General features: G+C 43.4%; 3 protein-coding genes across 4 annotated transcripts; 2 read left to right on the top strand and 1 right to left on the bottom strand.

The window, feature by feature from the left end:
- Positions 1–15,165: 15,165 nt before the first annotated feature.
- LOC311114960 (vacuolar protein sorting-associated protein 72 homolog) lies at positions 15,166–33,826 on the top strand. Its single transcript, XM_084157254.1, has 6 exons — positions 15,166–15,399; positions 21,277–21,429; positions 23,197–23,311; positions 26,143–26,319; positions 26,669–26,813; positions 31,985–33,826. Exons 1-6 carry the CDS (start codon positions 15,283–15,285, stop codon positions 32,376–32,378), a joined length of 1,101 nt encoding a protein of 366 aa, XP_084013380.1. The 5' UTR covers positions 15,166–15,282; the 3' UTR covers positions 32,379–33,826.
- A 7,270-nt stretch (positions 33,827–41,096) lies between these two features.
- On the top strand, positions 41,097–91,022 carry LOC311116586 (polycomb protein SCMH1-like). 2 transcript variants are annotated; one of them, XM_084157432.1, is made up of 17 exons: positions 41,097–41,150; positions 41,720–41,812; positions 46,919–46,987; positions 47,284–47,364; positions 53,760–53,830; positions 56,236–56,470; positions 56,949–57,037; positions 61,210–61,456; positions 82,089–82,321; positions 82,582–82,758; positions 82,884–83,010; positions 83,283–83,483; positions 83,757–83,924; positions 84,106–84,231; positions 86,806–86,937; positions 87,171–87,304; positions 89,072–91,022. In XM_084157432.1, the coding sequence occupies exons 3-17, from the start codon at positions 46,963–46,965 to the stop codon at positions 89,198–89,200; spliced, it is 2,175 nt and encodes a 724-aa protein (XP_084013558.1). In that variant the 5' UTR covers positions 41,097–41,150; positions 41,720–41,812; positions 46,919–46,962; the 3' UTR covers positions 89,201–91,022. The 2 variants fall into 2 exon arrangements, with proteins under 2 accessions (XP_084013558.1, XP_084013557.1); XM_084157431.1 differs by lacking the exon at positions 41,097–41,150 and adding an exon at positions 41,293–41,392 and having other exon boundaries at positions 41,720–41,836; positions 82,086–82,321.
- Positions 91,023–136,802: 45,780 nt separating this feature from the next.
- Positions 136,803–139,458, bottom strand: LOC311106797 (cbp/p300-interacting transactivator 3-like). The gene is made up of 2 exons (XM_084149179.1): positions 139,296–139,458; positions 136,803–138,334 (listed from the first exon to the last, which is right to left on the bottom strand). Exon 2 carries the CDS (start codon positions 138,323–138,325, stop codon positions 137,582–137,584), a length of 744 nt encoding a protein of 247 aa, XP_084005305.1. The 5' UTR covers positions 138,326–138,334; positions 139,296–139,458; the 3' UTR covers positions 136,803–137,581.
- Positions 139,459–144,179: the final 4,721 nt, after the last annotated feature.

Below are 144,179 nucleotides of genomic sequence, written 5' to 3'. Positions count from 1 at the left end.
TAGTCTAGCGTGCACAAGTCGTGGGAATCTTCTATCGACTACTTTCCATTCCATGTCTACTTTCATAAGCAATATAAACAAAAGTAAATCACTAAAGAACATGTTTATTTGGGCCTGTTCAACGTGAATTGTTCAATAGCAGAACCAGTTTGATGCGTCTTGTATTGGAAACATGCTGTTGTGATAATGTTAGGCCTATCTGTCTTAAAGCCAATTTATGCTTGATCCGAAAATGTGGTCGGAGGAGCCGTATGGATGGTGTGACGCAATTGCAGGCCAAATTGAGCTCCGTACCGCATCACCATGCGCCGGACAAATGTTGTACCAGTGCTCCGCATTGACATGATTAGTTGACGGTTGGTGGGGGCGGGAGTTTGTGCATATATTATGATGACATTCTGTAATGTTTTTGTTCGTTTTGGACTTAGGTTAGTTTTTTTTTTTGCTGTTTGGGCACACACATTTTTTTCTGGAGGAAGGCCAAAGTCCAGAGCCGAAGTCTACACCGCTTCGTCTGTGATTGGTCAACAATAGGGATCCTTCAATAAAGTCTTTGTCATTCAACAAGAGATGACGGTACTTTGCACTTGTCAACTTCAGCTTACAGACGTATCTAGCGAGCGGCGAGTAGTGCGGAATACATGGAGGAAATGGAGAAAAGGTTGGAGAAGCAACAGCTGTGCTGAAATGTGAACAATATGGGTGTCAGTTCTGATGATATGGAGCGGGAGGATGTGGGTCAAGGACCAGAATCGTCTGTAGTGGAAAGACACAGGAAGAAGCGAGATCATGATACTGAAAGCAGTGGAGTGTCTAGTAAAGAAAGCATAAAGAGGGCCAAGGTAGAAAGCAAGAGTAATAATGTGTTGGAGTGGAAAGTGGTGATGGTGTTTCATGAGACCACAGGGCCTCATTTACACCCTATCCAACTAACCAATGCTGTAAAGAAAGAGATAGGTGAAGTCAAATTAGCCAGGTTCATTGGAAATGATAGATTGTTAATATTTTGTAGTAGCCAGGCTCTACAAAAGCCATGCTCTACGGATCATTCTCCTGTATCATGCTGTTATGACGAGTTTCTCTGGTATCGAGAAAGTTCAGGATACGAGAGAGTATTCGACACTCAGCTGGAGAGTTGATTCATCTTTATTTATTGGTAACAGTACTGGATTCAATGACAGGCGGTATGTGCGTAGCCTCTTGTCATATGAATGACTTCCATAGAAAATCTCTCAGTTTATATTATGCTCTCCGAGCTACTTCTGTCCATCAGCTGCCAACCATTATTGAGTGTCACTCATCTACTACAAGAAGAAGCTATTATTTAAATAATGGAAGTCAAATGATACTCCATTGTTATGAGAATGGAAGAATCAAATACTTTATTATTGAACATTTTGGAGAAAACAAATCTGGCTACAGACAGAAACAAGATAACACAATCTGAAGTCATATGGGGCAGAGTCTTACAAGCATTGGAAACAACATTGTGTGTGGATATGGTGGGAACATGTGAGTCTGAGCAAGTGTGATGTCATTAATGTTTGTTGAAATGTATGTTAAGTTGTCTATTGTTTTTGTCTATGTATGTTTTTGTTTGTCAAAAAAGGTTAAATAAAATATTGCCAAAGTATCAAAGGCCTTGGAAAGGTCTATAAATAAGGCAGCACAATGATTTTTATGATCTAAGCCATTTAACACATCATCCAAAACAAGTGTAGCAGCTGAAACAGTGCTGTGTTCATGTCTAAAACCGAATTGGTGCACATTAAGAATAGAGTGAGAAGTTAAAATTGTTCCTAGCTGAGAGTTGGCCAGGGATTCTAAAACTTTGGAAAGGCAAGATAATTTGGAAATTGGACTGTCGTTATCTAAGTCAGAAGGATCTCCTCCTTTATGTATGGGGAGGACATGTGCCACTTTCCAGATCTTAGGGACGACACCAGAAACTAGTGTTGCATGGTATACCGAAACTTCTGTACTTTTTTATACTAGAACATGAAAAACGGTTCAGTACTAGAATTGTAGTTACTTTCGGTACTTCTGTCAAATGTGTCTCACGTCATATACGGATTGAGAGGTTCGAGACTGTCTTGTAATTTGTCAGAATCTTCTCAAGGGGGCAATAAAGCGGTGTTTTGGCTCACTGCCCTCAATTTACTGCTTGCTTCTTACAGCACCAACTTGCTAGTTGATCTGTCATAACACTAAGGAAGTAGTTTGATTTGGCCTGTTTAACTGAGGCAGTGCACCTACTGTATTTCTCAATTTCCTAAATAGCTGCCAATCAGCTAACAAACCATTTTGTCTAGCTTTGCCCCAGGCTTGATTTCGTATCAAGAGGAGGTCTTAGAGTACAGGAGAGTACCTTGGATTACTTTGGTTTTTGACTGAATCGCATGAAAGGGGCAGGTTTATCAGCCAGAGAGGTAAAAATGGATGAGAAAATTTCAAGTGCCAAAACAGGGTCTAGTATGCAGCTAGTAGAAAAAAGCTTGGAATAATATAGACCATGAAGGAACGCTTGGGGTGAGATAATTTTTTTAATTTCTCTTTACAATTATATGAGGATCCGAGTTTTTCAATTTTGTTTTTTTTAACGCAAGCAATAGGGCAGTGGTTGCTGATGTCATTTGCAAAAACACCACTTGGCATTCTCTCAACCAGCTTCATGAGGTAGTCACCTGGAATGTATTTCAATTAACAGGTGTGCCTTGTTAAAAGTTAATTTGTGGAAATTCTTTCCTTCTTAATGCGTTTGAGCCAATCAGTTGTGTTGTGTCAAGGTAGGGGTGGTATACAGAAGATACAGTTGAAGTCGGAAGTTTACATACACTTAGGTTGTTGGAGTCATTAAAACTCATTTTTCAACCACTCCACACATTTCTTGTTAACAAACTATAGTTTTGGCAAGTCAGTTAGGATATCTACTTTGTGCATGACACAAGTCATTTTTCCAACAATTGTTTACAGAGAGATTATTTCACGTATAATTCACTGTATCACAATTCCACAATTCAGAAGTTTACATACACTAAATTGACCGTGCCTTTAAACAGCTTGGAAAATTCCAGAAAATGATGTCATGGCTTTAGAAGCTTCTGATAGGCTAATTGACATCATTTGAGTCAATTGGAGGTGTACCTGTGGATGTATTTCAAGGCCTACCTTCAAACTCAGTGCCTCTTTGCTTGACATCACGGGAAAATCAAAAGAAATCAGCCAAGACCTCAGAAAAAAAATTGTAGACCTCCACAAGTCTGGTTCATCCTTGGGAGCAATTTCCAAATGCCTGAAGGTACCACGTTCATCTGTACAAACAATAGTACGCAAGTATAAACACCATGGGACCACGCAGCTGTCATACCGCTCAGGAAGGAGACGCGTTCTGTCTCCTAGAGATGAACGTACTTTGGTGCGAAAAGTGCAAATAAATCCCAGAACAACAGCAAAGGACCTTGTGAAGATGCTGGAGGAAACAGGTACAAAAGGATCTATATCCACAGTAAAACAAGTCCTATATCAACATAACCTGAAAGGCCGCTCAGCAAGGAAGGAGCCACTGCTCCAAAACCGCCATAAAAAAGCCAGACTACGGTTTGCAACTGCACATGAGGACAAAGATTGTACTTTTTGGAGAAATGTCCTCTGGTCTGATGAAACAAAAATAGAACTGTTTGGCCATAATGACCATCGTTATATTTGGAGGAAAAAAGGGAAGGCTTGCAAGCCGAAGAACACCATCCCAACCGTGAAGAACGGGGGTGGCAGCATCATGCTGTGGGGGTGCTTTGCTGCAGGAGGGACTGGTGCACTTCACAAAATAGATGGCATTATGAGGAAGGAAAATTATGTGGATATATTGAAGCAACATCTCAAGACATCAGTCAGGAAGTTAAAGCTTGGTCGCAAATGGGTCTTCCAAATGGACAATGACCCCAAGCATACTTCCAAAGTTGTGGCAAAATGGCTTAAGGACAAAAAAGTAAAGGTATTGGAGTGGCCATCACAAAGCCCTGACCTCAATCCTATAGAGCATTTGTGGGCAGAACTGAAAAAGTGTGTGCAAGCAAGGAGGCCTACAAACCTGACTCAGTTACACCAGCTCTGTCAGGAGGAATGGGCCAAAATTCACCCAACTTATTGTGGGAAGCTTGTGGAAGGCTACCCGAAACGTTTGACCCAAGTTAAACAATTTAAAGTCAATGCTACCAAATACTAATTGAGTGTAACTTCTGACCCACTGGAAATGTGATGAAAGAAATAAAAGCTTAAATAAATAATTCTCTCTACTATTATTATGACATTTCACATTCTTAAAATAATGTGGTGATCCTAACTGACCTAAAACAGGGAATTTGTACTAGGATTAAATGTCAGGAATTGTGAAAAACTGAGTTTAAATGTATTTGGCTAAGGTGTATGTAAACTTCCGACTTCAACTGTATATAAAAAGGCTGGGATTTAGGGCTATAGGCCAACTAGGAGCACCGGGGCAAACTAACACAGCAGTTTCTATTTGTATTTGTATTTATTATGGATTCCTAGGTTCTGTCAAAATTAAGGCAGTTATAAAAAATGTGAAACATTACAATACATTCAATGTAGATTTCACAACACACTATGTGTGTGCCCTAAGGACCCTACTCCATTACCACATATCTACAACACAAAATCCATGTGTACGTGTGTGTATGCATGTGTCTGCGCCTATATATTTGTGTTGCTTCACAGTCCCCGCTGTTCCATAAGGTGTATTTTTATCTGTTTTTTAAATCTGATTCTACTGCTTACCTGATGTGGAATAGAGTTCCATGTAGTCATGGCTCTATGTAGTACTGTGCTCCTCCCATTGTCTGTTCTGGACTTGGGGAATGTGAAGAGACCTCTGGTGGCATCAAATAAAATAAAATTTTACTTGCCACATTTTTTTTGTGGGGTGTGCATGGGTGTCTGAGCTGTGTGCTAGTCGTTTAAACAGACAGCTCAGTGCTTTCAACATATCAATACCGCTCACAAATACAAGTCAATCTCTCCTCCACTTTGAGCCATGAGAGATTGACATACCGGTACATATTATTAATGTTAGCTCTCTGTGTACATCCAAGGGCCAGCCATGCTGCCTTGTTCTGAGCTATTTGAATTTTCCAAAGTCCCTATTTGTGGCACCTGACCACACGACTGAACAGTAGTCCAGGTGTGACAAAACTAGAGCCTGTAGGACCTTCCATGTTGATAGTGCTGTTAAGAAGGCAGAGTAGCGCTTTATTATGGACAGACTTCTCCCCATCTTAGCTACTGTTGTATCAATATGTTTTGACCATGACAGTTTACAATCCATGGTTACACAAAGCGGTTTAGTCACCTCAACTTGCTCAATTTCCACATTATTCATTACTAGATTTAGTTGAGGTTTAAGGTTTAATGAATGATTTGTCCCAAATACAATGTTTTTAGTTTTGGAAATATTTAACACAAACGTATTCCTTGCTACCCATTCCAAAACGAACTGCAGCTCTTTGTTAAGTGTTGCAGTTATTTCTGTACTGTAGTAGCTGACGTGTATAGTGTTGAGTCATCCGCATACATAGACACACTGGCTTTACTCAAAGCTGGATTATGTTTGAGAGGCTTCCATTAAAGAACACCATCTGTGTTCTGTTAGACAAGTAACTCTGTATCCACAATATAGCAGGGGGTGTATATGATCGATAATGTCAAAAGCTCCACTGAAGTCTAACAAGACAGCCCTTACAATCATTTTAGCATCAATTTCTCTAAGCCAATCAGTCATTTGTGTAATTGCTTGTTGAGTGTCCATCCCTATAAGCATGCCAAAAGTCTGTTGTCAGTTTGTTTATTGTGAAATAGCGTTGTATCTGGTCAAACACAATTTTTCCAGAAGTTTACTAAGGGTTGGTAACAAGCTGATTGGTCGGCTATTTGAGCCAGTAAAGGGGGCTTTACTATTCTTGGGTATTGCAATTACTTTAGCTTCCCTCCAGGCACACACTTTCTACTAGGCTTAAATTGAAGATGTGGCAAAAAGGAGTGGCAGTATCGTCCGCTATTATCCTCAGTAATTTTCCATTCAGATTGTCAGACCCCGTGGCTTGTCATTGTTGATAGACAACAATACTTTTTTCAACTCTTCCAAACTGACTTTACGTAATTCAAAAGTACAATTCTTGTCTTTAATAATTTGGTCAGATATACTTGGATGTTGCTGGCATGTCATAACTAAGTTTGCTTATCTTGCCAATGAAGAAGTCATTAAAGTAGTTGGCAATATCAGTGGGTTTTGTGATGAGTGAGCCATCTGATTCAATGAATGATGGAGCTGAGTTTGCCTTTTTCTCCAAAATGTCATTTAAGGTGCTCCAAAGCTTTTTACTGTCATTCTTTATGTATTTTTTTTCTTCATAATATAGTTTATTTTTATTTAGTTTAGTCACATTATTTCATAATTTGCAGTACGTTTGCCAATCAGTTGGGCTGCCAGACTTATTTGCCATACCTTTTGCCTCATCCCTCTCAATTTTCAATTCCTTATCAATCCAAGGGGATTTAACGGTTTTTACAGTCATTTTCTTAATGGGTGCATGCTTATTAGTAACTGGAATAAGCAATTTCATAAATGTGCCAAGTGCAGCATCTGGTTGCTCCTCATGACACACCACAGACCAGCAAATATTCTTTACATCATCAACATATGAATCACTACAAAAGTTATTGTATGACCTCTTATACACTATATTAGGCCCAGCCTTTGGAACTTTGGTTTTCCTAGATATGGCTACTATATAGTGATCACTACATCCTATGGATTTGGATACTGCTTTAAAGCAAATGTCTGCAGACATTTGTAAAGATGTGATCAATACATGTAGATGATTTCATTCCTGTGCTGTTTATAAATACCCTGGTGGGTTGACTGACAACCGGAACCAAGTTGCAGGCACTGGTTACAGTTTGATGTTTTTTCTTGAGTGGACAGCTTGATGAGAGCCAGTCAATATTTAAATCATCCAGAAAATATACTTCTCTGTTGATATCACATACATTATCAAGCATTTCACACATATTATCCAGATACTGACTGTTAGCACTTGGTGGTCTATAGCAGCTTCTGACAAGAATGGGCTTTAGGTGAGGCTCTGGTTCATAGGCTCATGATTATTGCATACAATAGCTGTCGGATCAACAGAGGTATTCAGGACAGCTAGGGGGACATAAATTAAGTTACTTACATTGTGTCTACCAACGCCCCTAGGATAATGTACATTTGATGCAGCATTATGACGACTCATTGTCACAATGTTAGGGATTAACTGAGCTGGTCTTGGGTCATTGATAAGTCATTGTTTCAATGCAGCCTTGAAATGCATGGACAGAGTACAGGAGCCAAGATGATTTGGATGGACTCCGTCATTCCTGTAGAGTATATTTTGTTTCCAGAAGGCGTCAAAGTTATCTATAAAAGTGATTCCAGCAGAGCTACAGTAATCTTTTAGCCAGATGTGTAATGCCAGTAGCTTGCTAAATCTTTCACACCCTCGATGAAATGATTGGCCATTTTTTTAGTCTTTTAATGCCAAAATCAGTTCCGAGCTAGCCCTCCTGATGTCTTTGACCCCACATGGACTATGACAGCGGCAGCTCCCGGTGTCTGTCAAAGAATAGTCGGAAGCAGCCTTGTGATGTCCTGTACTCGTGCTCCTGGGTAGCACAGGGTTTTTGCATTGGGAATCGAGAAGTTTCTCACCATAAAGCTGCCGATGATGACAGCTGGTGATGTTGAATGGGCCGGTCTCTCAGGCAGCCTCACGGTTTGTTGAGGGTGGGAGCTCTGAGGATCTGAACCCGAGGTAGAAGCCACCGGACAGATCCGATCTTGAATGGGAAGCCCCTAAGGAAGAAGGTGCCGGAAGCTCTGGATCCAGGGCGGCAAAGCCATTTCTGGTCTGTGTCAGGTCCGGGCTTAACATCTCTGTGGAGACGCCCGTTGCCAGAGGATGCTTTCTTCGATATCCACGGCGAGTGACGTATCTCCATGGCTGGTTGGTTGGGCCGAGAACAGCTCCTTTCTCCAGGGAAGGGGGAGATGGATCCCTGCTGCCGGCCAGTCGGCTGTGGAGAGCCGACACGGCGGCGACACTTCCACCAGAGCGGCGTCCGGCTACTGGGGTGGAAGAAAAAGAAAAAGTAGGCGGGCGTGGATTCCCCAGTAGCTTGTGTAGGTTTGCTACTTGCTTGATAAGAGTAGCCACTTCGCCCCTGTAGTCCTCCGCAAGCAAGCAGTTGCTACATTGAAAGTCAGCACGGTCCACATTGTCCCGGAACAAAGCAAAATAAACACAGCTCCTGCAGCGCTGGAAAAGTTCAATAGCGACCTCCATTTGAGGCCGCCGAGCCAGCTAGGTTAGCCAGGTTTCAGTGTCTCTCCCCCTATGCGGAATCTGGCAGGATCCAGGGACTGACAGCAGCGCTCACAGCAACTAAGCCCAACAGAACCGCAGTATCCAAAATAAAATAAAAGTATATAAAAACACTGTCACCTTTACAAAAACAATCCACCGTGGTCTCTCGTTCAGCTTTCTGCGTTCAACAACAAACAACATACGTCAGATGATTTCAGAAACAAAGTAAAACCCTCTGTGTTCTGTTAGAAAGGTAACTCCTTATCCACAATATAGCAGGGGGTGTAAAGCCATAGCACGTACGTTTTTTCCAGCAGCAGACTATGATCGATAATGTCAAAAGCCGCACTGAAGTCTAACAAAACAGCCCCCACAATCTTTTTATCATCAATTTCTCTCAGCCAATCATCAGTAAATTGTGTAAGTGCTGTGCTTGTTGAATGTCCTTCCCTATAAGCGTGCTGAAAGTTGTTTACTGTAAAATAGCATTGTATCTGGTCAAACAATTTTTTCCCAAACTTTACTAAGGGTTGGTAACAGGCTGTATATGAGCCAGTAAAGGGGGCTTTACTATTCTTAGGTAGCGGAATGACTTTTGCTTCCCTCCAGGCCTGAGGGCACATACTTTCTAGTAGGCTTAATTTGAAGATGTGGCAATATCGTTCACTATTACCCTCGGTAATTTTCCATCCAAGTTGTCAGACCCTGGAGGCTTGTCATTGTTGATAGACAACAATAATTGTTTCACCTCTTCCACGCTCACATTATGGAATTCAAAATTACAATTATTGTCTTTCATAATTTGGTCAGATATACTTGGATGTGTAGAGTCAGTGTTTCTTGCTGCCTAAATTTGCTAATCTTGCCAATGAAAAAGCTTTTTACTATCATTGTTTCATAGTGTAGTTTCTTCTTCTTTTTATTCAGTTTAGTCACATGATTTCTCAATTTGCAGTACGTTTGCCAATTGGTTGTGCAGCCAGACTTATTTTCCATTCCTTTTGCCTCATCCCTCTCAACCATACAATTTTTCAATTCCTCATCAATCGAATATGATTTAACAGTTTTTAAAGTCATTTTCTTAATGTGTGCATGCTTATTAGTAATTGGGATAAGCAATTTCATAAATGTGTCAAGTGCAACGTCTGTTTGCTCCTCATTACACACCACGGACCAACACATATTCTTTACATCAACAACATAGGAATCACTACAAAACGTATTGTATGACCTCTTATACACTATATTAGGCCCAGCCCTTGGAACTTTGGTTTTCCTAGATATGGCTACTATATTGTGATCACTACGTCCGATGGATCTGGATACTGCTTTCAAGCACATTTCTGCAGCATTAGTAAAGATGTGATCAATACATGTTGATGATTTCATTCCTATGCTGTTTGTAATTACCCTGGTAGTTTGACTGATAACCTGAACCAGGTAACAGGTACCGGTTACAGTTTGAATATATACTTCTCTGTTGATATCACATACATTATCAAGCATTTCACACATATTATCCAGATACTGACTGTTAGCACTTGGTGGTCTATCGCAGCTTCCCACAAGAATGGGCTTTAGGTGAGGCAGATGAACCTGTAGCCATATTACTTCAACAGTATTTAACATGATATCCTCTCTAATCTTTACAGGAATCTGGTTCTGAATATAAACAGCAATACCTCCACCACTGGCATTTCTGTATTTTCTGTAAATGTTATTACCTTATATCATCAAAGGTATTGTCTAAGTGAGTTTCAGATATAGTCAGAAAATGAATGTCATCTGTTAGCAAGCTATTAATTTCATGAACCTTGTTTCTTGAGCTACATATGTGACTTGTTTCAGGAAACTAGGCATTTGTCGCGCGTCACTACTTCACAGGAGAGCCATTTGAACGTAAACTCTTTATTTTTATCAAAATGTGTTTTTTGTTAGAAATGCCTTCTGGAACATGTGAACTTTCATGTGCCTTAATAACAACCTTGGATGCCATCTGTAAATACGAATAAAAATGGTCAAATTTCGAGCCTAGTTGGTTTAGCCACAGAAGAAGACAGCAACCTTCCCGCTAGCCATGATTGGCTGAGATAATGAGTGGGCTAGACATGTCGAGAGATGAGTTCGGATTGGTCTGCCATGTAGCACGCTTCTGTCTATTTAATCTGGTCATTATGTGTAGGTAATGCTGTCTAACGCGGCTTCAAAAAATATATATTGCGTAGTAGAACTGCATAAGTGTTGCTCTCCACTTTCTGGAAGACCGAGTTTTGAAATCAGTGGAATTAGAGTATGATAGCTAAGGAGATGGAGAAAACACCTGTCTCCGGATTACATCTTTAAACTAAGGGCAACTATGGCATCCGTGACAGAGAGCTAGAAGCGTCCATCCATGTATACGGGTAAGATTGTCTAGCTAGCTACATTATCAGATATTACAAGTTTCTAATTTTGTCAGAAAGTCATTTTCATTTCAAGATAAAGTGTACTGTTAGAAAGCTAGCTAACGTTAGCTGTCTGGCTCGCTAGCTAACGTTAGGTGTATGATCTGTGTAGTAATATTATTCATATCTCAGAGCCATTTGCTTTGCTAGTTAAAGCCTAATGTTAGCTAGCTAACATTGAACCTGGTTGGTTAGCTACCTGCAGATTCATGCAGGGTAGTAACGTCATGAGTTGTTTTTATGGTTCATTGTTTAGCTAGCTAGCTACGTCTTAACAAAAGACTCCACTATGCAAGTATCCATTTCAATAGAATGTTCATGATGTCACTGTGACACGACAGCTTAGCTGGTAAATTCGCTCTGGCTATCTACTACGATTTCAGAGCACTCTCATCTGAGTGTGCCAGAGCACAGAATTACTGACAAATTTACGAATGCTCAACACCCGTTGAATATGGCCGGTGTCAGTAAAAGTTGGCAAAAAAGCGTAATTAAATTGTTGCCAGCAGCACAGTTGCAGTCACCAACGCTCTGGATAACATAAAAACAGCCTAACCAGCTCTGCTAGGGCAAGTAAAATGGTCAGTGAGCTGTTCTCTCATTTGTGTCTGGAAGTATCTACCAAGCTAGCCAACGTTAGCCAGTTAGCTTGGGTGCTTGACTTATGTTCTTAAGACAGAATGCTCAGATCAACCCTTAAAGAGATGGGTGGGGCTAAAGCTTAAGAGGGTGTGAACGATGCTGAATGGGTGTAGACAAAGAAGAGCTCTCCAGTAGGTACCAAAACATTCAAAGGCCATCTTCTCAAAAGTGAGGTTAGAAGTTGATCAACTTTCAAAGCAGAATTACTTTCCCATTGTTCCTCAACTGTAGTGTATGATATACAATTTTCTAGCTCTGAGTCTCTACTTTTATAAAATATAAAAAACACAAATTTCAAATTTTGCTACATAAGATCGAGCCGGTCGGTCACATATATGATAGTGGAGTAGGGGCCTGAGGGAATCGAACCGGTGGGTCACATATGAACGAATCAAGCCGGTCGGTCACATATGTTAAGGTGGGTTTTTCTGGGATGCTTGCTTGTTTTCATTGCTTTACTGGGAAGATTAGCAGAAGTAGATATTCTCATGTTATTTATGTTAGTGCAGGGTGAGCACACACAGTGGACTTCCTACTAAGGCACACCACCTCAGTGCTAACAGCATAAATCTGGTTCATATGCACATGATTGCTGCATACGATAGCTGTAGGATCAGCAGAGGCATTCAGGGCAGTTAGAGGGACATACATTAGGTTACTTACATTGTGTCTACCAATGCCCGTGGTATAATGTACATTTACTAAAGCATAATGATGACTCAGCGACACAATGGTAGGGATTAACTGAGCTGGGCTTGGGTCATTGATAAGTCATTGTCTCAATGCAGCCTTATAATGCTGTGAAAGGATCCAGGAACCCAAATGATTTGGGTGGATTCCATCCTCCTTATAAAACGTGTTTTTTTTCCAAAATGTATCGAAATTGTCAACAAAAGTTACACCCATTGAGCTGCAATAATCACGTAGCCATTTGTGAAGAGAAATAATCATTCTAAAGCGTTCAATGCCACAATTCAGAGAGGGCACAGGGCCAGATATGATGGGTCTTTTATTAGTGTCTAGCAGAGAGTCAATCAGCTCTTTGAAAATAAGTTTCAACTGTTCAGAGCTGCTCTTCATAATGTCATTAAAACCCACATGGACTACGATAGAATCGATGTCCATGTCCTGCCGTAGTACATTCGGGAGCAGCTTAGTAATGTCATTTACTCGTGCTCCGGAATAGGACATTGTTTTTGCACCAGGAACAGTCACATTTCTTACCATTGAGCTGCCCAAAATCACGGCTGGCGAGAAGGACGAGGAAATCCGCCCACTCCGATGCTTCACAGGATGGTGCAGGCCTCAGACAGATGGAGAAACCCCGCACGATCCAGTGCAGGGACGGAAGGTCTGACGTCGACTTCGAAATCGTAGGGGAAGGAGTAGGAGTAGGCACAGCGGCCGCAGACACAGGTACCCCCAGCGAAGAAGGTGCAGGAAAGTCAGGCTCTAGGGCGGCGAAACTATTTGTCGTTTGTATCCGCTCTGGACCTCTCATTGGGAGTGTAGACTGCTTTGCGGGAGGCCGCTGTCTTCGGCTTCCACGGCTCGTGACATGCGACCATCGTTTATTGCCATCCTCCTCTTGCTGTGCTACTTCGACTCCGCTGTCAGATGAGGAGAGACAGGAGAAGGCTCCCCTGGCGGACGAACTCTGGGCAACACCGGCCAGTCTGATAACGAGAAACGTCAAGACAGAGATGCATCCAACATGCGCGAACACCGTCCAGCCACCAGCGTAGAAAAGGTTAACATTCCACTCTGCGTTTCCCCCAGTTTCTTACGTAGGCTGGTGACCTGTGTGATCAAGGAAGCCACCTCAAGCCTATAATCCTCGGCAAGCAAACAATTGTGCATTGGAACTTTGAGTGATCCAGTTTGTCCCGAAATAAAGCGTAGTAGATACAGCTCCTACAGCGCTGGAACCGTTAATTTACTTCTCCAGACAAAGAGGGCTCCATTGGAAAAGTCATCTGGGACTAACTTCGTTAGCTTGATGGCTAATGTTAGAAGCTTAGGGGCTCTTTCAAGCAGACTAACCTATCAGTTAAGCAGGATTCCGGGACAAGAACTAGCGGTCTAGTGTGATCACTGTAAAGCTTTTGGTCATGTTTCAAGTGTTTGCAGAAGGGAGAAACTGAGATGTCCAAATTGTGTAAAAGATCATTTCATGTGTTTTAAAAGTGATGAAAATGTGACATGTTGCAATTGTGGTGGGAACCATGAAGCCAGGTCTTCGAAATGCTTAACGAGTGAAAGAGAATGAGGTGGCCAAAGTCAGGGTTGTCCAAAGCATTTCATATGCACCAGCTGTTAAAAGGGTTGAGGGTTTGAATGGTGCTCCTGAAGAGTCCATGGTGGTGGATAGGCCTTCACTGCAGGCTGCAGAGGTTGCCTTTCACCAGCAGGACCCTGATATTTTAAAGGTTAAGACGGTGGACTTTGTGGCCTTTATAGCTATGGTGATTAATGGCACTGCCAAGGTGGAGAGAAGGTCCAGGAAAATAGATATTGTGAATGCGGCGGAGCAGTTCCTGGAACTCAAAGATTTCTCAGCGGAGGAGTTACATGGAATATTGTCACAAGCCGGACCACCCTCTCAGGCCCTAGAGTCTGAGAAGGGAGATATTGAGATTTGAAAGAAGGAAGAAGTGGGAGTTTGGTTTAGTTTTTTTCAATTTACTATTTTTATTTGGGTGGATTCAACAGTGAAGAGGCGACTCCGGGATGCTGACCTTCTAGGCAGAGTTGCAAAGAAAAAGCCATATCTCAGACAGGCCAATAAAAATAAAAGATTAAGATTGGCAGTCTGAGATATGGCTTTTTCTTTGGACCTCTGCCTAGAAGGTCAGCATCCCGGAGTCGCCTCTTCACTGTTGACATTGAGACTGGGGTTTTCAGGGTTTTCAGCTGTGCTAACATAATTGCAAAAGGGTTTTCTAATGATCAATTAGCCTTTTAAAATGATAAACTTGGATTAGCAAACACAACGTGCCATTGGAACACAGGACTGATGGTTGCTGATAATGGGCCTCTGTACACTTATGTAGATATTCCATTAAAAATCAGCCGTTTCCAGCTACAATAGCCATTTACAACATTAACAATGTCTACACTGTATTTCTGATCAATTTGATGTTATTTTAATCGAAAACAAGGACATTTCTAAGTGACCCCAAACTTTTGAACAGTAGTGTATGTTTCAGTAAGATTGGATTTTTAGCATTCATAGCAATTGTTATTAATTGTACTGCAGGGATGGAATGTAAGTCGAAGAAAATTTTGGTTGTGGTGGCAGCTGCAGAGAGGTATTTGGGTGTGCAAGACTTGACATCAGAAGAGTCACAGGGAGTGTTAAGTGGTGATGTCCCATCATTTCAGGTTGAGGGCATGAGGTAGGAGTGAGTATATTTAAATAGTGGAGAAGGGTGGTGTTAATTATTAATAATATTTTTGAATTTGTGAGTGTAGTGTTAGATGGTAGGGTATTTCTTTATTTTATTTTTCAAACAAAATGTAAGGGCATTATACTCCAGTCTAGTAGGTGGCGGTAATGCAACAAATTGGATGCCAACCGCCGTTAAACTTCCTCGAAGAAGAACAAGAAGAATGTTCTGTAGTGCCGTCTAACCTGAAGAAGAAAAAGCATGTCGCACCATATCGACGTCATTAGCTGCATGCATTGTCTTTTGTGGTAGCTAGCTAACAACAAAAACGTTATATTTCTGAGCTAGGTAGCACATTCCCTATTAATCTAGCTGAGCTAGGTCATAATGAGTGTAGCATTTAGCAAAGAGCCCCGTAAGACGGCGGGGAACCGCATGTCTAAGTTATTAGATGCTGAAGAAGAAGATGAATTCTACAAGACCACATACGGCGGATTCAACGACGTAAGTAGCTACTTTAGCTGGCTAGCTGTCGCGTCGCAGTAGTGATCGGGAAACGAAGCTTACAGTAACAATGGAGCTAGCACTACACAGTCCCCAGATCACAGGATTTGGAAGAGATGGTCCGCTTTCTAAATTCAGGGGGTTTCTACTTCAGCTGCAGTGTTTTCATTTCAAGAGACAGAGAATAGAGTAGGGACGTCAAACGTTCATCCTGCTGCTGCACAGACCCCCTGGTTAAATTGTGCATAGGAGCATTTTTTACATCTCTAAATGGTTTAACTACTGAGTGAGGAATATGTGATTATTTAACAAATCTGTGAGTTTGCTTCATTCACTATCATCCTAAATTAAGATATTTAATAATTTTTCCATATCTGAGTGTAGAAAACGTAAGGACACCTTCCTAATATTGAGTTGCACCCCCGTTTGCCATCAGAACAGCCTCAATTCGTTGGGCATGGACTACAAGGTGTCGAAAGCGTTCCACTTAATGCTGGCCCATGTTGACTCCAATGCTTCCCACAGTCGTGTCAAGTTGGCTGGTGAACCATTCTTGATACACATGGGAAACTGTTGAGGTTGCAGTTCTTCAAACAAAGATACTTTTGTATTTTATTTAACCCTTCTCATTTACAGCAACGACCTGAGGAATAGTTACAGGGGATAGGAATGAGCCAATTGGAAGCTGGGGATGATTAGGTGGCCATAATGGTATGAGGGCCGGATTGGGAATTTAGCCAGGACACCGGGGTTAACACCACTACTCTTAAGATAAGTGCCATGTGATCTTTAGTGACAGGGCCTAAAATGAACTGTTTGGTCCACCAGCCACTGTGGCAGGTAGATAAAAAAATAATAATAGTGAAGACATCAAAACTACGAAATAACGCATATGGAATCATGTAGTAGCCAAACAAGTGTTTTATATTTGAGATTCTTCAAATAGCAACCCTTTTGCCTTGATGACAGCTTGGCATTCTCTCAACCAGCTTCACCTGGAATGCTTTTGCAACAGTCTTGAAGGAATTCCCATATATGCTGAGCACCTGTTGGCTGCTTTTCCTTCACTCTGCGGTCCGACTCATCCCAAACCACCTCAATTTGGTTGAGGTTGTGGGATTGTGGAGGCCAGGTCATCTGATGCAGCACCTCATCACTCTCCTTCTTGGTAAAATAGCCCTTACACAGCCTGGAGGTGTGTTGGGTCATTGTCCTGTTGGAAAGCAAATAATAGTCCCACTAAGCCCAAACAAGATGGGATGGCATATTACTGCAGAATGCTGTGGTAGCCATGCTGGTTATGTGTGCCTTGAATTCTAAATAAATCACAGTGTCACCAGCAAAACAGTGGAGATGCGGAGATCATCCGTTCACCCACACCGCGTCTCACAAAGACACGGTGGTTGGAACCAAAAATCTCAAATTTGGACTCCAGACCAAAGGACAGATTTCCACCAGTCTAATGTCCATTGCTCGTGTTTCTTGGCCCAAGCAAGTCTCTTCTTCTTATTGGTGTCCTTTAGTAGTGGTTTCTTTGCAGCAATTTGACCATGAAGGCCTAATTCACACAGTCTCCTCTGAACAGTTGATGTTGAGATGTCTGTTACTTGAACTATGTGAAGCATTTATTTGGACTGCAATTTCTGAGGATGGTAACTCTAATTAACTTATCCTCTGCAGCAGAGGTAACTCTGGGTCTTCCATTCCTGTGGCGTCCTCATGAGAGCCAGTTGCATCATAGCGCTTTATGGTTTTTGCGACTGCACTTGAAGAAACGTTCAAAGTTCTTGAAATGTTCCGTATTGACTGACCTTCATGTCTTAAAGTAATGATGGACTGTCGTTTCTATTTGCTTATTTGAGCTGTTCTTGACATAATATGGACTTGGTCTTATACCAAATAGGGCTAACTTCTGTATACCACCCCTACCTTGTCACAACACTACTGATTGGCTCAAATGCATTAAGAAGGAAAGAAATTCCACAAATTAACTTTTAAGAAGGCACACCTGTTAATTGAAATGCATTCCAGGTGACTACCTCATGAAGCTGGTTGCGAGAATGCCAAGATTGTGCAAAGCTGTCATCAAGGCAAAGGGTGGCTACTTTGAAGAATCTCAAATATAAAATATATTTTGATTTGTTTAACATATTCCATATGTGTTATTTCAAAGTTTTGATATCTTCACTATTATTCTACAATGTCGAAAATAGTAAAAATTAAGAAAAACCCTTGATTAAGTAGGCGTGTCAACTTTTGACTGGTAATGTATGTATGTGTGTGTATATATTTGTGTATATGCTAAATTTCTTTAAAAAATAAAAAAGTGTGTGTGTGTGTGTGTGTATGTATATGTATATATATATATATATATATATATATACACACACACACACACACAGTGAGGGGAAAAAAGTATTTGATCCCCTGCTGATTTTGTACGATTGCCCACTGACAAAGACATGATCAGTCTATAATTTTAATGGTAGGTTTATTTGAACTGTGAGAGACAGAATAACAACAAAAAAATCCAGAAAAACGCATGTCAAAAATGTTATAAATTGATTTGCATTTTAATGAGGGAAATAAGTATTTGACCCCTCTGCAAAACATGACTTAGTACTTGGTGGCAAAACCCTTGTTGGCATTCACAGAGGTCAGACGTTTCTTGTAGTTGGCCACCAGGTTTGCACACATCTCAGAAGGGATTTTGTCCCACTCCTCTTTGCAGATCTTCTCCAAGTCATTAAGGTTTCGAGCCTGACGTTTGGCAACTCGAACCTTCAGCTCCCTCCACAGATTTTCTATGGGATTAAGGTCTGGAGACTGGCTAGGCAAACTTCAGACGGGCCTGTATATGTGCTTTCTTGAGCAGGGGGACCTTGCGGGCGCTGCAGGATTTCAGTCCTTCACGGCGTAGTGTGTTACCAATTGTTTTCTTGGTGACTATGGTTCCAGCTGCCTTGAGATCATTGACAAGATCCTCCCGTGTAGTTCTGGGCTGATTCCTCACCGTTCTCATGATCATTGCAACTCCACGAGGTGAGATCTTGCATGGAGCCCCAGGCCGAGGGAGATTGACAGTTGTTTTGTGTTTCTTCCATTTGCGAATAATCGCACCAACTGTTGTCACCTTCTCACCAAGCTGCTTGGCGATGGTCTTGTAGCCCATTCCAGCCTTGTGTAGGTCTACAATCTTGTCCCTGACATCCTTGGAGAGCTCTTTGGTCTTGGCCCTGGTGAAGAGTTTGGAATCTGATTGATTGATTGCTTCTGTGGACAGGTGTCTTTTATACAGGCAACAAACTGAGATTAGGAGCACTCCCTTTAAGAGTGTGCTCCTAATCTCAGCTCGTTACCTGTATAAAAGACACCTGGGAGCCAGAAATCTTTCTGATTGAGAGGGGGTCAAATACTTATTTCCCTCATTAAAATGCAAATCAATTTATAACATTTTTGACATGCGTTTTTCTGGATTTGTTTGTTGTTATTCTGTCTCTCACTGTTCAAATAAACCTACCATTAAAATTATAGACTGATCTTTTCTTTGTCAGTGGGCAAACGTACAAAATCAGCAGGGGATCAAATACTTTTTTCCCTCACTGTATGGGAGATTCTGGAGCGGCGCCTGAGACTGCGTTTTCCACCTCCATCAACAAAACACCAAATGATGGAATTTCTTGTGGAAGAATGGTGTCCCATCCCTCCAATAGAGTTCCAGACACTTGTAGGATCTATGCACTCACTGGACAGTTATTTTTTTAGGTACACCAATCAAGTACCCTTTACCTCCAGAACAGCCTGAATTCTTCGGGGCATGGATTCTACAAGTCGGAAACATTCCACAGGGATGTTGGTTCACGCTGACATGATGGCATCACGCAGTTGCTGCACATTGGACAGTGGTGTACCACTGCCACCAGCCTGTAACGTTGAGAACAGGCAGGATGGGTCCATGGGCTCATGCTGCCTACTCCAAATCCTGACTCTGCCATCAGCATGACGCAACAGGAACCGGGATTCGTTGGACCAGGCGATGTTTGTCCACTCCCCAATTGTCCAGTGTTGGTGATCGCGTGCCCACTGGAGCCACTTCTTCTTGTTTTTAGTTGATAGGAGTGGAACCTGGTGTGGTCGTCTGCAGCAATAGCCCATCCGTGACGAGGATTGACAAGTTGTGCGTTCCGAGATGCCTTTTGTGGCCCGCCTGTTAGCTTGCACGATTCTTGCCATTCTCCTTTGACCTCTCATCAACTAGCTGTTTTCGCCCACAGGACTGCCGCTGACTGGATGTTTGTTTGTTTGTCGCACCGTTCTCGGTAAACCCTAGACGCTGTCGTGCATTAAAAGCCCAGGAGGGTGGGTGTTTCTGAGATACTGGATCTGGCGTGCCTGGCACCGATGGTCATACCACGCTCAAAGTCGCTTAGGTTACTCGTTTTGCCCATTCTAACGTTCAAACGAATGGTAACTGAATGCCTCGATGCCTGTCTGCCTGCTTTATATAGCAAGCCACGGCCACGTGACTCACTGTCTTTAGGAGCTACCTTTTTTCATGAACAGGGTGGTGTACCTTATAAACTGGCATGTGTGATTATTTGTATTTATATTTGTTGAACGAACAGCTGATCGAATGACCACAATGCAGCAGCACACAGGCTAGGAACCTCTAACCCTGGCAATTGTACTGGTTAAGTCATGGCTACACTCGTGATGCAATAATTTCAATGGTAATGTAGAATGTTAATTCAAATGATAACTGATTTAGCTCATGCAATGAAATGTATTTTTTGTAATGTGAATCAAGAAATCACAGCACATATTTTAGCACATATTTTACTTCCTGTTTTGCTCATATGGGTACACTCACAATGGCCACCAGTCCACCCATTATGCCATTGTCGTGGAAATTCTACACAGGGACACTCGAAGTCAATCTTAAATGAATCATTCTTTATTATCAGCACGCTGGAGAGGTTCCAACCAACTCAATGTACACATGTCGATCAGGAGCTCTCCCGGGGCAGTCCTGTTAGTTAGGGTTAGGGTTAAATTTGCATGATTTAGCTCATTTATAATTAATTCATCATTAACGTTTGCTTCATTCATGTGACCGACCAATACTGGTTCATGCATGTCAGACCAATACCCCACAAGGCTTTTTCTCTCTAAGCTGAGACCTCGAAACTGAGATCTTTCGTTCTCAAAACAAGGTTCAAGGCGTACTGCAAAATTGCAGATGCTGATAGAGAGAATTCGTTAAATCAGTCACTTGCATGAACACAGATATTGGTTATTAGAAAAGCACAAACATAAACATTTTCCATCACACCATCATTGACGTGAATGGGGACGCCCATTCACGTTCAATTATAGCAACATATAGCTACAAAGGACAGATGTGAGTATACAGCAAACGTTTCAAAATGGACATTCCTTAGACTACAGAACGATTTAAAGCACTTAGGCCTAATGCAGGCGTGTCAAACTCATTTTGCCCCGGGGCCGCATTCGGTCTTCAACAAGGTCCGGAGGGTCGCACTGAAAATTTAGATATTTCTCTCTTGAGCTTATTTCTACTAGCTGGCATGCATAAAGATGGCGGCCTCAATGCACTTACTTGTTTGCTTTCTTTGCCGTATTGTAGCTTGCCCTCTGGTTCTCTGTTTTTGTAACTGCATTAGCAAAGAGTATGTATGCTCCCAATTATAACTCCTGGACACCGGCAATTTAAAAAACTTTAAGTAGAATGTGTTGCTTTATGGGTGCATTTGTACCATGTAAAAAAATTAAAAATAAATGTATTCGGCCATGCTTGTTCCCAATTCGCTATCGACCATTATTAATATGTATGTTTGATTTGGACTCTCCCTCAAGGAATCAGGAGATGATGAGTACAGAGGGGAGCACTCGGACACAGAGGACGAGGTCGACAGTGACTTTGACATAGATGAGGGTGACGAGCCTGATAGTGACCAGGAGGAGGATGCTCCTCGCAGGAAGAGTCGAGTTGTCACCAAAGCTTATAAGGTAACTTAATGCACTTGCATCCTCACTACTTCTACCGAACATCCACAATAATGTGCACCCCTGGGGGACCTCAGAAACAGGCTTGAAGAACACTAGTATAAAGAAAGGTCCTTTCCTATGCTCTGCTGAGAAAACAAAGTAGACCTTTTCAAAACCAGTTCCAGTGAAAGGCAGTGCCAATATTTTGACAATAGGACTTATCAGGATGAGCTAACTTAACAGTGAGTGTGCTAACTCAGCGAACATAGGCGATCCATTTTACCTTCTTGAATCATGTTTACTGTGAGCTACCATTTCTTTTAAATCATAAAGTGTTGATAACCACTAGACTACAACTAAAAGTCCATATTGGATCACTCCATATTGTATTAATAACCTTTTGATTTTAACAAAAATTCCCATGCACATTTACCCATGAGAGAAATGGTTAGAATCAGGGCCACGTGTATGCCTAACAGACTTTAGCAAACCCATTGATAGAACATCACCTTGGCATAAAACTCCAGTATGACCATCCATTCAAGAGCAGAAGATGCTCAAAGCTAACCCATTTTGGACCCGCTACCCTACCATGAGACATCAATATCCTCATCATTGATATGCATAGTTTGATTTTGCTATCGTTTTTAGGGCTTACCCAATTCGGTTGGTCGACCAAGATTTATTTTAGTCGAGCAGTAGCCAAAAAACAAAATATCATGGTGTACAAGACACCTGTCTTATTCGCGCCTGTCTGAGTGGACTGATCCATTGTGGAGGCCGTGGGGATGGCACAGTCCATCAGTCTAAGACATTGAAATTGTATATGGTTATATTACCTACAGTGTATTCAGACCCCTTCAGGTTTTCCACATTTAGTTACGTTACAGCCTTATTTTAAAATTGATTAAATTGTTTTTTTCCCTCAAATCTACACACATTACCCCATAATGACAAAGCAAAAATAGGTTTTTTGAATTGTAGCAACAACAAAAAAATAAACAAAAAAATACATATGTAAATGTGATAAGTATTCAGACCCTTTACTCAGTACTTTGTTGAAGCAATTACAGCCTCGAGTCTTCTTGGGTATGACGCTACAAGCTTGGTACACCTGTATTTGGGGAGTTTCTCCCATTCTTCTCTGCAGATCAACTCAAGCTCTGTCTGGTTGGACAGGGAGCATCGCTGCACAGCTATTTTCAGGTCTCTCCAGAGATGTTCAAGTCCGGGCTCTGGCTGGGCCACTCAAGGACATTCAGAGACTTGTCCCAAAGCCACACCTGTGTTGTCTTGGCTGTTTGCTTAGGGTCGTTGTCCTGTTGGAAGGTAAACCTGCGCCCCAGTCTGAGGGCCTGAGCGCTAGGTTTGAAAAAATTCTAAAAAACCTGTTTTCGCGTTGTCATTATGGGGTATTGTATGTAGATTGATGAGGAAAATACTTTATTTATTCCATTTTAGAATAAGGCTGTAACGTAACAAAATGTGAAAAAGTGAAGGGGTCTGAATACTTTCCGAGTGCACTATAGGATGTCAATATATGGAAAAATACAAGTTTTACAATTTGGTCAAAAGAACGGACTCTTGGTCAACCAAGTTTTTTTCTTTGTTGGGGACAGCCTTAATCGTTTTAGATAATGCAATTTATGAAAAGTGAGATTTATCAAAGTATGAACTTCCGAGGTGAATGGACTTGAATATATTTTGTGGGTTTTGCATGCATTTTTCATACACATGTTGATAGATGAGGCCAAGTGTTTGTAAAAATAATAAATGTTTTATTCCAAGGAACCTCTGAAGGTGACTAAGCCTAAACCAAAGAGGCCCTCAGAGGAGCTGAAGAAGACTGAGAAAGCCAAAGTGGAGAGGAGGGCACCGCAAGAGTTTCAGGAGTTTGGAGAGAGTAAGAGGCCTCTATCTGTACGGGCTTTATTTTCAGCTAAGTTAAATGTAAATGTTTTCCTCATCAATATACACACAATACCCCATAATGACAAAGCGAAAACAGGTTTTTTGAAATTTGTGCAAATGTATTTACATAAGTATTCAGACCCTTTGCTATAAGACTCGAAATTGAACTCAGGTGCATCCTGTTTCCAGTGATCATCCTTGAGATGTTTCTGCAACTTGATCGGAGTCCACCTGTGGTAAATTCAATTGATTGGACATGATTTGGAAAGGCACACACCTGTCTATATAAGGTCCCACAGTTGACAGTGCATGTCAGAGCAAAAACCAAGCCATGAGGTCGAAGGAATTGTCCGTAGAGCTCCGAGACAGGATTGTGTCGAGGCACAGATCTGGGGAAGGGTACCAAAACATTTTTGCAGCATTGAAGGTCCTCAAGAACACCGTGGCCTCCATCATTCTTAAATGGAAGAAGTTTAGAACCACCAATGTGGGACCAATAAAATTTGATTTGATTTGGAATATTCTTCCTAGAGCTGGCCGCCCGGCCAAACTGAGCAATCGGGGGAGAAGGGCCTTGGTCAGGGAGGTGACCAAGAAACCAATGGTCACTCTGTCAGAGCTCCAGAGTTCCTCTGTGGAGATGGGAGAACCTTCCAGAAGGACAACCATCTCTGCAGCACTCCACCAATCAGGCCTTTATGGTAGTGGCCAGACGGAAGCCACTCCTCAGTAAAATGCACATGATAGCCCGCTTGGAGATTGCCAAAAGCACGTAAAGGACTCTGACCATGATTCTCTGGTCTGATGAAACCAAGATTGAACTCTTTGACCTGAATGCCAAGCGTCACGTCTGGAGGAAACCTGGCACCATCCCTACGGTGAAGCGTGGTGGCAGCATCATGCTGTGGGGATGTTTTCAGTGGCAGGGACTGGGAGACTAGTCAGGATTGAGGGAAAGATGAACGGAGCAAAGTACAGAGAGATCCTTGATGAAAACATGCTCCAGAGCGCTCAAGACCTCAGACTGGGGCGACAGTTCACCTTCCAACAGGACAACGACCCTAAGCACACAGCCAAGACAACACAGGAGTGGCTTCGGGACAAGTCTCTGAATGTCCTTGAGTGACCCAGCCAGAGCCCGGACTTGAACCCGATCGAATATATCTGGAGAGACCTGAAAATAGCTGTGCAGCGACGCTCCCCATCCAACCTGACAGAGCTTGAGATGATCTGCAGAGAAGAATGGGAGGAACTCCCCAAATACAGGTGTGCCAAGCTTGTAGCGTCATACCCAAGAAGACTCAAGGCTGTAATCGCTGCCAAAGGTGCTTCAACAAAGTACTGAGTGAAGGGTCTGAATACTTATGTAAATGTGATATTTCAGTTAATTTTTATTTTTATACATTTGCAAACATTTCGAAATACCTGTTTTTGCTTTCTTATTATGGGGTATTGTGTGTAGATTGATGAGGGGGGGGGTGGAACGATTTAATCAATTTTAGAATAAGGCTGTAACGTAACAAAATGTGGAATAAGTGAAGGGGTCTGAATATTTTCCGGATGCACTGTAAATTTAGCTTTCGATGATGGATATTTAACTTGGTATCGCTCTACGATATATTTTTTCACACGAGCAATGTAGTATGCTGCAGCAAGGGATTTAAAAAATGTAACTTTTAAATGCCAAGAACTCTATTAAAATCATCAACCTTTTTTTATGCAATTTCCATGTATTGCATCCCCTAAGCTATAGCATCATGTGGCATTGCAAAATATACTATTGCGTTTGGTTTGTCAATGTAGCATAACATAAGTTCAATAATTGTAAAAAGCAATGACTCTTTCCTCAGGGTATGTTTAATGCTGTTGCCACACTTAAAGCTACAGTATGGGATCCAAAGAAAAAACAAAAACGGCCACCCTGCCACTTGCTGAGGGGTGTGACTGACCATACATGAGATCAAAATAGTTTGTATTTTGACATGCATATATTTTGGGTTCAATTAGGGTAAGACAATTGTACTCAAAAGGCATTTATAAGTTATATTCTTCAAGAATCAATGGCTTTAAGAATCATTCATTTAAAAGTTCTGAAATGGATGGACCAATCGCAGATTGTAGCTTTAAATAATCTCAAGAAAGGAAAGTGAAATAATTGTCTAAAGTATGTGCTGTTGTCTCTTAATGGGATGTTCCAGTCAAAATTCAACCTAACATGATTTTTCCACTGTCCTTCGCTGTAGACGATTCCTCGACTGTTTCTAGGTATTTAATAGTCATATTGTATGTTGTCAGTATCCCTTTCTGAAAAATGTGGCTACATTAAATTTGTGAAAATAGTCATATGTAAGAACACATAGTAAGAAATGGTACAGGGCACACTCGGGACAAAAGACTCATAGCATGCAACATAACTTGGTGGAACTTGCAGCTGGGTGGAACTTGCTATGGGTTATGGGGATCACAGAATTCCATCCAGGAGGGAACAGCCAATTAATTATACGCCTGAGCAACAGTCCAGCACTGCTGTGGGCAGTAAATCATTAACGTTGGCTTAATGCCCATTTAAACCCCCCAAATAATAAGGCATTTGACTACTTTACAAGGGAGCTAGCCACCCACAAGGTTACACATGCTGTCACAGAAGCGACTAATGGCAAAGATAGGAGGTGCGTCCTCTACCTTTTCTAACTCTGATTTAGCCAATAGTGTCAAATCTAATGCAGACAGCTATTGGGGAATTGACTAATTTAGTCATGTTAAATTGTATTTTGAGTGGAACATCCCTGTAAGCCTTGTCACTGACTGGCAACTCTTCCCCAGCTCGGAAGTCTGTGCGCCAGTCGACCAGCGAGCATACGCGGAAGACCAACCTGCGACTGCAAGAAAGACAGGATGCCCCACGACGGCGGAGGGGAGCCCACCACGACCGACCCCTGACCCAGGAAGAGTTGCTGGCTGAGGCCAAAATAACTGCTGAGGTCAACCTCCGATCACTGGGTAAGACTAAAGGGGGAATCTCAATAGTCAAGAGTTGCCATGTTAATTCCCAATAATGATGATGTGGTTCAAGTTCAACTAAGTTTACTGATTCATAACATCACGGTCCATAGCGGCCATCATATATAGGCACAGTGAAACAGTAACAAGAAACTGTGCAAAAATACAAGGAAGTGCACACCGTAATTGCAGATGTTTAGACTACCTGAATAGGGTTAGGGTTAGGAAAAATACCTAGTGCTAAAAGACACAACACATGGCTGTGCATACTGAACAATGTGAGAAAATATGTCCGTAGCTTGGCTAGGGTCGTGTTAATTGACCATTTCTGTATGTTTTTATTTTAAAGAGAACTACGAGCGTCTTGAGGCCGACAAGAAAAAACAGGTCCATAAGAAGCGGCGATTTGAGGGCCCCACCATCCGCTACCACTCTGTCCTCATGCCCCTGGTGCCCCACTCCATCTTAAAAGAGGAAAATGTGGATGTGGAAGGGTAAGGAGACTCATTTTTAAGGGTGTGAGTGTTTTGCTTTGCTGAAAAAATTGGCAAAATGTCTGCATTGAGTTTCAGTATTTTTTACAAGACAATCTGGCTAACATTTTTGGAGAATGTAGCAATGCTATTAGAAACAGATCATTAAAACCATTCCGGTATCTGGATAAATGCAGGGCTGGCGGCAGACGGGCCTTTGATTTCCATAGGCGGGCACGTTTTTTCAAGGGACCTCCTGTGTGCACGCGCTTGCACATCTGAATCTGAATTAAAAAGGATACAAATCTGAAAGTTAAAATGCAACTAAGGCGAGAGCACCAGCCTCTGCCAAATGGACACATTGATAGCCTACACTGTGATCCATTGGGGCTAAAGAAATTGAACTCCGAGATAGCCAATGCAGCAATAGGCCTATAACTTCAATCTTCAACTAAATAAAATACATAAGCCTAATGCCGACAAATAAAAACACAAGAAAATATCCTGATGAAAATTCGGATTCTTTCAAATAACATGATTCGCTCTGCTACGCCTGTCTGCCTAGAGTTTCCCGCACCAGTGAGCTCAGGACAGACTGTTTTTTGACGTTTCCACTGGAAATAGGGGATCATCAGATGGTTTTCTTTCACATCGAGGCTGGGAGAGTGTTGGAAAGATTGTTCAAGTACTGCGAAGAACTGTTATTATTTGCAAAGGATGTAAAAACAAAAAACTGACTTTGATTACTTACTGTGTGAGGTGAAGAAAAAATGGCTGAGAAGCTCAGCTTATTAGTGGTGGACATGGTGAGTGTCGTGGAAATTCTAATCAATAATGAGGAGAGACAAGGTCAATCACCAATCAGGATATCACTTTATTCAAAACGTATTAATAACCCACACACGTGAATGGAGTGAGTGCTCTGTAATACTGAGGCTGGTCGACCCAACACTCTTGAGTGTTGGGCCGAGAGCTCTGACATACAAAGAATACAAAGATATTTTATAGCAAAGATACACCCTCTTAGTCTACATGACAAACAGCAGATGTGTGGAATGGGTCAAAAGGTCAGACTGGAGACATCTCCCTTTCACGCACCACTAATCATAGAATGGAATGTGGCTGTTGGTTTTATCACCTAGCCATCACTTAATCAGTTGCCAGCCCAAGCTTCAGATGCTCCTCTCGGTTCACACAGACACAGATGAGAGTTCTAAGAACCCTATTCTATTGCATAAAACAACCATTTGATGCATAAATAGTATTAAACACAGTCTTGTAATTTTTCTATCACATGAGTTAAGACAATCGGAAATCAGACATCCCAAATGGGCACTTTTCTACATATGCAAGCAGCAGGCCAGGGAGGCCTACTTCTGTGTGTTCAGGCACGCACGCTCCCGCTGTATGTTCCTAGAGAGAAACCAGACACGTGCTCATTGCTCACATGAAGCACTCCAAACAAAACACAATCAAATAAATTACAAAACTCGTAAATGATTGTTATGAAATTAACCAAAACTTGTTTCTCACAAGTGTAGCAGGTTGTGAACTCTGCAAACAACATTTCCACTCCAATAATGAGAATGGTAGGCTAAATGACTGTAATTAATACATGCATTAACAGAAATGAATGTAACCAGATGACGGAGGATTAACTGTACATTTACTAGACCTACTGGTGACGTAATGGGGAATTGATAAAAAATATACAAAGAGCAAACAATTGAATGAGCAGGATGAATGAGTGAGCAGGAATTGGCGTGAAACAGCTGAGCGCATTCTGGAGAGCTGAGTGCATGTATTCTGGAGAAAGAAGTGCCATATCTTCGCAACGCACCCCTCCCCTTCATGTTGCAACATTATCTTGACATACATTTTAGATGCTTTTCACTGACAGCAGTAACTCAATCAGCTAGGCCTATTGCCACACTCGCTGCCCAAATTGCAGAACTATGCACTTGTGATTTGAAACAATCCACAGCTATTTTTTTCAAAACAATGATCCTAAGCTAAGTCATGCTCTGGTGAATTATTTTATTTAGATGGGTAATTATATAGTTTTGGCAAAACATCAATTTACTTTAGGGGAAGCCAGCATCTGAACTGTGCAATCGACAACTTATTCTTTCCAATTCGCATGAGGCTGAAACCAGAGATCTGTATATAATGACGAGATGCACGTGTCCGTCCTGACAATGGGAGTCATTGTCACAAAGGCGGGAAGGCAGGCTACAAGTTTAGGTCTGCGTAATATGTCCATAAAAACTCATTGGGCTTATTCTGTAAAGATTTTGGTGAGTGAGCCCTTTCGCTTCGCCTCTTCCTCTCTGCTGAAACTATCACCTGACAAAGCATCCGAGCGAGCGAAACAGCGCCCCTCTGTCGTACTATATGTAGCCCATGTATCTGATCCTGTCTGGCCAGAAATAGTATGACATACCATACTCTTTTTGTCCAGACAGCATCAGATACATGGTCTACACATACTGAGACAGAGGGGCGCTGTTTCGCTCACTTGGATGCGTTATCTGAGATTGATGCGTCTTTGTGTCGGCGAGAGTCTCGGACAAATAAATTATCAATATTTCAATATTTTATTTGGACGGGCAAGGAGGTACAGCCCCCTAAGGCCCGCCCATAATGCCTGCCCTGGATAAATGGTTAGAAAAGACATAATACACAATATTTTCTTCAAAAGTTTGCTTCATTTTTAACGATGCATTTGATGCATTCTTTTGTGTGAATTAGAGGTCTTCACGGGTCAATCCATACCCTAGACCCGACCTGGGACCCAAGAAACCTCGGCCAGGAGAAACTGTAATCTAAGGTTCAGTGTTCTTTAAACAGCCACAACAAACTTCCACTAACTTTAGCCACCACTAGCAAAAATATGGAAGGGATGGAGGCATGCGGTACCAGTAAAAACTCAATTATTTGGTTGACGTTACTTAATGGTGATTTGGCAGTGAAATTCTATGTGACCGGTGAGTCACGGTAATCTCTTATGCACTCTAGACATGTTAGAAGTACCCAACTCACTAATGATCACCAGGTCGCTAATGGCCTGGTACTAAGGGCTCTATTGTCCCTCTAACCATTCTGACATCAATGCAAATGCAATCAAAAATCACATCAAACACTTATCAAAACAGTACGTGCTTTTAAAACCCACCTCACTGTGATTAATCAATTTGAAGAAAGAAGTTAAACAACCGGAAAACATGGTCATTGTGGATGTTTCAAAGCCTAACACAACGAAATAGACAGTGCTTTCTAATGTGATGATTAATTAACAACAACCATATGCATATTAAAGCTTATGCATATGCATAGGCCAATATGAGCCCAAGCCTGAGAGACCCCTGAATTAAAATAATTGTGCCGTTACACAATACATAGCCTACTGCATATTAAACATGGAAGAAAAAAATACAGATTTAAGATATCTTTGGTACATAATTGGTCTAGCCTAAATTAAACTAATTCAGAGTTAGCCTACAATTATAGTGAATTTGTATTTGATTTAGAATAGCCTCGTAATTGGGCTTTTTTATTTTCATAATTAATAGGCTGACACATTACCTTTTTAGCTAAAGGTAATCTCACCACTGTGCATTTCCATCTCCTCCTCTCTCTTTCATTCCTTTCTCCAGTGCACAGAGAGAGGGGCTGTTAACAGTTTAATGGAATATGTTTAGTTGTGAAAACATTTTACTATCGATGTCCCCGAACAGATTTCACTTGGTTTCCCAAATTAAGCACTGAGTAGCTGCAGGAACAGGGTTGGAGAGCCCATGGCATACAGAGTTTGGGCAGAATATCACCTGTCGCACAGAGAAACAACTGGAGTAGCCTACCCGACATGAGTAAAATGAACCAGCGGATAAAGTGGCCTCCTTTCGCTCTTCGAGTGCATACGGATTACATGTCTTTTTTTCTTTTGCCCCTCTTCCTGCCCATTTGATAATGGGCCATTCTAAATCTAAACTAATTTTACATATTCGTAAAGGCAATATTAAATTGAGAATAGTCTGATGGATGAAAATATGATCACTTGATGAGAGGACAGCTTGCAGCCTGAGGCAAGGAACAGAGCGCAAGCTTTTTTTTGCGACTTTCTCAAATGATCAATAGCCTATAGTCATGCAGCACAAATATCTTTTGATTTCTAAGGTATTCTATTCTATTCTATGGTTTATCATTCACAGCTAAAGTTGCCAAATAACTCTAAAACTAGCATATAGGACCTGTTTCAAATGATCACTTTTACGCTCAACGTCGCCACTTCAAATAATATGCCATTTAGCAGACACTTTTATCCAAAGCGACTTACAGTGATGTGTGCATACATTTTTGTGTATGGATGGTCCAGGGGATCAAACCCACTACCCTGGCGTTACAAGCGCCGTGCTCTACCAGCTGAGCTACAGAATGCGCACTCTCGCTCCAGAATGTGAAAAATATCCTTTCTATTTTATTGAGCTAAGTTCAATTATCTTCTTACTATAAAATCATATAATATCAAATAAAGGACTTATTTGCATATCTTGTCAGCTACATGAACAAGCGCATGGCCTACCGTATGTTATCTGGCTAACTCATTATATTCTGTTCTTTATGTTTCTTTAGACCTGCCTGAAATAAATACTGGATTTATTGTGATGGTGTATATTCAATTGATTTATTAGACAGCGGCTTATATACGGCTTGTATGCATGGAGCCCTGGAGATGTTAAACGTGTTTATGTTAATTACCAGTCAATTTCTGTGAGACCGGCATGATGACAACCGGCTGACAAAATTTCATGACCGCCACAGACCTAACTGCATACCTTATTTCCATTGATTTTGGAACACCATATTTAGAATGAAAAGCAACATTGCTATCTTAAATCAAAAGAACACGCAGACAGGATGCAGCAGCCGTTTTGCTGAAATCAAGTTTGGATGTGAAAATAATATTGGATGTATTTTTTGTCTCATTTGTTATTTATGCCCAAGTAGCCACTGTATCCTAGGCTACTTGGCAATGGGCACAGTCTAAACCTGGAGTAGAGTACAGCATTGTTTACAATAAAGCTATTATTGCCCTTTGTCGGTAGGCTGATGTTTTATTACATATTTAACCTTTATTTAGCCAGGGAGTCTATGTACCACTAACTCAAATGTTTGTATTTGTTTTTTTAAAGGTTAGACCAGGACACACCGCTGCCCGTTGCTGCTGTGGCACCAAGTCCCATGCCTTCCCAGCAACCCTTGGGAGGTCTTTGCTCCCGCACTTACATCACCTTTAGCGATGAGGAGGCCTTTGAGGCTGCCTTCCCCCAGGCAGTGCGGACCGGCTCCCAGCCCCCCACCCAGGAAGTCTGTCCTGTCACCCACAAGGCTGCACTGTACAGAGACCCAGTTACAGACATCCCCTATGCCAACACACAAGCCTTTCGTATTATTCGTGAAGCCTACCGCAAATATGTGGCAGCTCATGGATTCCCCAACTCTTCCGGGGGTTTCTCTGTGGTTGATGCCTCAGGTTCCAGGAGTGCACGCCAGAAAATGGTCAAGCAGAGCACAGTTGCAAGGTAGAGGTTTCTCTCACAAGTCATATATGGAAGAGTGAGTCTGTCCTTCAATTTCGAGCCCCTCATCTGTTCAAAGATTTAAAGCTACAGTCTGGGATTAATCTTTCAGCAAAATGGCAGCCCACTACTTGTTTTGGTGTACAGCTGAATCATGGGGCTACGGAAATTCTTGTTTGTAAACATTGGAGTAATATAATTTACATTTGGGATAGAACGGGGTTTTCCAACCCTGTTCCTGGAGAGCTACTGTCCTGTAGGTATTTGTTAATAAAATGTTCAATATATTTCCTTTAACATCCTGGGCCCTTTTTTGGCTGGCGCTAAGGAGGCGCAAGTGTCAAACGCACGTTAGTTTGCAATTTCGTCATGGAAAAACTGGCGCACTGGCATTTTACAGACCTAACACCAGGTTTGGCAATTTACCTGTGGGAGTGTTGGCAATATTTGAGGTGTGTCCTTAAAAACAAGTGCAAAAGTGACAATTTCATGCAGCGCTAATGGGAAGTTTTAGGACTCACAAAAAGCAGCTCTTAACGGTAATGCAGTTGATAATGGCATGGATTTTGAGAGCGGAAGCGCAGCCTATCCAGTCATGACGCACAGTGCCCATGGAAGGTGAGATGTGCCTTTTGTGCCGGTGAATCTCATATTTAGAAACATAAATAAACACTCGGTTTCATTTAATTTGATTAAAAACCAAGCACAGCCTACCCTCCCCTTATTGCAGAATTGCATAGGTGGGTCTTTTTATGCTGGCCATTAGCCAAAACTAGCCTATGAATAAAGGGGTTTTAAATGGTCTACTGAGAGTGCTTTGAAATATTTTGGAGGTTTTTGCCCTCATGCTTTTTCATTATTCACAATTCACATACCTACATTTCGCTTGTTCAAGTAGGCTATCCATCCCCATTTTCAAAGAGCGCCCCTCGTCTGATTTCCAAAGACACGCTCCTCCAAACTATTCAGTCCTCAATATCAACTGCAGATTTTTGTTGAGGATCTGCCTCACACAGGCCACGATACAATTGACAGGAGCCTAGTATTCTGTATAGATGTGACTGTTATGCGTAAAGACCTTTAAGTCTACGTGTGCGCATGGAATGAGAGAAGCGATTTATGATATGCTTCTGACCTGATCCTATTTAGAAACATTTCTGTTGCAGATTGTTTTTCGTTTAATTTGATTATAAACCAAATGTATTAAAAAGATTCACCGTCCATGGGTTTATAGTGAAAATGTACATGGCTTGAATGCAATTCAATTGCTATTTTTGGATAAGTGAAAATGTGACCCACCAGCTCAAATCGGTCTTATGTAGCAAAATTTGAAATTGTGTTTTTTACATTGAATAAAAAGAGACTCAGAGCTACAAAATGGTATATCATACACTACAGTTGAGGAAGAATGGGAAAGTAATTTTGCTTTGAAAGTTGATAAACTTGTAAACTCACTTTTTGAGAAAATGGCCTTTGAATCTTTTGGTACTACTACTACTAGAGCCCTTCTTTGTTTACACCTATTCAGCATCGTTCACACCCTCTTAAGCTTTAGCCCCACCCATCTCTTTAAGGGTTGATTCGAGCGTTCTGTAATAACAACATAAGTTAAGCACTCAAGCTAACTTGCTAGCTACTTCCAGACACAAATGACAGAACAGCTCACTGAACATTACTCACCCTAGCAGAGCTGGTTAGGCTGTTATGTTATCCAGAGTGCCTTGGCAGCAGCTATTGGGGATCCATAATAAATACAAATACAAGCCTGAGACCGGGTTTGGTAATTTGTAAGTCTAAATTGAATGAATGATGATACATATGAAGTTTCTGCATGAGTGCTTTGTAGATAAACACAAGTAAATGCTGCTCTCTCCTTGCATACAAAACACAATGGTGAGTTCTATAACCATCCCCAGTAATAAACCTAAGGGCACAATGGAAAACAGCATCTAGTGGTTTAAGTGTAAATGCTGCTGCATGCATATAGATAATATCCCCATAATATAACATAGACATAAAAGTGGCCTGGACAATTTCCTTCCTATTAACAAAAGTCCGACATGCTTTGTTTCTTTAAAAGAAACCAACCTTGAACTTCAACTTATTCACCAGCTTAGTGACATGTTTTTTTAAATGACAGTTTGTCATCAAGCCAGATACAAGGATTTTTGTAGGACGGAACTCGCTCAATTTGTGTGCCATTCAAACTAGTCATTACAAATTCATTTAAATCTGGGTTATGGGACCTAGAAAACAGCATGCGTTCTGTTTGCATTTACCACTAACTTTAGATCCAATAGTGACCTCCTGCAGTGCTTGAAAGTCAGACTTAAAATGTGAAAAGGCTTGGCCAACCGATGGAGCAATGGAATACAACACTATCATCTGCATACAAATTAATATTTTTCTTTTTACAGCATTACCTATGTTATTTATATAGATTGTAAACAGTAGTGGGCTGAGTATCGAACCTTGTGCCACCCCTTTATGTAACTCAAGGAACTCAGATTTGACCCCATCTACCTTGATGGCCTGAGTTTGGTCATTGAGATAATTATGAAGCTATCGGCAAACATCAGTACCCAACACTATCAAGGACAGTTTATTCAACAGAATGACATGGTTTACAGTATCAAAAGCTTTTGAGAAGAGTACAAACATGGCAGCACAATTATTTATATCATCTGAGGCGAGTAAGTATTTGCGGTAAGCATGGTACCCGTTGTGGTGCTATGTTTAGGTCTGATTAACAATAAGAATACTATTTAGAGATTTAAAAAATGATGTAGCTATTTGTTTACCGATGATTTTAGTATTTTCGCAAGACTAACTGAGCCTGGAACTGGGTCGATAATGGAGTGGTAGCACAAAAGCTGCTTTCCACACTTTTTGAATTAGTCCTGATACTAAAGTTAAATAAATATAGTTATAATATAATAAATATAGTAGTCCCCTGTAGCTCAGTTGGTAGAGCATGGTGCTTGCAACGCCAGGGTTGTGGGTTCGTTTCCCACGGGGGCCAAGTATGAAAATGTATGCACTCACTAACTGTAAGTCGCTCTGGATAAGAGCGTCTGCTAAATGACTAAAATGTAAATAAAACGTGTGTTACTGAGCCAGAAATGAGGGGCGCTGCATACTTAAGGAAAGACGGGTCCAAATTGTCAGTCCCTAATGACTTCTTGGTGTCAATAGCTAATAAGGCAGCAAGAACTTCTGTTTCTGTGAGTTGCCACAAAAACAATCTGACTACCATTTCCCAAGTCACATGAGGTTGACTGATCATCCATCGAGGCAACTGGAGGGGGAAGAACAGTCAACTGACTGGCCAAAAAGTGAGTCCTAAATATTTCAAAAAAGCATTGTATTTGGGACAAATCATTCACTGAACCCTAAACCTCAACTAAATCTTGTAGAGGTCTCTTCACAGTCCCTAAGTCCAGAACAGACTATGGGAGGCACACAGTACTACATAGAGCCATGACTACATGGAACGCTATTCCACATCAGGAATACACCTTATGGAACAGCGGGGACTGAGGGCACACACTTGGTGTGTTGTGAAATCTGTTATGGAAGTATTGTAATGTTTTTTTAAAAATTGTACAGCTGCCTTGGCAGCAGCTAATGGGGATCCATAATAAATACAAAACCAGGATCACTAACAGTCTGTCATAGAGCTGAGGACTTAGTTTGATTTGGCCTGTTTAACTGAGGCAATGCACCTACAGTGGGGAAAAAAAGTATTTAGTCAGCCACCAATTGTGCAAGTTCTCCCACTTAAAAAGATGAGAGAGGCCTGTAATTTTCATCATAGGTGCACGTCAACTATGACAGACAAATTGAGAGAAAAAAATCCAGAAAATCACATTGTAGGATTTTTTATGAATTTATTAGCAAATTATGGTGGAAAATAAGTATTTGGTCACCTACAAACAAGCAAGATTTCTGGCTCTCACAGACCTGTAACAACTTCTTTAAGAGGCTCCTCTGTCCTCCACTCGTTACCTGTATTAATGGCACCTGTTTGAACTTGTTATCAGTATAAAAGACACCTGTCCACAACCTCAAACAGTCACACTCCAAACTCCACTATGGCCAAGACCAAAGAGCTGTCAAAGGACACCAGAAACAAAATTGTAGACCTGCACCAGGCTGGGAAGAGTGAATCTGCAATAGGTAAGCAGCTTGGTTTGAAGAAATCAACTGTGGGAGCAATTATTAGGAAATGGAAGACATACAAGACCACTGATAATCTCCCTCGATCTGGGGCTCCACGCAAGATCTCACCCCGTGGGGTCAAAATGATCACAAGAACGGTGAGCAAAAATCCCAGAACCACACGGGGGGACCTAGTGAATGACCTGCAGAGAGCTGGGACCAAAGTAACAAAGCCTACCATCAGTAACACACTACGCCGCCAGGGACTCAAATCCTGCAGTGCCAGACGTGTCCCCCTGCTTATAATATAATAATAATATGCCATTTAGCAGACACTTTTATCCAAAGCGACTTACAGTCGTGCGTGCATAAATGTTTGTATATGGGTATGGGTATGCTTAAGCCAGTACATGTCCAGGCCCGTCTGAAGTTTGCTAGAGTGCATTTGGATGATCCAGAAGAGGATTGGGACAATGTCATATGGTCAGATGAAACCAAAATATAACTTTTTGGTAAAAACTCAACTCGTCATGTTTGGAGGACAAAGAATGCTGAGTTGCATCCAAAGAACACCATACCTACTGTGAAGCATGGGGGTGGAAACATCATGCTTTGGGGCTGTTTTTCTGCAAAGGGACCAGGACAACTGATCCGTGTAAAGGAAAGAATGAATGGGGCCATGTATTGTGAGATTTTGAGTGAAAACCTCCTTCCATCAGCAAGGGCATTGAAGATGAAACGTGGCTGGGTCTTTCAGCACGACAATGATCCCAAACACACCGCCTGGGCAACGAAGGAGTGGCTTCGTAAGAAGCATTTCAAGGTCCTGGAGTGGCCTAGCCAGTCTCCAGATCTCAACCCCATAGAAAATCTTTGGAGGGAGTTGAAAGTCCGTGTTGCCCAGCGATAGCCCCAAAACATCACTGCTCTAGAGGAGATCTGCATGGAGGAATGGGCCAAAATACCAGCAACAGTGTGTGAAAACCTTGTGAAGACTTACAGAAAACATTTGACCTGTGTCATTGCCAACAAAGGGTATATAACAAAGTATTGAGAAACTTTTGTTATTGACCAAATACTTATTTTCCACCATAATTTGCAAATAAATTCATTAAAAATCCTACAATGTGATTTTCTGGATTTTTTTCCTCATTTTGTCTGTCATAGTTGACGTGTACCTATGATGAAAATTACAGGCCTCTCTCATCTTTTTAAGTGGGAGAACTTGCACAATTGGTGGCTGACTAAATACTTTTTTCCCCCACTATATGACTTGTCACGAATTAAAAGTACAAATCTCGGAACATCGTAGCACCATTAGGTGCAAAAACTCGACATACCCAGTCGCTGCCCACTTTTTTGGAAGCGAACCACTCGATTTCGTCCCTACGTTATATCGGCATCGAACATGTCACCCTCCCTTGGAGAGGGGGTGACCTCGACAACGTATTGTTAAAATGAGAGGCTGCCTGGATCTTTAATTTAAAGACCCTTGCTCCCTTCGGTCTCAACTCAGACTTTGATTTGAAGCCATTCTTGTGATTATTGTGATTTTGCTATTAATTGTAAATGTTTGTGGGCCTATGTAGCCAAGTTGTATCTATGATCGTATGCTATCCATGTTTTTTGTATTTTCTGTTTATCTGTGAATTAACCAATTCTATTAGGCCACACCCGGCAATGATTACAGACACCTGCTTGTGTCCTTTGACACTATATAAACTAGTGACCCCCATTGTTTGTCATTATACCATGATGAAGACAGCTTGTCTGTCAATGTTGGTTATTAGCTTATTAAATTACCACATCTTAGAATGCCTTCTTTATAACTTGCAAAATACACACAGTGGAAAGTACACTGAGTGTACAAAACATTAGGCTCTTTCCATGAATCCAGGTGAAAGCTATGATCCCTTATTATTCAATCAGTGTAGATGAAGGGGAGGAGACAGGTTAAAGAACAATTTTTAAACCTTGAGACAATTGAGACATGGAAAAAGATTTTGGATTGGAATGTGTTGTGTGTGGATCTGCGATGCAGGGCGCCTATCAAGGGGGTTATCTCTGGAGTGACGCTAGAAATGAGTGCAAAGGATGTAACTGAATAAGTAGATGCAGTGGTTGGTGCATGTGACTGACCCATATGGTGGATGGCGTAAGGAAGCCCACTCCATCCATTCTATTGTTTTTTGAAGAAGTCTCTCCCTTCGCACATTTATTTGGGATATGCCCAAACCCATGCAGTGTGATAAATGTTAAATATTTGTACATGTGTCAAGTGTATGTCGACGGGAGGAGTATCGTATGCCAGTTGAAGCGAAATACTGCAATTGTGGTGGCGAACATGGCCCGAATTCCTGAAGTGCCCTGTCAGGGTGAAAGAGACAAAGGTGGCAAGAGTAACATGCTGACCACACCACTTGCATTGCAAAATAAATGTACACATACATTTTATTCAATCGTTTAATCTAAACTGCTCGCGTGCGTCAACGAATGTCTGAGTAGCCAGGCACTAAAATAGAACTTTGTTCTATTTTTGATGCGTGACGCACTGCAAGTCCCGCCTCTCCCATCTCCTTGGTTTTTAGGAGCATATACCCACTTTGGTGGTTGAACGATGAACTGGGGTCCACACTCCAGTCCAGTTGGTGGTGGTAATGCACCTTGAAGTTGGTTGCCAACCGACATATAAAGTCCACAGAAGAAGAAGACTTCCACTGAAGGAGGAGAGATTACTAGAAACGAGTAGTTTCCCCTTTTATCTGGGGATTAAATGTCGGGGTAGAGAACACACGATTATGTGAGACTCAAATTAGGTCAAAATTCTACAAAGATCCAGAAAAAAAGGACCTTGTGCATTTCAGGTAAAATAAAAACCCAATGTTAATATCCCAGGACAAATGAGTTACCAACTGCAAGCTAGCTAGCTAAATGTCCACGAATGTTTCATGCGTTTCGACCTGTCTCCAAATTAATATAGTTGGTTCAGAGTTCGTTTCAATATTTCAACCTGAGTGTCTTGGATCGCGTCTGGTGTGGATGTACAAAATCAACAGTCTAGACAGCGTGTAAAAGCTGTCCTGCGTCTTCTTTCCAGAGGCGGTGAGAAGAGTGGAAGAACAGAGTAACGTTGAAGAAACCATGGTAGTTGGATTAGAGACACCAGAAAATTTTCCTCGCCTACAGGATCATGACATGTTGCATGTTAAAGAGGTGGAATTTGTATTGTTTATTGCATTGGTTATAATCTGCACAGCGGAAACAGAGGAAATCTGAGAAAATAGGCATCGTTGTGAGTGTGGCTGAATGTTTTTTGGGATTCTGGGATTTTACAGCAGAGGCATTATAAGGAATCATGTCGGCTAATGTTCAGTCCTCACAGGCCCCTGAGCCTGTGTAGGGATGTGATTTGGACTATGACTGAAGGAGTGGGATGTTTAAAATTTTATTTTATTTTATTTTAGTACTGTAAGACTGACATTTTTTAAAAATCTTGTTCACTATCATACCGTAGGTGGCAGCAATACACCTCGAAGAAGAAGAAGAAGAATAAATGAACCCAGAAATTCTTCATATGAAGAAAGTGGACTTTGTGTCATTTATAATGATAGTGATAAACAAAACTGCACAAGTTGAAAGGAAGTAAAGAAAGCTTGATATCATTGTTTCTGCAGCTGAACTCTTTTTGGAATTAAAACATTTCACATCTGAAGAGCTACATGGAGTACTGTCTGGTGTGGTTCCACCCTCTCAGGCCCCAGAGCCTGAGCAGGGTATTTGAGTTTTTGAAGGACAGAAGGAGTGGGAGTGTATATCTTTTTGTTAGTAAGGTTTTTGTAGTGTGTGTGGATTAATGTTCATTTTCCCTTTCCCGTATGGTTTTTATTTTACCCCTGTCCAGTTGGTGGCGATAATACATATTTTGAGTGTAGTTCTCCATACCCCCCCCCCCCCCCCCCCCAATGAAAGTATGTTGAACATGGCAGGAAAACAGAAAATTAAAAGATGGAAGAAGGCAACATCTACCACTACACCTGACGAGAGCGAGGATGGGAGGGAAGAAGATCAAGATGAAGGAAAGGAATCCAGCATGGCAGGAAAACAGAAAAGCAAAAGGTGGAAGAAGGCAACATCTACCACTACACCTGACAAGAGTGAGGATTAATTACTTGTGTTGGCAGGTGCAGTGAAGACCACTGAGATTGAGCCTCGTCCTTCTGGCAGATCCATATGTGGTGTCAGGTTGGGTGGAGAAGAGGTTGAGCGATAGTGTACCGTCCTTCCAGGCTGCCGGCCTGGTGTAGGATCAGATAGGGCCAAGTAGTCGAATAGTGGTAAGTTTCTTCTTTTTTTTTTTTTTATTGGTGTAGGGTTTGTTGGTAGAAAAAAATTTTTCTACGAAGTGTGATGAACTCACACTCCAGAGCAGTAGGTAGAGAAACAGAGCTAGATGAGAGGAAAAGATGAATAGGGAGTCCGTGAATGGCCTCACACTCCAGTACAGTAGGTGGCGGTGTATGCACCTCACGGTTGCTATCCGCCAAATTTAAAGAAGAAGAAAAAATGGACAGCCACTAGCTAATCCACATCAGAAAATACACAAACATTACAAAGCAAGGTAAACAGACTCCAATATATTGTTTACACGCTATCCTCTTTTTAACAAGCACACATTCAAGCCCTACATTTTGCCCGTAATTTAGCTAGCATTTGTTGATGTATTTATATTCAGTCCAACGATAGATAGATAGATAGCCAGCTAACATAAAGTCTGCCCGTTAGCTGAGTTTAGCATGCTGTGTTGACGGAGCTAGCTAACGTTAGCTGTTGTTCGAGCATGCCAATGTTATTAGCTTGGAGGTAGGTACCTCTTCATATCCTCACTCTTAAATACACATATTTGCTGGCTGAATATCTAGCTACTGTGATTAATTGCTTGGCTTTTGCCCTGAGGGGAGTCCCATGTGTTGGCTTTGTGTTTTGAATAGGAACCCTTGATATCTTATGCTAGCTAGGCTAACTTAAAAAGCGGCATTTTAGTCATATTAAACGGGCTAATGATGGTAGTTATTTTCCCTTATAGCCAGTACAGCATGGACGTGGGCCATTATAAATAATAGTGGTAATAGCAGCGAGCTGGTCTGTCCGAGCTAGTAGTTAATGCCGCTGTCATTTTTTTCTGGGAAGGAAAAGGAGGGAGCTGGTCGCTAAAATTTGGACGACATCCCCTTGATGCAAGGAAAAAGGCGCACTTCTATTGCGAGAACCAACTGAAGACAGGTTTGAAGACTATGATATTTTAAGGTTTTTTATTGCATATTATGATTCATTTTTGGTGTCTCATTCTCCATTGCTATAGTGAGTATTGCATATTTGAAACCGTTATTTATGGCCGCTTGTCAGCCCAATGTAAACTTAGCTTTTGGTAGCTAGCATGCACATTTACAGCAACTGAGCTTATGGCTAGCTTAATTTAGAAGTCTATTTGATTGCCTGCTGAAATGATGTAGCTAGCTAGTTTGCTAACTTGATACTGTTACTGATGAACTGCTCCTGGTGTGTATAAATAATCAGCAATCTGTTATTCTAAACCAGTTAGGAGAAGAAAGCTGCAAGGTTACTTTGTTGTTGATAAACAGTACCAGTCAAAAGTTTGGACACACCTACTCATTCAAGGTTTTATTTTTTATTTTTACTATTTTCTACATTGTAGAATAATAGTGAAGGCATCAACACTATGCAATAACACATATGGAATAATGTAGTAACCAAACAAGTTTTAACCAAATCAAAATATATTAGAGATTCTTCAAATAGCCACCCTTTGCATTGATGACAGCTTTGCACACTCTTGGCATTCTCTCAACAAGCTTCACCTGGAATGCTTTTCCAACAGTTTTGAAGGAGTTCCCACACATGCTTAGCACTTGTTGGCTGCTTTTCCTTCACTCTGCGGTCCGACTCTTCCCAAACCATCTCAATTGGGTTGAGGTCGGGGGATCTGATGCAGCACTCCATCACTCTCCTTCTTGGTAAAATAGCCCTTACACAGCCTGGAGGTGTGTTGGGTCATTGTCCTGTTGAAAAACAAATGATAGTCCCACTAAGCCCAAACCAGATGGGTTGGCGTATCGCTGCAGAATGCTGTGGGAGCCATGCTGGTTAAGTGTGCCTCGAATTCTAAATAAATCACTGACCGTGTCAGCAGCAAAGCACCCCCACACCATAACACCACCTCCTCCATGCTTTACGGTCTGAACTACACATGCAGAGATCCTCCGTTCACCCACACCGTGTCTCACAAAGACACGGCGGTTGGAACCAAAAATCTCAAATTTGGACACCAGACTGGTCGGATGTCCATTGCTCGTGTTTCTTGGTCCAAGCAGGTCTCTTCTTCTTATTGGTGTCCTTTGCAGCAATTAGACCATGAAGGCCTGATTCACACAGTCCCCTCCGAACAGTTGATGTTGAGATGTGTCTGTGACTTGAACTCTGAAGCATTTATTTGGGCTGCAATTTCTGAGGCTGGTAACTCTCTAATTAACTTATCCTCTGCAGCACAGGTAACTCTGGGTCTTCCATTCCTGTGGCGGTCCTCATGAGAGCCTGTTTCATCATAGCGCTTGATGGTTTTTGCGACCGCACTTGAAGAAACGTTAAAAGTTCTCAATTTTCCGTATTGACTGACCTTCATGTCTTAAAGTAATGATGGACTGTCGTTTCTCTTTGCTTATTTGAGCTGTTCTTGCCATAATATGGACTTGGTCTTTTGCCAAATAGGGCTATCTTCTGTATACCCCCCCTACCTTGTCACAACACAACTGATTGGCTCAAACGCATTAAGAAGTAAAGAAATTCCACAAGTTAACTTTGAAGAAGGCCTGTTAATTGAAATGCATTCCAGGTGACTACCTCATGAAGCTGGTTGTGAGAATGCCAAGAGTGTGCAAAGCTGTCATCAAGGCAAAGGGTGGCTACTTTGAAGATTCTCAAATATAAAATATATTTGGATTTGTTTGACACTTTTTTGGTTACTACATAATTCCATATGTGTTATTTCATAGTTTTGATGTCTACACTATTATTCTACAATGTAAAAATTAAGAAAAACCCTTGAATCAGTAGGTTTGTCCAAACTTTTGACTGGTAGTGTATCTTTAAATGGTTGGTGTGTTTAGCGTGGCTATTTGGTAAATATGCTTTAATTAGTCAATTAGCCTTTATCTGCTATTAATTTCAATGTCCTGGGTGCATGCATTTTAAAATCAAGGGATTTGTGAGTAGCTGTGACTGATGTGTGTTGATGCTAAACAAATCTAGTCTACTTTGAGGACCAATATGATTTCAGCAACTTGTTTGTTTGTTCGTCTGACCTAATGACCTGTGTGTTGTAGCCAACTGGTAGTTGAGTGTGTTTGGGTGGGTGACTGAGATCTGGGCCACCTCTTTGTTGTACCCTGTCGTCTGCTTCCAACGCTGACCCCCTGCCTGGCAGACAGAAGGGGGAGCGTTAAGAGCGAGTCTGTGGGAAAGTCAATTTGATCATCCACAAATAAAGTTAGTCGTTTCCAAATTAAACCACGTCCATAATTATCCTGAAGGTCTATATGTTGGAGTTCAGGCTTTTTGAAACTTTTATGTAGGAAATTGTATGAATTTTGACCATTACAGGAGGCCAAGTCTCAAGGATATTTCAGTCAATAGTATTTCATGGCTTTTTAGAAAGGGTTCACGGGGGGGGGGGGGGGGGGTGTAGTGGGCGTGGACATGGCTTAAGGTTGGCGGTATCCAGATTTTCATACTGTCAGTGTTTCCCCTATATGCATTCAGCAGCGACGCAACACTGCTGCTAAATCATGGCCACCACTGCAAAATTGTATTTATTTATTTATACTGAACAAAAATATGTAATAATAATAATAATAATAAATAATATAATAATAATAATATATATAATATATGTAAAGTGTTGATCCAATGTTTCATGAGCTGAAATAAAAGATCCCAGACATTTTCCATATGCACAAAAAGCGTATTTCTCTAAAATGTTATGCACAAATTTGTTTACATCCCTGTTAGTTAGCATTTCTCCTTTGTCAAGATAATCCATCCACCTGGCAGGTGTAGCATATCAAGAAGCTCGCAGTACGTCCAACCGGCCTCAACCGCAGGCCATGTGTATTGCGTCGTGTGGGCGAGCGGTTTGCTGATGTCAATGTTGTGAACAGAGTGCCCCATGGTAGCTTAGGGGTTATGGTATGGGCAGGCATAAGCTACGGACAACAAACACAATTGCATTTTATCGATGGCAATTTGAATGCACAGAGACACTGTGTTGAGATCGTGAGGGCCATTGTCGTGCCATTCATCCGCCACCATCATCTCATGTTTCAGCATAATGCACGGCCCATGTCGCAAGGATCTGTACACAATCCCTGGAAGCTGAAAATGTCCCAGTTCTTCCATGGCCTGCATGCTCACCAGACATGTCATCCATTGAGCATGTTTGGGGTGCTTTGCAACGTGTACGACAGTGTGTTCCAGTTCCCGCCAATATCCAGCAACTTCGCACAGCCATTGAAGAGGAGTGGGACAACATTCCACAGGCCACAATCAACAGCTTGATCAACTCTATGCGAAGGCGATGTGTCGCGCTGCACACCAGATACTGACAGGTTCTGACCCACACCCCTACCTTTTTTAAAGTTATCTGTGACCAACAGATGCATATCTGTATTCACAGTCATGTGAAATTCATAATTAGGGCCTAATGAATTTATTTAAATTGACTGATTTAACTGTAACTCAGTAAAATCTTTGAAATGGTTGCTTGTTGCGTTTATATTTTTGTAGCTTATGCCTTCCCATACCATAACCCCACCTCCACCTTGGGGCATTCTGTTCACAACGTTGACATCAGCAAACCGCTCGCCCACACAACGCCATACTGCCCGGGAACAGTTGAAGCCGGGATTCATCCGTAAAGAGCACACTTCTTCAGCGTGCCAGTGGCCATCGAAGGTGAGCATTTGTCCACTGAAGTCGGTTACGACGCCGAACTGCAGTCAGGTCAAGACCCTGGTGAGGACGACGAGCACGCAGATGAGCTTTCTTGAGACGGTTTCTGACAGTTTGTGCAGAAATTATTTGGTTGTGCAGACAGTTTCACCAGCTGTCCGGGTGGCTGGTTTCAGACAATCCCGCAGGTGAAGAAGCCATATGTGGAGGTCCTGGGCTAGCGTGGTTACACGTGGTCTGCAATTGTGAGGCCGGTTGGACGTACTGCCAAATTCTCTAAAATGAGTTTGGAGGCAGCTGATGGTAGAGAAATTAACATTCAATTATCTGGCAACAGCTCTCCATCAACTTGAGACATCTGTGGCATTGTGTTGTGTGACAAAACTGCACATTTTAGAATGGCCTTTTATTGTCCCCAGCACAAGGTGCCCCTGTGTAATGATCATGCTGTTTAATCAGCTTCTTGATATGCCACACCTGTCAGGTGGATGGATTATTTTAGCAAAGGAGAAATGCTCACTAACAGCGACGTAAAACTTGTGCGCAAAATTTGAGAGAAATAAGCTTTTTGTGCGTATGGATAATTTCTGGGATCTTTTATTCAGCTCATGAAACATGGGACCAACAATTTACCTGTTGCATTTATATTTTTGTTCAGTATACATGTCATGTCTCAAAATTGATATCAATCTTACCTCTATATCCGGATTTGAGAAGAAAGATAAGTTCAACAGTGAGCCTGTCAGTTTGCCTTAGTTCTCGCACAGCATCCAGCCTAGCTGACGCAATGCTCTTTTCCAGATTTTTTACCACATTTCTTCTCTGGCCTCCATTGATTTAGTCACCCTAATCTTGGCAATGCTACAAGAGTAAAAACTCCAATAACCTTTTAATGGATTATGATAGAGACATGCGGTTTGGAACATTGGCTTTCTTAGAGGAGTATCTACACAGTTAACATACCCATTGGTCAAAAGAGACTCTGTAACATCCATAACGGTAATTTTTGCTTTATTTCTCCAACATGCCAATATTTAGAAGTCAGTTATTTTTGGGGTATACACTTCCCCTAAGGGGTACTATAGACAAACACATCAAAACTTTAATTTCTATTTTGTTTGTCAAATCTGTTAGAAATTCAAGTTTTGATTTTGCGTGCAAATGTAATGTCCATAATGCTGGAATCACCCTTAAAAGGCTAACCGGGCTAGAACTAGTATAGGCTACAGCAGACTGGCTTCTTGAACACAATGTACAAGAAAGATCCAAATTGGACCTAAATTCTGACCTAACATGAAGAGTGAAGTATCAAATGGTTTTGTGTTTACTTCAATGTTGTTTTCCCTTCTCATTTCCCTTCTTTAGAGAGTGGACTATTGTGTCTTGAACTTAGTCAGTATTACTGGAGCATGAGGAAGCCAGTGCCACAAAAAGGTAATGTAATGTTAAGAAATGGAATGCAATTGTCCATTTTGAAAAGCGCAATGTACATCTTCTAGTGATGCTGCTCGAGAAGGGTCCTCTATTTAGGTTACTTTAATGTGTGTATAGAAGTCTCAGATGCTGATGTGATAGTTTGGCCTCACACATCTCATTGACTGTTGCTAATGATCAAGTGTATTTCTTCTAGTTATTAATAGACAGTTGATTCATAGAATGATTGAATGGTGTCGGCTAGCCATTGAGGTTAAGTGTGTCTCTGAAACATTGTGCCCTGCTCTCTCCTCTAGCTATTGAGTGGAAAGATGGCAGGCGGATCAAGCATGCCCGAAGTGGCCGTCCCTCCCGGGTCCCATCGCAGTACCACGGAGGTACAGTACCAGTCAAAAGTTTGGACACACCTACTCATTCAAGGGTTTTTCTTTATTTTTACTATTTTCTACGTTGTAGAATAATAGTGAAGACATCAAAACTATGAAATAACACAAATGGAATCATGTAGTAACCAATTTTTTTTTAAACAGATCAAAATATATTTGAGATTCTTCAAATAGCCACCCTTTGCATTGATAACATATTTGCACACTCTTGGCATTCTCTCAACCAGCTTCACCTGGAATGCTTTTCCAACAGTCTTGAAGGAGTTCCCACATATGCTGAGCACTTGTTGGCTGCTTTTCCTTCACTCTGCTGTCCGACTCATCCCAAACCATCTCAATTGGGTTGAGGTCGGGGGATTGTGGAGGCCAGGTCATCTGATGCAGCACTCCATCACTCTCCTTCTTGGTAAAAATAGCTCTTACACAGCCTGGAGGTGTGTTGGGTCATTGTCCTGTTGAAAAACAAATGATAGTCCCACTAAGCCCAAACCAGATGGAATGGCGTATCGCTGCAGAATGCTGTGGTAGCCATGCTGGTTAAGTGTGCCTTGAATTCTAAATAAATCACTGACAGTGTCACCAGCAAAGCACCCCCACACCACGGCGGTTGGAAACAAAAATCTCCAATTTGGATTCCAGATCAAAGGACACATTTCCACCAGTCTAATGTCCATTGCTTGTGTTTCTTGGCCCAAGCAGATCTATTATTCTTATTGGTGTCCTTTAGTAGTGGTTTCTTTGCAGCAATTCGACCATGAAGGCCTGATTCACACAGTCCCCTCTGAACAGTTCATGTTGATGTGTCTGTGACTTGAACTCTGAAGCATTTATTTGGGCTGCAATTTCTGAGGCTGGTAACTCTAATGAACTTATCCTCTGCAGCAGAGGTAACTCTGGGTCTTCCATTCCTGTGGCGGTCCTCATGAGAGCCAGTTTCATCATAGCGCTTGATGTTTTTTTGCGACTGCACTTGAAGAAACTTTCAAAGTTCTTGAAGTTGTCCGTGTTGACTGACCTTCATGTCTTAAAGTGATGATGGACTGTCGTTTCTCTTTGCTTATTTGAGCTGTTCTTGCCATAATACGGACTTTTGACAATCTTCTGTATACCCCCCTACCTTGTCACAACACAACTGATTGCCTCAAATGCATTAAGAAGGAAAGAAATTCCACAAATTCACTTTTAAGAAGGCACACCTGTTAATTGAAATGCATTCCAGGTGACTACCTCATGAAGCGTGTGGAGAGAATGCCAAGAGTGTGCAAAGCTGTCATCAAGGCAAAGGGTGGCTATTTGAAGAATCTCAAATATACAATATATTTAGATTCGTTTAACACTTTTTTGGTTACTACATGATTCCTTATGTGTTATTTCATAGTTTTGATATCTTAACTATCATTCTACAATGTAGAAAATAGTAAAAAATAAAGGAAAACCCTTGAATGAGTAGGTGTGTCCAAACTTTTGACTGGTACTGTACATTACCACACACACACTCCAACATTCTCAGATGAATCACTGCTGAATGGAAAATAACATCCTGAATCAAACACATTCATATTCAGTTCTAACAAGGGGTTGGAACTAAAATTATTTTCCAATTGTTTAGTACTGAACAGAATACATTTTTTTTTTCTTCGTTCCACTGTTCCGACCAGCAACAAAGTTCTGAACTTGTTCGAACCCCAAAAAAAGTACTGGTTTATATAGTTCTTTTCTGTTCCTTTTTTAACCTGTTAAATCAACTGTTTTTTACATTTAGCTTATTAAATTACTGCGACTGAAATTTTGCGGGGTGGGGAGAGCGCGATTGAGGGTTGAGGAGGCTTGAAGCGCTGGGCATCTTATGACATGCATTATCTGAATTAGGTCCACAGAATTATACCTAGGAGGAGCGGCTTCTATAGAGGAACTTTGAATGTCGTTTGACCTATCTTGCTAACAAGCTTGAGCTAGATAGCTAACAAGCTTGTGTGTGTGTAGAGCGGCACCAGAGTTAAAAACATGTCTTATCTTTTTGTAGTTAATAAATCTGACACCAAACGTGATAACTAGGCCTATAGTATCCTTAACTACCATTGGAAAAGGTTAATCCATTCTTCTCTAGCTAATAAAAAATCTCTCTCCGTATCTTCTGAATCACGCTTGTAACGTCAGTACAGTAGCCTATGCTTGGGCTAAACAAACACACACAGGCAAAGATTTTCAGCTTGCAAGCAGACACTGGAATACGTTTCTGAGTGACTGATTGAGGGCTTTGCTTAGATTTTCTTTGTGGAACTACCAAAAAATGCCTGGTTCCCATGTTTTTAAATTAACGGTTCTGTTCCAGAACAGTATGGATCACTTTCGAACCCGGTTCCGTTTCTGTTCTTTCAAAAATTTTATTTTCCGGTTTTTGGTTCTGTTCCCTGCACTGGTTCCAACCCCTGGCTATAACACTGTTCTAAAGGTGTCAGCATGCTTCAGTTCGGCTGGCGGCTAGCCGAAGTCGGCGAACCGAATGAGTGTGCTAAGCATTCTACCTTTAAAAGACCTTAGCTTGAAAAATGATAAAGAAGCGGCAATAGTACTGTTTATCCATTTTGAGACACTGTAGTCATTATACACTGCTCAAAAATATAAAGGGAACACTTAAACAACACAATGTAACTCCAAGTCAATCACACTTCTGTGAAATCAAACTGTCCACTTAGGAAGCAACACTGATTGACCATAAATTTCACATGCTGTTGTGCAAATGGAATAGACAACAGGTGGAAATTATAGGCAATTAGCAAGACACCTCCAATAAAGGAGTGGTTCTGCAGGTGGTGACCACTTCTCAGTTCCTATGCTTCCTGGCTGATGTTTTGGTCACTTTTGAATGCTGGCGGTGCTTTCACTCTAGTGGTAGCATGAGACGGAGTCTACAACCCACACAAGTGGCTCAGGTAGTGCAGCTCATCCAGGATGGCACATCAATGCGAGCTGTGGCAAGAAGGTTTGCTGTGTCTGTCAGCGTAGTGTCCAGAGCATGGAGGCGCTACCAGGAGACAGGCCAGTAATCAGGAGACGTGGAGGAGGCTGTAGGAGGGCAACAACCCAGCAGCAGGACCGCTACCTCCACCTTTGTGCCAGGAGGAGCACTGCCAGAGCCCTGCAAAATGACCTCCAGCAGGTGTGTCTGCTCATGTGTGCTCAAACGTGTCAGAAACAGACTCCATGAGGGTGGTATGAGGGCCCGACGTCCACAGGTGGGGGTTGTGCTTACAGCCCAACACCGTGCAGGATGTTTGGCATTTGCCAGAGAACACCAAGATTGGCAAATTCGCCACTGGCACCCTGTGCTCTTCACAGATGAAAGCAGGTTCACACTGAGCACATGTGACAGAGTCTGGAGACGCTGTGGAGAACGTTCTGCTGCCTGCAACATCCTCCAGCATGACCGGTTTGGCGGTGGGTCATTTACATTTTAGTCATTTAGCAGACGCTCTTATCCAGAGCGACTTACAGTTAGTGAGTGCATACATTATTATTTTTTTCATACTGGCTCCCCGTGGGAATCGAACCCACAACCCTGGCGTTGCAAACGCCATGCTCTACATCCCTGCCGGCCATTCCCTCCCATACCCTGGACCAATTGTGCACCGCCCCATGGGTCTCCCGGACACGGCCGGCTACGACAGAGCCTGGATTCGAACCAGGATCTCTAGTGGCACAGCTAGCACTGCGATGTAGTGCCTTAGACCACTGCGCCACTCGGGAGGTCAGTCATGGTGTGGGGTGGCATTTCTTTGGGGGGGCCGCACAGCCCTCCATGTGCTCGCCAGAGGTAGCCTGACTGCCATTAGGTACCGAGATGAGATCCTCAGACCCCTTGTGAGACCATATGCTGGTGCGGTTGGCCCTGGGTTCCTCCTAATGCAAGACAATGCTAGACCTCATGTGGCTGGAGTGTGTCAGCAGTTCCTGCAAGAGGAAGGCATTGATGCTATGGACTGGCCCGCCGTTCCCCAGACCTGAATCCAATTGAGCACATCTGGGACATCATGTCTCGCTCCATCCACCAACGCCACGTTGCACCACAGACTGTCCAGGAGTTGGCGGATGCTTTAGTCCAGGTCTGGGAGGAGATCCCTCAGGAGACCATCCGCCACCTCATCAGGAGCATGCCCAGGCGTTGTAGGGAGGTCATACAGGCACGTGGAGGCCACACACACACTACTGAGCCTAATTTTTACTTGTTTTAAGGACATTACATCAACGTTGGATCAGCCTGTAGTGTGGTTTCCCACTTTAATTTTGAGTGTGACTCCAAATCCAGACCTCCATGGGTTGATAAATTTGATTTCCATTGATAATTTTTGTTTGATTTTGTTGTCAGCACATTCAACTATGTAAAGAAAAAAGTATTTAATAAGATTATTTCATTCATTCAGATCTAGGATGTGTTGTTTAAGAGTTCCCTTTATTTTTTTGAGCAGTGTACATTTCCTGAAAATAGTCAGAATTAATCTAACTCAAGAAATCTGTCATTAATTTTGAAGTTTTTGCCGAGGAGATCTAAGTCGCACAATTTTACATCTAAGTAAGATGTTTGGTGCATTTCTCAATGAAAAAATTTGCATGAAAATGAGTTGTCTCTCGTTGAATGACAGCAAAGACTTTACTGAAGAATCCCTACTGTTCACCGACGAAGGGGCGTAGACTTCGGCTACCGACTTCGGCTTGCCTCAAGAAAAGAATGTGCCCGAAAAACCAAATAAATAACGTACCCAAGTCCAAAACGAACAAACACGTCCCAAAATGTTGTCATAATACAGGTGCAGCTCAATAAATTAGAATATTGTGGAAAAGTTAAGTAATTTCAATAATTCAAATAACAAAGTGAAACTCATATCGTGGATTATTTACACAAAAAGTGAAATAGTTCAAGCCTGTATTTGTTTTAATCTTGATGCTTACAGCTCATGAAAACCCCAAATTCAGTATCTCTGAAAATTTGAATATGACATAAGACCAGTGAAAAAAGGAAATTTAATACAGACATGTCGGCCTTCTGAAAAGTATGTTCTTGTACATGCAGTCAGTACTTGGTTGGGGTCCCTTTTGCATGAATCGCTGCATCTATGCGGCGTGGCATGGAGTCGATCAGCCTGTGGCACTGCTGAGGTGTTATGGAAGCCCAGGTTGCTTCGATAGCGGCCTTCAGCTCGTCTGCATTGTTGGCTCTCGTGTCTCATCTTCCTCTTGACAATACCCCATCAATTCTGTATGGGGTTCAGATCAGGCGAGTTTGCTGGCCAATCAAGCACAGTAATCCCATGGTCATTGAACCAGGTATTGGTACCTTTTGGCAGTGTGGGCAGGTGCCAAGTCCTGCTGGAAAATGAAATCAGCATCTCCATAAAGCTTGTCAGCAGAAGGAAGCATGAAGTGCTCTAACATTTCCTGGTAGACGGCTGAGTTGACTTTGGACTTGATGAAACACAGTGGACCAACACCAGAAGATGACATGGCTCCCCAAATCATCACTGACTGTGGAAACTTCACACTGGACTTCAAGAAACTTGGATTCTGTGCCTCTCCACTCTTCCTCCAGACTCTGGGACCTTGATTGCCAAATGAAATACAAAATGTACTTTCATCTGAAAAGAGGACTTTGGACCACTGAGTGACAGACCAGTACTTTTTCTCCTTAGCCCAGGTAAGACGCTTCTGACGTTGCCTCTGGTTCAGGAGTGGCTTGACACGAGGAATGCGACAGTTGTCGCCCATTTCCTGGATACGTCTGTGTGTGGTGGCTTTTGATGCCCTGACTCCTGCCTCAGTCCACTCCTTGTGAAGCTCCCCCACATTTTTGAATGGCCTTTGCTTGACAATCCTCTCAAGGCTCTGGTTATCCATGTTGCTTGTGCACATTTTCCTACCACACTTCTTCTTTCCACTCGACTTTCCATGAATATGCTTGGATACAGCACTCTGTGAACAGCCAGCTTCTTTAGCAATTATCTTTTGAGGCTTTCCCTCCTTGTGGAGGGTGTTGATGACTGTCTTCTGCACAGCTGTCAAGTCAGCAGTCTTCCCCATGATTGTGAAGCCTACTGAACTGGACTGAGAGACCATTTAAAGGCTCAGGAAACCTTTGCAGGTGTTTTGAGTTAGTTAGCTGATTAGAGTGTGACACCTTGAGTCTACAATATTGAACTTTTCCACAATATTCTAATTTATTGAGCTGCACCTGTATATGCACAAACTCTTCTGAACTGTTTCGGCTGGGAAGCATGCAGACACCTTCACTCTAGCACATACCATAACACTGAACCCCAAAACCACACACATTCACACTAAAACATATAACGGTAGACAACAAAAAGCAGCCATTTACTTTTTCTGTCCCACAGGGCACTTCAGTTGGGACAAATACCTGAAGGAAACAGGTGCTAGTGCGGCACCTGCCCACTGCTTCAGACAGGTAAGCCCCCCTAATCAGACTACAGTATGTCCTCCTCACCTAAATCTCGTGTCAGGGCATGCTACTACCCTATGTAAAACTTTGGCTCCTGAAATTATTCTAAGCCGTTCCAAACCATGGCATTTACAGAGTTTGTAAAAATTATGACCAACAAGCAATATGAGATAGAAGTTAACCCTGTCAGCCAAAGTCTGACCACTGAAAATGAGCGGCATCTATATGTAGCTCAGGAAACCAACGTCTTAACCAATGTTCCCTCTAAGCTGCTTGGCCGCGCAACACCAGAACTGCCGCACTGATGAATTGCCAGGCGTTGCAGAGACCCACAAATAGCTAATTTATCAGCAATGGGGGAGTGATTGCTTCCTACAAATGCAGAAAACCTGTATATTTCTAGTCCTCTTTGAAAAGTGGGTCAGTGTTGTATTTTGAGACAAGCTTGAATATGCAAAGAAGCGAATAGGTAGCCTGCATTTTTGTCTGATTCTCTGTATGCTAATAATAATTAATGTTAATTTGTAAAGTGGTTTCTTCCATCATACAACATAATATTCAGTCACCTATTTGGCCCATGGTGTTTAGGCTACAGACCATTTATTATTTTGTGACTTCAGCTTTTGGACAGGTACAAAATCTGTCCTACTGGTCTGAAGGAAGAGTTGCTAAAAGGTGAATGTCAAGGCCTGCATAATGTTTAATGACTGTAGGATATACAGTGCCTTCGGAAAGTATTCAGACCCCTTGACTTTTTCTACATTTTGTTACGTTACAGCCTTATTCTAAAATTGATTAAAAGAAACAAAATCCTCAGCAATCTACACACAATACCCCATAATGACAAAGCGAAAACAGGTTTAGAAATGTTTGCAAATGTATTAAAAAGAAAAAAACATACCTTATTTACATAACTATTCAGACCCTTTGCTATGAGACTCGAAATTGAGCACATTCTGTTTCCATTGATCATCCTTGATGTTTCTACAACTTCATTGGAGTCCACTTGTGGTAAATTCAATTGATTGGACATTATTTGGAAAGGCACACACCTGTCTATATAAGGTCCCATAGTTGACAGTGCATGTCAGAGCAAAACCCAAGCCATCAGGTCAAAGGAATTGTCCGTAGAGCTCTGAGACAGGATTGTGTTGAGGCACAGATCTGGGGAAGGGTACCAAAACATTTCTGCAGCATTGAAGGTCCCCAAGAACACAGTGGCCTCCATCATTCTTAAATGGAAGAAGTTTGGAACCACCAAGACTCTTCCTAGGGCTGGCCGCCCGACCAAACTGAGCGATCGGGGGAGAAGGGCCTTGGTCAGGGAGATGACCACCCGTACGGTGAAGCATAGTGGTGGCAGCATCATGCTGTGGGGATGTTTTTCAGCGGCAGGGACTGGGAGACTAGTCAGGATCGAGGCAAAGATGAACGGAGCAAAGTACAGTGAGATCCTTGATGAAAACCTGTTCCAGAGCGCTCAGGACCTCAGACTTGGGCGAAGGTTCACCTTCCAACAGGACAACGACCCTCAGCACACAGCCAAGACAACGCAGGAGTGGCTTCAGGAAAAGTCTCTGAATGTCCTTGAGTGGCCCAGCCAGAGCCCAGACTTGAACCCGATTGAACATCTCTGGAAAGACCTGAAAATAGCTGTGTGGCAACGTTCCCCATCCAACCTGACAGAGCTTGAGAGGATCTGCAGAGAAGAATGGGAGAAACTCCCCAAATATAGGTGTGCCAAGCTCGTAGCGTCATACCCAAGAAGACGCAAGGCTGTAATCGCTGCCAAAGGTGCTTCAAAAAAGTACTGAGTGAAGGGTCTGAATACTTATGTAAATGTGATATTTTAGTTATTATTAAGATTTTTATAAATTAGCAAAAAATTCTAAAAACCTGTTTTGGCTTTGTAATTATGGGGCATTGTGTGTAGATTGATGAGTGGGGGAAAAAAACAATTTAATCAATTTTAGAATAAAGCTGTAACCTAACAAAATGTGGAAAAGGTAAACGGGTCTGAATACTTTCCGAAAATATTATAGGATGCAATTGCTCCATTGGTTTTGTTGGTAGGCCACTGATAGGCCTATATTATGTCCTAATAGCCTGCTTGGCCACTGACTAAAACTGTAATTAATGCGGGTACAGCCAGTGTTCACAGTAAACGTGTGCAAGTTGCACAGAATGCTCACAACTTTCAAAGTGGCAGGTTTTTTTTAGGGAACCATTAGGCTAAGATGAGTTCTCTCTTGGGTCGAGGGGTGACACTTATTTCAAGTTGTATGCAGAGCTACCTCATCACCACAGCGTGAGTTCAACTCACCTTCGATACGTAGTCTTGCTTGATGCTGTCTTCCTATCTCAGCCCGATGAATCTGTCCAGCATCATTGCATGCCTCTGACCTCTCCAGGGCGCAACGCCTCCAGTGAATGAGTTCAAGGCGGGCATGAAGCTGGAGGCGCAAGACCCTCGGAACACCACGTCCACCTGCATTGCTACAGTGGTGGGCCTGACGGGATCGCGGCTGCGCCTGCGCCTCGACGGCTCCGACAACAAGAACGACTTCTGGCGCCTGGTGGACTCGTCGGAGATCCAGCCTATCGGCAACTGCGAGAAGAACGGGGGCATGCTGCAGCCGCCATTGGGTGAGGAGGAGAGAGACACATTTTCGCACAGTCGCACACTCAGATACTACATGCACATTATGGATATGATGTGGATCTTTAAATTGTTTGCTATCAGACAGCGCTACTTACATTCCTCAGTTAGATTTACACCAGACTGATGTATACTGGGGTCTATTTATTAGTGCACACGGTAGCGAAACGTTTTGCAACGGAAAATATTTAGTAATGAAACGAGAGTTGCTTATTGGACAAATTAATGTAAGTCCCTCCCTGTTTCGGACAATTTGCATCCATTTGGTTTCTATTAAATACACGTGTGGATAATAGTGTGATTTGGTGCAATTCTCTAAATGTCCACTAGGTGTCAGTGAATATTAGATGTCTATGGCCCACCTCCATGCACATTACTATAGCCTACCCCATGCACATTACTGAAGGGTCTCGTCTACTGTGTATGGATGAGATTTTTTTGACAGCGTCTGTACTTCTCCCACAGGCTTCCGTCTGAACGCGTCCTCCTGGCCCATGTTCCTTCTAAAAACACTCAACGGTGCCGAAATGGCCCCAGCACGCATCTTTCACAAGGTACCTGGCACAAAGCAGCACACGCTCTCGATATAGACCTGTTTATAACACTTAACTGTACACATATACACACTCCCTTTCGCAATACCTGTACACATATACACACTCCCTTTCCCAGCATATACACCTATGTAGCTAAACTGTCCATTATTTTTAGCTGCTGCCAAGGCACTCTTCCTGGGGTCTGGCAAAATTAAGGCAGTAATACAATTGAAAAACATCACAATACATTCATTACAAATTCACAACACACTAAGTGTGTGCCCTTAGGCCCATACTCCACTACCACATATCTACAACACAAAATCCATGTGAAGTGTGTGTACGTGTGTGTGTATGCATGTGTCTGTGCCTATGTTTGTGTTGCTTCACTGTCCCCGCTGTTCCGTAAGGTGTATTTGTATCTGTTTTTGATATCTGATTCTACTGCTTGTGTCGGTTACCTGATGTGGAATAGCGTTCCATGTAGTCATGGCTCTATGTAGTACTGTGCGCCTCCCATAGTCTGTTCTGGACTTGGGGACTGTGAAGAGACCTCTGGTGGGATGTCTTGTGGGGTATGCATGGGTGTCTGAGCTGTGTGCTAGTCGTTTAAACAGACTGCTCGGTGCTTTCAACATGTCAATACCTCTCACAAAAACAAGCTGTGATGAAGTCAATCTGTCCTCTACTTTGAGCCAGGAGAGATTGACAAGCATATTATTGTTTGCTCTCTGTGTACATCCAAGGGCCAGCTGTGCTGCCCTGTTCTGAGCCAATTGCAATTTTCCTAAATCCCTCTTTGTGGCACCTGACCACACGACTGAACAGTAGTCCAGGTGCGACAACTAGAGCCTGTAGGACCTGCCTTGTTGCTAGTGCTGTTAAGAAGGTAGAGCAGCGCTTTATTATGGGCAGACTTCTCCCCATCTTAGCTACTCTTAAACGCTAGTAAAACTAAATGCATGTTCTTCAATCGAATGCTGCTTGCACCCGCCCGCCCGACTAGAATCACTACTCTCGGCGGGTCTGACTTAGAATATGTGCACAACTACAAATCCCTAGGTGTCTGGTTAGACCGTAAACTCTCCTTCCAGACTCACATTAAGCATCTCTAATCCAAAGTTAAATCTAGAATCGCCTTCCTATTTCGCAACAAAGCCTCCTTCACTCATGCTGCTAAACATGCCCTCGTAAAACTGACTATGCTACCGATCCTTGACTTCGGCGATGTCATTTACAAAATAGCTTCCAACACTCTACTCAGCAAATTGGATGTAGTCTATCACAGTGCTATACGTTTTGTCACCAAAGCCCCATATACTACCCACCATTGTGACCTGTACGCTCTCGTTGGCTGGCCCTCACTACATATTCGTCACCAAACCCACTGGCTCCAGGTCATCTATAAATCACTTCTAGGCAAATCCCTGCCTTAGATCATTGGTCACCATAGCAACACCCACCCGTAGTATGCGTTCCAGCAGGTATATCTCACTGGTCATCCCCAAAGCCAACACCTCCTTTGGCTGCCATTCCTTCCAGTTCTCTGCTGCCAATGACTGGAACAAACTGCAAAAATCTCTGAAGCTGGAGACTCTTATCTCCCTCACTAACTTTAAGCATCAGTTGTCAGAGCAGCTTACCGATCACTGCACCTATACACAGCCCATCTGTAATTAGCCCACCCAACTACCTCATCCCCATATTGTTATTTACATTATTTATTTTGCTAATTTGCACCCCAGTATCTCTATTTGCACATCTTCTGCACATCTATCACTCCAGTGTTAATACTAAATTTTAATTATTTTGCACTATGGCCTATGTATTGCCTTACCTCCATAACTTACTACATTTGCACACACTGTATATAGATTTTCTATTGTGTTATTGACTGTAAGTTTTGTTTTTGTTTATTCCATATGTAACTCTGTGTTGTTTTTATCGCACTGCTTTGCTTTATCTTGGCCAGGTCGCAGTTGTAAATGAGAACTTGTTCTCAACTGGCTTACCTGGTTAAATAAAGGTGAAATAAAATAAAATACTGTTGTATCAATATGTTTTGACCATGACAGTTTACAATCCAGTGTTACTCCAAGCAGTTTAGTCACCTCAACTTGCTCAATTTCCACATTATTTATTACAAGATTTAGTTGAGGTTTAGGGTTTAGTGAATGATTTGTCCCAAAAACAGTGCTTTTAGTTTTTGAAATATTTAGGACTAACCTATTCCTTGCCACCCATTCTGAAACTAACTGCAGCTCTTTGTTAAGTGTTGCAGTCATTTCAGTTGCTGTAGTAGCTGACATGTATAGTGTTGAGTCATCCGCATACATAGACACACTGGCTTTACTCAAGGCCAGTGGCATGTCATTAGTAAAGATTGGAAAAAAATTAAGGGGCCTACACAGCTGCTCTGGGGAATTCCTGATTCTACCTGGATTATGTTGGAGAGGCTTCCATTAAAGAGCACCCTCTGTGTTCTGTTAGACAGGTAACTCTGTATCCACAATATAGCAGGGGGTGTAAAGCCATAACACAAGTTTTTCCAGCAGCAGACTATGATCGATAATGTGAGAAGCCGCGTTGAAGTCTAACAAAACAGCCCCCACAATCTTATCATCAATTTCTCTCAACCAATCATCAGTCATTTGTGTAAGTGCTGTGCTTGTTGAATGTTTAATGTTTGAATGTTTACTATAAAATAACATTGTATCTGGTCAAACAACATTTTTTCCAAAACTTTACTAAGGGTTGGTAACAGGCTCATTGGTCGGCTATTTCAAATCACATTTTATTTGTCACATACACGTGTTTAGCAGATAGCGGGTGTAGCGAAATTGCCGTACGCGGTTGCGGGCGGTGCAGTTGCCGTACCAGGTGGTGATACAGCCCGACAGGATGCTCTCAATTGTGCATCTGTAAAAGTTTGTGAGGGTTTTAGGTGCCAAGCCGAATTTCTTCAGCCTCCTGAGGTTGAAGAGGCTCTGTTGCGCCTTCTTCACCACACTGTCTGCGTGGGTGAACCATTTCAGATTGTTGGTGATGTGTACGCCAAGGAACTTGAAGCTTTCCACCTTCTCCACTGCGGTCCCATCGATGTGGATAGGGGGGTGTTTCCTGAAGTCCACGATCATCTCCTTTGTTTTGTTGACGTTGAGTGAGAGGTTATTTTCCTGGCACCACACTCCCAGAGCCCTCACCACCTCCCTGTAGGCGGTCTTGTCATTGTTGGTAATCAAGCCTACTACTGTTGTGTCGTCTGCAAACTTGATGATTGAGTTGGAGGCGTTCTTGGCCACGCAGTCATGGGTGAACAGGGAGTACAGGAGGGGGCTGAGCACGCACCCTTGTGGTGCCCCAGTGTTGAGGATCAGCAAAGTGAAGATGTTGTTTCCTACCTTCACCACAAGGGGGCGGCCCGTCAGGAAGTCCATGACCCAGTTGCACAGGGTGGGGTTCAGACCCAGGGCCTCAAGCTTGATGATGAGCTTGGAGGGTACTATGGTGTTGAATGCTGAGCTATAGTCAATGAACAGCATTCTTACATAGGTATTCCTCTTGTCCAGATGGGATAGGACAGTGTGCAGTGCGACGTCGATTGCATCGTCTGTGGATCTATTGGGGCGGTAAGCAAATTGAAGTGGGTCTAGGGTGACAGGTAAGGTAGAGGTGATATGATCCTAGACTAGTCTCTCAAAGCACTTCATGATGACAGAGGTGAGTGCTACAGGGCGATAGTCATTTAGTTCAGTTACCTTTGCTTTCTTGGGTACAGGAACAATGGTGGCCATCTTGAAGCATGTGGAAACTGCCAGTAAAGGGAACTTTACTATTCTTAGGTAGTGGAATGAATTTTGCTTCTTTTGCTTCCCTCCAGGCCTTTCTAGTAGGCTTAAATTGAAGATATGGCAAATAGGAGTGGCAATATCGTCTGCTATTATCCTCAGTAATTTTCCATCCAAGTTGTCAGTCCCCGGTGGCTTGTCATTGTTGATAGACAACAATATTATTTTCACTTCTTCCACACTCACCATTGGGATCACAACATCATATGTGATCATATACATTTGCCAACGAAGTGAAACTTCTGAACAATTTCACATTTCATCTGGATAATCCCACATTTACCCACTCCCTTGTCACTGACCTCTCCCATCCCTGCCACCTCCCTTCCCCTACTACCCCAGCAGGAGCCCCCGGCCCCAGAGCAGAACTCCTTCCAGGTGGGCATGAAGCTGGAGGCGGTAGACCGCAAGAACCCCCACTTCATCTGCCCGGCCACGGTGGGGGCGCTGCGCGGCGTGGAGGTGCTGGTCACCTTCGATGGCTGGCGGGGTGCCTTCGACTACTACTGCCGCTACGACTCCCGGGACATCTTCCCCGTGGGCTGGTGCTCTCTCACCGGGGATAACCTGCAGCCGCCCGGCACCAAAGGTCTGTGTGTATGTACGGTATGTGTGCGTCTGTTTGTGGCCCCCTGTAGACTTGTCAGCTATTGATATAGTGGTCATTAATGTAGCCTAATACCTGTGGTATTCACTTTAACGTTATTGATTCATGTAAAACCACATTTGACAGAAACTGAAGGAATTCAAATTTGAAGTTAAAGGCTCTGAAATGTCGTCTGAATGAGATGAGTGGATTATTAGGTCAATAGAACGCACCTTTGAAATTCCTTCTCTTGTGTTGGAGGAAGACAGAATGTGAGTGAATGAGTGAGGAGGGACAGAAGGGAGAGAAAGAGGAAGGGTAACTGTTGTAAGAGTGATGACCTTGGCACAGGCCTGTGAAGGGGGGGATTGGGCAGAGCTGTGTGAGTGTATGCCCCACTGTGGGCCTCATGCTGGCACTAAAAGGGGCGAAGGCAAAGGGGGCATCCAGGATAACCAGAGACTGAGAGAAAGTAGGAGAAAAACCGATAGGGAAAAGGAGCTGTCTGTGAAAGGCGGGCTGTTTACGTTGTCTTGTCAGCAGAGGGGAGGAGAGTGAAGGAGGGCAGGGAAGGGAAGGAGAGAAGAGGAGTAAGCTGGAAAAGAGTAGAGGGTGAAGGAGAGGACAGCAGCGCAGCAGAGTGAGGCTGGGTTTTCCACTGCTGAAGAGTAAGTTGAAATAAATACATGGCGCCAAAAAATATTTGAGGCCCTCATGTTAGCTGCAGCAACAAAAAACGGCTGTTTTAACGCTAATTTCCTGCAATTCTACACAATTTGCCATGGCTTATGTTATCTCAGTGACTCTAACATTATAAGGAAATCAATGCCATGACAAAAATACTCCTGAATGCATAATTCTTTGAATTGTAGATTCTCCATGACTTTCAAGCTTGTATTTAGGTGATTGTTAGTTCTCAAAGGAGATCTTATTAAAAAATATATAGGTCCATTATCTTTTCTACATAGTGCTTTCAGAAAGTATTCAGTCCCCTTGACTTTTTCCACACTTTGTTACGTTACAGCCTTATTCTAAAATTGATTAAATTGTTTTTTTCCCTCATCAATCTACACACAATAACCCATAATGACAAAGCAAAAACAGAAGATAGCCCTATTTGGCAAAAGACCAAGTCCATATTATGGCAAGAACAGCTCAAATAAGCAAAGAGAAACGACAGTCCATCATTACTTTAAGACATGAAGGTCAGTCAATACGGAACATTTCAAGAACTTTGAAAGTTTCTTCAAGTGCGGTCTCAAAAACCATCAAGCGCTATGATGAAACTGGCTCTCATGAGAACCGCCACAGGAATGGAAGACCCAGAGTTACCTCTGCTGCAGAGGATAAGTTCATTAGAGTTACCAGCCTCAGAAATTGCAGCCCAAATAAATGCTTCACAGAGTTCAAGTCACAGACACATCTCAACATCAACTGGTCAGAGGGGACTGTGTGAATCAGGCCTTCATGGTCGAATTGCTGCAAAGAAACCACTGCTAAAGGACACCTGCTTGGGCCAAGAAACACGAGCAATGGACATTAGACCGTTGGAAATGTGTCCTTTGGTCTGGAGTCCAAATTGGAGATCTTTGGTTCCAACCGCCGTGTCTTTGTGAGACGCGGTGTGGGTGAACGGATGATCTCTGCATGTGTAGTTCCCACTGTAAAGCATGGAGGAACAGGTGTGATGGTGTGGGGGTGCTTTGCTGGTCACACTGTTATTTAGAATTCAAGGCACACTTAACCAGCGTGGCTACCACAGTATTCTGCAGCGATACGCCATCCCATCTGGTTTGGGCTTAGTGGGACTATCATTTGTTTTTCAACAGGACAATGACCCAACACCCCTCCAGGCTGTGCAATGGCTATTTTACCAAGAAGGAGAGTGATGTGCTGCATCAGAATACCTGGACTCCACAATCCCCTGACCTCAACCCAACTTGAGGTGGTTTGGGATGAGTCGGACAGGATAGTGAAGGAAAAGCAGCTAACAAGTGCTCAGTATATGTGTGAACTCCTTCAAGACTGTTGGAAAAGCATTCAAGGTGAAGCTTATTGAGAGAATGCCAAGAGTGTGCGAAGCTGTCATCAAGTCAAAGGGCGGCTAATTGAAGAATCTCAAATATAAAATATATTTTGATTTGTTTAACACTTTTTTGGTTACTACATGATTCCATGTGTAATTCCATAGTGTTGATGTCTTCACTATTATTCTACAATGTAGAAAATAGTAAAAATAAAGAAAAACCCTTGAATGAGTAGGTGTCCAAACTTTTGACTGGTACTGTATGTTTTTTATTTTTAATACATTTGCTAACATTTCTAAAAACCTGTTTTCGCTTTGTCATTATGGGGTATTGTGTGTAGATTGAGCAGTTTTATTTAATCCATTTTAGAATAAGGCTGTAACATAACAAAATGTGGAAAAAGTCAAGGGGTCTGAATGCTTTCCGAATGCACTGTAGTTTATATCTAGTTTTAGTCATTTATAAGTTTACGCTGAAAATGTTTTTTTCCATTTCTAAAGTTATATTTTTATATATATATACATACAGTTGAAGTCGAAGGTTTACATATACCTTAGCCAAATACATTTAAACTCAGTTTTTCACAATTCCTGACATTTAATCCTAATAAAAATCCCCTGTCTTAGGTCAGTTAGGATCACCACTTTATTATATAATATATAAATAATAATATAACAATAATATAATATGCCATTTAGCAGACGCTTTTATCCAAAGCGACTTAGTCATGCGTGCATACATTTTTTGTGTATGGGTGGTCCCGGGGATCGAACCCACTACCTTGGCGTTACAAGCGCCGTGCTCTACCAGCTGAGCTACAGAGGACTGTGAAATGTCAGAATAATAGTAGAGTGATTTATTTCAGCTTTTATTTCTTTCATCACATTCCCAGTGGGTCAGAAGTTTACATACACTCAATTAGTATTTGGTAGCAGTGCCTTAAAATTGTTTAACTTCGGTCAAACATTTCAGGTAGCCTTCCACAAGCTTCCCACAATAAGTTGGGTGAATTTTAGCCCATTCCTCCTGACAGAGCTGGTGTAACTGAGTCAGGTTTGTAGGCCTCCTTAATCGCACACGCTTTTTCAGTTCTGCCCACAAATGTTCTATAGGATTGAGGTCAGGGCTTTGTGATTGCCACTCCAATACCTTGACTTTGTTGTCCTTAAGCCATTTTGCCACAACTTTGGAAGCATGCTTGGGGTCATTGTCCATTTGGAAGACCCATTTGCGACCAAGCTTTAACTTCCTGATTGATGTCTTGAGATGTTGCTTCAATATATCCACATACTTGTCCTTCCTCATGATGTCATCTATTTTGTGAAGTACACCAGTCCCTCCTGCGGCAAAGCACCCCCACAGCATGATGCTGCCTCCCCCGTGCTTCACGTTTGGGATGGTGTTCTTCGGCTTGCAAGCACTCCCCTTTTTCCTCCAAACATAACATTGGTCATTATGGCCAAACAGTTCTATTTTTGTTTCATCAAACGAGAGGACATTTCTAGATTTTTTTATGGCGGTTTTGGAGCAGTGGCTTCTTAAGATAAGACTTGTTTTATTGTGGATATACAGTGAGGGGAAAAAAGTATTTGATCCCCTGCTGATTTTGTACGTTTGCCCACTGACAAAAACAAGATCAGTCTATAATTTTAATGGTACGTTTATTTGAACAGTGAGAGACAGAATAACAACAAAGAAATCCAGAAAAACGCATGTCAAAAATGTTATAAATTGATTTGCATTTTAATGAGGGAAATAAGTATTTGACCCCTCTGCAAAACATGACTTAGTTCTTGGTGGCAAAACCCTTGTTGGCAATCACAGAGGTCAGACGTTTCTTGTAGTTGGCCACCAGGTTTGCACACATCTCAGTAGGGATTTTGTCCCACTCCTCTTGGAGAAGATCTGCAAAGTCATTAAGGTTTCGAGGCTGACGTTTGGCAACTCGAACCTTCAGCTCCCTCCACAGATTTTCTATGGGATTATGGTCTGGAGACTGCCTAGGCCACTCCAGGACCTTAATGTGCTTCTTCTTGAGCCACTCCTTTGTTGCCTTGGCCGTGTGTTCTGAGTCATTGTTATGCTGGAATACCCATCCACGACCAATTTTCAATGGTTCTCACCCAAGATTTGACGGTACATGGCCCCGTCCATCGTCCCTTTGATGCGGTGAAGTTGTCCTGTCCCCTTAGCAGAAAAACACCCCCAAAGCATAATGTTTCCACCTCCATGTTTGACGGTGGGGATGGTGTTCTTGGGGTCATAGGCAGCATTCCTCCTCCTCCAAACATGGCGAGTTGAGTTGATGCCAAAGAGCTCGATTTTGGTCTCATCTGACCACAACACTTTCACCCAGTTCTCCTCTGAATCATTCAGATGTTCATTTGCAAACTTCAGACGGCCCAGTATATGTGCTTTCTTGAGCAGGGGGACCTTGCGGGCGCTGCAGGATTACAGCCCTTCACGGCGTAGTGTGTTACCAATTGTTTTCTTGGTGACTATGGTCCCAGCTGCCTTGAGATCATTGACAAGATCTTCCCGTGTAGTTCTGGGCTGATTCCTCACCGTTCTCATGATCATTGCAACTCCACGAGGTGAGATCTTGCATGGAGCCCCAGGCCGAGGGAGATTGACAGTTCTTTTGTGTTTCTTCCATTTGCGAAAAATCGCACCAACTGTTGTCACCTTCTCACCAAGCTGCTTGGCGATGGTCTTGTAGCCCATTCCAGCCTTGTGTAGGTCTACAATCTTGTCCCTTACATCCTTGGAGAGCTCTTTGGTCTTGGCCATGGTGGAGAGATTGGAATCTGATTGATTGATTGCTTCTGTGGACAGGTGTATTTTATACTGGTAACAAACTGAGATTAGGAGCACTCCCTTTAAGAGTGTGCTCCTAATCTCAGCTCGTTACCTGTATAAAAGACACCTGGGAGCCAGAAATCTTTCTGATTTGAGAGGGGGTCAAATACTTATTTCCCTCATTTAAAATGCAAATTAATGTATAACATTTTTGACATGCGTTTTTCTGGATTTTTTTGTTGTTATTCTGTCTCTCACTGTTCAAATAAACCTACCATTAAAATTATAACATGATCATGTCTTTGTCAGTGGGCAAACGTACAAAATCAGCAGGGGATCAAATACTTTTTTCCCTCACTGTAGATACTTTTGTACCTGTTTCCTCCAGCATCTTCACAAGGTCCTTTGCTGTTGTTCTGGGATTGATTTGCACTTTTCGCACCAAAGTTCGCTCTTCTCTAGGAGACAATGCGTGTCCTTCCTGAGCGGTATGACGGCTGCATGGTCCCATGGTGTTTATACTTGCGTATTATTGTTTGTACAGATGAATGTGGTACCTTCATGCGTTTGGAAATTGCTCCCAAGGATGAACCAGACTTGTGGAGGTCTACACATTTTTTTTCTGAGGTCTTGGCTGATTTCTTTAGATTTTCCCATGATGTCAAGCAAAGAGGCACAGAGTTTGAAGATAGGCCTTGAAATACAGTGAGGGAAAAAAGTATTTGATCCCCTGCTGATTTTGTACGTTTGCCCACTGACAAAGAAATTATTAGTCTATGATTTTAATGGTAGGTTTATTTGAACAGTGAGAGACAGAATAACAACAAAAAAATCCAGAAAAACGCATGTCAAAAATGTTATAAATTGTTTTGCATTTTAAATGAGGGAAATAAGTATTTGACCCCCTCTCAATCAGAAAGATTTCTGGCTCCCAGGTGTCTTTAATACAGGTAACGAGCTGAGATTAGGAGCACACGCTTAAAGGGAGTGCTCCTAATCTCAGCTTGTTACCAGTATCAAAGACACCTGTCCACAGAAGCAATCAATCAATCAGATTCAAAAATCTCTAATTAAAATTATAAACTGATCATTTCTTTGTCAGTGGGCAAACATACAAAATCAGCAGGGGATCAAATACTTTTTTCCCTCACTGTACATCCACAGGTACACCTCCAATTGACTCAAATTATGTCAATTAGCCTATCAGAAGCTTCTAAAGCCGTGACATTTTCTGGAATTTTCCAAGCTGTTTAAAGGCACAGTCAACTTAGTGTATGTAAACTTCTGACCCACTGGAATTGTGATACCGTGAATTAGAACGGACGTCCCAGACGTTCTCAATGGGATTGAGATCCGGGCTCTTAGCTGGCCGTGGCAGAACACTGACATTCCTGTCTTGCAGGAAATCACACACAGAAAGAGCAGTATGGCTGGTGGCATTGTCATGCTGGAGGGTCATGTCAGGATGAGCCTGCAGGAAGGGTACCACATGAGGGAGGAAGATGTCTTCCCTGTAACGCACAGCGTTAAGATTGCCAGCAATGACAACAAGCTCAGTCCGATGATGCTGTGACACACCGCCCCAGACCATGACGGACCCTACACCTCCAAATCGATCCCGCTCCAGAATACAGGCCTAGGTGTAACGCTCATTCCTTCGACGATAAACGCGAATTCGACCATCACCCCTGGTGAGACAAAACCGCGACTCGTCAGTGAAGAGCACTTGTTGCCAGTCCTGTCTGGTCCAGCGACGGTGGGTTTGTGCCCATAGGCGACGTTGTTGTCGGTGATGTCTGATGAGGACCTTCCTTACAACAGGCCTACAAGCCCTCAGTCCAGCCTCTCTCAGCCTATTGCGGACAGTCTGAGCACTGATGGAGGGATTGTGCATTCCTGGTGTAACTCGGGCAGTTGTTGTTGCCATCCTGTACCTGTCCCGCAGGTGTGATGTTCGGATGTACCGATCCTGTGCAGGTGTTGTTACATGTGGTCTGCCACTGCGAGGACGATCAGCTGTCCGTCCTGTCTCCCTGTAGCGCTGTCTTAGGCGTCTCACAGTACGGACATTGCAATCTATTGCCCTGGCCACATCTGCAGTCCTCATGCCTCCTTGCAGCATGCCTATGGCACGTTCACGCAGATGAGCAGAGACCCTGGGCATCTTTCTTTTGGTGTTTTTCAGAGTCAGTAGAAAAGCCTCTTTAGTGTCCTACATTTTCATAACAATGAAGATCTGTGAAGTTATTTGTATTTTTGCGAATTATCTTTGAAATTATATATTTATATGCCTGGTTGTTCTTTAAAAGTAATTTCCTCTCAATCTTAAGTAAACATGCCCCATTCAAAAAATACAGAACTAAGAACAGATATAGCCCCTGGTTCTCCACAGACTTGACTGCCCTTGACCAGCACAAAAACATCCTGTGGTGTACTGCATTAGCATCAAATAGCCCCCGCGATATGCAACTTTTCAGGGAAGTTAGGAACCAATATACACAAGCAGTCAGGAAAGCAAAGGCTAACTTTTTCAAACAGAAATTTGCATCCTGTAGCACTAACTCCAAAAAGTTTTGGGACACTGTAAAGTCCATGGAGAATAAGAGCACTTCCTCCCAGCTGCCCACTGCACTGATGCTAGGAAACACTATCACCACCGATAAATCTACAATAATCGAGAATTTCAACAAGCATTTTGCTACGGCTGGCCATGCTTTCCACCTGGCTACCACTACCCCGGCCACCAACTCTGCACCCTCCGCTGCAACTTGCCCATGCCCCCCCCCCCGCTTCTCCTTCACACAAATTCAGACAGCTGATGTTCTGAAAGAGCTGCAAAATCTGGACCCCTACAAATCAGCTGGGCTAGACAATCTGGACCCTTTCTTTCTAAAACTAGCCGCCGAAATTGTCGCAACCCCTATTACTAGTCTGTTCAACCTCTCTTTCGTAACGTCTGAGATCCCCAGAGATTGGAAAGCTGCCGCGGTCATCCCCCTCTTCAAAGGGACACTCTAGATCCAAACTGTTACAGACCTATATCCATCCTGCCCTGCCTTTCGAAAGTATTTGAAAGCCAAGTTAACAAACAGATCACCGACCATTTCGAATCCCACCGTACCTTCTCCGCTATGCAATCCGGTTTCCGAGCTGGTCATGGGTGCACTTCAGCCACGCTCAAGGTCCTAAACGATATTATAACCGCGATCGATAATAGACCGTACTGTGCAGCCGTCTTCATCGACCTGGCCAAGGCTTTCGACTCTGTCAACCACCGCATTCTTATTGGCAGACTAAATAGCCTTGGTTTCTCAAATGACTGCCTCGCCTGGTTCACCAACTACTTCTCAGATAGAGTTCAGTGTGTCAAATCGGAGGGCCTGTTGTCTGGACCTATGGCAGTCTCTATGGGGGTGCCACAGGGTTCAATTCTTGGGCCGACTCTTTTCTCCGTGTATATCAATGATGTCGCGCTTGCTGCTGGTGACTCTCAGATCCACCTCTACGCAGACGACACCATTTTGTATACATCTGGCCCTTCATTGGACACTGTGTTAACAAACCTCCAAATGAGCTTCAATGCCATACAACACTCCTTCAGTAGCCTCCAACTGCTCTTAAACACTAGTAAAACTAAATGCATGCTCTTCAATCGAACGCTGCTGGCACCCGCCCACCCGACTAGAATCACCACTCTCGACGGGTCTGACCTAGAGTATGTGGACTACAAATACCTAGGTGTCTGGTTAGACTGTAAACTCTCCTTCCAGACTCACATTAAGAATCTCCAATACAAAGTTAAATCTAGAATCGGCTTCCTATTTCGCAACAAAGCCTCCTTCACTCATGCTGCCAAACATGCCCTCGTAAAACTGACTATCCTACCGATCCTTGACTTCGGTGATGTCATTTACAAAATAGCCTCCAACACTCTACTCAGCAAATTGGATGTAGTCTATCACAGTGCCATCCATTTTGTCTCCAAAGCCCCATACACTACCCACCACTGTGACCTGTACGCTCTTGTTGGCTGGTCCTCACTACATGTTCGTCGTCAAACCCACTGGCTCCAGGCCATCTATAAATCACTGCTAGGCAAATCCCCGCCTTTATCTTAGCTCATTGGTCACCATAGCAGCACCCACCCGTAGTCTGCGCTCCAGCAGGTATATCTCATTGGTCATTCCCAAAGCCAACACCTCCTTTGGCCGCCATTCCTTCCAGTTCTCTGCTGCCATTGACTGGAACGAATTGCAAAAATCTCTGAAGCTGGAGACTCTTATCTCCCTCACTAACTTTAAGCATCAGTTGTCAGAGCACCTTACCGATCACTGCACCTGTACACAGCCCATCTGAAATTACATTTACATTTTAGTCATTTAGCAGACGCTCTTATCCAGAGCGACTTACAGTTAGTGAATAGATATATATATTTTTATACTGGCCCCCCATGGGAATCAAACCCACAACCCTGGCGTTGCAAACGCCATGCTCTATCAACTGAGCTACATCCCTGCCGGCCATTCCCTCCCCTACCCTGGACGACGCTGGGCCAATTGTGCGCCGCCCAAGAGTCTCCCAGTCGCGGCCGGCTGCGACAGAGCCTGGATTCGAACCAGGATCTCTAGTGGCACAGTTAGCACTGCGATGCCTTAGACCACTGCGCCACTCAGGAGCTCACCCAATTAGCCCACCCAACTACCTCATCCCTATATTGTTATTTATTTTGCTCTTTTGCACCCCAGTATCTCTATTTGCACATAATCTCTTGCACATCTAGCATTCCAGTGTTAAAACTAATTGTAATTATTTTGCACTATAGCCTATTTATTGCCTTACCTCCATAACTTGCTACATTTGCACACACTGTATGTAGATTTTCTGTTGTATTTTTTGACTTTATGTTTTTTACCCCATATGTAACTCTGTGTTGTTGTTTTTATCGCACTACTATGCTTTATCTTGTCCAGGTCGCAGTTGTAAATGAGAACTTGTTCTCAACTGGCTTACCTGGTTAAATAAAGGTTAAATACAAATAAATAAATAATATGCAGCCCGAAAAAAACAATTAGGCGTCCCGCTCAAAACTTTTCTTTGCAGAACAAACCCTGCCATCTGAGGAGAAGAAACATAAATAAAGTATGTTGAGGGGTGTCTGACTGCACTGAGCTCCTTCGCAATGTTGAGTCCATGGCAGTTGTGGTGATAGTGAGCTCTTTAGTGTTTAGGAGGTGAAATAGCAATGGTTGACATTGTGTATCTTTATTTATAATAAGTGTGTGTGTGTGTGTGTTTATTAGTATGTGTGTGTTTGTAAGTACGTATTTTGTTTTTCAATACTGTCTCACTTGCTGCTTTGTGTAAAGTGCCTATCATAAGTATTCACCACTCTTGGATTTCTTCACATTGTTACAAAGTGGGATTAAAATGGTTTTAATTGTCATATTTGTCAACAAAATACTTTTGTAAAAATACATGAGTGTTTTATGTTTCATTAATGTATCTTGATTAGGGGGTATTTACTGTGTTGCAGTTGCCATACTAGGCGGTGATACATCCCGACAGAATGCTCTCAATGGTGCATCTGATTAACTGAAATTATGATTTTTTTGTTTGTTATTAAATGGAGTATATAATGGATTATAAAGGGAAAGACACCAGCTCCTGGACAAGCTAAACACCTTCGTGTTTAAGCGTGTTAACCCTCGCAAGGCTGCCGGCCCAGCATCCCAAGCCGCGTCCTCAGAACATGTGCATGTGTGGACAAGAGGAATACCTATATAAGAATGCTGTTCGACTACAGCTCAGCCTTCAACAGTATAGTGCCCTCCAAGCTCATCTCTAAGCTCGGGGGCCCTGGGTCTGAACCCCGCTCTGTGCAACTGGGTCTTGGACTTCCTGACGGGCTGACCCCAGGTGGTGGAGGTAGGCAATAACACCTCCGCTACGCTGATCCTCAACACAGGTGCCCCACAGGGGTGCGTGCTTAGCTCCCTCTGGTACTCCCTGTTCACCCATGACTGAGTGGCCACGCATGTCTCCAACTCAATCATCAAGTTTGCAGACGACACAGCAATGGTAGGCTTGATTACCAACAACGACGAGACAGCATACAGGGAGGAGGTGAGGGTCCTGGCGGAGTGGTGCCTGGAAAATAACCTCTCCCTCAACGTTAACAAAACAAAGGAGCTGATCATGGACTTCAGGAGACAGCATAGAGATCACGCCCCCATCCACATCGATGGGGTGAAAAGCTTCAAGTTCCTTGGTGTGCACATCACTGACAACCTGAAATGGTCCATCCAAATAGACAGTGTGGTGAGGAAGGCGCAACAGCACATCTTCAACCTCAGGAGACTGAAGAAATTTGGCTTGGCCCCTCAAACCCTCACAAACTTCTACAGATGCACCATTGAGAGCATCCTGTCGGGCTGTATCACCGCCTGGTACAGCAATTGCACTGTCTGCAACCGCAGAGCTCTCCAGAGGGTGGTGCGGTCAGTCCAAAGCATCACCGGGGGCACACTGACATCTACAGCACCCAGTGTCACAGGAAGGCTAAGAAGATCATCAAAGACGACAGCCACCCGAGCCACGGCCTGTTCACCCTGCCACCATCTAGAAGGCGGAGATAGTACAGGTGCATCAAAGCTGGGACAGAGACTGAAAAACAGCTTCTATCTCCATGCCATCAGACTATTAAATAGTAACCACTAGCCGGCCTCCGCCCAGTACCCTGCCCTGAACTTAGTCACTGTTACTAGCCGGCTAACACCTGGTACTCTACCCTGCACATTAGACTGCTGCCCTATGTACATAGTCATTGAACACTGGTCACTTTTAATAATGTTTACGTACTGTTTTACCCACTTCATACGTACACTCAGTGGCCAGTTTATTAGGTACACAACCCTGTTCATGAAAATGGTTCGCTCCTACAGACAGTGAGTCACGTGGCCGTGGCTTGCTATGTACTGTAAATCAGGCAGACAGGCATTAAGGCATTCAGTTACTGTTCGACTGAATGTTAGTATGGGCAAAACGAGTGACCTAAGCAACTTTGAGCGTGGTATGATTGTCGGTGCCAGGCGCGCCGGTTCCAGTTTCTCAGAAACGGCCGGTCTCCTGGGCTTTTCACGCACGACAGGGCAGGGTTTCCCCAAACTCTGTCCTCGGGACCCCAAGGGGTGCACATTTTGTCTGTGTATATGTCTGTTATTTTGATGGAAACGGATTCCCCTCGAAGGACACACCACCGGGGACATCGTATTCACAAAGCTGGAAGAATTGTATACGCAGCATGCCTGTCATTCGAAAAAGTCTATATTGTGGTTACCGCCTGGGCTCCTTTTATGGTGGGCAGACACGGGCCTGCTCAGCAGGTTGAAGGAAATCGCCCCCTAAATGAATGGCTTGCACTGTCTTATCCATTAGAGTGGACTAAACGGTGAGCTAAAAGATGTGATGGAAAAGTAATGCGCATAATCAACTTCGTCAGGGGGACATCGAGCACCCAACACCATCTTTTCCGCAAGCTTGTGACGGAAAAGTGCTGGAGCGGTTCTGTGAGCTGCATGACCAGGTTGTTGAAAGCTAAATATGGGCAGCAGCTGATCACCTTCGCATTCTGGAAAATGAGGATTTCCTCTCCGTTCTTTTTTTGTTCTGTCACTTAAACAGGTTAAATCTGCAGTTACAAGGAAGAGGGAAAACAGTCGTGGACATGGTGGAAAAACTTGAGGCCTTTTACTAGGAAGCTTGAGTAGTTCGATTTTGACTTTTCATCTGGAAGGCTGCACTTCCGCACGTTGAAGAATCAGGAGTGCCGAGTCCCTGAGTGCGTTTTGGGTGGCAACCTCAAGGGAATACAGCACAATAAAGAAACTTGCATTTTATGTGCTGCCAATGTTTGGATAAACTTACACCTGCAAGTCCTCCTTTTCCTCTATGAACGCAATCAAGACTCACGACAGAAACCGGCTTTCACACAAGTCAATCGAGGACTGCCTGCGCATCAAAATCACATCACTATCCCCCGACAGCCACAAGATCGTGTCCGAGGAGAAATGCAACTTTTCCAATTGAGTAAGTAACTTAGTAGCCTATATGACTGTATTTAACAAATACTAAATACTTATCCAAGGCTATTTAGGGCTCATGCTGACAGTATTTTCTGTTTGTGCTGTCGTTACAGGAGCAGGCTATCCCGAGACTCATTTACATTACATTTTAGTCATTTAGCAGACGCTCTTATCCAGAGCGACTTACAGTTAGTGAATACATATTTTTTTATACTGGCCCCCCGTGGGAATCGAACCCACAACCCTGGCGTTGCAAACGCCATGCTCTATCAACTGAGCTACATCCCTGCCGGCCATTCCCTCCCCTACCCTGGGCCAATTGTGCGCCGCCCATGAGTCTCCCGGTCGCGGCCGGCTGCGACAGAGCCTGGATTCGAACCAGGATCTAGTGGCACAGTTAGCACTGCGATGCAGTGCCTTAGACCACTGCGCCACTCAGGAGTACTCCTGATAGACATTTGCAGACATCACCTTTTTTTCTTTACATGATTGTTTTATGTAGTATGCTACATTGTTGTCCAGTTGCCATTGTAAGCAGGCCTAATAAAAGTGGGAGTTTTTCAATTAGGCCAAAAAAAATTATTGTGAAAGATGCTGTTAAGCCATAGCCTACCTCAGCCAGTTAAGTTATTTTATGTAAGGCTCGGAAGAAATAAGCTGCAATTAAGCCCTCTTGTTTATTAAGTCAAATTTAAAATGAAGATTATTGTTGAAATTAATTACTCAACTGGTGTAGTTTTTTCTTTATCTTTTCCTGTGCGCCACTTGCATAACAAGTTAGCTAGTCTATATTTTTAATATAAATAATATAATAAGAGATTGAATATGTCCGTAAACACTCCAACCAGCTGGTCTGCACTTGCTCTGGGTGTATTGATACACCATCCAAAGCCTAATTAATAACTTCACCATGGTCAAAGGGATATTCAATGTTTGTTTTGTAAAACATTGACCCATCTACCTATCGGTGCCTTTCTTTGCGAGGCATTGGAAAGGTCCCTAGTCTTTTTGGTTGAATTTATGCTTATAATTCACTAATCAACTGAGGGACCTTAAAGATAATTGAGTGTGTGGAGTACATTCACTATATATACAAAAGTATGTGGACACCCCTTCAAGGTAGCGGATTTGTCTATTTCAGCCACACCCGTTGCTGACAGATTTATAAAATCGAGCACAGAGCCATGCAATCTCCAAAGACAAACATTGGCAGTAGAATGGCCTTACTGAAGAGCTCAGTGACTTTCAACATGGCACCTGCATAGGATGCCACCTTTCCAACAAGTCAGTTCATCAAAATTCTACTCTGCTAGAGCTGCCCCGGTCAACTGTAAGTGCTGTTATTGTGAAGTGGAAACGTCTAGGAGCAACACAAGCTTACAGAACGGGACCGCCAAGTGCTGAAGCGCGTAGCACGTAAAAATCGTCTGTCCTCGGTTGCAACACTCACTACCGAGTTCCAAACTGCCTCTGGAAGCAACGTCAGCACAAGAACTGTTAGTCGGGAGCTTCATGAAAAGGGTTTCCATGGCCGAGCAGCCGGCTGGAGTGGTGTTACGCTTGCCGCCATTGGACTCTGGAGCAGTGGAAACTGGTTCTCTGGAGTGATGAATCACGCTTCACCATCTGGCAGTCCGATGGACGAATCTGAGTTTGGCAGATGCCAGGAGAACGCTACCTTTTGATAGGCACTGTATCTGATATTGAGGTGTACATGAGCCTAATTATAACTTTCAGATTTTACTTTGGTGCATGCCATTATGGGTGTGTGTATTTTACAAACCTGGGTTCAAATACTATTTCAAATATCACAATTACTTTCACAAACATTCAATGTACCTCTGGTCTCATGGCCCTCCCAACCCTACGGGAGGGCAGCTCCCACCAGCCCAGTCCAAGCTCTTCTCTGTCCTTGCACCACAATGGTGGAACCAGCTTCCCCCTGAAGCTAGGACAGCATTGTATTTTCTTCCTAAAACATGTGAAACCCTACCTCTTCAAAGAGTATCTGCTAAATGATTAAAATGTAAATGATTTAAGTATTCAGATATATTGAATTTGAAAAGACAAGTAGTTGAATATTTTAATGTATTTGGAAATACTCTTGGAAAGTATTTGAAAATACACTGACTACCTCAAATACACTCCCATGCATTTAACCCAGGTATTTGAAAATAGTATTTGGAAATACTCTCAATTACAATTTTTTTTTTTTTTTTTTTTTACAAATAACCATTCAAATACTCAAATAAAAGTACTTGTTTTAGGCTGTGTATTTGAAAATACTCAAATACACAGAAAAAAGTATTTTAAATACCAGATACTCAAATACATATGTATTTGAACCCAGGTCTGGTATATTGCCACACAGGCTAAGTCATGTGTTAATCGCTCAGTCCGGTCACCTTGTAAAAGTATTCAAGGTGGATCCAGGACAAATAGCTCTGTGCAACACCAGGCCGACTGAACTGAAGTGGTGCGCGTGTGTGCGACTTTGTGCGTGTGTCCACGTTCATTTGTGACTTTGCGTGCTGCACATATTGTCATCGTGGTTGCTTCGTACACTGTAGGCAGTGCGTGATTTAGACTTGGCCTGGCCCCTAAGAACGGAAGGGTGTGTACTACAGGGTGGGAGGTTTAAAGATACATTTAAACACCATATCTGACAGCTGTTGGCAGTTTGTCTTTTATTGCTACTACTCTTATTTCCCAGGCAGTGTCAGCATGTTCTGCTTGATGGGCATCTGTAGGCTACTGGTTTGCTTTTTCTTCTGGTGAGTCTTGCACAGAGATTACAACGAGCGAGAGTAATTGTCTGCGGTTTATGAGGAATTTGGTCTTGTCCGGTCCCCATTGGCGAGGCCTTGCAAGTGTATCGAAATTCAAGGGAGGAAGGAAGTGTGCAGAGAGGACGAGTCACACGGGTACCTTAGTGCAGAGGAACTACTGTCTACTTTCACTGTCTTTGTCTGTCTGTCTGGGCTTGATTGGCTGTATCAGAACCACTTCACAAAGCTTAAGAGCCTCTCTGTTGTGCAAGGTCTGTATTTGTTTGTCTCACCCTTTATCATGTGTGTGCATGAAGTGAGCTGTTTGCTTTGTATCACTCATTGCAAGTTCTGCCATTGATATCTGTCTCAGTGAAGAACTCTCTCTCGATTCCATTCAAAGGGCTACTGTATGTTTACATTGCCAAAGCAAGGAAATAGATAATAAACAAAAGTAAAATAAACCAATCAGAAAAGAACCGTAAACATCATCAAACTCATCAAAGTTTCAAAAGAGTAGAGACATTGCAAATGTTATATTATGTACGGAGTTGTAACAATGTGCAAATAGTTGAAGTACAAAAGGGAAAATAAATCAACCTAAATATGGGTTGTATTTACAATGGTGTTTGTGTTTCACTGGTTGCCCTTTTCTTGTGGCAACAGGTCACACATCTTGCTGCTGTGATGGCACACTGTGGTATTTCACCTAATAGATATGGAAGTTTATAAACATTTTGATCTGTTTTCGAATTTATAAAAATGTGATTTGTTTTCTAAATCTTCGTGGGTCTGTGTAAGCTGAGGGAAATATGTGTCTCTAATATGATCATACATTTGGCAGGAGGTTAGGAAGTGCAGCTCGGTTTCCACCTCATTTTGTAGCCTGTCTTCTCTCGAGAGCCAGGTCTGCCTACGGTGGCCTCTCAATAGCAAGGCTATTCTCACGGAGTCTGTACATAGTCAAAGCTTTCCTTAATTTTGGGTCAGTCACAGTGGTCAGGTATTCTGGGCCAAATATCATTCCAGTTTGCTCTGTTTTTGGTAAATTCTATCCAATGTGTCAAGTAATTATCTTTTGCTGTCCTGGGGCTCTGTGGGGTCTGTTTGTGAACAGAGCCCCAGGACCAGCTTGCTTCTCTAGGTTAATCTCTCTATAGGTGATGGTTTTGTTATGGAAGGTTTGAAAATCGTGACTGGGGGTATTGATACACCATGCAAAGTGTAATTAATATCTTCACCATGCTCAAAGGGATATTCAATGTCTGCATCTGCTAATGGGTGCCCTTTGCGAGGCATTGGAAAATCTCCCTGGTCTTTGTGGTTGAATCTGTGTTTGAAATTCACTGCTCGACTGAGGGACCTTACAGATAATTGTATGTGTAGTCATTGTTATTTTTTTGGAACACTATTATTGCACACATGCAACTTATTATGTGACTTGTTAAGCACATTTTTTATCCTGAACTTATTTAGGCTTGCCATAACAAAGGGGTTGAATACTTTATTGACTCAAAATATTTCAGCTTTTCATTTTTTATTAATTAGTACATATTTTGAAAACAATTCCACTTTCACATTATGGGGTATTGTGTGTAGGCCAGTGACAGAAAATCTAAATGTAATCAATTTTAAATTCAGGCTGTAACAGAACAAAATGTGGAAAATGTCAAAGGGTGTGAATAGGGCTGTGGCGGTCACAAAATGTAGTCAGCCGGTGATTGTCAAGCAAATAACTGTCGGTCTCACGGTAATTTACCGTTAATTAACATAAACACATTTAGCATCTCCTGGCTTCCAAACATAGACTACAAACCATTTTAAAAAGTCTAATAAATCCATGTAATATAGCCTACACCTTCACAAGAAATACATTATTTATTTTAGGTAGGTCTAAAGAAGCATGATATGAAGAAAATGTAGTCTATTTCAGAAGAAAATAATAGCATACTCTGAGTCCTTATGTTAGGTCCTGATGTGGCTATGCCAAATGGCTGTGGGCTACACTAGTTCAAGATTTGCTTATAATTCCGTGACATTATTTTATAGTATGAAGAATGCAATTGAACAAAGCTGAAAAAAATATAAATATTTTATCCGAACGATTTGAGGGAGTGCGCACATGCGGCTATTCTGTGTTGAGTGGTTAATAAAGAAATAGGTACTCCTATATGCTTCATTTAGAGTTATTAATGTAACTTTAGTTGTTCTACAAACGTTGGGCTACATGTTTAGATTTTTTATACATTGTAAGGCTGCATGATGAGACTCTCATGATGATTTGAAAAAATAAGCTTGAAAGGCATGAGCTCTGCTTAGTTTTTTGCGCAGGCTCTACACACTCCAATAGTCTCTCATTCACAATTTGACAAGCACTTCTTAATGCCTTGAATTACATGGCGGCATCCCCTTTGTGGCCGTAATGTACCCAACTGCTGCGGACTGCTGCGTTGTGCCCTCCTACCTGAGTGCGCTGCGCAATCTGAAGCGCCTCTCACTCCACTCACATGGCTCTCCGTCACGTGATCGGGTCTTTCTCACAGGCTACAAGTGAAGACAGACACAACGGGGACGCAACTGCGCGTGTCCTTATCCAATTCCGAGGTGCGTTTTGAAGATATTGGATGAACTGTCCACATTTACTTTTTGTCAGCCAGCAAGATGAGTAGGCCTAGCGAACAGCAAAAGCACTAGCCTATGTCAATCTACTATCCCCCATAGTACAAAAGTCAACCTATTCTATTCTGTGCGAGAAATAAATATTCCAAACAGTCTGGGACAGTTGTGCGATGCAATAGATTTTTGATGCATTGTGGCTGACACAACAGATCAGAACGTTTTGCTTAAAATTTTGATGAACTATTAGGCTATTTCTTCACATTTATAAGCGCAGCAATGCGCACATGTTAGTAGGCTATAAGCGCAAATGTTCCATTAGCGGAAAACACCTTTATCAAAAGTGACCGCAAATGCGATTATGCATGTAATGCTTTTATTATAAAGGTGCAATTGTATGGGGAAAATTATCTTTCCCAAACTTGAAACTCACACGCTGCTTATATATACCAGTTAGGCTCTACACCCTTGTAAAGCGGATTAATGTGCGTTATTTTAAGAAGTTATTTGGTCACTTTAGTTGTGATACAAACCTTATTGAAACATATAGGCCTATGAGCTAGGCTACATGAGGTGTGCGACTATGATTCGAAAAAGTAGCCAAAAAAAGGCATTGTTTCTTATGCTGGGCATTACATTTTACATTTTAGTCATTTAGCAGATGCTCTTATCCAGAGCGTCTTACAGTTAGTGAATACATTTTTTTTTTTTATACTGGCCCCCTGTGGGAATCGAACCCACAACCCTGGCGTTGCAAACGCCATGCTCTATCAACTGAGCTACATCCCTGCCGGCCATTCCCTCCCCTACCCTGGACGACGCTGGGCCAATTGTGCGCCGCCCATGTCTCCCGGTCGCGGCCGGCTGCGACAGAGCCTGGATTCGAACCAGGATCTCTACTGCCTTAGACCACTGCGCCACTCAGGAGTACATCATTCACAAGTGATAATATATAATTCACAAGTTAATAGGCTAATATTGTCACCCATCAGACTATTTTTGATTTTAATCTTGTCTTTACATATACTAAATAATATGTGTGACATTTGTTTTGATTTAGAATGGACCATTATCATGCACGTATCGAAACGGGCAGTGGGAAAAAATACATGTCCATCTATGCACTTAAATAGCGAATGGAGGACGCTTTTCGCCGTGGTTTATTTTCATGCCAGCCAGGTAGGCTATACTCCTGTTGTAAAGCGAAGCAATGTGCTTAATATTAGAAAAGTTAAGAAATAAATATAGTAGGCCTAGCCTATAGAAAGCTGATGGGATCCTCCTCTTTTTATTAGCTGCCATCACTCTGTTTTCTCCCGCAATTGCGTAGCCTATAGATATGTTGCGCAACATGAGCTCATGGGCTCTCATGAAGTGTTTTGATTAGATTTTCAAAAACATTTGCATTGATGTCAGAGTGTTAAGAGGGACAATAGAGTGCTGAGTACCAGGTAGTTAGCAAGTTTGGTAGGCTACTAATGGCCATCAGCAGCATCAGAGCTTGGAGAAGCCTAATTACCGTGACTAAACTTCATGACTCGTGACCGCCGGTGTGGCAGTAATACAGTCACCGCAACAGCCCTAGGTGTGAATACTTTCTGAAGGCACTGTATAACTGATTCAAGATTTTTAGCCAGATTGTAATTGGGATGTTGAATTTGATGTTTATTTTTGATGGCGTAGAAGGCCCTTCTTGCCTTGTCTCTCAGATCGTTCACAGCTTAGTGGAAGTTACCTGTGGTGCTGATGTTTAAGCCAAGGAAGGTATAGTTTGTTGTGTGCTCTAGGGCAACGGTGTCTAGATGGAATTTGTATTTGTGGTCCTGGCAACTCTCTTTCTCTCTCTGTCTCTCATCCTTCCCTATGAAGGCAGGGCAGTAAGAGAGTGTAACACAACTTGCCTCTTTGTTCTGCAGCTGAAAGCAAACTGGGTCACCGTGGCCCTCAACACAAAAGCTGTCTGGGTCTATGTACACTTGTGTGTGGCCGGGTCTACCACTCCTGCTGTGTTGTTAGAGGCATTATTGCCTATCACTTGATCAGTGACTGTTTATGTCATTGAGTCTGTCATGATTTTGATTAAGTCGCTGCTCTTTCCTGGTTTGTTATTGTGGATTACCAAACAGTCATGGGTTCAATTTGATGCTACTTCCTAGTCTGACATTCATTTGTTTCCTGCCAGGCTGCATTTGAATGAATGAAGGAAATAATGAATTACATAACTTGAATGAATATATTGATCTCTAGACTAGAGGTTAAATAGGGTTTTTGATTCCATAACATCAATTTTGAACTTTTTTTTTGACACTCCCCCTATCTCTCGTTCTCTCTCTGGGGACAGCAGTGCTACCCAAGACCCTCGGTTGCCTTTCAGACGGTAGCGAGGGAACAGCCATGCACACCATGCCAGGACAGCCGCCTGGCCAACGGGGACGCAAGCCAGGCCGCAGGAAAACCAAGCTGACAGGGCCCTGGGGCCAGAAGGGGGCCGGAGTAGGACCGCAGGCCCCCCCGCCCGGAAAGGGACTGGAGCCTATCAAGGTCCCCAAGAAGAGAGGCCCCAAACCGGGGAGTAAGGTACAGACCAAGGACCCAGGTTGGGGAGTCATGGTTGGGGAGGGTTTGTGGGGTAGGGTTGGATGTTTCATCCTGTGTCGCAGCACCCAAACACTCTTTTATAATAACAACCTTATTGGTCAAAAGTTGAACAAAAGTCAACAATTCACTTCTATTCTAATTCCACTGCTACTGAGAAAAGTCATGTTTGCCCTCCAATTGACAACTAATGTGGTTGACCTAACCCTAACATTGTCCTCTCCCTCCTTCTCTGTGTTTAGTTGGGCTGGGCGAAGAGAGCAGGCTGGCTGGAGGGTGCCATGGCAGGCCCAGGGCGACCTGTGTCCCGGCCCAGAGGGAGGCTGCCAGCCAACTGGGCCCAGAGGATGGCCCTGCAGGAGGGTCATGTGGAGTCCATCAAGATCCCAAAAAAGAGAGGGCCCAAGCCTGGCAGCAAGGTAACCACACACATACACAATTATATATTTTTAGGTACAATGTAAGTAATCCAGCACCTGGGACAAGTGTTTTTTATGGATGAGCGCATTCCACCCCACTAAACGTTGTGTGTCTGTGTGAACAGAAAAAACCGCGGGTGGTGCCCAACCCCATGCCCGTTTCCCCCACCAGCAGTATGCCAGAGCCAGACACCAGCACGGTGCCCCTGGACAATGCCACCATCCCCAGCGCTGCCTTGCAGGCTGCCACAGGTACACACACACACACAAAGTAGTGCTCCGTCACTGCAATTAACACTCATGGATTTCTGTGCAGCGCAATGCAACTTTTATTATGAATACTTGTATGCACTCGGACATCCTTGTGAGTCAGTCATTGATGAAAATGTAATATTTGTTAAAAAAATATGTTTGGAGCATTAAGTCGAATCTGCCCTTTTCAGCCGGAGTGGTATACATGCTGAGTGTTAGATGCCTCTGTGTTTGTGTGCGTGACTGCCGGCATTTACTTACGTGTCCCACAGTGTGTGTATACCTGAACAAGTATGGGAAGGTGGGCCCCCACTTGGACGGCCGGCGGGTGCAACAGCTGCCCGACCACTTTGGTCCAGGCCGGGTTTCCTCGGTGCTACAGCAGTGTGTCCAGGCCTGTGTGGACTGTGCCCACAACCAGAGCTCTGTCTTCTCCTGCCTCAAGCCAGGTCACGGAGGAGAGGTCATATCAGGTAAGGTCTGGGACTGGTACCTGCTTTCTGTATGGGCTATGGTTTCTGTAAGCTTTATTAGAAGTTTGGTTATAGAGATTTTTCCTTCATTTATTTCAAGCCTCCCTGTGCACTACATCAGGACCAGTTGTTAAAACAGACTGGTAGATCCTTTTTTCCTGAAATTTGTCAAACCAAAAGCTCTATATCTCCTTTTCACTTGGCATTGCTGCTAAGTGTGAGGAACAGTATTGGCTGTCTGAGCCTAACCCTTGCTCTCTGTGACCCATGCAGCCCACTTTGACCAGCAGCACCATACCCTCACCCTGCCCACGCTCAACAGCGTCACGTACGTCCTGCGCTTCCTGGAGAAACTCTGTCACAACCTCTACTGTGACCCTCTGTTTGGCAGCCAGCCCGTCCCCCGAGGGGGCCTGCATTACGACAGCCACACCTACCCAGGTCAGCACACACACGCACTGTACTGGGGCAAAACCTTGGCTTTTCTGTTGGTTCAGGACAGAAAAGGGTTGTCTGTTTGTTTTTGGCCTTTTCACCATTGTAACAGTGTCGATTTGAGTCAAGTCTGTAGGTATTTACTTTTCACCTCTCAGTTTTTCTTTTCTGTTACTACACCCTCCAGAAAGGAGAAGTTTTAGGGAGGGCCTCACGACAGGTCCAGGCAGAGGCTCCAAGCGGTTCCTTCAAGACTCCTACTACAGCCCCCTCCCCCACAAGCTGGCCAAAAACCTCTGCCTCTCCTCGGAAGGTACAGCTCCTTAGGAACTCCTTAGGAACTCCTTAAGGCTCCATTTAGAATAACTTGATTGATAAAAATAGAAACATGCACCTGTAATGGGACAAACGAATGGAAAACATTTGTGTACAAGCAAAAACTCTTATTTTAGGGTGTAGCTAGGACTGTGGAGGTCATGACATTTTGTTAGCCGGTTTTTGTAACGCAAAAGTCTGCCGGTCTCACGGTAATTGACCGTTAATTAACATAAACATGTTTAGCATCTCCAGGCCTCCACGAATACAAGCTGCATACAAGCTGCTGATGCGCGCGCCTTTGGAACATCTACAAGTCTTAAGATTATACTTTTTTAAATGTAGATGTTCCAAAGGCTCGCGCATCAGCAGCTTGTATCTTGTCAGCTAAGTGAACAAGCCTACAGCCTATGGCATGGAGCATAGCCAGATAACATACTGTAGGCCAACTCATATTCTGTTCTTCTGAAATACATTTTCTTCATATCATAATGTTACTTTAGACCTGACTATAATAGATTTATTGTCATGATGTATATTAAATGTAATATACACCATCACAACAAATCCATTATTTATTTTAGTCTGGTCTAAAGAAACAAGATATGAAGAAAATATATTTCAGAAGAACAGAATGTGAGTTGGCAATACTGTATGTTATCTGGCTATGCTCCATGCCAAAAGCTGTAGGCTTGTTCATTTAGCTGACAAGATATGCTTAAGTCCTGTGCCATTATTTTGTATTAAATGATTTTATATAATTGAACTTAGCTGAATAAAATAGAAAGGATATTTTTCCCATTCCAGAGCGAGTGCGCAAATGAAGTGGTTATGTTGAGCGTAAAAGTGATCATTTGAAACAGATCCTATATGCTACATTTAGAGTTATTTGGCAACTTTAGTTGTGAATGATACAAACCTTAGAATGTCTTACAAATCAAAACATATGGGCTGCATGATGCTACTATAGGCTATTTATGATTTGAGAAAGTCACACAAAAAAGCTTGCACTGTTCCTTGCCTCAGGCTGCACAGCTGTTCTCTCATCAAGTGACCATATTTTCACCCATCAGACTATTCTCAATGTAATCTTGTCTTTACTAATATGTAAAATGTGTTTAGATTTAGAATGGCCCATTATCAAATGGGCAGGAACAGGGGCATGGGAAATAGACATGTCATCTGCATGCACTCGAATATGCGAATGGAGGTGTTGCGCTTTCCCGCCAATCCGTTTTTCAGTGATGCCTGGTAGGCTACTTCGGTTTTATAGCGGAGCTGTGCTTAATATGAGCAGCTGAGAAATAAATATAAGAACACTTATTTCACTCCATGAATCAACCACTGTTTGAGGAGCATGCTCTTCCTGCGCGACAGGTGATATTCCGCCAAAACTCTGTATGCCATGGGCTCTCCAACCCTGTTCCTGCAGCTGCCCGGTGCTTATTTTGGGAAACCAAGTGAAATCTGTTCGGGAACATCGACGGTAACATGTTTTCGCAACAAAACATATTCCACTAAACTGTTGACAGCCCCTCTGCACGCTCGAGAAAGGAATAAAGGAGAGAGAGGAGATGGAAACGCACAGTGGTGAGATATTCTGTATAGCTAAAGGTAATGTGTCACCTAATTAATTATGCAAATATAAAACATTCCATATTACTAGGCTATTCAAAATCAAATACAAATTCACTATAATTGTAGGCTTATCTGTAAGCCGCCCTGCACAACCAACAGCATCGCCTAGGGCTATATTTTCTCTCCCAGACTTGTGGATAGACATTTTGGAGCGTAGCATAAGGTAACCAGTCCATCCAGTATGCATAATAATACAGTCCATACTCAAAGGCGATTACTCAAATTTGTTTAATTTTGGAGTATAGGCTAGACCAATTATGTACCAAAGACATCTTAAAACAGTTTTATGTTTTTTTGCCATGTGTAATATGTGGTAGGCTATGTATTGTGTAACGGCACAATCATAATTTTAATTCAGGTATTTTTCGGGCTTGCGATCATAAGCCTATGCGTATGCATAAGCTCATGCGTATTGGTGTTTTGAATAAATCACCTTAGAAGCGCTGTCCATTTTGTTGTGTTAGGCTTTGAAACAACATCCACAGCGACCATGTTTTACACTGTTTCAACCTGCTGTTGAACTTCTTTCTTCAAATTGATCATCACAGTGAGGTGAGTTTTAAAAGCACGATACTGTTTTGTAAATAAGTGTTTGATGTGATTTTCGATTTCATTTGCATTGATGTCAGTGGTTAGAGGGACAATAGAGCCCTGAGTACCAGGCCATTAGGACCTGATGGTCGTTAGCAAGTTAGGTACTACCAAAGCATGTCCAGAGTGCATAAGAGGAGATTACCGTGCCTCAACGGTCACATGGAATTTTACTGCGGTCATAACTCATGACTGCCTGTGTGGCAGTAATACGGTCACCGCAACAGGCCTAGGTGTAGCCAGTAATGTCCCACTAAGCAAACTTTTTGACTATAGTTAAACTACAGGCTACAGGTGTGTCACTTGGGCCTTGTCATTGACTCTCCTCTCCATGTTGTTCCAGGTAAGCCCTTCCTCATGGAGAACGGTGTAGGGGAGTCGGAGCACTTAAAGAAGAGCCCCCTGTCCCCAGGCTCGACAGGGCAGCCTCTGGGCCTGCGGTCCCCCACCAAGTTGCTACATCTCAACTCTTCAGGTAGGGGATCATCTTTAATGCAGTGCATGTCATTAAAGGCAAAAATTATATTGTCCAGTGGATTTGTTTGAAATTTTTAGCCAAGCTGAAAATTATGATTATTTATGGATTGTGTATGGCTTTTCGGTAACACTTTAGATGGAGTTGCTTCTCATCCCATAATAACAAAACCCACTGGTGATTGGTGACTAATATTCCTCTGTATCTCTACTCTGACCCGTCATCCGACACAGGCTCTGAGCGTTTCAGAGCGAGCCCTCGGCCCAGTGGCCAGGACCCCAACCTGTGGACGGTGGAGGATGTCATGCAGTTCATCAGAGACATAGACCCCCTACTGGCCCCCCACGCAGACCTCTTCAGAAAACACGTACGTATCCACAGAATTTAATAGAATAGTAGTATCCTATTGTATCTCTATGTACGTATCAGCCTGACAGAACACTCAGCAAAGAAGGACACTTAAAGTGCATTCGGAAAGTATTCACACCCCTTGACGTTAAAGCCTTATTCTAAAATTGATGAAATTGTTTTTTTCCCCTCATCAGTCTACACACCATACCCCATAATGACAAAGCAGATTTTTATACATTTGCAATATCACATTTACATAAGTATTCAGACCCTTTACTCAGTACTTTGTTGAAGCACCTTTGGCAGCGATTACAGCCTTGAGTCTTCTTGGGAATGACGCTACAAGCTTGGCACACCTGTATTTAGGGAGTTTCTCCCATTCTTCTCTGCAGATCCTCTCAAGCTCTGTCAGGTTGGATGGGGAGCGTCGCTGCACAGCTATTTTCAGGTCTCTCTAGAGATGTTCGATTGGGTTCAAGTCCGGGCTCTGGCTAGGCACTCAAGGACATTCAGAGACTTGTCCCGAAGCCACTCCTGCGTTGTCTTGGCTGTGTGCTTAGGGTCGTTATCCTGTTGGAAGGTGAACCTTCGCCCCAGTCTGAGGTCCTGAACGTTCTGGAGCAGGTTTTCATCAAGAATCTCTCTCTACTTTACGCTCTTCATCTTACCCTCGATCCTGACTAGTCTCCCAGTCCCTGCTGCTGAAAAACATCCCCACAGCATGATGCTGCCACCACCATGCTTCACCGTAGGGATGGTGCCAGTTTCCTCCAGACGTGACGTTTGGCATTCAGGCCAAAAAGTTCAATCTTGGTTTCATCAGACCAGAGAATCTTGTTTCTCATGGTCTGAGAGTCTTTAGGTGCCTTTTGGCAAACTCCAAGCGGGCTGTCATGGAAGCCATTCCTCAGTAAAAGGCATGTCTGGCCACTCTACCATAAAGGCCTGATTGGTGGAGGGCTGTGCAGAGATGGTTGTCATTCTAGAAGGTTCTCCCATCTCCACAGAGGAACTATTGAGCTCTCTCAGTAATCATCGGGTTCTTGGTCCCTCCCTTCATCCCGATTGCTCAGTTTGGCCGGGCTGCCAGCTCTAGGAAGAGTCTTGGTGGTTCCAAACTTCTTTCATTTAAGAATGAAGGAGGCCACTGTGTTCTTGGGGACCTTCAAACTGCAGACATTTTTTGGTACCCTTCACCAGATCTGTGCCATGACACAATCCTGTCTCGGAGCTCTACAGACAATTCCTTCGACCTCATGGCTTGTTCTTTGCTCTGACATGCACTGTCAACAGTGGGACCTTATATAGACAAGTGTGTGCCTTTCCAAATTATGTCCAATCAATTCAATTTACCACAGGTGGACTCCAATGAAGTTGTAGGAACATCTCAAGGATGATCAATGGAAACAGGATGCACCTGAGCTCAATTTCGAGTCTCATAGCAAAGGGTCTGAATACTTATGTAAATAAGGTGTTTTAGTTTTTTAAGACATTTGCAAACATTTCTAAAAAGCTGTTTTCGCTTTGTCATTATGGGGTATTGTGTGTAGATTGAGGAGTAAAAACAATTATTGAATCCATTTTAGAATAAGGCTGTAACGTAACAAAATGTGGAAAAAGTCAAGGGGTGTGAATACTTTCCGAATGCACTGTATATTATGCCATTGTTTTTAATGGAAGGATTTTTTCAGGCTTTTGTTGAGTTTATAGCCTCCATAGCAAATGAACATAGCATATTCCTCCATAGCAAATTAAAATGTTATCCCACTCCAATGTGTTGCAGGAGATTGATGGCAAAGCCCTCCTGTTACTACGCAGCGACATGATGATGAAATACATGGGCTTGAAGCTCGGGCCTGCCCTGAAACTCACATTCCACATCGACAGGCTCAAACATGGACGCCCTTATTGAGCTCATCAGCATCCCCCCACCCCACCCCACTACTACGACTCACGCCTTCTCCCCTCTACAGGATATAATGCACTGCATACTACTGGACTGACCATCACATGTAGCATCCGCCAGTAGGCTATGATACCTGGTGTCATATATCCCCCTCCCCTTTCTCTGCCGCATCTAAGAAGCCCTGTGGCAAACTTATCTTTTTTACATTTTATTTCTGTTGTGTGGCACAATCCAGCCCTACGGCAGCATGGGATATGCAGACTGACTGACTCGCCCACATCTCCTCATCCATCATGTTACTCGCCTGTTTTTCTATTCCATATTCTCTTACAACAACCTCTACCAATGATGCACTCCCTGTGTGTAGCCATTTCTTACTGTAATGGCCATTTTATGCCAGAGTTTTTATTACATTGTTTTTGATCACATTCTTTTTGTTTGATCGAGTACCTTTCATTTTTTGTACCCTCCCTGAAAATAAGGACTTGCCGTTTTGTACGAAATATGTATACTGAACAAAAATATGAATGCAACATGTAAAGTGTTGGTCCCGTGTTTCATGAGCTGAAATAAAAGATCCCAGAAATGTTCCATACGCACAAAAAGCGTATTTCTCTCAAATATTGTGCACATTTGTTTACATCCCTGTTAGTGAGCATTTCTCATTTGCCAAGATAATCCATTCACCTGACAGGTGTGGCATATCAAGACGCTGATTAAACAGCATGATCATTACACAGGTGCACCTTGTGCTAGGGACAATAAAAGGCTGCTGTTTTGAGGGAGCGTGCAATTGGCATGCTGACTGCAGGAATGTCCACCAGAGCTGTTGCCAGAGAATTTAATGTTAATTTCTCTACCATAAGCCGCCTCCAACGTAATTTTAGTGAATTTGGCAGTACGTCCAACCGGCCTCACAACCACAGACCACGTGTAACCACGCCAGCCCAGGACCGACTTCTTCACCTGCGGGATCGTCTGAGCCCAGCCACCCGGACAGCTGATGAAACTGTGGGTTTGCACAACCGAAGAATTGCTGCACAAACTGTCAGAAACCGTCTCAGGGAAGCTCATCTTCGTGCTCATTGTCCTCACCAGTGTCTTAACCTGACTGCAGTTCGGCGTCGTGTCCGACTTCAGAGGGCAAATGCTCACCTTCGATGGCCACTGGCACGCTGGAGAAGTGTGCTCTTCACAGATGAATCCCGGGTTTCAACTGTACCGGGCAGATGGCAGATAGTGTGTATGGTGTCGTGTGGGCGAGTGGTTTGCTGATGTCAATGTGAACAGAGTGCCCCATGGTAGCAGTGGGGTTATGGTATGGGCAGGCATAAGCTATGGACAATGAACATAATTGCATTTTATTGTGATGAGATCCTGAGGCCCATTGTCGTGCCATTCATCCGCCGTCATCACCTCATGTTTCAGCATGATAATGCACGTCCCCATGTCGCAAGGATATGTACACAGTTCTTGGAAGATGAAAATGTCCCAGTTCTTCCATGGTCTGCATACTCACCAGACATGTCACCCATTGAGCTTGTTTGGGATGCTCTGGATCGACGTGTATGACAGTGTGTTCCAGTCCCCACCAATATCCAGCAACTTCACACAGCCATTAAAGAGGAGTGGGACAACATCAACAGCCTGATCAACTCTATGCGAAGGAGATGTTTCGCGCTGCATGAGGCAAATGGTGGTCACACCAGATACTAACTTGTTTTCTGATCCACGCCTCTACACGCCCCAACAGATGCAGATCTGTATTCCCAGTCATGTGAAATCCATAGATTAGGGCCTAATTTATTTATTTCAATTGACTGATTTCTTTACAGTGAGGGGAAAAAAGTATTTGATCCCCTGCTGATTTTGTACGTTTGCCCACTGACGAAGAAATGATCAGTCTTATAATTTTAATGGTAGGTTTATTTGAACAGTGAGAGACAGAATAACAACAAAGAAATCCAGAAAAAAGCATGTCAAAAATGTTATAAATTGATTTGCATTTTAATGAGGGAAATTAGTATTTGACCCCTCTCAATCAGAAAGATTTCTGTCTCCCAGGTGTCTTTTATACAGGTAACGAGCTGAGATTAGGAGCACACTCTTAAAGGGAGTGCTCCTAATCTCAGCTTGTTACCTGTATAAAAGACACCTGTCCACAGAAGCAATCAATCAATCAGATTCCAAACTCTCCACCACGGCCAAGACCAAAGAGCTCTCCAAGGATGTCAGGGACAAGATTGTAGACCTACACAATGCTGGAATGGGCTACAAGACCATCGCCAAGCAGCTTGGTGAGAAGGTGACAACAGTTGGTGCGATTATTCGCAAATGGAAGAAACACAAAACAACTGTCAATCTCCCTCGGCCTGGGGCTCCATGCAAGATCTCACCTCGTGGAGTTGCAATGATCATGAGAACCGTGAGGTATCAGCCCAGAACTACACGGGAGGATCTTGTCAATGATCTCAAGGCAGCTGGGACCATAGTCACCAAGAAAACAATTGGTAACACACTACGCCGTGAAGGACTGAAATCCTGCAGCGCCTGCAAGGTCCACCTGCTCTAGAAAGCACATATACATGCCCGTCTGAAGTTTGCCAATGAACATCTGAATGATTCAGAGGAGAACTGGGTGAAAGTGTTGTGGTCAGATGAGACCAAAATGGAGCTCTTTGGCATCAACTCAACTCGCCGTGTTTGGAAGAGGAGGAATGCTGCCTATGACCCCAAGAACACCATCCCCACCGTCAAACATGGAGGTGGAAACATTATGCTTTGGGGGTGTTTTTCTGCTAAGGGGACAGGACAACTTCACCGCATCAAAGGGACGATGGACGGGGCCATGTACCGTCAAATCTTGGGTGAGAATCTCCTTCCCTCAGCCAGGGCATTGAAAATGGGTCGTGGATGGGTATTCCAGCATGACAATGACCCAAAACACACGGACAAGGCAACAAAGGAGTGGCTCAAGAAGAAGCACATTAAGGTCCTGGAGTGGCCTAGCCAGTCTCCAGACCTTAATCCCATAGAAAATCTGTGGAGGGAGCTGAAGGTTCGAGTTGCCAAACGTCAGCCTCGAAACCTTAATGACTTGGAGAAGATCTGCAAAGAGGAGTGGAACAAAATCCCTCCTGAGATGTGTGCAAACCTGGTGGCCAACTACAAGAAACGTCTGACCTCTGTGATTGCCAACAAGGGTTTTGCCACCAAGTACTAAGTCATGTTTTGCAGAGGGGTCAAATACTTATTTCCCTCATTAAAATGCTAATCAATTTTTAACATTTTTGACATGCATTTTTTAGGATTTTTTAGTTGTTATTCTGTCTCTCACTGTTCAATTAAACCTACCATTAAAATTATAAGACTGATCATTTCTTTGTCAGTGGGCAAACGTACAAAATCAGTAGGGGATCAAATACTTTTTTCCCTCACTGTATATGAACTGTAACTCAGTAAAGTCTTTGAAATTGTTGCACTTCTATTTTTGTTCAGTGTAATTAATTCCAGAAAAAAACACTAGGTGTCGCCCAGCTGTTTGGGATTTGTTCTGAATGAAGTTTCGTTTGGAGGCATGACATTATACATTATCAAAACACATTATACTGTGCTGAAGAAATACTGACATGATAAACTATGTTGCTTTTATCTTGTTGTGGATGTTTACAATGACTGTTGTTATTTGTACTTTTTTAATTTTTATACTATATTATTAGAGTTCATACATTGAGAACTTTATCATACGCATTAATGTTCAATAAAGATGTAACTGTTGGTCTCTGTCAGTCATACTTTCTTAATTTGTAAACCATATTGGCATAGCGTTTTTTTGGCGGTGTTGGAGGTGGAACTGTGTTAGAGCTGTCAAATCCACAAGCAGCTCCTGGCGTTATACCTATAGCGGACACTGCCATTACGATAAATCCTGTGAAGCCTTGTTTACAAGTTCGAACACTGGAATGTGAGATGTAATTTACACCTCGATTAGGCTGATAGAAGTCCTCATTATTTTGTTTAATGATTTTCATTTGGAGTGTAATTTCTATATAGCCTACACTTTCTCGTTCTGAACTTCTAACAAGTGGGACGGGTGTGGCTTCATGTGGTCCTCTGTAGCTCAGCTGGTAGAGCACGGCGCTTGTAACGCCAAGGTAGTGGGTTCGATCCCCGGGACCACCCATACACAAAAAAAAATGTATGCACGCATGACTGTAAGTCGCTTTGGATAAAAGCGTCTGCTAAATGGCATATTAATATGAATATTAAAATGATCAAGAACAGCTGCTCACCGATTTGACATCTCCTACACAGTTACACCTCGGTTATTGACATTAATGCTTGATCTGATTGAATCTAGGCCAAAGTCTCAAGATGAGTGAATAGCATGAAGAGTTATGCAGTAATTGTTTTTGTACATTTTCAGTTTTGGTATAGTGGCTCAAGATTGAGTGAATATTGAAATCATACTCTTCATTGCTCCAGGAAGTTTTAGATGGACGACAGTTGGCCAACAGAGGGCAGGTGAGCTCCATCCATCCAGATTTACTCAGTCCTGTCTCCTTGCTTCCTCTCCTTGAGGCTCAGGCACATGTTCTGCCATGAGTCAGTTAGCCGGAATTGGAGGCCCAATTTAACTCACAATCATGTTATTTACAGAGGACATACTATTTGCATACAGTTTTTGCCTTTGAGGTGTCCCAAGTGATGCTACAACTTAATTAGCCCATATGTTGCATAACACCTGGGTGCTTATTGAATCTAGCACCTCTTTTCTGACTGGTGAGCTAGATTCTCCAAAGCACATTTTAACATAATGCTTACATCAAAGGTAGCCTATTATTTTCACGTTTCACTGACAGCTTACTAGGAAAGTGATATTCATTTGAAGTGATAGTTCTTCCAATGAATTAAAGTGTGAATGAGGGTTAGGCCTGTGTGCATGACATGTATTGATTGTAGCAGAAGCATTAAAAGTGCGGCTGTAACCACATCCTCACAGCAAAAACAGGAAAGTGCATGTGAGGGTTAACTGACTAAACCCACTGATCAGTGCCGATTATGGAGGTGTGTGTGTATGTGCGTGCGTGCGTGTCTGTTAGACTTGTTTCTGTGTGTGTATTTGTGTGCCTGTGTGCAAGACACTTATGGCATGATCAGGGCCCATCCAAGGGTATAGGCTATGTTTGTTAATGTCTAATAGTAGCCACTGTGTCATTCATGAAAATAGAGCTATTTATAGACCTCCCAGCTCCTTGCTCTTTATGTTGTGCTCACATCATGTGAGTTTCACAAACACTGAACAAACAAGAGTGAGTCAGGTTTAAACTGCTGACAGGGAGGTGAGCAGAGACTGTGACGTTAACAGAATGCCATCCGACTCACCCACAGGTTTAGCTAACTGATGGTGATATTCTAGTGGGGATGCCAGAGACTTGGCGGAAAGACCCGACTAGGACATTCCCTGCCCACTGAGCAAAATTACGTTGAAAATATGTATTTTAGACGTATTTTCCAGACGTTGAAATTAGGTTCATTTTCAGTTCTGATCAAAGCTGAAAATATGTATTTTCCAAACGTTGAAAATGTCTATTTTCCAAACATTGAATATACGTATTTTCCAGCCATTGAAAATAAGTATTTTATGGATGTTGAAAATACGTATTTTTTGGTCATTGTTTCTATGGCCAAATCTTAACCGTACATACATTCAGTTAAAGAAAGCATGAGTGAGTCATGTCAATAAAGAAAGTATTATATCACATTCAACATTTTGAAATACAATTAAAATAGGTAAAGAGAAAAACGAAGATTGCAGTATGGAATATTTATTATTCCTTCCATCTGTCACATGCACTTACAGTATGTTAGATTTTTCAGAAGCTTTAGAACTGGCAGTGATCATGTTCAAAGTTATCAGACCAACAGAAAAAACAGTAAAGTTTTTCTTGCTATGATATGTGGTTGTTTATATACACTGCTCAAAAATATAAAGGGAACACTTAAACAACACAATGTAACTCCAAGTCAATCACACTTCTGTGAAATCAAACTGTCCACTTAGGAAGCAACACTGATTGACAATACATTTCACATGCTGTTGTGCAAATGGAATAGACAACAAGTGGAAATTATAGGCAATTAGCAAGACACCCCCAATAAAGAAGTGGTTCTGCAGGTGGTGACCACAGACCACTTCTCAGTTCCTATGCTTCCTGGCTGATGTTTTGGTCACTTTTGAATGCTGGCGGTGCTTTCACTCTAGTGGTAGCATGAGACGGAGTCTACAACCCACACAAGTGGCTCAGGTAGTGCAGCTCATCCAGGATGGCACATCAATGCGAGCTGTGGCAAGAAGGTTTGCTGTGTCTGTCAGCGTAGTGTCCAGAGCATGGAGGCGCTACCAGGAGACAGGCCAGTACATCAGGAGACGTGAAGGAGGCCGTAGGAGGGCAACAACCCAGCAGCAGGACTGCTACCTCCGCCTATGTACAAGGAGGAGCAGGAGGAGCACTGCCAAAGCCCTGCAAAATGACCTCCAGCAGGCCACAAATGTGCATGTGTCTGCTCAAACGGTCAGAAAGACTCAATGAGGGTGGAATGAGGGCCCGACGTCCACAGGTGGGGGTTGTGCTTACAGCCCAACACCGTGCAGGACGTTTGGCATTTGCCACTGGCGCCCTGTGCTCTTCACAGATGTAAGCAGGTTCACACTGAGCACATGTGACAGACGTGACAGAGTCTGGAGACGCTGTGGAGAACGTTCTGCTGCCTGCAACATCCTCCAGCCCTCCATGTGCTCGCCAGAGGTAGCCTGACTGCCATTAGGTACCGAGATGAGATCCTCAGACCCCTTGTGAGACCATATGCTGGTGCGGTTGGCCCTGGGTTCCTCCTAATGCAAGACAATGCTAGACCTCATGTGGCTGGAGTGTGTCAGCAGTTCCTGCAAGAGGAAGGCATTGATGCTATGGACTGGCCCGCCCGTTCCCCAGACCTGAATCCAATTGAGCACATCTGGGACATCATGTCTCGCTCCATCCACCAACGCCACGTTGCACCACAGACTGTCCAGGAGGTGGCGGATGCTTTAGTCCAGGTCTGGGAGGAGATCCCTCAGGAGACCATCCGCCACCTCATCAGGAGCATGCCCAGGTGTTGTAGGGAGGTCATTCAGGCACGTGGAGGCCACACACACTACTGAGCCTCATTTTGACTTGTTTTAAGGACATTACATCAAAGTTGGATCAGCCTGTAGTGTGGTTTTCCACTTTAATTTTGAGTGTGACTCCAAATCCAGACCTCCATGGGTTGATAAATTTGATTTCCATTGATAATTTTTTTGTGATTTTGTTGTCAGCACATTCAACTATGTAAAGAAAAAAGTATTTAATACGATTATTTCATTCATTCAGATCTAGGATGTGTTATTTTAGTGTTCCCTTAATTTTTTTGAGCAGTGTATATTTTGATTTGTTTAACACTTTTTTGGTTACAACATGATTCCATATGTGTTATCTCGTAGTTTTGATGTCTTCACTATTATTCTACAATGTAGAAAATAGTAAAAATAAAGAAAAACCCTTGAATGAGTAGGTGTGTCCAAACTTTTGACTGGTACTGTATGTGCTAAAGAACAGCTGTTGAAGATCGCTGAACACTACCAGGTTGAAATCAGTGATAAACGTCTGAAAATATTTATGTTAAGTTGATATTGAAGGTCAATCTGATGGAGAGTGGTATACTGGAAGTTTCCACTGGGACAGACTCTGGCGAGGACTCGCCACCTCCCCAGCCGTCTCCCCGTTTTGTTACAATGTCCGCTCCGTCTGTTAGCCCTAGTAGTGTTTCTTTTGAACAGCAGAAATAACTGCTTCTGTTACAGCTAGAGTGTGAACGTGAGCATGATCGTGTTAAGCTAGAGCATTATCGTGTTAAGCTAGAGCGTGAACGTGAGCATGATCGTGTTAAGCTAGAGCATGATCGTGTTAAGCTAGAGCGTGAACGTGAGCATGATCGTGTTAAGCTAGAGCATGATCGTGTTAAGCTAGAGCATGATCGTGTTAAGCTAGAGCGTGAACGTGAGCATGATCGTGTTAAGCTAGAGCATGATCGTGTTAAGCTAGAGCGTGAACGTGAGCATGATCGTGTTAAGCTAGAGCATGATCGTGTTAAACTAGAGCATGATCGTGTTAAGCTAGAGCATGAACGTGAGCATGATTGTGTTAAGCTAGAGCACGATCATGTAAAGCTAGAGCATGATCATGTTAAACTAGAGCATGATCGTGTTAAGCATGAAAAGGAATTGGAATTTAAACAGGATTTGAAGCGTGCTAAAATCAAGCTGCAACAAGAGCGGTTAGAGTTGGTTAGGGAAGGAAAGCTCTCTGGGGAGAGTTTGCTCTGGGAAGGTGACCCTGATTTACCTAGGGGTCGCTCCTCTCTCGGTCGTGCCCCGGACACATTTGATATTGTTGGAAACTTACGGCTGTTGCCAAAATTTAATGGGAAGGACCCTGAGATGTTATTTTCGTTGTTTGAGCGTGTTGCTGACTCTAGGAGTTGGCCTGACTCAGCTCACACTTTAATGTTGCAGTGTGCGTTGACTGGTAAAGCGCAGGAAGCATATTCATCTCTTGGTGTAGCCGACAGTGTCAGCTATGATAAGGTTAAAATGGCTGTGTTACAGATTTACAAATTGGTTCCTGAGGCTTACCACCAACGATTTAGAACTTTAAAAATGGCTGACAAACAGACTCATGTTGAGTTTGCTCGAGAGTTATCTTCACAGTTGAATCGCTGGTGTTCCGCCTCTGCGGTTACCACTTTCCAGGGGCTGTGTGATCTGATTATGCTAGAGCAATTTAAGGACACAATCCCTTATCGGATAGCCAGGTACATTAACGATCGAAAAGTGAAGACTGTCTCTGAAGCTGCGGTTTTGGCGGACAAGTATGTTTTGACTCACAAAACTGGCTTTGCAGATCCCCGTATTCGGAGTGAGTGGGGACGTTAGGAAAGATTTGGGTCTCGCCTACCGAGATACTCTGGTTCACGGGCAGAGCTTTATTCGTCTAGGGTTGAGCCTGGCTCCTGTGGTAAAGCTGACTTCGGTCAAGTGTGTCACTACTGTCAGGGTTCAGGTCATTGGAAAAATAAATGTCCTGTTCTCAGGGCTAAAGAAAAATTCAGTACTCGTGCTAATGTTAAACCTACGGCGTTAGCAGCGCCTTTCCCACATCAGTTCACTCCTGTCACTCCATCTCATGCCCAGGTGCAAGTGAAAGTCCCAATTGACCCAGATTATTTACCTTTCATTACAGACGGTTTTGTGTCTACGTTAGGAAGTAATGACCTAGTGCCAGTGAAGATCCTAAGGGACACAGGTGCCTCTGAGTCATTTGAATTAGAGTATGTGTTACCCTTCTCTGCTGAGTCTGATTCAGGGAATAGTGTTTTAATTAGGGGAATCAGTTTGAACACTTCATTGCATAAACTGATGTTGGATTCTGAACTGGTGAAAGGCGAGGTAGTTGTAGGGGTGCGTCCTTCGTTGCCTATTGAGGGTATCGACGTTATCCTTGGTAATTACTTGGCTGGTGAGCATGTATGGCCTGTCGTGTCTCCATCTCTAGTGGTTTCCTGTAAGCCGTAATTTGTAGGGGTCCCCGATGAGAGCGTGCAGATTTTCCCACGTGCGCAGTGACGCATTCCATGAGCCGTGTTGACCTGGTCACAGCGCCGGCTAATGATGATGGTACAAAGAAATCTGTCACTACTTTCCCTGTTATCCTGTTATCTGTGCCCTGCTCTGATCTAATCAAAGAGCAACGGGCTGACCCCACATTAGAAGAGTTGCGTGACAAAATTGTGCCTGTGGAACAGTTGGGAGACGTCGCCCATGGCTATTTTCTCCAGGATGATGTCCTGATGAGAAAATGGTTGCCTCATGGTAGTAGTTTTGTGGGGGAGGCAATTAGTCAGGTTGTGGTACCAGTTAAGCTTCGTGAGTTGGTGCTGAAAACTTCCCACGACGATGTTGCTGGACATCTGGGCGTGAAAACCTATTTTGGCCTAGGTTAAAGAGGGATGTTTTTGCATTCATCAAAACCTGCCACACCTGTCAATTAACGGGTAAACCTAATCAAGCTTTAAGCCGGTATCGCTGTTTCCTATTCCCGTACTCAGCCAACCTTTTGAGTATCTGTTTATTGACTGTGTTGGCCCTCTGCCTCGCTCTACGAATGGTAGTAGTTACCTGTTCACTGTGATGTGTCAGACCACTAGGTTTCCTGCTGCCTATCCTCTCTGCTCTATCACGACTAAGTATGTGCTAAAAGGTTTGACTCAGTTTATCTCACTGTTTGGAATCCCTAAGGTAATTCAGAGTGATCAAGGTTCTAATTTCACCTCTAATCTGTTTGGTCAGGTTCTCCAACAGCTCCATATTAAACATAATTTGGCTAGCGCCTATCACGCGCAGAGTCAAGGAGCACTGGAACGTTTCCATCAAACACTTAAGTCTTTGTTGAGAGCCTGAGCCACCTCAGTACAGTGAGGGAAAAAAGTATTTGATCCCCTGCTGATTTTGTACGTTTGCCCACTGACAAAAAAATGATCCGTCTATAATTTTAGTGGTAGGTTTATTTGAAAAGTGAGAGACAGAATAACAACAAAAAAATCCAGAAAAACGCATGTCAAAAATGTTATACATTAATTTGCATTTTAATGAGGGAAATAAGTATTTGACCCCCTCTCAATCAGAAAGATTTCTGGCTCCCAGGTGTCTTTTATACAGGTAACGAGCTGAGATTAGGACCACACTCTTAAAGGGAGTGCTCCTAATCTCAGCTTGTTACATGTATAAAAGACACCTGTCCACAGAAGCAATCAATCAATCAGATTCCGAACTCTTCACCATGGCCAAGACCAAAGAGCTCTCCAAGGATGTCAGGGACAAGATTGTAGACATACACAAGGCTGGAATGGGCTACAAGACCATCGCCAAGTAGCTTGGTGAGAAGGTGACAACAGTTGGTGCGATTATTCGCAAATGGAAGAAACACAAAATAACTGTCAATCTGCCTCGGCCTGGGGCTCCATGCAAGATCTCACCTTGTGGAGTTGCAATGATCATGAGAACGGTGAGGAATCAGCCCAGAACTACACGGGAGGATCTTGTCAATGATCTCAAGGCAGCAGGGACCCTAGTCACCAAGAAAACAATTGTTAACACACTACGCCGTGAAGGACTGAAATCCTGCAGCGCCCGCAAGGTCCCCCTGCTCAAGAAAGCACATATACAGGCCCGTCTGAAGTTTGCCAATGAACATCTGAATGATTCAGAGGAGAACTGGGTGAAAGTGTTGTGGTCAGATGAGACCAAAATCGAGCTCTTTGGCATCAACTCAACTCGCCGTGTTTGGAGGAGGAGGAATGCTGCCTATGACCCCAAGAACACCATCCCCACCGTCAAACATGGAGATGGAAACATTATGCTTTGGAGGTGTTTTTCTGCTAAGGGGACAGGACAACTTCACTGCATCAAAGGGACAATGGACGGGGCCATGTACCGTCAAATCTTGGGTGAGAACCTCCTTCCCTCAGCCAGGGCATTGAAAATGGGTCGTTGATGGGTATTCCAGCATGACAATGACCCAAAACACACGGCCAAGGCAACAAAGGAGTGGCGCAAGAAGAAGCACATTAAGGTCCTGGACTGGCCTAGCCAGTCTCCAGACCTTAATCCCATAGAAAATCTGTGGAGGGAGCTGAAGGTTCGAGTTGCCAAACGTCAGCCTCGAAACCTTAATGACTTGGAGAAGATCTGCAAAGAGGAGTGGGACAAAATCCCTCCTGAGATCTGTGCAAACCTGGTGGCCAACTACAAGAAACGTCTGACCTCTGTGGTTGCCAACAAGGGTTTTGCCACCAAGTACTAAGTCATGTTTTGCAGAGGGGTCAAATGCTTATTTCCCTCATTAAAATGCAAATCATTTTATAACATTTTTGACATGCGTTTTTCTGGATTTTTTTGTTGTTATTCTGTCTCTCACTGTTCAAACATACCTACCATTAAAATTATAGACTGATCATGTCTTTGTCAGTGGGCAAACGTACAAAATCAGCAGGGGATCAAATAATTTTTGCCCTCACTGTATCTGTTCTTATGTATGTGATTTCCGGCGACGCCTGTACGCTGCTGGTGAGATGGCTCCAGTCCCTCGACTTCCTGGCGCTGACGGAAACATGGATTACCACTGAAAACACTGCTACTCCTACTGCTCTCTCCTCGTCTGACCATGTGTTCTCGCATACCCCGAGAGCATCTGGTCAGAGGGGTGGTGGCACAGGAATCCTCATCTCTCCCAAGTGGACATTCTCAATTTTTCCCCTAACCCATCTGTCTATCTCCTCATTTGAATTCCATGCTGTCACTAGCCCATTTAAGCTTAATATCCTTGTCATCTATCGCCCTCCAGGTTCCCTTGGAGAGTTCATCAATGAGCTTGACGCCTTGATAAGTTCCTTTCCTGAGGATGGCTCACCCCTCACAGTTTTGGGGGATTTCAACCTCCCTATGTCCACATTTGACTCATTTCTCTCTGCCTCCTTCTTTCCACTCCTCTCCTCTTTTGACCTCACCCTCTCACCGTCCCCCCCTACTCACAAGGCAGGCAATACGCTTGACCTCATCTTCACTAGATGCTGCTCCTCTACTAATCTCACTGCAACTCCCCTCCATGTCTCCGACCACTACTTTGTTTCCTTTTCTCTCTCGCTCTCCTCCCACACTACTCACTCTGCCCCTACACAGATGGTAATGCTCCGCCGCAACCTTCGCTCTCTCTCTCCCACTACTCTTTCCTCTTCCATCCTATCATCTCTTCCCTCTGCTCAATCCTTCTCCCTCCAATCTCCTGATTCTGCCTCCTCAACCCTCCTCTCCTCCCTTTCTGCATCCTTTGACTCTCTGTGTCCCCTATCCTCCCGGCCGGCTCGGTCCTCCCCTCCAGCTCCGTGGCTTGATGACTCACTGCGAGCTCACAGAACAGAGCTCCGGGCAGCGGAGCGGAAATGGAAGAAAACTAAACTCCCTGCCGACCTAGCATCTTTTCACTCCCTCCTCTCTACATTTTCTTCATCTGTTTCTGCTGCTAAGGCCACCTTCTACCACTCTAAATTCCAAGCATCTGCCTCTAACCCTAGGAAGCTCTTTGCCACATTTTCCTCCCTCCTGAATCCTCCCCCCCCCCCCCCCCCTCCTCTCTCTCTCTTTGTGGATGACTTCGTCAACCACTTTGAAAAGAAGGTTGACGACATCCGATCCTCGTTTGTTAAGTCTAATGACACTGCTGGTCCTGCTCACACTGCCCTACCCTATGCTTTGACTTCTTTCTCCCCTCTCTCTCCAGATAAAATCCTGCGACTTGTGACTGCAGGCCGCCCAACAACCTGCCCGCTTGACCCCATCCCCTCCTCCCTTCTCCAGACCATCTCCGGTGACCTTCTCCCCTACCTCACCTCGCTGATCAACTCATCCTTGACCGCTGGCCATGTCCCTTCCGTCTTCAAGAGAGCGAGAGTTGCTCCCCTTCTCAAAAAACCAACACTCGACCCCACTGATGTCAACAACTACAGACCAGTATCCCTTCTTTCTTTTCTTTCCAAAACTATTGAGCGTGCCGTCTTTAGCCAACTCTCTTGCTATCTCTCTCAGAATGACCTTCTTGATCCAAACCAATCAGGTTTCAGGACTGGTCATTCAACTGAGACTGCTCTTCTCTGTGTCACGGAGACTCTCCGCACTGCTAAAGCTAACTCTCTCTCCTCTGCTCTTGTCCTTCTAGACCTGTCTGCTGCCTTTGATACTGTGGACCATCAGATCCTCCTCTCCACCCTCTCCGAGCTGGGCATCTCCGGCGCGGCTCACTCCTGGATTGCGTCCTACCTGACCGGTCGCTCCTACCAAGTGGCGTGGCGAGAAGCTGTCTCCGCACCACGTGCTCTCACCACTGGTGTCCCCCAAGGCTCAGTTCTAGGCCCTCTCCTTTTCTCCCTATACACCAAGTCACTTGGCTCTGTCATATCCTCACATGGTCTCTCCTATCATTGCTACGCTGACGATACACAACTAATCTTCTCCTTTCCCCCTTCTGATAACCAGGTGGCGAATCGCATCTCTGCATGTCTGGCAGACATATCAGTATGGATGACGGATCACCACCTCAAGCTGAACCCTGGCAAGACGGAGCTGCTCTTCCTCCCGGGGAAGGACTGCCCGTTCCATGATCTCGCCATCACGGTTGACAACTCTGCTGTGTCCTCCTCCCAGAGTGCGAAGAGCCTAGGCGTGACCCTGGACAACACCCTGTCGTTCTCCGCCAACATCAAGGCGGTGACCCGCTCCTGCAGGTTCATGCTCTACAACATTCGGAGAGTACGACCCTGCCTTACACAGGAAGCGGCACAGGTCCTAATCCAGGCACTTGTCATCTCCCGTCTGGACTACTGCAACTCGCTGTTGGCTGGCCTCCCTGCCTGTGCCATTAAACCCCTACAACTCATCCAGAATGCCGCAGCCCGTCTGGTGTTCAACCTTCCCAAGTTCTCTCACGTCACCCCCCTCCTCCGCACACTCCACTGGCTTCCAGTTGAAGCTCGCATCCGCTACAAGACCATGGTGCTTGCCTATGGAGCAGTGAGGGGAACGGCACCTCTGTACCTTCAGGCTCTGATCAGTCCCTACACCCAAATGAGGGCATTGCGCTCATCCACCTCTGGCCTGCTGGCTCCCCTTCCTCTGCGGAAGCATAGTTCCCGCTCAGCCCAGTCAAAACTGTTCGCTGCTCTGGCACCCCAATGGTGGAACAAGCTCCCTCACGACGCCAGGACAGCGGAGTCACTCACCACCTTCCGGAGACATTTGAAACCCCACCTCTTTAAGGAATACCTGGGATAGGATAAAGGAATCCTTCTACCCCCCCCCCCCCCCCCCCCCAATTGTAAAGTGGTTATCCCACTGGCTATAGGGTGAACGCACCAATTTGTGAGTCGCTCTGGCTAAGAGCGTCTGCTAAATGACGTTAATGTGCCCTTGAGCAAGGCACTTAACCCTAATTGCTCCTGTAAGTCGCTCTGGATAAGAGCGTCTGCTAAATGACTAAAATGTAAATGTAAATGTAATGGCTAAAGAGAAGCTATCATCTTCACAAAGTAGGATGAAAGGCATATTTGATCGGCGAGCTGAGCCTCATCACTTTAGTCCAGGTGACCAGGATCTTGATCTGCTGACAATTGTTGGTTCTCCTTTTCACGCCAAGTTTCAAGGTCCATATACGGTTGTGCGCCAGTGCACTGAGCAAAACTATCTAGTTGCCACTCCGGACGGACGAAAGTGCATCAACTGTGCCATGTAAATCTGCTAAAACACTATTACGCACGTTCCTCTGGGGCCGAAGAATGTGAGTCCGCAGAGGACGGTAAACCTGTTCTTTTGGCCGGTACTGTTACATCGCTGGGTTCTTCATTTTGTCATGCTAGGTCCGTGCATGGTGAGGAGGATGTCCCTGGTCCCGACGATTGTGTACTGCTGGGTAGATTGAGAAATTCAGAGACACTGGATGTTTTGGATAGCCTTCTCACTCATCTATCTGCTGATAGGCGAGACGAGTTGGTTGGTCTGATTCCGAGTTTTCCAGTTTTGTTTTCTCATACACCTGTAGTATCTGAACAGTTTATAATTTTGGCTGACGTTTGCAAATGGTGTGATAGATTAACTTTACTCTGCTTTGCTGAAACATCTGGAAAGCATTACTACAGGGGCCCCTTGGAATAGAGGACATTTGGAGATATGTGGAGGCCAGGGATTGGTCTATCAAAAACCACCCATCTTATGTTACATAGGATAAATACCATGTTTCAACAAAGGACGGGGAGAATAATCATTTTTAGATTGGGTTAGTTGTTCTCCGGATTTCTGCAGAAATCTGTAAATTGACGCTGGAACCTTTGATATAATAAACCTTTATAATCAAAGTACAGTGTCAGCGGATTTCTTGTCTACACAGCATATCAGCATCGTTGTCTCGACACCACACACCTACTCGTACAAACTTAATAAAACACGATATTGACATTGGGGATGCTGACCCCATCCATCAGCGGTTCTATAGAGTTTCTTCAGATGCTGAGAAGGTACATGCTGGAGAGTGATATTGCAGAACCTTCATTCTGTAGCTGGGCTTCTCCCTGTATCTTGGTCAGTAAACCGGATGGGACAAACAGATTTTGTACGGACTACCGTAAGGTAAACAGTGTCACTAAACCAGATTAATTTCCTCTTCCTCGGATGGAGGATTGCGTTGATCAGGTCGGAGCAGCTAAGTTTGTGAGCAAGTCTGACCTGTTAAAGGGCTATTGGCAGGTGCCACTGACGAGTAGGGCACGTGAAATATCTGCCTTTATTACACCCTCTGGTCTGTACTCGTATTCGGTTATGAGTTTCAGCCTGCGTAATGCACCTGCCACTTTTCAGCGCCTTATGAATAGGGTTGTCTGGTCGGGTGTGCTGTTTATCTGGACGATGTAGTGGTTTATGCAGATACTTGGGAGGAGCATCTGTCTCGTATTCAAGCCTTGTTTGCTCACACTTGTACAGTGGCTTGTGAAAGTATTCACCCCCTTGGCATTTTTCCTATTTTGTTGCCTTACAACCTGCAATTAAAATTGATTTTTGGGGGGGTTGTATCATTTGATTTACACAACATGCCTACCACTTTGAAGATGCAAAATAAAAAAATGTGTGAAACAAACAAGAAATAAGACAAAAAAACGGAAAACTTGAGCATGCATAACTATTCAATTTTAGTCTCATCTGACCAGAGTACCTTCTTCCATATGTTTGGGGAGTCTCCCACATGCTTTTTGGCTAACACCAAACGTGTTTTCTTATTTTTTTCTTTAAGCAATGGCTTTTTTCTGGCCACTCTTCCGTAAAGCCCAGCTCTGTGGAGTGTACGGCTTAAAGTGGTCCTATGGACAGATACTCCAATCTCCGCTGTGGAGTTTTGCAGCTCCTTCAGGGTTATCTTTGGTCTCTTTGTTGCCTCTCTGATTAATGCCCTCCTTGCCTGGTCCGTGAGTTTTGATGGGCGGCCCTCTCTTGGCTGGTTTGTTGTGGTGCCATATTCTTTCAATTTTGTAATAATGTATTTAATGGTGCTCCGTGGGATGTTCAAAGTTTCAGATTTTTTTAAATAACCCAGCCATGATCTGTACTACCACAACTTTGTCCCTGACCTGTTTGGAGAGCGCCTTGGTCTTCATGGTGCCACTTGCTTGGTGGTGCCCCTTGCTTAGTGGTGTTGCAGACTCTGGGGTCTTTCAGAACAGATGTGTATATATACTGAGATCATGTGACACTTAGATTGCACACAGGTGGACTTTAACGAACCGACAACCCTGGCATTGCAAGCGCCATGCTCTACCAACTGAGCTACAGGGGCGACAGGGATACACGCATCCACTCACTTACACTACTGATTACTGACTACACACACCATTGTTAATTGTATATAGTTTGCTTTAGTTAATAAATATATTTTGTTATTCCTTATCTCCACGTTGTCTCCCTATTTGTTACGGGCTATGAGCCGGTTCGTGACAAGGGTGACTAATGTAGCTGTAGTCAAAGGGCTTCAGGGTCTATTTACAACTTTACCAAGACTGGTATTTTGCTCGTACCCTTAAGTGATCCTAGTTTAAATTCTCATTAAATGTTCCGTTGTGCATGTGCGTTTATGCTTGCTTAAGCGCACATGCCAAGGGCAAGAAAACAAGTATCCTGGTAGGCTGCAACCTGGTCAGAGTGAGTCTGACGTCATCAGATAATTTCCATGTCAATGACTGTGTGTCAGTAAGAATTGTGTGTCAGTAAGACCTCAAGCCAAATGCCAAGGGGACCTGTAGTGGTTTTACTACAAGTCAATGTGTCTTATACCATTGTAGTGGCGATAGGTATGAAGGAGTCTATTTCATAGCTATGTTATCCACGGAGGAGCTAACCTCACGACGGAAGTACTCTATAAGCACTGAACCAGTCGTACGCGGTGTGATCATGGTTCATGACTTCTAATAACTTTCCTTCTGAATGGAGGGTTCTATTTATTAGACGCATGTGTGTTAACCATCAGAAGAGTGTTATGGAGATTCCCTTCCACGTGTTGCAATCTGAGTGACTACTACCTCATCTGTCTGTTATCAAGGGCAATTCGACTTGTTAGGTCTCTAACCTTCTTACTGACTGTTGCTGGCTGTTAGGGCTGTTAGCGTAGCTCACTTTTGATGCCTCAAAAGCTGTGCTCGAAAGCTCTCTAAGTTCTGAGATTGGCAAACCAACGTGGGCTATAGGGCCCAAGTAGTTAATGAAGTTGGGATTCATGTTTGACAGAAACAATTTATTGAATGGTAATAGCTCTTCCATTCCTGTTTCAGTGAGTAGGCCAAAGTAAGCTGAACAAAGCCTATGATAATATGCTTGTGGGTGGTCATTCCGAGCTTGTTTGACAGTGTTGGCCAGCAAGCTGTCGTGTTTGCGAGTCGCAGAACCACTGAATTCTATTTTCAACGCCGTGGCAAGTTTAGCGTAGTCGTTTTGCACGTGTTGATGTTGTAGACAGATTAACCTTGTCACGTGTCTATTCAACATTCTCTTCAACAGGTAAAGCCTGTCAGTACCCGTAGCGTTCGGGTAGCCATCCAAGGCATCCTCTATGTCTGCTAAGAATGTCTCAGTGTCGTTTGGCTTCCCTGGAACGGGGTCAAAGGTGCAGAAGTTTTTGACGATTTTGTCAAGGCGTTCCGTGCCAAGTGCAAAAAGGTTGTTGCCGATTCTTCACCACAAGGGGTCACTGACCCTGAAACTGAAATCACACGGGAATCCCAAAGCACGGGATTTCCGCTGTAAACAAAGAAGAATGGCTTCTTTTTTTGTTTTTTTATTTGTTATTTTGTTACATACAGACTCGGGAGATGCAAAGGTCGAGAGCCGTGCGTCCTCTGAAACACAACCCAGCCGAGCCGCACTGCTTCTTGACACAATGCCTGGTTAACCTGGAAGCCAGCCGCACCAATGTGTCGGAGGAAACCCCATACACCTGACGACCATGTCAGTGTGCACTGCGCCTTGCCCGCCACAGGAGTCGCTAGTGCGCGATGGAACAAGAATATCCCTGCCGGCCAAACCCTCTCCTAACCTGGACGACGCTGGGCCAATTGTGTGCCCCATGGGTCTCCCGGTCGCAGCTAGCACTGCGATGTGGCACAGCTAGCACTGCGATGCAGTGCCTTAGACCACTGCGCCACTCGGGAGGCCCCTGAAGAATGGCTTCTATGTTTGTTAGCTTAGCAAGCTGTTCTTGTACAAGAATGTTAACTTCAAGCACAAAAAGGTCCCCTTCAATTCGGGAACGGGGGTTTACTAACGAAGTCTCACATTCAACCCAATTGGTGTTTCTTGCTAGCAATGTTACCGGAACACGCAGTAACATAAATAAAGACTTGCCGCGTCTACACACGCTCCTGAAGCACAAGAGACAGAGGGATAATACTTTGCTTCGGCCAAACGAATATATCTTCTCAAATTTCCTTAATCGGCTGGCCCTTATGTCCTAGCTCTGGAAATGTTATAATTCACCCTACACACTCTGACCCTTTGTCAGATATACAACAACGGAGCCAATCTCTCACTAGCAGAATCTGGGTCGAAAGGAAACACACACACCAATCCTGCCTACTGCTCTTTGGTCTATAGATTTGTTACACAATTCCTGTAGACTGAATTCAACAGCAAGGCCTAATTTTGTCTTAGATTCCTCACAGGGGGCACCAATATGTCATGATGTGACTTTAACATTAATCAGAAGACTGTTATCTCTAATTAACGAACTATGTTTAATTGTAACAATTAACTCATTAGTATCTGGGGCACCACGAGAGTGGTTCTTTAAAGAGTTACCATCTCCCAAATTAAACCCTAAAAGGTCTTTACCTATCACATCTATAAACAGTAAACTTATTAATCAAATCCTCGTATCATATCATCATTCTGAAAGTCGTAACCTCCTTGCATCTGCAAAAACCTGAGCCTTACTTATAATTCAATACTACACAAATTGGTTTAATGATTTATTTACTAGCTAATTCAATGGGAACACAGGATAAACATACACACTCTGCACTGGTTATTGACTGGAGAAAACAGGTCCCTAGGGGAATGACAACAACATTGATGCTTGTTAAAAAAGAGAGGAAGAGGGAGAGAGACAGAGACACTTAACCTTGATACATTCAGAAACTACTCTCACCTACAGTAATGACACTCTTTGCACACGAACCGCCGCCCGCTTTGAGTAAGAAATCATGAATGTATTTACGTAAAATGTCTTAGTTCGCCGGGATCTCTCGGTGAACTGGGCCGCCTTGGAAAGGGTTTGGGCCTTTTCGCGGCACGCTTGTAAGGCTCTTCTTGTCCAAAATGGGTCACAATGTTCTTCTTCGTAGTTGTCCGGTCTCCAATGACTTGTCACGTAGTCCTGAACAGAACTACAGAATTGACTTTCCTTCCCGTCGCTCTGGAAGTTGCTTCTTTGAAGATAGGCTAGCCAGCCATATCAATGGTTCCCCAGTGGGGTGATGAGAGTACCGTAATACCATGGCTTGAGCAGAGTAGCAGATGGTCCTACTTAAATTCACTTTCGAAAGATACCTTACTTAGGACAGCTAATCAGCCATACCAGTAATTGTCTGGGAGGTGAGTTTTCCTTCTCCACCTCGTGTTGCAATTCAGAGTTCCAACCATTTTAAACGTGTAGCTGCCGCTTTCACGTTTTCTGGTCTGATGTGTTAATTCGCTACCCACCATTTATACACTTTGGTCGAAAAGGGGGCGGTTCCATCAAGCTGACACGCTCTCTGACCTCACTTTGGGCGGTGACTAGTAACTGTGCAAAGTTTTGAAAAACAATTATCTCTTAGAGCTTCTCAAATCACATCCCTCTCTTAACAAAAACACTTTCATCATTTTTCATATTATATGCACAACACATAGGATGTAGTGGGTATACTTTCCAAGTTACAGTATTTCCTTTGTAACATTTTTAATGACATCACAAAATAACAAACAGAATTACCTTAGTGCCAAACAGATCGCCTCTGACCATTCCCCACATTCTATGTTAGGAATATTTTTCCAGAATTCACATTTTGAACGTGTTAAAGTTTCAGCGGGAAAAAATCTGTTGAAACAAAGAACATTCCTTTGGTTAATATTGAGGGCGCAGCCTGAATGTTCTCCTTTGATTTACAACAAGGCGTAAGCTGTTAATCCCCACTAGTCCTTTCAGACCCCTTGACTTTTTCCACATTTTGTTACGTTACAGCCTTATTCAAACATTTATTTCATGTATTTTTCTCATCAATCTACACACAATACCCCATAATGACAAAGCGAAAACAGGTTTTTAGGAAGTTTTGCAAATGTATTAAATAAAAAACTATGAGACTCGAAATTGAGCTCAGGTGCATCCTGTGTCCATTGATCATCCTTGAGATGTTTCTACAACTTGATTGGAGTACACCTGTGGTAAATTCAATTGATTTGGAAAGGCACACACCTGTCTATATAAGGTCCAACAGTTGACAGTGCATGTCAGAGCAAAAACCAAGCCATGAGGTTGAAGGAATTGTCCGTAGAGCTCAGAGACAGGATTGTGTCGAGGCACAGATTTGGGGAAGGGTACCAAAACATTTATGCAGCATTGAAGGTCCCCAAGAACACAGTGGCCTCCATCATTTTTAAATGGAAGACATTTGTAACCACCAAGACTCTTCCTAGAGCTGGCCGCCCAGCCAAACTGAGCAATCGAAGGAGAAGGGCCTTGGTCAGGGAGGTGACCAAGAACCCGATGGTCACTCTGACAGAGCCCCAGAGTTCCTCTGTGGATATGGGAGAAACTTCTAGAAGGAAAACAATCTCTGCAACACTCCACCAATCAGGACTTTATGGTAGAGTGGCCAGACGGAAGCCACTCCTCAGTAAAAGGCACTTGACAGCCCGCGTGGAGTTTGCCAAAAGGCACCTAAAGACTCTCACACCATGAGAAATAAGATTCTCTGGTCTGATGAAACCAAGATTGAACTCTTTGGCCTGAATGCCAAGCGTCACGTCTGTAGGAAACATGGCACCATCCCTACAGTGAAGCATGGTAGTGACAGGATCATGCTGTGGTGATGTCTTTCAGTGGCAGGGACCGGGAGACTAGTCAGGATCATGGGAAAGATGAACAAAACAAAGTACAGAAAGATCCTTGATGAAAACCTGCTCCAGAGTGCTCAGGACCTCAGACTGGGGCGAAGGTTCACCTTCCAACAAGACAACGACCCTAAGCACACAGCCAAGACAACGCAGGAGTCCCGAAGCCACTCCTGCGTTGTCTTGGCTGTGTGCTTAGGGTCGTTGTCCTGTCTGTGAATGTCCTTAAGTGGCCCAGCCAGAGCCCAGACTTGAACCCGTTCGAACATCTCTGGAGAGACCTGAAAATAGCTGTGCAACGACGTTTCCCATCCAACCTGACAGGGCTTTTGAGGATCTGCAGAGAATGGGAGAAATTCCCCAAATACAGGTGCGCCAAGCTTGTAGCGTAATACCCAAGAAGACTCGCGGCTGTAATCGCTGCCAAAGGTGGTTCAACAAAGTACTGAGTAAAGGGTCTGTATACTTATGTAATGTACAATTTTATGTTTTTATATATATATATATATATATATACAGTGAGCTCCATAATTCATTGGACAGTGACAATTTTTTTGTTATTTTGGTTCTGTACTCTAGCACTTTGAGTTTGAAAGGATACAATGACAATGAGGGTGAAGTGCAGACTGTCAGCTTTAATTTGAGGGTATTTTCATACATATCGGATGAACCGTTTACGAATTATAGCACCTTTTATACATGGTCCCCCCATTTTAAGGTACTACAAGTATTTGTTAAATTGGCTTCACAGATGTGTGTTGTTAGGCAGGTGTATTCATTTGTGTCGTTAGTGAATGCAGGAGAGCTGTTGATGAATAGCATTGATTCTAGACTTTGCTATTGCCTTTGGAGGTTGTTGTTGTGGTGTGACAACATGAGGAAGACAGCAGTGTCGATGCAAATGAAGCTGGCCGTCATAAGGCTCAGAAATGAAAATCAATCAATCAGGAACATTGCAAAAACCCTGGCCATGCCCAAGTCAACAGTTTGGTTCATCATTAACAAGAAAAAAACAACCGGTGAACTCAATTATGTCAAAGACCCGGTAGACCGAGGAAGACCACTGTAGTGGATGACCGGAGAATACTCTCTATGGTGAAGAAAACCCCCCTGACAACAGCCCAACAGATCAAAAGCACTCTCCTGGATGCAGGTGTAGATGTGTCAAAGTTTACCATACGTAGAAGACTACACCAGCAGGACTACAGAGGGTACACTACAAGATGCAAACCACTGATAAGCCTGAAGAACAGAAAGGCGAGATTACAGTTTGCTAAAAAGCACCTAAAAGAGCCCCAAGAGTTCTGGAAAAAAGTATTGTGGACAGATGAGACAAAGATTAACATGTACCAGAGTGATGGAAAGAGGAGTGTGGAGAAAAAAAAGAAATGCCCATGATCCAAAGCATACCACCTCATCCGTGAAACATGGTGGAGGGGGTGTTATGGCTTGGGCCTGTATGGCTGCCAGTGGAACAGGCTCACTTGTCTTCATCGATGATATGACTGCAGACAGAAGTAGAACAATGAATTCTGAAGTCTATAGAAATATTTTATCTGCTCAGATAAAACCAAATGCCTCCAAACTCATTGGACGGCACTTCATCATGCAACAAGACAATGACCCTAAACATACTGCTAGAGCAACAAAGGGGTTTTTGATGGCTAAAAAGTGGAAAATCCTTGACTGGCCGAGTCAATCACCGGATCTGAATCCAATTGAACATGCATTTTACATGCTGAAGAGGAGACTGAAGGCAATAAGTCCCCAAAATAAGCAGGAACTGAAGATGGCTGCAGTACAGGCCTGGCAGAGCATCACCAGGGAAGATACCCAGCGTCTGGTGATGTCAATGCATCGCAGACTTCAAGCAGTCATTGCATGCAAAGGATATGCGACCAAATATTAACAATGATTACTTTATTCTACATTATGTTAAACTGTCCAATGATTTTTGATGCCCGAAAATGGGGGGGACCATGTACAAAAGCTTCTATAATTCGTAAACGGTTAATCCGATATGTATGAAAATACCCTCAAATTAAAGCTGACAGTCTGCACTTCACCCTCATTGTCATTGTATCCTTTCAAACTCAAAGTGCTAGAGTACAGAACCAAAATAACAAAAAAATTGTCACTGTCCAATGAATTATGGAGCTCACTGTATATATATATACACGTTTGGAAACATTTCTAAAAACCTGCTTTTTCTTTGTCAAATATGGGTTCTTGTGTGTAGATTGATGAGAACATTTTAGAATAAGGCTGTAACGTAACAAAATGTGGAAAAAGTAAAGGGGACTGAATAATTTCCGAATGCACTCAGAAAGTATTCACACCCCTTGACTTTTTCCACGTTTTGGCCTACACATAATACCCTATAATGTGGAATTGTGTTTTTTGAATTTTTTACAAATTAATAAAAAATGAAAAGCTGAAAGGTCTTGAGTCAGTAAGTATTTAACCCCTTTGTTATGGCATTTGCTTAACAAGTCACATAATAAGTTGCATGGACTCACTCTGTGTGCAATAATAGACGTTAACATGATTTTTGAATGACTACTTCATCTCTGTACCCCACATATACAATTATTTGTAAGGTCCCTCAGTCAAGCAGTGAATTTCAAACACAGATTCAACCACAAAGACCAGGGAGGTTTTCCAATGCCTCACAAAGGTCACCTATATTGGTAGATGGGTAAAAAAAAGGAAAAGGCAGACATTGAATATCACTTTGAGCATGGTGAAGTTATTAATAACACTTTGGATGGTGTATCAATACACCAAGTCACAACAAAGATACAGGCGTCCTTCCTAACTCAGTTGCCGTAGAGGAATGAAACCACTCAGGGATTTCACCATGAGGCCAATGGTGACTTTAAAACAGTTATTTTTTACATTTTAGTCATTTAGCAGACGCTCTTATCCAGAGCGACTTACAGTTAGTGAGTGCATACATTATTATTATATATATATATTTTTCATACTGGCCCCCCGTGGGAATCAAACCCACAACTCCAGAGTTGCAAACGCCATGCTCTACCAACTGAGCTACATCCCTGCCGGCCATTCCCTCCCCTACCCTGGACGACGCTGGGCCAATTGTGCGCCGCCCCATGGGTCTCCCGGTCGCGGCCGGCTACGACAGAGCCTGGATTCGAACCAGGATCTCTAGTGGCACAGCTAGCACTGCGATGCAGTGCCTTAGACCACTGCGCCAATAGAGTTGAACGGCTGTGTTAGGAGAAAACTGAGGATGGATCAACAACATTGTAGTTACTCCACAATACTAACCTAATTGACAGAGTGAAAAGAAAGAAGCCTGTACAAAATAAAAATATTCCAAAACATGCATCCTGTTTTGCAACATGGCACTAAAGTAATACTGCAAAGAATGTGACATAGTGGTGGTTGCATGATGTTATGGGTATGCTTGTCATCGTTAAAGACTGGGGAGGTTTTTAGGATAAAAAAGAAACAGAATGGAGCTAAGCACAGGCAAAATCCTAGATGAAAACCTGGCTTTCCACCATACACTGGGAGATTAATTCACATTTTAGCAGGACAATAACCTAAAACACAAGGCCAAATCTACAAAGCTTACCAAGAAGACAGTTAGTGTCCCTGAGTGGCCGAGTTACAGTTTTGACTGCTTGGCAAGACATGAAAATGGTTGTCTATCAATGATCAACAACCAATTTGACAGAGCTTGAAGAATTTTGAAAATAATAATGGGCAAATATTTTACAATCCAGGTGTGCAAAGCTCATAGAGACTTACCCAGAAAGACTCACAGCTGGAATCGCTGCCAAAGGTGATTCTAACATATTGACTCAGGGGTGTGAATACTTATGTAAATTTGATATTTCTGTATTTAATTTTCAATAAATGTGCACTAATTTCTAAGAACATGTTTTCACTTTGTCATTATAGGATATTGTGTGTAGATGGGTGAGAGAGAAAAAATATACTTCATCCATTTTGGAATTCAGGCTGTAATAACAAAATGTGGAATAAGTCAAGGGGTATGAATACTTTCTGAAGGCACTGTAGAACCCATTGCCCTTCATGGTTGTGAGGTTTGGGGTTCGCTCACCAACCAAGAATTCACAAAATGGGACAAACACCAAATTGAGACTGCATGCAGAATTCTGCAAAAACATTCTCTGTGTACAACGTAAAACACCAAATAATGCATGCAGAGCAGAATTAGGACGATACCCACTAATGATCTAAATCCAGAAAAGAGCTGTTAAATTCTACAAACACCTAAAAGGAAGCGATTACCAAACCTTCCGTAAAAAGGCCTTCAACTACAGAGAGATTAACCTAGAGAAGAGTATCCTCAGCAAGCTGGTCCTGAGGCTCTGTTCACAAACACAAGCAGACCCCACGGAGCCCCAGGATAGCAACAGAATTAGACCCAACCAAATAAAAAGATAATTACTTGACAAATTGAAAATAATCTACCAGAAAACGGAGCAAACTGGAATGCTATTTGTTCCTAAACACAGTGGCAGAATACCAGACCAAACACAGTGGCAGAATACCGGACCACTGTGACTGACCCAAAATTAGGAATGCTTTGACTATGAACAGACTCGGTGAGCATAGCCTTGCTATTGAGAAGCTACTGTAGGTAGACCTGGCTCTCGAGAGAAGACTGGCTATGTGCAAACTGCCCTCAAAATGAGGTGGAAACCGAGCTGTACTTCCAACCAAATGTATGACCATATTAGAGACATATACAGTATTTCCATCAGATTACACATACCCACAAAGAATTCGAAAACAAATCCAATTTTGATACCCAGAAAGACTCACAGCTGTAATTGCTGGCAAAGGTGATTCCAACATGGATTGACTATGGGGTGTGAATACTTATGTAAATTAAATATATACACTGTATCTGTATTTCATTTTCAATACATTTGCTAAAATTTCTAAAAACAAGTTTTCACTTTGTCATTATGGGGATTGTGTGTATATGGGTGTGAAAAAAAGTATCTATTTAATAAAACATATATTCAAACCCAACGAAATGTGGAATAAGTGAATACTTTCTGAAGGTACGTACATACAGTGGGGAAAAAAAGTATTTAGTCAGCCACCAATTGTGCAAGTTCTCCCACTTAAAAAGATGAGAGAGGCCTGTAATTTTCATCATAGGTACACATCAACTATGACAGACAAAATGAGAAAAAATATCCAGAAAATCACATTGTAGGATTTTTAATGAATTTATTTGCAAATTATGGTGGAAAATAAGTATTTGGTCAATAACAAAAGTTTCTCAATACTTTGTTATATACCCTTTGTTGGCAATGACACAGGTCAAACTTTTTCTGTAAGTCTTCACAAGGTTTTCACACACTGTTGCTGGTATTTTGGCCCATTCCTCCATGCAGATCTCCTCTAGAGCAGTGATGTTTTGGGGATGTCGCTGGGCAACACGGACTTTCAACTCCCTCCAAAGATTTTCTATGGGTTTGAGATCTGGAGACTGGCTAGGCCACTCCAGGTCCTTGAAATGCTTCTTACGAAGCCACTCCTTCGTTGCCCGGGCGGTGTGTTTGGGATCATTGTCATGCTGAAAGACCCAGCCACGTTTCATCTTCAATGCCCTTGCTGATGGAAGGAGGTTTTCACTCAAAATCTCACGATACATGGCCCCATTCATTCTTTCCTTTACACGGATCAGTCGTCCTGGTCCCTTTGCAGAAAAACAGCCCCAAAGCATGATGTTTCCACCCCCATGCTTCACAGTAGGTATGGTGTTCTTTGGATGCAACTCAGCATTCTTTGTCCTCCAAACACGACGAGTTGAGTTTTTACCAAAAAGTTATATTTTGGTTTCATCTGACCATATGACATTCTCCCAATCCTCTTCTGGATCATCCAAATGCACTCTAGCAAACTTCAGACGGGCCTGGACATGTACTGGCTTAAGCAGGGGGACACGTCTGGCACTGCAGGATTTGAGTCCCTGGCGGCGTAGTGTGTTACTGATGGTAGGCTTTGTTACTTTGGTCCCAGCTCTCTGCAGGTCATTCACTAGGTCCCCCCGTGTGGTTCTGGGATTTTTGCTCACCGTTCTTGTGATCATTTTGACCCCACGGGGTGAGATCTTGCGTGGAGCCCCAGATCGAGGGAGATTATCAGTGGTCTTGTATGTCTTCCATTTCCTAATAATTGCTCCCACAGTTGATTTCTTCAAACCAAGCTGCTTACCTATTGCAGATTCACTCTTCCCAGCCTGGTGCAGGTCTACAATTTTGTTTCTGGTGTCCTTTGACAGCTCTTTGGTCTTGGCCATAGTGGAGTTTGGAGTGTGACTGTTTGAGGTTGTGGACAGGTGTCTTTTATACTGATAACAAGTTCAAACAGGTGCCATTAATACAGGTAACGAGTGGAGGACAGAGGAGCCTCTTAAAGAAGAAGTTACAGGTCTGTGAGAGTCAGAAATCTTGCTTGTTTGTAGGTGACCAAATACTTATTTTCCACCATAATTTGCAAATAAATTCATTAAAAATCCTACAATGTGATTTTCTGGATTTTTTTTCCTCAATTTGTCTGTCATAGTTGACGTGTACCTATGATGAAAATTACAGACCTCTCTCATCTTTTTAAGTGGGAGAACTTGCACAATTGGTGGCTGACTAAATACTATTTTTCCCCACTGTATGTTACATTTACATTTTTGTCATTTAGCAGACAGTAGCGAGTGCATAAATGTTCATACTTTCTTTCCATACTGGTCCCCCGTGGGAATCGAATCCACAACCCTGGCGTTGCAAGCACCATGCTCTACCAACTGAGCCACACCAGTGACTGAAAGAGCTCACACCAGTGGCGGTCAGTGCCGTTTATTTTTTTAGGAGCATGGCCTTTCTATTACATTATATTGGATGACTGTCATTCATATTCCATTCACCCAGCTCAATGTAACATCGATAGGTTTAGTCTACTACATGATACTCAAAATGTCCCTATACCTATCATGAGGTTGCTACCACCTAGCCTATGAATGAAAGTTTACAACGTAGGTGCACAGGTCGAGAGAAAAATTAGAGTAATAAAGGTGACAGACAGTGACACATTCAATACCGGCTTGCACACTCTTGCCTCCATCTAGCTGATCTATGGTGTAATCATTAGTCCAACAGTTGCAAACAAGAGTTTCTATTGGACAAATTCAGGTATGTTTATCCCCGTGGAAATACATTTATAAAACCAAATGCTAAGCCTTGACTTAGAAGAGTTCCAGTGTTGGATAGCCATAGCCAGCATCCCTCTCTGTTTGAGCCGGGTGTTTGAGTAGGCTAAACTAGCTAGCTGCATTCACTAGCTAAGGGAAAGTTTTAAAAAATACTATGAAATATTGCTAGATCTCTCTCTCTCTCTCTCTCTCTTGCTTCTTCATTTTTAAAGAAATTAATTTGTTCAAATCTGTTAAACTATTGTATTTTTCTCTCTTTGAGTGCTAGCTAGCTGTAGCTTATGCTTTCAGTTATAGATTCATTCTCTGATCCTTTGATTGGGTGGACAACATGTCAGTTCATGCTGGAAGAGATCTGATAGGCTGGAGGACCTCCTCCGGAAGTTGTCATAATTACTGTATAAGTCTATGGAATGGGGTGAGAACCATGAGCCTCCTAGGTTTTGTATTGAAGTCAATGTACCCAGAGGAGGACGGAAACTATAGCTGTCCTCCGGCTACACCATGGTGCTACCCTACAGAGTGCTGTTGAGGCTACTGTGGACCTTCATTGAAAAACAGTGTGTTTTAATAAATGATATGCTAGTTCATTAAAAGTGTTTCTGAGTAAAAGCTCACATAAGATTTACAAGTTAATTAGCCTACATAAAAATGTGGATCAATCCAAAGTGTGTGAGTGTGTGTGCTGGAGGCGAGCAAAAGCTCAGGGGAGAGAGGCGGGAGTGTGGCGAGCGTACCTGTACCAGAAGGGGAGATAGGCCAGGGAGCAGACTGCCGGATGGAATCCAAGCAGCAGTGCAGCAGGCAACGTAGGTAAGTAGGTGTCACACCCGCTTTGGAGAAGCTTTTGACTGGACTGGACCAAATCTGAACCAATCATAGACGTCTATGTTTCACAAGTTTAGACAGCACAGTACAGTCGAGCACAGTAGAGTTTAGTTCAGTACAGTACAGTAGAGAACAGTACAGTACAATATAGTACATTATACTGTACTTTACTGTGCTCTACTGTATTGTACTGTGCTGAACTATACTCTACTTTACTGGTCCGGATCAGACCAAATTTGAACCAATCATAGATGTCTGTGGATGTTAAAATCAAGGCCGGGGCAGACGGTCCAAATTTCAACGTCCATGAACATTGGTGTCGGACGGTGCTCACTGGGTGGTTATTCACTCAAATCAACCACATCATGCCCATCTTTGCCAAATTCTGAGTTTGAACCATTCTAGTTTCAATATAAGCTACAGTGCCTTCAGAAAGTATTCACGTCCCTTTACTTATTCCACATGTTGTTGTGTTACAGCCTGAATTCATAAATTGATGAAATTGATAGTGACATTTCTCACCCATCTACACACAATACCCCATAATGACAAAGTGAAAACATGTTTTTAGAAATTGTAGCAAATGTATTATAATTGAAATACAGAAATATCTCATTTGCATAAGTATTCACACCCCTGGGTTAATACATGTTAGAATCATCTTTGGCAGCGATTACAGCTGTGTCTTTCTGGATAAGTCTCTAAGAGCTTTGCACACCTGGATTGTATAATATAATATGCCATTTAGCAGGCACTTTTATCCAAAGCGACTTACAGTCATGCGTGCATAAAAATGTTTTGTGTATGGGTGGTCCCGGGGATCAAACCCACTACCTTGGCGTTACAAGTGCCGTGCTCTACCAGCTGAGCTACAGAGGACCACAAATATTGTACAATATTTGCACATTATTCTTTAAAAAATTCTTCAAGCTCAGTCAAATTGTTTGTTGATCATTGCTAGACAACCAAGTCTTGCCATAGATTTCAAGCCAATTTAAGTCAAAACTGTAACTAGGCCACTCAGGAACATTCAATATCGTTCTTCGTAAGCAACTCCGGTGTATATCTGGCCTTGTGTTTTAGGTTATTGTCCTGCTGAAAGGTGGATTTGTCTCCCAGTGTCTGTTGGAAAGCAGACTGAACCAGGTTTTCCTCTAGGATTTTGCCTGTGCTTAGCTCTATTCCATTTATTTTTATCTTAAAAAACTCCCTAGTCGCTGCCGATGACAAGCATACCCATAACATGATGCAGCCACCACAATGCTTGAAAATATGAAGAGTGGTACTCAGTGATGTGTTGTGTTGTCCCAAACATAAAGTTAATTTATTAGCCACATTTTTTGCAGTTTTACTTTAGTGCCTTATTGCAAACAGGATGCATGTTTTGGAATATTTTTTATTCTGTAAAGGCTTCCTTCTTTTCATGCATATACCAATAGGGGTGCATGGGGTGTAAATAGCTCTGTTTTGTACCATCAAAACTGTGGTTAAATGTAGAAACCAGACAGCATAGTTTAAATTAAGCCTCTAAAATCAATAGATCAACATATCCCCAAGCAACCGGGAGTCAATTATATACAACAGCAAACCAATCTGTGGGTAAAGTGGCGCTGCGAATCGAAACCAACAAGCCATGGCTTCCCTTAGAGGAAAAGACAAAGAACAACTTGGAGATGCAAATAAGGGCAACGAACAGCTAGTATATCCAGAGAAACATAGCTAAAATGCCCTCAATGCTCACCAAAACAAACTGTTACAATCTGTTGTTAAAAAAAGTAGATTTGCTTGAAAGGAAAGTAGAGTATCTAAATAACCTACCGGATGACGAGCAAAAAGGAGACCTTTCCAGCTACGTGATCAAGCTGATATCGGAGGAGCTTGGCGGAGGAGCGATGCCATTGGATCGTGAAACAGAAGAGCGCTAAATATTCTCACATGGTAATCTTTAAATTGTGGAACTATCAGACCAAAGTCAACATTCTGAAGGCACAGGGAGGAAAGGAGATTATAATACACGGCCAGTCCATTCGATTCGTCCAGGATCTGTCTGCTAAGCTGAGGAAGAAACATAAGCAATTCATTCTGATCACACAGTCACTGGAGGAAAAAGGAATCAAGTCTCAACTCCGACTCCTGGCAGTGCTGTGGGTATGGAAGGGAACACAGAGGATGGAGTTCACAAACGCCGATGAAGCCCTGAACATGCTGCAGGAAACCTTTCCAGTTGAAAGAGAGCCCAATGCCCTGAGGAGAGGAAGAAGCAGAAAAAAGTGATAAGCACACTAGGCTATGTTGAGACAATATTCTTTCCCCCTCCCCAATACAATCTAGACTCTATTGTCCCCAAGTAACTGTTCTTCTATAGGAAGTAGAGAACGAATCAGCCGATGCCAATGAGATACATGGAAACTGAAAAGACAATATAAAAGAGGAAATATAGCATGTATGTCAATAATTGTCAATAATTGTTCTATGGACGTGTGTGAGTGTGGGCGAGAGGGTTTGAGTGGGTGTATGTGTGTGTATGAATATGAATATGTGTAGAAGGGCTGGAGAGAATGGGTGTGCGGAGGCATAGGGTATATGTTGTGTGTGAATGAAGGATAATGGATGAGAAGTATAGAGGGGTGTAAATGTGTCTGAGAAGAAAGGAGGGGGGAAAAAACGAGAGGTTAGGATAAATTGGGCCTGGGTGGGTAAGAGAGGGCAAGGATGGGAGGTGGTGATAAGCTTGGCTTGGGGGGGCAAGGGTGGGTAAGGATGGGAGGTGGAGATAAGCTTGGATTGGGGGGGCAAGGGTGGGTAAGGATGAGAGGGTTGGACAAGCTTGTCTTGGGTGGGTTAAAGAACTGGGAGGACTGGTGGAGAGCGATCGATTTGGTTTGGGAGAGAGAGAAGAAGGAGGGACTTGCAAACCCGTTGTAAAATGAATAAGAGTTAGGAAAAGATTAGGAAAGGATGTCAAATCATTATTATTCCTTGTTTGTCATAATAACTACAATTATTGGTGAGAATGGAGAGGGGCTTTAGCCAGGGGATTGGAATGAGGTGACTGGGAGGGCATCTTCTCTGAGGTGTGCGTGGGGCCTCCACTCATCCCATTTCAGTCTCTCGGTGGACCCACTCTCCCCAAGTCGACCCCCACCAGTCACTATACTTTAATTAATAAGGTAATACAAACCGAACACAATACTTAAGTGACAGTCTTTTTTCAATGTATGTACAGTTGAAGTCGGAAGTTTACATACACCTTAGCCAAATACATTTAAACTCAGTTTTTCACAATTCCTGACATTTAATCCTAGTAAAAATTCCCTGTTTTAGGTCAGTTAGGATCACCACTTTATATTAAGAATGTGAAATGTCAGAATAATAGTAGAGATAATGATTTATTTAAGCTTTTATTTCTTTCATCACATTCCCTGTGGGTCAGAAGTTTATATACACTCAATTAGTATTTGGTAGCATTGCCTTTAAATTGTTTAACTTGGGTCAAACGTTTAGTGTAGCCTTGCACAAGCTTCCCACAATAAGTTGGGTGAATTTTGGCCCATTCCTCCTGACGGAGCTGGTGTAACTGAGTCAGGTTTGTAGGCCTCCTTGCTCGCACACGATTTTTCAGTTCTGCCCACAAATGTTCTATAGGATTGAGGTCAGGGCTTTGTGATGGCCACTCCAATACCTTGACTTTGTTGTCCTTAAGCCATTTTGCCACATATGTGGAAGTATGCTTGGGGTCATTGTCCATTTGGAAGACCCATTTGCGACCAAGCTTTAACTTCCTGACTGATGTCTTGAGATGTTGCTTCAATATATCCACATAATTTTCCTTCCTCATGATGCCATCTATTTTGTGAAGTGCACCAGTCCCTCCTGCAGCAAAGCACCCACACAGCATGATGCTGCCAACCCCCGTGCTTCACGGTTGGGATGGTGTTCTTCGGCTTGCAAGCGTCCCCCTTTTTCCTCCAAACATAACGATGGTCATTATGGCCAAACAGTTCTATTTTTCTTTCATCAGACCAGAGGACATTTCTCCAAAAAGTACGATCTTTGTCCCCATGTGCAGTTGCAAATCGTAGTCTGGCTTTTTTATGGCGGTTTTGGAGCAGTGGCTTCTTCCTTGCTGAGCGGCCTTTCAGGTTATGTCGATATAGGACTTGTTTTACTGTGGATATAGATACTTTTGTACCTGTTTCCTCCAGCATATTCACAAGGTCCTTTGCTGTTTTTCTTGGATTGATTTGTACTTTTCTCAGCAAAGTACGTTCATCTCTAGGAGACAGAACGCGTCTCCTTCCTGAGTGGTATAACGGCTGCGTGGTCCCATGGTGTTTATACTTGCATACTATTGTTTGTACAGATGAACGTGGTACCTTCATGCATTTGGAAATTGCTCCCAAGGATGAACCAGACTTGTGGAGGTCTACCATTTTTTGTCTGAGGTCTTGGCTGATTTCTTTAGATTTTCCCATGATGTCAAGCAAAGAGGCACTGAGTTTGAAGGTAGGCCTTGAAATACATCCACAGGTACACCTCCAATTGACTCAAATGATGTCAATTAGCCTATCAGAAGCTTCTAAAGCCATGACATCATTTTCTGGAATTTTCCAAGCTGTTTAAAGGCACAGTCAACTTAGTTTGTGTAAACTTCTGACCCACTGGAATTGTGATACAGTGAATTATAAGTGAAATAATCTGTCTGTAAACAATTGTTGGAAAAATTACTGTGTCCTAACCGACTTGCCAAAACTATAGTTTGTTAACAAGAAATTTGTGGAGTGGTTGAAAAACTAGTTTTAATTACTCCAACCTAAGTGTATGTAAACTTCCGACTTCAACTGTATAATGACATAATCCACCGTTTTTTTTTGTACTTTAGGAGAGGAGTTGGAGCTTAAAAGCCCTAAAAAGGCATAGTGCCACAAGTACAAAGATCCTAACCCTTTAACCTAACTCTTAACCTTAACCTTAACTTTAACCCTAACGTTAAACCCTAACACCTAGCCTAGCTATGTGGCTAACATCAGTCACAACAAATTGGAATTCGTAACATATCATACGTATTGCAAATTAGTAACATATTGTACAAATTGCAATTGGTAACATACACCATATATATAAAAGTATGTGGACACCCCTTCAAATTAGTGGATTCGGCTATTTCAGCCACACCCGTTGCTGACAGGTCTATAAAATCGAGCACACAGCCATGCAATCTCCATAGACAAACATTGGCAGTAGAACGGCCTTACTGAAGAGCTCAGTGACTTTCAACATGGCACCGTCATAGGATGCCACCTTTCCAACAAGTCAGTTCTTCGAATTTCTGCCCTGCTAGAGCTGCCCCTGTCAACTGTAAGTGCTGTTATTGTGAAGTGGAAACGTCTAGGAGCAACAACGGCTCAGCTGCAAAGTGGTAGGCTACACAAGCTCACAGGACGGGACCGCCGAGTGCTGAAGCGCGTAAAAATTGTTTATCCTCGGTTGCAACACTCACTACCGAGTTCCAAACTGCCTCTGGAAGCAACGTTAGCACAATAACTGTTTGTCGGGAGCTTCATGAAATGGGTTTCTATGGCCGAGCAGCCACACGCAAGCCTAAGATCACCATACGCAATGCCAAGCGTTGGCTGGAGTGGTGTAAAGATCGCCGCCATTGGACGAATCTGGGTTTGGCGGATGCCAGGAGAACGCTACCTGCCCAAATGCATAGTGCCAACTGTAAAGTTTGGTGGAGGAATTATTGTCTGGGGCTGTTTTTCATGGTTCGGGCTAGGCCCCTTAGTTCCAGTGAAGCGAAATCTTAACACTAAAGCATACAGTGACATTCTAGAAGATTCTGTGCTTCCAACTTTGTGGCAACACTTTGGGGAAGGCCCTTTCCTCTTTCAGCATGACAATGCCCCCGTGCACAAAGCAAGGTCCATACAGAAATGGTTTGTCGAGATTGGTTTGGAAGAACTTGAATGGCCTGCACAGAGCCCTGACCACAACCCCATCAAACACCTTTGGGATGAATTGGAACGCTGACTGCGAGCCAGGCCTGATCGCTTAACATCAGTGCCCGACCTCACTAATGCTCTTGTGGCTGAATGGATGCAAGTCCCCGCAGCAGTGTTTCAACATCTAGTGGAAAGCCTTCCCAGAAGAGTGGAGGCTGTTATGGCAGCAAAGGGGGGACCAACTCCAAATTAATGCCAATGATTTTGGAATGAGATGTTCGACGAGCAGGTGTCCACATAATTTTGGTAATGTAATGTATCATACAAATTGTAATTCGTAACATGATGGTCATCCACAAATTAATACATACCATACCAAACGGAAACATATCATACTAATTTGAGTGTTCCGGATTTAAGTTGACTGAGTTAGGTCTACCCCTGAGTCCAGGTTGAGGGCAGTGGTTCTAGCCAGGTTGTCACGGTTTCGGCCGAGGCTGCTCCTCCTCCTGGTTCGGGCAGGCTTCGGCGGTCGTCGTCCCCGGAGTACTAGCTGCCACCGATCTATGTTTCATGTTCGTTTGGTTTTGTCTGGATGTTGTACACCTGTGTCTTGTTAGTCCTCGTTAGTGTCCTATTTAGTTCTCGTTGTGTGTGCTTGTCGTTGTGTGTGATTGCGCTTCTGTTTCGTGTTTGGAGCTACATTTTCCCTCCAGTGTTTTGGAGAGGTTATTTTGCACATGTTTGTGCGCCATTTGTTTTGTCGCCTGTGTGCGCCGTGTTTTCGCCTTCGGGCTTATTGTGCTTCTGTCTTTTATATATATTGCACTAAAGCCTTTGGACTGAGCCTCTGCGTCCTGCGCATGATTCATACACCACACCCACCTTCAGCACGCCTTGACACAGGTGGTGTAGCGAGACAGGTGTCAACACAGCCAGAGAGGTAGACCAAAGGGATAAAGGGTTCAGGTCATCTCTCCCTCTCTGGCGTACCCGAATCATTCCTGAATTCCCAGAATGCTTTCACTGTCAGCAGAATGGATGTGCTGTAGGGTGCTTCACTAATTGCCTCAGGTCTTGGTATACATGCTGAATGGAGAGCAGCCCTCTCCCTGGGCTCCTGCGACCTTGTTTGTGAGACAATCGCAGCTGAAAAGCCTCATCTCAGCACCCCCATGTCTCTGCAGATGGTGCCGGCTAATGTCAGGAAATGTTGCAGCAATGGTTGCAGGAACGTGGCTGATCGGTCACATGTCAGTAAGGGTATTATCTCTCAAGGGGAAAAGTAACTCTCTCTCACACACACACACACACACACACACATACAAACACACTCAGACGGCTTTCTCAGTCAGTCAAAACATTGCCGTAAAAGTATAGAAACATGGACATGAATATTATGTGGAGCCGTGACGGGGTGGATTTCAAAGCATGAGCATTGCAAGTAATGGGCTAAACAAGGAAGTGAGTTTGAGAAATCGGAAAGTATGCATCTAAGAAATAGTTTTCACATACCAACTTTATATGCCTGAACTCAGAATCAATTGGGCTCTCCAAAAATAATATGGTTGCTATGATAGAACATTTATTTTGATTGGCAATTTTCTGCATTTAATACAGCTATAGCAGTCTCTCTCTCTCCCACCTTGATTTTAAACTGCGCCCCTTTCAGACAGTTTTACCATGCTCTATATGTGCAAGCAATTGAGCCTGGGGACGAGGTTACCTCTCTCGTCTTAATGCCAACCCTGAACCCACTCAGGCCTGTAGCACTGGACTGTGTGTGTGTGTGTGTGTGTGTGTGTGTGTGGGGGCTTTAAACTACCTCCACAGAGGAACCGTGTACAGAGGTATATTAACAACCAGACAGAGTCACCACCAGCAAATACTATTGAGACTTCGCTACCTGTGTGAGCTGTCTACACCGAAAAGTGAGCTCCATGCAGGAAAAAGAGTCATTAAAACCCCTTCTTCACTCCTTAACTTCAAAGATCCACATACCAATAAATTGCAGAGGAGATGAGGAAGAGGGTTTTGGGAATGGGGCTAATGGGAGTTGGTTGTCCCGAGGTAGATTCACGTCACCTGTCCTAACAAGCCAGAGGCTGTCAGGCGACAGTCCTTTGAGACCAAAGGTTCTGCATGTAAGGGCTGGTTTATTCCTCAACATAATACATACAGGGGTAAATGCATGGGATAAACAACATGATTACAAAGACACTGATTAAGTATGTGGCCACAGAAATTGTTGTGTAATGTGATTAGGGGGGCTGGCGTCGCTTACAAGACCTTCAGTTTTTACTAAAAGCTTGGCCGCAATCAAGCCCCATGCATTCTCCATTATTTTTCTATTAAAGAATCTCACACAAAGACTTAAACTGAGATGGCATCTCTTTACAATAGATCTTGAAGCTGAGGGAAATATTGAAGCATCATCCAATGAGATGCGATATCTCGAGGTGATTCAAGGTGACAGTTGAGCCCGAAAATTAGGAAGTGCGGCTTGAGCAACATTTACATTTACATTTTAGTCATTTAGCAGACGCTCTTATCCAGAGCGACTTACAGGAGCAATTAGGGTTAAGTGCCTTGCTCAAGGGCACATCGACAGATTTTTCACCTAGTCGGCTCGGGGATTAGAACCAGCAACCTTTCGGTTACTGGCACTACGCTCTTAACCACTAAGCTACCTGCCGCTACCTAGGAAGAGCATGGCGCTGGAGGGAATAGCGGTTGTTTTACGGGCTCCTGACCAATTGTGCTATTTTGTGTATTTTTTGGGGCTGATCTTAACTTTTTTTGTACATAATGTTTCCACCATCGTTTCCTATGACCGAAAAGAGCTTCTGGACATCAGCACAGCTGTCACTAACCTCGATTTGGACGAGGACTTCTACTTCAATGAGTAGGAGGCGAAAGACCTTTTGATTATCCCTGACCAGGCCCAATCCCTGACACTCGAAGAAGGAGGAGACGCCGCTATAGAGGCCGGCATGCGGGATACCTGACGAGACTACCCTCCATTCTATTGGTGAACGTGCAATCACTGGAGAATAAACTGGATGAGCTACGTTCGAGACTATCCTATCAACGTGATCTGAAGAACTGCAATATCCTAGGTAAACATAAATCTACCTGGTTTTTCTATACATTGGTAGGACAGAACAGTGGCGTCGGGGAAGCTCAGGGGAGGTGGTGTTTGTCTCTTTGTTAACAACAGCTGGTATGCAATCTCTAATATTAAGGAAGTTATAGACCATACTATTTACCAAGATAGTTTATCTATATTTTTCGTAGCTGTCTATTTACCACCACAAACAGATGCTGGCACTAAGACCACACTAAACGAGCTGTATAGGGCCATAAATCCGTTTTACATCACCCGTCTACCAGCATGTCACCTGTGCAACTAGAAGCGAAAAAACTCTAGATCACCTTTACTCCACACACAGAGACTCATACAAAGCTCTCCATCCCCCAGATTTGGCAAATCTGACCATATCCCTGTCCTCTTGATTCTTGCTTAAAAGCATAAACTCAAACAGGAAGTACCCATATGGAAGTGGTCCTATGACACGGATGCTAAGCTACAGGACTGTTTCACTAGCAACGACTGGAATATGTTCCGGGATTCATCCAATGGCATTGAGAAGTTTACCACATCAATCAAATGCTTTATTAATAAGTGCATTGACGACGTCGTCCCTACAGTGACCGTATGTACATATCCCAACCAGAAGTCATGGATTACAGGCACCATCCGCACTGAGCTAAAGGCTAGAGCTCACACTAATCCAGACACTTACAAGAAATCCCGCTACGCCCTCTGACGAACCATCAAACAGGAAAAGCATCAATACAGGACCAAGATCGAATCCAACTACACTGGCTCGGACATTCGTCGGATGTGGCAGGGCTTGCAAACTACCACAGATTACAAAGGGAAACCCAGCCACTGAACCATGCATGAGAGCACCAGCTGTTCCAAACAACTGTGTGATCACACTCTCCATAGCTGATGTGAGTAAGATAATTAAACATGTTAACATTCACAAGGCCACAGGGACAGACAGATTGCCAGGCCGCGTGCTCACAGCATGCACTGACCAGCTGGCAAGTTACAGTTCGTAATACCTACAGTGAGGGAAAAAAGTATTTGATCCCCTGCTGATTTTGTACGTTTGCCCACTGACAAAGACATGATCAGTCTATAATTGTAATGGTAGGTTTATTTGAACAGTGAGAGACAGAATAACAACAACAAAATCCAGAAAAATGCATGTCAAAAATGTTATGAATTGATTTGCATTTTAATGAGGGAAATAAGTATTTGACCCCCTCTCAATCAGAAAGATTTCTGGCTCCTAGGTGTCTTTTATACAGGTAACGAGCTGAGATTAGGAGCACACTCTTAAAGGGAGTGCTCCTAATCTCAGTTTGTTACCTGTATAAAAGACACATTTGCTGAGTAGAGTGTTTGAAGCTATTTTGTAAATGACATCGCCGAAGTCAAGGATCGGTAGGATAGTCAGTTTTACGAGGGCATGTTTAGCAGCATGAGTGAAGGAGGCTTTGTTGCGAAATAGGAAGCCCATTCTAGATTTAACTTTGGATTGGAGATGCTTAATGTGAGTCTGGAAGGAGAGTTTACGGTCTAACCAGACACCTAGGTATTTGTAGTTGTCCACATATTCTAAGTCAGACCCGCCGAGAGTAGTGATTCTAGTCGGGCAGGTGGGTGTAAGCAGCGTTCAATTGAAGAGCATGCATTTAGTTTTACTAGCGTTTAAGAGCAGTTGGAGGCCACGGAAGGAGTGTTGTATGGCATTGAAGCTCGTTTGGAGGTTTGTTAACACAGTGTCCAATGAAGGGCCAGATGTATACAAAATGGTGTCGTCTGCGTAGAGGTGGATCTGAGAGTCACCAGCAGCAAGAGCGACATCATTGATATACACAGAGAATAGAGTCGGCCCGAGAATTGATCCCTGTGGCACCCCCATAGAGACTGCCAGAGGTCCAGACAACAGGCCCTCCGATTTGACACATTGAACACTATCTGAGAAGTAGTTGGTAAAACTGAGAAACCAAGGCTATTTAGTCTGCCAATAAGAATGCGGTGATTGACAGAGTCAAATGCCTTGGCCAGGTCAATGAAGACGGCTGCACAGTACTGTCTTTTATCGATCGCGGTTATTATATAGTTTAGGACCTTGAGCATGGCTGAGGTACACCCATGACCAGCTCGGAAACCAGATTGCATAGCGAAGAAGGTACGGTGGAATTCGAAATTGTCGGTGATCTGTTTGTTAACTTGGCTTTCAAATACTTTCGAAAGGCAGGGCAGGGTGGATATAGGTCTGTAACAGTTTGGATCTAGAGTGTCACCCCCTTTGAAGAGGGGGATGACCACGGCAGCTTTCCAATCTCTGGGGATCTCAGACGTTACGAAAGAGAGGTTGAACAGGCTAGTAATAGGGTTTGCGACAATTTCGGCGGCTAATTTTAGAAAGAAAGGGTCCAGATTGTCTCGCCCAGCTGATTTGTAGGGTCCAGATTTTGCAGCTCTTTCAGAACATCAGCTATCTGAATTTGGGTGAAGGAGAACGGGGGGGGGGGGGGGGGGGGGGGGGGTGCAGAGCTGGTGGCCGGGGTAGGGGTAGCCAGGTGGAAAGCATGGCCAGCCGTAGCAAAATGCTTGTTGAAATTTTCGATTATCGTAGATTTATCGGTAGTGACAGTGTTTCCTAGCCTCAGTGCAATGGGCAGCTGGGAGGAGGTGCTCTTATTCTCCATGGACTTTACAGTGTCCCAAAACTTTTTTGTTGTTAGTGCTACAGGATGCAAATTTCTGTTTGAAAAAGTTAGCCTTTGCTTTCCTAACTGATTGTGTATATTGGTTCCTGACTTCCCTGAAAAGTTGCATATCGCGGGGGCTGTTCGGTGCTAATGCAGTATGCCACATGATGTTTTTGTGCTGGTCAAGGGCAGTCAAGTCTGGGGTGAACCAGGGGCTATATCTGTTCTTAGTCCGGAATTTTTTGAATGGAGCATGCTTATTGAAGATGGAGAGGAAAGCACTTTTAGAGAACAACCAGGCATCCTCTACTGACGGAATGAGGTCAATATCCATCCAGGATACCCGGGCCAGGTCAATTAGAAAGGCCTGCTCGCTGAAGTGTTTTAGGGAGCGTTTGACAGTGATGAGGGGTGGTCGTTTGACCGCGGACCCATTACGGACGCAGGAAATGAGGCAGTGATCGCTGAGATCCTGGTTGAAGACAGCGGAGGTGTATTTAGAGGGTAAATTAGTCAGGATGATATCTATGAGGGTGCCCATGTTATTACGTCGGCAGACCAGATTACGTCGGCAGACCAGTCGTGATGGATCGGCGGGGCTCCGTGTCAACACTAGGAGGTCCCGTCCGGTTGACAGAGAGGTAGATAGCCGGGAGATTGGCCTGGCTTGAGGCTAGCTCAAGGCTAACTGGGGTTAATTTCAGGACAGTGGTGATTAGCCAACAACGGCAACAGCCATTCGGTTGCAGCTAGCTAGTTGCGATGATCTGGTGTTAAGGTCCAGTGATTCAGTGATTCCGGCAGAAAATCCGATATGCTCTGGCTCGATAGCGCGATGTGCAGACTGTGCAGACTGGCCGATAATTGTCCAGGCTAGAGCTGGCTGGTAGGTAGTGCAGGCCACGGCCAAGGACAATGGTGAAGACCACTAACGGTGGCTAATAGCAAGTAGCTAGTTTGCTGGCTAGCAGGCTAGTTTCAGCCAGAGGTTCTGGATAAAAATGTATGAAGAAATAATAGAATCCGTTCCACATTGGGTGAGGCGGTTGCAGGAAAGTATATTTAGTTAAAGGATGGAAAGTGAGATTGAGAAATATATACGAAAAAGACAACAACAAAAAAACAGGCTATGGACATTAGACCGGTGGAAATCTGTCCTTTGGTCTGAGTCAAATTGGAGATTTTTGGTTCCAACCGCCGTGTCTTTGTGAGATGCAGAGTAGGTGAATGGATGATCTCAGCATGTGTGGTTCCCACTGTGAAGCATGGAGTAGGAGGTGTGATGGTGCTTTGCTGGTGACACTGTCAGTAATTTATTTAGAATTCAAGGCACACTTAACCAGCATGGCTACCACAGCATTCTGCAGCGATATGCCATCCCATCTGGTTTGCGCTTAGTGGGACGATAATTTGTTTGACCCAAAAGACACCTCCAGTCTGTGTAAGGGCTATTTTACCAAGGAGAGTGATGGAGTTCTGCATCAGATGACCTGGCCTCCACAATCACCTGACCTCAACCCAATTGAGATGGTTTGGGATGAGTTGGACCGCAGAGTCAAGGAAAAGCAGCCAATAAGTGCTCAGCATATGTGGGAACTCCTTCAAGACTGTTGGAAAAGCATTCCAGGTGAAGCTGGTTGAGAGAATTCCTAGGATGTGCAAAGCTGTCATCAAGGCAAAGGGTGGCTACTTTGAAGAATCTCAAATATAAAATATATTTTGATTTGTTTAACACTTTTCTGGTCACTACATGATTCCATATGTGTTATTTCATAGTTTTGATGTCTTCACTATTATTCTACAATGTAGAAAATAGTAAAAATAAAGAAAAACCCTTGAATGAGTAAGTGTGTCCAAACTTTTGACTGGTACTGTATGTACATATCTACCTCAATTACCTTGTAACCCTGCACATCAACTCAGTACTGGTAACCTGTGTATATAGCCAAGTTATCACTACTCATTGTGTATTTATTCCTCCTGTTATTATTTTTCTCTGCATTGTTGGGAAGTGTCCGTAAATAAGCATTTCATTATAAGTCTACACCTGTTCGTAAAGAAGCATGTGACAAATAAAATTTGATTTGATGTCCTCTAAATTATCTCAACCTAGTGAAGCTGCAGTTTGTTTATTTACTTTCTAGACGGAGAGAGGTTAATTCAGATTCAGGTCCTAAAACAACCCTAAAACAACCATTCTCTGTAAACAGTCAGAATGTAGGCATGCAGGAGCATGCAACCTCCCACATTCAACCAGGCTTTCAGGAACCTGCCACTGCTATCAATAAATAACTGAGCAGCTGATCCTGTATTTGTTCTGTCCTAATTCTTGTGAGGCTTCTCCTTAGTCATCAAATAATCAACTAAACTACAAACTTTTGGGTCATAATATAGTGATAATATAGTAATATAGTAACAGTGGTGCACTAGTTCCATAACTAATTTATGTTTGGACAGTGTTATGTAAGAATGCAATGTAGAACGTTGTAGTAAAATGGTCCAATCACTACTACATAGATGAAATCCCAGAATAGGATATTTTAGTGGGACAGAGAGAAGCTTACTCAATGTCATATTTACAAAGGGAATAGCCTACAGCATGAGATACAACTGCAAATAAGGGTGTATAGACGAGAGCCAACGCAATGATAAAAAAATATGACAAAAAACCTTTTGCACAGAATTGCTAGCACTTTATGAGCCAGATTATTTAGGTGCAAAATACTAGTTATCCAGTTAACATGTTTGATCAGCCTGCAGACCTGGACTGCTTGCTTTATCCGAGAGGGGTGGGGGGTGGGGACCACAGCCAATGCGTGACTAGGAATGGCCACTGTGCCCTCATTGGTGCAGGGCCCTGAGATTACACTGAGCTCATGGAGGGCTCAACACCAGCTGTAGTACCTGGAAATAGAACGCTTGGGCCTGTTCAGGAGGTAGACATGTAAAGTGTAGATAGAATTGACTACCATGTGTAACAGAGAATGAGAGTAATATTAACATTATGCAATATATATCTAGATGCAACAATCTGATATTTCAGCCCCAGTGTGGGGGTGCTGAAGCTAGGACCTGTTCGAGATACAAATAGACAGGCTTGTGTAGAATGGACCATGTGTAACAGAGAATAAGAGGAATATTAGCACTATACTTATTTCCATATGCAACAATGCGATCCGTCTGCCCAAGTGAGGGTGCTGAACACTGTTTAGGGGTGGTCTTTGTCAGAAATCCTAGGGCCTCTTTAGGGGTAAATCCCAGAGAAATCCCCAGGCACCAAAAACTCCATCCACCTAATTTCAAGAAGTCGTTTTTCATGTAACTTTTTTCACATTGGAGAATTTCCTTGGTGTTTAGATGCAGCATTTTGTTTCTATCTGTCTTTCTCTCCATGTGGGTTTTGAGCTTTGAGAAAACAGCAAGCCGACACAGGAAGAAGACAAGTTGCGTAGCTAGCAGTTGTTGTGGGTGGGCTGCCTTGTCTGAGAGAAAGAGAAAAACAGAAACAGGCGAACTGTAAACTTCTTCCAGTCACACCCTGCTTAGCCTATGTCTAGACTGGCCCCTCTGTAGGAGACTGAGACATAACAAGGGATTGAGTGAGCAAACAGGGGCGTTTGGGACGGAATTCCATTTAACTCTGGATGCACAATGATTAAGAAACCACCTTTTTTTTTTATTGACGCTAAAGAGGGACCTTGCAATGCAGTGTGTTTTCAGATATACAGTATGTGGAGCCAGTGTTCTGCCAGCTAGTCAACCTGCCTCGGCACAGCCTGCACTGGCCTGGCAGTTTCCAGGAAGACCCTGTAGACTGGGCAGGGACCCTGCGACCGTTACTAAGGATGGTGCCAAGAGGGGCAGCGCAATTGTATCTTATGCCCCAGCCTTTCTCATGACAACCCAAGTAAAACCCACATGCCCTCGGCTGAGTTTTGAGTTTTTGTGTTTGGCAAACACAAATGTAAGTTACATTAAGATCAAGTGAGTTTCATTTAGAGCAACCCACCAGTTGATTCCATGTTTCAATTTGGCAGTAAGGGCTAACTTGTTCTACACAATTGAACTACTGAATATAGATGTCTCTTTTAGAATGAGTTAGACAAAAGCGAGGACTTGTTACTCTTCAAGTTGCAAAATAAAAATAAAATGGTATATCTTAAACTGGCAATATGTAACTTTTTTGGCAACCTGACCAAATACACGTGAGTTATAGATCTATCATTCTAATTAAAAGCAAGTCTAAGAAGCGGTAGATCAGTGTGCTATTTCTCTGCTTCCCGTTCTTAAGTTTTGTTTTTGCGTCTTTTACTTTCGGTTTTGTACACCAGCTTCAAACAACAATATTTTTTGTTATGTCAAATATATTTCACAATAGCTTGGATGGTACAATGATTTTCTACACTATATTAGCTTATTATGTCACATAAACTGAAATTAGGCGAACTATGCAACCAGGAAATGGCAGAGCGATTTCTTGCATAATGCAACGTTTCCATAACATCAATCAAGCATTCCAAGCCCTGAGGCAAAATACAAACCGATTAACCCCAACCCCATAGAATACTAAGAAACTCATTAGAATTGATATCAGGTGGCTATAACATCGCAAAAGGCATGGGATATTTAAACAGATTTTTTTGAAGGAAGCCATGCTTGTATGTGTCATTTGTTATTGGCACTAACCTATATTCATTTTGCGTCCCCAACCACCCATTAAGTGCATTCTCAAATGTAACAACTGTCATTAAGATGTGTTGTCTGCCATACTTCCCTCTTCCCCTGTAGTAATTTACAGGGGCTGAATTCAGTTAAACCCCCATCAAGTTAAGCGTAGATTAACCCTGGCCCGCTCCACCTCCCCCACCACACACACGCCTAGGTCTCAACCACTTTCTGCCCAGCAACATTTAGAAAAGTTACCATAACTCATAGGAACCAGGAAATTCATTCCTCAACCTAGTTTTATTAAAGGTGTCAGGATGATCAGGAATGCAATGACTAAAACCACAATGTGGGTCCTTCTCCATATCAAAGGCCAAGAATTTGGATTAGAAATTCAGCTTTTTGGTGGATAGCAGTGCACCTTTGAGTTTGATTTTAACACGCCAGTCATCATTTGCCATGACAGGATGAAGGCAATTAGCTGTTTACAGCAGTAAATGTCTTAGTCATTAGAAGACTGTGCATACCTTGAGGGAGATAAAGATATTCCTAAGAAACAGGACAAGTATTAAATTACTGAATATCCTGGACCCTACAGGCTGGAAAGCTCTGAAGTGGCATATTCCCTTTAGCGCTCCTCTGCCTGAGGGAGTTGTGCAATGAATGTAAAAGCAGGCCACACTTATATCCAGGCCATTTTTATTGATCCTCAAAACCCCTTCACAAAGACCCCCCCCCCCACCCCCGTGTTGACCGCAAAGGGAAGATAAAAACCACCAATAAAGTAAAAATATTTTTTTGCATAATTAAGGCAGTTCTACAACTCACATAGAACAGACAGTGTGACCAGGACTTTCCTGTAGTAACACAGATTTATAGAATACAAGCAGTAGGTTTGAGAACATCACAGCTAAAAGCAATACTTGCCAAAAAGTGAGCTATTCAATTATGATGGACTTCCATTCAAATCAATGAGATGACATTCTTCTTGTACTGCCGTCCAAGCTATTGGAAAATCAAAAATGATTATTTTCAAACAGAAGGCCCAGACCAATTTGCTCAAAAATATATTTTTTTAAAGAGACCTTAAACTTTGAGCTTCCCCTGACCCTCCCAAAAACACCAAAAGCACTTGACCCTCACTCTGGAAGATCTCTGTCAGTCTCTGGTTTGTTCTATATTAACTTCTCTTGAGTAATAAATAAACACATCTTACTACTAAACTGCCATAGAGTCCAGGGTATGAGGCAACAGTGTCTTAACATTGTTCAGAGTGGCTTCTCAAATTCAGCCGTTTTGTTTACATTCATCTCTGGAGAGAAGAGATGCGGGAGGACGATGTCCCATTACAGGCGAGCTGCGACCCAACACAGAACTGCACCTCTGGTCACTTCACAAATGACACCCTAGCACTGTACGCTGTGGTTATCCAGACCAGTGTCTCTCGCTCACTCTTCTCTGCCTTTCACTGCGACCTAGCACAGTTACAGTGAAAGGCACAACACAAAAATGAAAAGCGGAGCAGTAGTTGTCTCCAGTGGGCAACACTCTACTCAAGTCTTTCCAAACTCTCCACCTCTCCAGGCCCCTTCACAGCATCGTTGACTCAGGTCCTCTCTCACTCAGCAGCTGACAGTGCTGGGCAGCTGTTTGCTCACAAAGTCTGAGATGAAGTCAAACTCGTTCTGGCCCAGGAAGAGTTCGGGCAGCTCCTGAACGCGGTCCAGGCCCAGCTCCATGACCAGGGACGTCAAAACCTCCTCGTCAATCATGTCCGCGTCCATGCCGTTCAAGGCCAGCGCCGGCCCGGCCATCTGCTGCATGTTAGCCAACTGGGCCGGGCCAATGCGGTACTGGGCTGCCCCGTTGCCCATGTGGTTGCTGTTCATGGGCCCCAGTGGATGTCCGTGATACTGGGTGTTGAGTTTTTGCAGATGCATGCTGGCCATGAGCTGCTGGGACGTGAGGCCACCATTCATATACTGCTGTTGTTGCTGCTGCTGGACCTGCTGTTGTTGGTGCATGTGATGGTGCTGGGGGTGGTGTTGCTGCTGGGCCTGCCCGTTGTTGTACATCATGTTACCAGACGTCATCTGGTGGTGGCCCATCTGAGCCCCGTTGAGCTGTCCGTTCACAGGCCCCACCATGCCTTGCCGCTGCCTCATGGCCACCTCCATGGTGGCCTGCTGCTGAGGTTCCCCGCCGTAGTGCATCATCTGGCCATTGGGCAATGCTCGGAGGCCGGGCTGGGGCACTACGTGCTGCTGGTGGCCTACCTGCAGGCCTCCGTTCATGCCCATCCTGTAGCCGTGGAGGCCCCCGCCCGCAGAGCTGTGGTTCATGGGCATCATTAGATGATCCGCCATGGCTCCTGTCTTTGAGCACAGAGGAAACACAGTTAGAGCGATGCAGTTGATTTTCAACCCATCATGTAGGTAGGTAGAAGTTAAGTGAGCATGCAGTAGCATTCATTTGGCACAATTGAAGCCAATTAGTGAATAGGTGACATGCCATGGACATATTTGGCTTGGCTGCACTAGAGGAACCCGTCTGTTTGGATGCATAAGAGTAGTTTATGGCAGTTCATGTGGTAAAATGGGTTGATTTGGCAACAAGACAACAATTAATTTCGATATATTTCTCAAGCCTCCAAAATATTGTTGTGATTACACCATATTATTTCCTGGAAGAATGTAGCCTACAATGTCCTGAAATGGCAGAGTGAAACCACAGGAGACGCTTCCTAGTCAAGAACCGCAGGGTTTGTGCTCCTTTTCGATTACACTAGAAAGCCTTTCCATGTCTTCCTCAGTGTCGCTGCAAATGCTCCTCTTTGTGCCTTGCCGATTGAAACATAGGTAGGCTAGCTATCAACCTTGTTACCTTTACAACTGGATATTCGATTGATTTAATAGATTATAAAAGGCACCTCGGTCTGTGATGAAGAATGAACTATACTTTGGTTTATATCCCCTCCACAGTGCATATCAAACACAAAATGACACCAGCTCGGTTATTTTACGCACGTTGCAACAAAGAAGCGATACATTGGCATTATGCATTCTCCAACAGCTGTAGCCTATATTATATGGTTGTTCAAATTTAGGACTGCTTCCCAAATTCAATACATAACATCCATAAAGTCTACGTCCCTTTGTTAATACACACCACTATTTTCTTTCAATCAAATGTCTAGCCTACAATTGCATTGCCGATTAATTATTCCCATCCTCCTGAAGACAACAAAAAGGCAAACAATGGAACAGCAACCTCAAAACCTTCACACAAACGCCAGACAGCGAATTATCCAATAAATTCATTAAAACAAACACGTACCCGTATCTACTCGGATTAAAGTTTCGCTACTGCTACGTTTTATTTTAGTTTTGATCTGCAAGGCGAGGTGTCTTCAGATTACAGTATGTATTCCACAGGGTTACGCTTCATGCTCTAACAGGGCCGATGCACAAAGACTGCCGCATCAAATCTTGAAACAACTGCCTATTTTCTGGGTCAACTCAGGGATTATACATCTAAAAAACTCAGGGGGGGAGAGAGAGGTGGAGCTACGGTTGCCTTTCCTTTGTTCCGATTGGCCATACTTAATATAGTTGTGCATGTGCATAGAAAAAAGGAGTGGAGTACTGTGACACACTAGCCAATTTGAATACCCCCTCTGTATTTTTTAAAAGGCCGTTTTAGCATGGGCAATGCCATAGAGGACGTCCACCATGCTTCTGCCCTTTGAAAGTAGTCAAAGTAGTCAACTCAGTGGGGATTCCTATGGGTTGTAACCTCAATGGCGCTGCCCATGCTGTCACAGACGCTATAATAGCACAGATAAAGATGAGTCCTCTATCTATCACTATGGCTTCTTCCCTTCTCTGATAAATGTGGACAACAATGTGTTAACACACAAATAGTATGTATTTCAGTTACAGCGGGAAATGTGTTTAATTATAATAGATAGATAGGTAGGTTGTGTGTGCGTGTGCATGTGTGTGTGTGTGAGTGAGTGCATGAGTGTGTATGCATATGTGTGTGTGTGTGTGTGTGTGTGTGTGAGTGTTTCATCTCGAAGATCACTGAGAGTCCATGTGACACATCAGTCTGCTGTGCATTGCCTGAGTGTGGATGGGGAGGGGCAGTGGAATGCCTGTGCTATTCTAGGCCACTGGCTGCAGTGGCTGTTGTGATAGTGTGCTGTGACTGCAGATACACGTGCCTCAGATCGCCTTTCACCACAAGGACCCTAGCCTGCAATTGCAATTGAATGAAAACAACTTAGTATTTTGAGCAACCCATTGTGTAGAGCATATATTTTATGGGTGAACCCTTGCCTAACGCTTGCCTTTGTCATTGTTTGACATTGGCTGGTCACTTTAAGCAGGTGCTAATGACTTTTGGCCTCAGGTGTGTGGACTTTGAGAAACTCACAAATCCTGTCTGTTAGGCTTTACAGATAATCCACATTGCTCTTTCTGTTTACTAACTGTCCCCATTCTACATGGCAATATTTGTCTGACACAAATGTACATGTGTAAATGTACATGTTTTTTTTTACATTCACATGTGCATTGTCTAGTCTTTAATTTCTGCCAGGGCCTAAACCTCTGCCCAAATTTGCATCAGAATTGGTTAGTGCCCTATTCAGGTCTATGATACGAATACTCCAATCAAATCTGCACTGCCCACTCTGATTTGATCTAGTGCAGGACTATCTTTGTATACAGTAGTCATATTATAGTGCAAAGGAAAGTATGGTTGGTCTATATAACATTTACATTTACATTTACGTCATTTAGCAGACACTCTTATCCAGAGCGACTTACAAATTGGTGCATTCACCTTATGATAGCCAGTGGGACAACAACTTTACAATTTATTGTTTTATATTTTTCTAATTTTTTTAATCTTTATTTTTAGAGTATATTTGTAAATTTCATTTGTTTTATATATTATTATTATTATATTTAAATTTTTTATTATTTCTTTCTATTTTTTTTGTGTAATTTATGTAATATTTTGTATGTTTTTTTAAAAATTATTTTTCTTTTTTCTTTTATTATTGTATTTATTTTATTATTATATATATATCTTTATTTATGTATTATATATTCAATTATTATTATTATTATGATTTTTTTGTGGGGGGTAGAAGGATTACTTTTATGCTATCCCAGGTATTCCTTAAAGAGGTAGGGTTTCAAGTGTCTCCGGAAGGTGGTCAGTGACGCCGCTGTCCTGGCGTCGTGAGGGAGCTTGTTCCACCATTGGGGTGCCAGAGCAGCGAACAGTTTTGACTGGGCTGAGCGGGAACTGTGCTTCCGCAGAGGTAGGTGGGCCAGCAGGCCAGAGGTGGAAGAACGCAATGCCCTCGTTTGGGTGTAGGGCCTGATCAGAGCCTGAAGGTAAGGAGGTGCCGTTCCCCTCACAGCTCCGTAGGCAAGCACCATGGTCTTGTAGCAGATGTGAGCTTCAACTGGAAGCCAGTGGAGTGTGCAGAGGAGCGAGGTGACGTGAGAGAACTTGGGATGGTTGAACACCAGACGGGCTGCAGCGTTCTGGATGAGTTGTAGGGGTTTAATGGCACAGGCAGGGAGCCCAGCCAACAGTGAGTTGCTGTAATCCAGACGGGAGATGACAAGTGCCTGGATTAGGACCTGTGCCACTTCCTGTGTAAGGTAGGGTCGTTGTCACGGATTCTGCCGAGGCTGCCCCTCCTCCTTGCTCGGGCAGGCTGCGGCGTTCGTCGTCACCGGAATACTAGCTACTGCCGATCTATGTTATATGTGTCTATGTTGCACCTGTTGTCTATGTCACACACCTGTTTCCCATTTGTGTAATCACGCCTACCCTATTTAACCCAGTGGCTCCCAATGTGTCTTGTGCGTGGTTGTTTTTCGTTTCGTGTGTCGTTTGGTTAGCGGGTTAGTTCCTTCCTGCATGAAGGTATTGCTGTGTTGTTTTCTTTACTCAAGTTCAGTAAAGTACGTTTCCTTGAGTTCTGTGTCCTGCGCCTGACTTCGATCCACCGCATTACACTGACACTCGTTACAGAACCACGCACCATCTATGGAGTCAGCAGGTACAGCTCGTCAGTCCGAATCTATGGAGGAACGTTTTCAACGACAGGAGAGTGTCATCCGGGCGCTCGGCACCATCATGGAGAGGGTGATGAACACCATGGACCGTTGGGAGAGAGGTGGCCTTCCCACCTACCACCCATACCACAGTCCACCTCTTCTCCACCTGGGCCCAGTGGGATTCGGCTCTCGCTCCCGAGGGCATATGATGGTACACCAGCCGGGTGTCAGGGTTTCCTGCTCCAGGTAGAGCTCTACCTGGCAACCATCCACCCGGCGCCCTCGGGATACGAGAGCGTGTCCGCCCTCATCTCCTGTCTGTTGGGGAAGGCGCTTGAGTGGGCCAACGCCGAGTGGGGAGGAATTGATGCTGCATCGGTCCGCTACGAGGAGTTCACCCGCCACTTCCGGGCGGTGTTCGATCATCCACCACACCAGAGGGGAGAGCGGCGGGCGAGCGTCTGTTCCTCCTAAGACAGGAGAGGAGGAGCGCCCAGGATTTTGCGCTGGAGTTCAGGACATTGGCAGCCAGCGCGGGATGGAATGAGAGGGCCCTGATCGACCACTATCGGTGCAGCCTAAGGGAGGACGTTCGGCGGGAACTGGCCTGCAGGGATACCAATCTCAATCTGGACCAACTGGTGGAGATGTCCATCAGGCTGGTTAACCTGTTGGAGACCCGCGGACGTTCTGATCAGGGCTCATTCCTTCCATCCCCCAGCACGTCCGACTCTACCCCCATGGAGCTCGGAGGTGCTGCACTTAGGGAGACCAGGAGAGGGGCCATCCCCTGCACCAACTGTGGCCGCAGAGGACACACTGCGGTTCGGTGCTGGGGAGGGTCCCCAGGGAGTCGAGGTAGTAAGCAGAGCACTGGTCGACCATCTCAGGTGAGTAGGCACCCGACTCACCCAGAGCTCCCTGTTGGTCAGTTGTTTATAGAGGTTGTGTTTCCTGAGTTTTCTCCTCATTCCCAGCATAAGGCGCTAGTAGATTCAGGCGCAGCTGGGAATTTTATTGATCGTAAATATTCTCTTAGGATTCCTACTGTTCGTGTTGATGTGCCTTTTCCTGTCCACGCATTAGATAGTCGCCCGCTAGGGTCAGGTTTAATCAGGGAGGTTACCGCACCACTCTCTATGAGGACGCAGGGGGGTCATGAGGAGAGGATTAGTCTCTATCTGATTGATTCTCCTGCGTATCCTGTGGTGTTGGGACTTCCCTGGTTAACCACTCATGATCGGAATCACTGCACGGGGCGCGCTTCTTCACGAAATTGGATCTCAGGAGCGCGTACAATCTGGTGCGTATTCGGGAGGGAGATGAGTGGAAGACAGCTTTCAGCACTACCTCAGGACATTATAAGTACCTTGTCATGCCATACGGGTTGATGAATGCTCCATCAGTCTTCCAAGCCTTCGTCGATGAGATTTTCAGGGATCTGCACGGTCAGGGTGTAGTGGTGTATATTGATGACTACACGGGCCGAGCATGTGTCCCTGGTACGTAAGGTACTTGGAAAACTGTTGAAGCATGACCTGTATGCCAAGGTGGAGAAATGCCTGTTCTTTCAGGAGTCCATCTCCTTCCTAGGGTACCACATGTCAGCGTCTGGGGTGAAAATGGAGAGTGACCGCATTTCGGCCGTGCGTAATTGGCTGACTCCAACCACGGTGAAGGAGGTGCAGCAATTTTCAGGATTTGCCAATTACTACCGGAGGTTTATCCGGGGCTTTGGTCAGGTAGTGGCTCCCATTACCTCATTGCTGAAGGGGGGACCGGTGCGTTTGCGGTGGTCAGCTGAGGCGGACAGGGCTTTCAATCGTCTGAAAAGCCTGTTTACCTCGGCTCCAGTGCTGGCTCATCCGGATCCCTCCTTGGCCTTCGCGGTTGAGGTGGACGCGTCGGAGGCTGGGATAGGTGCTGTACTTTCCCAGTGCTCGGGCACACCACCCAAGCTCTGCCCCTGTGCGTTCTTTTTCTAAGAAGCTCAGTCCGGCGGAGCGCAACTATGATGTGGGGGACCGAGAGCTGTTGGCCGTGGTCCAAGCCCTGAAAACGTGGAGACATTGGCTTGAGGGGGCTAACCACCCTTTTCTCATTTTGACTGACCACCGCAATCTGGAGTACATCC

This window comes from Coregonus lavaretus, assembly GCF_964263955.1.
Source record: "Coregonus lavaretus genome assembly, chromosome: 3".
Taxonomy (NCBI): Eukaryota; Metazoa; Chordata; class Actinopteri; order Salmoniformes; family Salmonidae; genus Coregonus; species Coregonus lavaretus.
Note: the sequence above shows the minus strand (reverse complement) of the source record. Positions and strands in the feature narration are given on the sequence as shown.

Coding starts and splice junctions, on each gene's coding strand:
- LOC311114960 (XM_084157254.1), top strand. CDS start 15,283: ATGAGTGTAGCATTTAGCAAAGAGCCCCGTAAGACGGCGGGGAACCGC. Junction 15,400..21,276: donor CATACGGCGGATTCAACGAC/GTAAGTAGCTAC, acceptor CTCTCCCTCAAG/GAATCAGGAGATGATGAGTA. Junction 23,312..26,142: donor GTTTCAGGAGTTTGGAGAGA/GTAAGAGGCCTC, acceptor ACTCTTCCCCAG/CTCGGAAGTCTGTGCGCCAG.
- LOC311116586 (XM_084157431.1), top strand. CDS start 46,963: ATGAGGAAGCCAGTGCCACAAAAAG. Junction 56,471..56,948: donor CATGCTGCAGCCGCCATTGG/GTGAGGAGGAGA, acceptor CTTCTCCCACAG/GCTTCCGTCTGAACGCGTCC. Junction 82,322..82,581: donor GCCCCAAACCGGGGAGTAAG/GTACAGACCAAG, acceptor CTCTGTGTTTAG/TTGGGCTGGGCGAAGAGAGC.
- LOC311106797 (XM_084149179.1), bottom strand. CDS start 138,325: ATGGCGGATCATCTAATGATGCCCATGAACCACAGCTCTGCGGGCGGG.